Genomic DNA, 118,509 nt, shown 5'->3' on the forward strand with positions numbered 1-118,509 from the left:
TAAACAGTCCACGTAGACTTAGTATTTGCCTTTAGTGTTCCTTTAAACCCTCGCCTAGTCACGTGGTACACAGCGGCGAGGCTCGAGCGAGCGCAGCTGCGACGCCTCTACGCAGCGGATTACGTGACCAGACGTCACACATTCACACGTGCGCGCCGGCTGCTGAAGGCCAAATGCGCGCCGAGATTGACCTTGGGAGTTGTACCTTGTGCGTTTTCTCTTCGCTCTAAAATACACATGTCGGTTGGGCCACAGCCGTTCGTCTACGCTCCTACCGTTGAAGATTAGACGAGTTGGTTTGACATATCTTTCTTATGGACAACGCGCTGATACTGGAGCCGTATTCTGAAACGACCCCCCTCATCGATTCTATCGCCTTAGCCGACGTCAGGAGCTGATTGGCTGTTTTAACAAAATCGGAAAATATATAGTGCCATCTAGTAGTTCCGGCCTACGTCAATTTGACGTCACGGTGTTGCTGGGTGCTCCCAAAATATAGGGTGTGTTCCAATTTAGGCCAGCATCGGCGACAGTCTACGTAGACAGCTAAGTATACAGCCGAGACAGCTTCGAAGCCAAGTAATGGGACGCACTGAGAATCGTCTGGAAGACGGATGGATGGACGTTATGAGCGCCCCCTTTGGAACTGGCGGTGGGTTGCGCCACTAAGCTCTTGCTATTATAATGCCTAATGTCCTACCTAGGTTTAAAAAGAAAGGAAAAAAAACCACGATGAACTCCTACAACCAAATTTCCTGACTTCTTATTGTGAACTTTGCTTTTGTACGTCCCAGTTAGTTGTCGTTTCCCTACTTCCACCAATCTTCCAATCGCCTCTTACTAATCTCTATTGCGGACATGTTTACTTTTCCCCTGCTTTCGCTGAACCCAAGGGCTTCAAGGTGGCCAGTGGTACCTACATCGACCGCTGGGCAGATGTCTTCACATTCTTATAAAACATGCTCCATTGTTTCCATAGACACTTTTGTGACGTGACGCCACCTCGTGGCAACAACGAAATGTTGGGAAAAGTACTCATTATTTCTGTATTTCAAGTCTTTGCGCCTACGAACCTATGAAAAACACGACTTGAATTACATTAAGAGCATAGGAAAGCGTGTCTACGTTTTCTTGTGCACAGACGACTTTACCGTCGAATTTCCAAGCGTCCTGCTCAGCCGCCATCTTGTTTGGACAGAAAAGTAGGCTGCATCGGTTTTGACTTCCATGCTGTCTTCGCGAAGCTGTCTACTTTGACGTCTCGATGAGAATTGGAACAAGACTTGAGATGGCCGCTGTCCGCCTAGTCGTCTACTTTAGCGTCTACGGTGAGTATTGGAACACAGTCATATTGAGTAAGCAAACGCGCCTTTTCGCGCTCGGTTGGTGTGTAGTGTAGCAGAGACAAGGAGAGTTGGTAATTTATAGTATTTTTTTATGGCAGTTTGCGCGCAGTTTTGCGCAGCGATGTTTGTTGGCTGTTGACTGATTATTCCATTTTGTCGCCTTGTGTAGGTGACAATCTTCGGCGACCATGTCTTGGAAGAGCTCGCAACGGCACCATGAACAACGCCTTGCTCATGTGGTTGCTGGTGACCGGTAGGTGGCGAGGTGTACTAGAGACAAGCCAGACGATGCCGCTCTGGCGATGCACGATGGCTGATACACAGACGCAGAAACAGTGCGCCGCTTTATAATATCATCAAAAATGTGTTTCGAAACAGCGTGAGTCATAGCACAATTTATTCATCAAAATAAAACATTTCGCACTTTCTTCTTCAACTTATGCTACCTAAACCAGCCGTAGTCAGTGCGCAAGACCCGTAATGCGGCCATTACACTCGAAAACACATCCTAGCCGCTCTGCATTTGCATGGTGCGCTTTCTCGTGCGTTGTGAAGCGTTCCAGAGCGCGTGTTGGTAGTGCATGGTGTCGTCACGGGTAAGCAGCTGGTTGACTTATTGAACGTGACTACCGCCGAGGCGGTAGCATCGCCGAAGTGTATCGATTCAGAATACGGGCCCCGTTGTCACACTCTTCGCTTTTGTTCTTTCTTTTTTTCTCTGTTGCACGCAGTCAAAAGGCCATGTGACAAAGCACGGCTTGGTAGCGGTGGGTAATCTCTGTTTATAATCCCCGTTCATTATCTACCCGTATTTATTCCATAGACCTGGACATAAACCTTTCGGTCGCAATTAGCGCTCTCTCTCTCTCTGTATGCCTCTTCGTTTGTGGTATGTGAATCCTTGCGCTTTCCATGCTGTAAGCCGGTTTCTGGGCGCCCAGAATCTTCCATATGTTAGCACTCGCGGTAGAATTATCGCTGCAGCCTAACCCGGTGCTCCAGGTTACTGCGCATGTCTCTTTAGAGCGCTGCAATGGTGAAATCGTCAACGTATCTGACCGAAAGATAGGTGTTGCCTGCGCTATTATCTGTACTAGGCACGGCCTCACGTGGTGCCAAAACTTCTTAAATACAGAGCCGGATTCACTCTTTTGGCCATTCCCTTTATGTCTAACGAGAGTATCGCCTGGCAATGGAAGATTCCAGCTATCGGCTGCCGCGGCGCCCCAGCCAAGGCCTCCCAATGCTAGGGGCGTCGAGAAACCACGATTTCGGGCACCTTCCTGGCCAAGCATGGCTGCATGTCCTCGAGTACCTCGACGCAGAGTCGCGCCTGAACGTTGGTGACATCGGACCCAACTTTAAGGAGCTAGCTGTCGACAACGTCGCACTCTTGCGGACCATCCGATGCGACGCCCACAGCGACGCGGCCTCCTTGCGATGGCTCCTCGAGCTAGGCCGATGCGCGCACGTGAGGAGGCTGTACCTGAACGACTGCGTCGTGGCGCGTCCTGCGGAGCTGCTTCAGTGCATCGTTATGTGTACATCCCTGACCGAACTGTGCTGCGTCCGCTGCCCGCTGGACCTCGAAGCACTTTTTTCGACCCGGTGCCTTCTTTTCCTGCGGAGGCTGGAGTGGACGCTGCGCTGCGACGATAGGCTGCACCGTTGCTTCGAGGGGGCGAAAGCAGGCCGCTTCTCGTTCGCCCTGAGCGCGCCGCTGTCCGACATGTACGTGGAAGTGGAGAGCGACGAGCACCCCAGCTACCCTTTCCTGGAACTGGTGCTGCGCCGATGCCGGAAACTGCGGCGCCTTCACGTGCACGCCGTGAAGGACACCTGCGGGACCTCGGTGCAGCAGTGCTCGACGCTCGCCGCAACGGACTGCACAGAGTGGCTCCACACGTTCGTGTTCACGACAGACGCAGACGTGACGACGATGCGCAGGTGCACCGAGAGCGTGCCGCAACGCGCCCTAGAGTTGCAGCGCAGCGCGCTCTTGTGTGGCAACGTCGCCGTAGACTGCAGGGACGAAGTCTGCAGCTGCGTCTGGCTCGACGACCTCGCGCGTAGTCGCCGATGGTTGGGCACCCAGAAGCAGGTTATCCTCGTAACTGACGTCACGGCCGCGCGCAAATTCGCCTTTGTCGCCGCTGCTTGCGCGTGGAAAACAGTTAGAGCCCTGACGCTGGTATCTCCGATCCTGCCAGAGCCGGATTTACCAGGGGCACCCAGATTGTGCGACGGCATCGCGACTTTGTTGTACTCCTGCGGCAACGTCACCGAGCTCAACCTGAATGCGTTCCACTTTCCCGAAAGCGCCTCCTTCTCTCGTTTCCCGGGGAGCCTTGTCCGACTGCGGGCCCTTTCGGTGGCCCCCTGTTTCCTAATGGGGCAGCGCTTCTCCCTGGAGTCGCTCGCGAAGGTGTGTGTCAGGCTCGAAGAGCTCGATGTGCGCGCCAACTACGTTGGAATCGCCAAGGACTCGTGCGTGCCTTGCAGGGACGGTGCGTTTTCTCTGCGCCCACTGGAGCGCCGAAATCCGCTGCCCGAGAAGCTGATTCGTCTGAAAAGGCTCACGCTTTCGTACACGGCTCAGCTGAACTGGTTCGCCTTCGTCAACGCTTGCGACGTCACCGAGCTGCGGCTGTGCGGCCGCGACTTCGACCTTGGACGAAGCAGCTACGCTGCGCTGAGCTTATTGCTGGCCGGCAATCACCGACTGTTTGCTCTGCTCGTTCAGGGAGACGGCTTGCGCCTGGACGACGACCGTTTGATGCGCGACGTGACGAAAGCGCGGAACTTGCGCTACTTGTGCCTCCTGTCGAACGTGCGACTTCCTTTCGCCGTCGTGGAAAGGTCGGGACGCGAACTAGTGCGGGCGCTGCCCGCGCTGATGGCGTTGCACGCGCAGTTCAGGCACGTCTATACCGGTGAACTGGAACGTGTCTCCTGGATTCGCCAAGGCTACGGCCACCGCTACGAGCCTCGTCGGTACACGACTGTCGCCAACAGGTCTTGCGCACTGTGCACCACCTCGACGTTTATCGGGCTCGCGAAGCCGCGCTGTTAGTACTGCTGTGGGCTCTAAGTGGAGGGGGGGGGGGATTGGTCTCGCGTTTTATCTTTTGACGACGTCCTTTATTGGCACGAGTAAATGTATGGTCTCTCCACTCTTGTTCCCAATCCCGCAGCCTCCTGCAGTTGCAGAAATCCCGCCCTGAAGTTCGTGGGAGCCAACGGCAGGTTCCACGTGAAACTGTTCCAAATGTGCGTTTACCGCTGTCGCATACATCTGCATGAGCGGCGGTGCCAAGCGTTTCCAAAGCTGACGTCCCCACAGCCGATTCTAAATCGGAAACCAACACCAAAACCGTGGTGTGCTCTAAGGTATTAGTTTCCAGGTTTTGAATTCACTCGGTAGGCATTGCGTAGGTGTTCTGGTATATGTAGAGCCTTCTAGATATTTGGTAATCGGTGAATTTTATATTACAGTGTGGATAAATCTGCGTGTGTGATTTAGTGTTTCTTTTTGTCACCTTTCATCCTTCTGATATAGCATCTGTCTTTTTTTTTTAACTTTATATTGACGTGGCTGCTTAGTGAAATAAAAATAAGTACCATCTTATGTCTGACAAATTGGTAGAAACGATGCTGCTTTACCTTCTTTTTAACATGACATATGGTCAATAAAGGATGTTCTTGCTGTACCAAATGCCCGTTTTGTGCGGTAGTCATGACACGTATGTCAAGCACACGAGAGCCGCGGCTGTAGTAAACTCAAGCGTGTAGATGGATCATATGAGCGTTTCATAAAAACGGAGCGGTGGCTTCCGCAAACGCATGTTTATATTAATGTTTTGCCGAATTTCCTACCTACCTACCTTAATTTTTTTGAACAGAATGCAATTGTTCAGCATGAAGCTTTCTCGTCCCCTGTATCACTATTCCGTTGTGGTGTCCCTCCTTTCTGCCATGAAACCCCCCACCACCTTCGGTTGGATGTTCAGCTAAGCATCTCTTGACGATTGCCGCCATCCTCCCCTCCTGCGCGTTTTTTTTTTATTGTTTTAAGTTTCACCCTACTATTAGCCAAAGGTCATCACGGGATCCCGCGCTCATTTACAGCGAAAATGTGCATGTCACGCAGGTACGGTCGCCTGTACACGGAGAACTCCTCCGGCGCAACCCTATGCGCATGCGCGAAAATGAAGAGGCGCACGATTAGCTAACATCTACATAGCACAAGGCCTGTTTACTCCGACCCGTAACGTCACGCTTCTTGGCCTGAAATTTCCATTGACAAGGCTGGCGTGATGACAGCGGTGACGTCAGAATCACTCTTGCCTACTCGGGAGCATGCCCATTAGATTCTACGCTAATCGGGCCAGGTAACATGAAGTTATGGATCGGAATGAAAAGGCCTCGTGCTATCTAAGTGGTGTTGGATTAGCTGCGCCCGTGGTAACGTCGTTGTTCTCCGTCGCAGCTGAGCGCGCGCGCAGCAGTTTCACTCCGGCAACGCAATCTGTAGACCACGCGTCGCATGTATTCCTTAAGAAGAGGTAGCCACCGCTGCACCTGAAAAGAGGTGCAGCGGTGGCGTAGAGGTAGAGCATTCGCCTCGCGGGCAAGAGGACCGTGGTACAAATCCCCGTGCCGCGCAATTTTCCACCGGATTAAAAAAAATCCGCGTGTTGAGAAAATTGCATAAACAGGCCTGGAGTGCGGCCTGATCCCGGTGACCAGGACAGGTAACGCACTCCCTCAGCAGAGCAGGATTGGCCACCCTGGTGCAGTACTTGGCCACAGCCTCCTATATGAATACAACAATCAAACCCCGGCCCTCAGTCCCCAGCAGCTGCGAAGCAACTGACCACTGTGGCGGTCAGACTTGTGACACAGCAGAGAGTGTTAATACCTGGGTCGTAACAGGCCGCCATTGGAATCTGAAGCTGGCAACGTTTAACGCTAGAACGTTATCTATTGAGGCGAGTTTAGCAGTGCTTTTGGAGGAATTAGAGGGCAGTAAATGGGATATAATAGGGCTAAGTGAAGTTAGAACAAGAGAAGCATATGCAGTGCTAAAAAGCGGACACGTCCTGTGCTACCGTGGCTTAGCGGAGAGACGAGAACTAGGAGTCTGATTCCTAATTAATAAAGACATAGATGGTAACATACAGGAATTCTACAGCATTAGTGCGAGGGTGGCAGGTCTTGTGAAACCCAAAAAGACGTACAATTTGAAGGTCGTACAGGTCTACGCCCGTACATCCAGTCATGATGACCAGGAAGTCGACACCTTCTGTGAAGACGTGGAATAGGCGATGGGTAAAGTCAAAACAAAATACACTACACTGATGGGCGACTTCAATGCCAGGGTAGGCATTGAAGCTGGCAGAAGCAGGCTGGAGACAAGTCAGTGGAGGAATATGGCATAGACTCTCGGAATAGCAGGGGTGAGTTATTAGTAGAGTTTGCAGAACGGGCTAATATGAGAATAATGAATACCTTCTTTCGCAAGCGGGATAACCGAAAGTGGAAGTGGAGAAGCCGGAATGGCCAGACTAGAAATGAAATAGATTTTATACTCTGCGCTAACCCTGGCATCCTACAGTATGTGGACGTGCTCGGCAAGGTGCGCTGCAGTGACCATAGGATGGTAAGAACTCGAATTAGCCTAGACTTGAGGAGGGAACGGAAGAAACTGGTACATAAGAAGCCGATCAATGAGTTAGCAGTACCCGCCGTGGTTGCTCAGTGGCTATGGTGTTAGGCTGCTGAGCACGAGGTCGCGGGATCGAATCCCGGCCACGGCGGCCGCATTTCGATAGGGGCGAAAACACCCATGTACCTATAGATTTAGGTGCACGTTAAAGAACCCCAGGTGGTCGAAATTCCCGCAGTCACCCACTACGGCGTGCCTCATAATCAGAAAGTGGTTTTGGCACGTAAAACCCCATAATTTATTTTTAATTTTTTGAGTTAGCAGTAAGGGGGAAAATAGAAGAATTCTGGATCAAGCTACAGAACAGCTATTGGGCTTTAACTCAGGAAGAGGACCCTAGTGTTGAAGCAATGAACGACAATCTTATCGGCATCAGTAAGGAGTGTGCAATAGAAGTCGGTGGCAACTCCGTTAGACAGGATACCAGTAAGCTATCACAGGAGACGAAAGATCTCATCAAGAAACGCCAATGTATGAAAGCCTCTAACCCTACAGCTAGAATAGAACTGGCAGAACTTTCGAAGTTAATCAACAAGCGTAAGACAGCTGACATAAGGAAATATAATATGTATAGAATTGAACGTGCTCTCAGGAACGGAGGAAGCCTAAAAGCAGAGAAGAAAGAAACTAGGAATAGGCAAGAATCAGATGTATGCGTTAAGAGACAAAGCCGTCAATGTCATTACTAATATGGATGAGGTAGTTCAAGTGGCTGAGGAGTTCTATAGAGATTTATACAGTACCAATGGCACCCACGACGATGGAAGAGAGAATAGTCTAGAGGAATTTGAAATCCCACAGATAACGCCGGAAGAAGTAAAGAAATCCTTGGGAGCTATGCAAATGTGCAAGGCAGCTGGGGAGTATCACGTAACAGCAGATTTGTTGTAAGATGGTGGGCAGATTGTTCTAGAAAAACTGGCCACCCTACCCACTGTATACGCAATGCCTCATGACCTCGAGTGTACCTGAATCTTGGAAGAACGATAACATAATTTTAATCCATAAGAAAGGGGACGCCAAGGACTTGAAAAATTATAGACCGATCAGCTTATTGTCCGCTGCCTACAAAGTAGTTACTAAGGTAATCGCAAATAGAATCAGGAACACCTTAGACTTCTATCAACCAAAGTACCAGGCAGGATTTCGTAAAGGCTACTCTACAATAGCCCATATTCGCACTATCAATCAGGTGATAGAGAAATGTGCGGAATATAACAAACCCTTATATATAATCACTGAAATACTAAAGTGCCAAACAGACGACACAAGAAGAGACACGGACGAGCCCTTACTAACAAGTGATGCTTTACTGCTTTACAACTTTACTAGCAACTCATGCTCGTCCGTGTCTCTTCTTGTGTCGTCTGTTTGGCGCTTTAGTACTTCAGTAACATGCACCAACTAGCCCAAAAAAGTTCTGCCTTATATATAGCTTTCATTTATTACGAGAAAGCATTTGATTCAGTCGAAACCTCAACAGTCATGGGGGCATTACGGAATCGGGGTGTAGACGAGCCGTATGTAAGAACACTGAAAGATATCTGTAGCGGCTCCACAGCCACCGTAGTCCGCCTTAAAGAAAGCAAGAAAATACCAATAAAGAAAGGCGTCAGGCAGGGAGATACGATCTCTCCTATGCTATTCAAAGCGTGTTTACAGGAGGTATTCAGAGACCTGGATTGTGAAGAATTGGGGATAAGAGTTAATGGAGACTACCTTAGTAACGTGTGATTCGCTGATGATATCGCCTTGCTTAGTAACTCAGGGGACACATTGCAATGCATGCTCACTGACCTGGAGAGGCGAAAGCAGAAGGATGGGTCTAAAAATTATACTGCAGAAAACTAAAGTAACGTTTAACAGTCTCGGAAGAGAACAGCAGTTTACGATAGGTAGCGAGGCACTGGAAGTGGTAAGGGAATACATTTACTTAGGTCAGGTAGTGGCCGCGGATCCGGATCATAAGACTGAAATGATCACAAAGATAAGGGTGGGCTGGGGTGCGTTTGGCAGGAGTTCTCACATCATGAACAGCAGGTTGCCATTATCCCTGAATAAAAAAGTGTATTACAGCTGTGTATTACCAGTACTTACGTACGGGGCAGAAACCTGGAGGCTTACCAAAAGAGTTCTACTTAAATTGAGGACGACGCCACGAGCTATGGAAAGAAGAATGATGGGTATAACTTTAAGGGATAAGAAAAGAGCAGATTGGGTGAGAGAACAAACGCCAGTTAATGACATCTTAGTTGAAATCAAGAAAAACAAATGGGGTGCATGGTCAGGACATGTAATGATGAGGGAAGATAACCGATGGTCATTAAGGGTTACGGACTGGATTCCAGGGAAGGGAAGCGTAGCAGGGGGCGGCAGAAAGTTAGGTGGGCGGATGAGATGAAGAAGTTTGCAGGAACAACATGGCCAGAATTAGTACATGACCGAGGTAGTTGGAGAAGTATTAGATTCTATGCTAGTCGGGCCAGGTAACATGAAGTTATGGATCGGAGTGAAAAGGCCTTGCGCTATCTTGGTGGTGTTGTATTAGCTGCGCCAGTGGTGACGTCGTTGCTCTCCGTCGCAGCTGAGCGCGCGCGCAGCAGTTTCTCTCCGGCTCCGAAATGGGTAGACCACGCGTCGTATGTACTCCTTAAGAGGAGGCAGCTTTCGATCAGCAACGCCGCCGCAGAACAGGGAACGAGCTCGTCTACATCATGTCAACGCTGCAGCCCGGGCACACGAACAGAATAGTGCAGCCTAGCGGAAGCACCAACTGCCTACCGATGATCCGCATCCTACCAAGCTTTAACGTGCGTGCGTGTGTGTGCGTGCGTGCGTGCGTGTGTGCGTGCGTGCGTGCGTGCGTGTGTGTGTGTGTGTGTGTGTGTGTGTGTGTGTGTGTGTGTGTGTGTGTGTGTGTGTTTGTGTGTGTGTGTGTGTGTGTGTGTGTGTGTGTGTGTGACGACGCAAGACGACAAAAACAAAATAAAGAAAAACAGGGGCGCGATCGGAGATCCTTGTTCGATACGCGTTCTGTTCCGCTGCTGCAACGTCACAAAGTGGCAGTATGCAAAATTTGTGAAAACAGGATGGAGAGGGCAGCCAATCGGCAAGCGGCGAACTCTCCGGAAGTTTACTTGCCTCGTTTGTCGTCTCCTTGCAGACAGTATCCTACAAAACGAACTGTTTCTCGTCTTCCAATGAATGAAATCTTTAAAATATATATTTTCTTCTTCTCAAGCTAAAACACGTTTTCAAATAGTAATACGTGTGACTACTACAATTTATAACTATTAGTTTCTCAGCGTCGTCCCTAGGTGGTGTCGCGTACACAAACGACTAATTTTAAACGAGGCGGGATCCACTTCATTTACAGGCTGGCACGAGAAGTGAACTGGCGACTTGGTGGTCACACTGTTGCCTTTTTAGGGGGCCCGCGGGCGCTCAGGAGGTCAGAGTAGATAGTAATGAAGGTCCCCTAGGGGAAAATCAGAAGAGCATCGCCGTCGATAACAGAAAAAGGAGGAAAGCAAGAAAAAGAGTTCACCATGCAATAGGCTACATAAACATGCAGGGCGGCAGAAGTAAGGAAAAGTGGGCAGAGATTGAGGAGCAGAGAACAAATAGGTGTGTATGCGGTTACAGAAACGCACCTCAGAGGCTCAGAAGAGCCGCCAGATATTGAGAATTATGTTTGGGAAGGGGCGCAACAGAACTAAGTTGAAAAGAAAGGGAGGGGGATTCGGAATGCTCATCCATCAGGGAGCCAAATGGAAAACAGTAAATTCACAATGTCAAGAGCATATTTGGTTATCAGGTACAATGAGTGGGAAAGAAACTTGGCTGGGCGTTACGTATTTCTGGACCGGGAAAAATTGCACAGAGGATAATGAAGAGTTAGTGGAATGCATAAGCGCTGATACTAAGGGTTTCGGGAATGGTGCTGAAATTGTACTATTAGGTGACATGAATGCCCACATACATGATTTAGATGGCTATACCGACAATAATGGGAAGTCAATGCTAGACCTTTGTGAGCAACATAACCTCGTTGTCGTGAATACAGTGCCTAAGTGTGAAGGACAGATGACGTGGGAAGTGGGAAACCGGCAATCAACCATTGATTACTGTCTCATGACAGAAGGAATTCATGATAAGTTGAGAGAAATGGTTATCGATGAGGAAGGGTTTAGCAGCATAGGGAGTTACCATAAACGCATGATTTTGAAAATAAGATATGTAGTTGGGAAATAGAGCAAGGAGAGCAAATTGGCCAGTCCAAATTTGAACCTGAGCAAATAGCAAATATAGTAACTAGAGTTGAGGAAGAACTTGGCAAATGGCCAAGTAAAGAGTGGGAATATGGTGAGATTCTAAGTGTAATAACGACAGAACTACGGAGAGAAACAACATGCCCGTTGGAAAGGAAAAAAGAAACCGAAAAGCTGGTGGAACAAGGAGGTACAAGAAGCGATCGCCGAACGACAGAAAGCATCTCGAGAGCACATGCAGGCAAAGAAGGCTCAGTTGCCGCAGGATGTAGTAACCAGTAAGTGGGAAATATACTGGGAGAAAAAGTCTATGGTTCAAATACTGGTGCAAGCAAAATTAAAATGTGAAAGTGAACGTTAGTTGTCAGAAATACGTGACAAAAAGAAGGCCGCGCCTAGAATATTTTGGAACCACATAAAATTATTAGGCAGGAAGTCAGCCACAATGCAACAACATAACCTAGACGAAGATGAAAACAGACTGGAAGGAGAAGCGGCAATAAATTACATACGAAAAGTAACAGCCGAATCTTTCCAAGGCTATGACGAGGTTGTATTTGAAGAAAAAAAGAGCATGAAAGAGACCCAAGTGGAAAAGGAGCTGCTGCTGACAAATTTAAACTGGAAGAAAGCGGAAGAGAAAATTCCTAAGCGCACAGCCACAAGGCTAGACGAGGTTCCCGTTAGGCTGATCAATGGACTAGGACCAAAAAGTAAAAAAAGGTCTGGTGAAAGCAGTGGAAAAAACTTTAAAAGATAGACGAATAACAGACAGTTGGCGACAAAGTAGAATGAATTTAATTTATAAAGGTAAGGGTGAGAAAGACAGAATTCAAATTAAAGCTTCAAGCACAGTCAGAGAATGATTGCATTTTGGGAGAGCTTCAAAATGGCTTCAGAATAGGTAGGCGTTTGGATGATAACTTGTTTGTTCTTACTCAGTGTATTGAAATATCAAAAGCAGAAAGCAGACCGTTGTATGTGGCCTTTTTAGACATTACAGGAGCCTACGACAATGTAGACCGCAACATTCTGTGGGATATTCTGGAAGGGGAAGGCTTAGGTAACGATTGTCTACAGCTTTTGAGGGAGATTTACCTAGAAAATACTGTTTGCGTTGAATGGGAAGGGCGAGGAGAAAGTTCATATCAACAAGGGATTGAGGCAGAGGTGCCCTTGATCCCCGCTGCTGTTTATGATGTACATGGTGAGGATGGAGAGGGCGCTAGAAGGAAGTAATATCGGGTTCAATTTCTCATACAAACATGCGGGTACAGTAGTAGAGCAGCAACTCCCAGGTTTATTTTATGCGGACGGCATTGTGTTGCTAGCTAACAAGCAAAGTGATTTGCAACGTCCGGCTAATATCTGTGGACAGGAAGGCAACAATTTAGGTTTGAAATTTAGTGTTAGAAAATCAGGTGTTATGGTATTCAATGAAAACAGTGAACAGACAGTGGAGATACAGGGCCAAGAAATACCTCAGGTAACAAAATATAAATACCTTGGTATATGGATAAACGAAGGCAATAGATATATAGAAACACAGGAAAAAAAAACCTAACAGTAAAGGGGAAGAGAAATGCAGCGATAATGAAGCACAGAGCGCTATTGGGATACAATAGGTACGAGGTCCTCCGAAGTATGTGGAAAGGCGTAATGGTTCCAGGACTTACTTTTGGAAATGCGGTTGTTTGCTTTAAATCAGGGGTACAATCAGGACTCGACGGGAACCAAAGGTCATTGGGTCACCACGCATCGGGCGCTCACGGGAAAACTACAAATGAAGTTGTGCAGGGTGCTATGCGCTGGAGTAGTTTTGAAGTGAGGGAAGCTCGCAGTAAAATTGAGTATGACGAACGGCTGAGGAATATGGAAGAAAGTAAATGGGCTGGGAGAGTGTTAAGGAATTTTTACATAAAAGACATTGATTCACATTGGAGAAGAAGAACAAGGAGGTTTGCCAGCAAATCTGTGGCCTGTAGGGCGGGCAACACAGCAATAAAGAACGTCAAGCGGAAAGTCAGAGAGGCTGAAATAATCTCATGAGTGGCGGCAATGGAAAAGAAACCTGCCATGAGTAACTACTTAAGAGGAAAAAAACGAAATCAGGAAAGAAACCATTTATGATAAATCAAAGGGAAGCTGATTACTTTCCGAAGCGAGATCGAGATGCCTTAGAACACGCACCTATAAAGCGAGATATAAGAAGAAGAAGCATGTGCTTGCTGTGGTAAAGCTAGGGAAACGACGGAGCATGTTTTATTAGAATGTGAAGACGTCTACCCAGCGGTCGATTTAGGCACCACTGGCCTCCTTGAAGCCATTGGGTTCAGAGGGAGCAGTGGTAAAGCAAACATGTCCGCATTAGGGATTAGTAAGAGGCGATTGGAGGATTGGTGGAAGAAAAGTAGGGAAACGACAAAAGACGGAGACGTACGAAAGCACCGTTCGCAATAGGGGATCAGAAAATTTGGGCCTTGTAGTTCATAGTGTTTTTTTTTTCTTTTTTCATTGTTTAACCTAGGTAGGACATTAGGCAGTATAATAGCAAGAGCTTGGTGGCGCAACCCACCGCCCCGTTCCAAAGGGGATGCTCATAACATCCTTCCATCTATCCATCCACGGGAACAGTGGCGCACTTTTCAAGAGGCAACAACAGCATTCCAGTGGCTCGCTGGCACCCAATGATGGGTCCAGTTCGGCGTATGACTAACGCACTATTTGTTTCGAGAAACGAAAGAGACGCCGGTATTCACTTTCGGTCTTCAAACGCGTTTCGAACCTCCACTGCTCTTATTCTTCCTAAAGCAACGCCAATGCAACAGCCGAAGTTCCCATCGCAAACGACGTTTTCTAGAATTAAACTATAATTGGATCCGAACGTGCCACTCCACGACCAAAGCCGCCGCTTGGATCCAATCCAATCCACCTGACGCGCCATGCGAACCCGGTCTCGCACGAGCGTATGATCGCTCCAAACTTCCCAATTCCCGTCGCGTTCGGCGCTTAGCATACGACGTGCTCGGTTGCAAGATGTTTGACAGGAGCGTGTCGTCATTTCGACGTCACCAAAAGCTTGGCCGCGCCCCGCGGCTGGCTTTTAAGGAGAGAGGTTTAATGATAAGAAATGCAGAGAGGTCGGCCTGAGGTATATTCCTCTAGCCAGCTACTCTGCGCTGGGGGAAGGGGAAGAGGGAAAGAAAGAGGGAAGAAAGAGGCCCATGATGGGTGACGGTGACGAGAGAAGGAGGATGTAAATCATATGGCAAGCAATTTGGCATGCTCAAAGCCTACAGTCCAGGCCCGTACTTTTTAAAAAAGTTCAATAACGCCTGGATGGCCTTGAAACTCGATTGAGCGTCTGGCCAAGGGCCTAAAATAACGACCTCCGACAACGGTGGACTGTCGAGACACGTAAGGTCATTGTTCAACTTTTGACGCTCTTCCACGTACTTAGGGCAGTCACAAAGCACATGACCTATAGTCTCATTCACACTGCACAACTCACAGACTGGAGACAGTGCGTCGCATGAGGGGCACATATATCCGCGATTAAACGCTACCCCCAGTCTTAGTCTGTGCAGAAGACTGGCACAGCTGCGTTTAATTTTCGGTGGTAGCCTAAATTTCATGGTAGAGTCCAATCTCTGGAGTCGTCTGTGGCGACTATCCGGATTGTCCCAGTGCTTTTCTGTCAATTTTCGGATGACACTGGAGAGGAGGCAGTTGGCGTCCACTCTTGCAAAAGGAATTGCAAGCAGTGACTCTGGTTCTTCGAGTGCTTTTTTCGCTTCGGCATCGGCCAGTTCGTTGCCGTGTATACCACAGTGACTGGGAATCCACTGAAATGGGATGTGGTGGCCGTTTTCTTGCGCTAAAATGTAGAGCTCAGCAGTTTGAAAAGCCAACACTCTGTAAGCGCTTTCTTTCAATACCGCTCTAAGTAGTTGCAGAGCCGATTTTGCGTCACTGAAGACTGTCCATACTTGAGGAGGCTGTCGCGAATTATATAGAACGGCCTCTCATATTGCCACAAGATGTTGGAGTCGTCTTGTTACACAGACGAAATCGTCGAATCACTTGATGCGCAGGCACAACGAAAGCCGCACCAGACGAATACGACGAGACCGATCCGTTTGTATACACTTTCACCGAGGAGTCATATTCTTTCGACATATATTCAAGTGTTAAATGTCTGAGGCCGACGGTAGGTATTCGCGATTTTTTAGAAATTCCGGGGATAGACGTATCCGTATTTTGGACATTACCCATGGGGGCATACATGGAAGGCCAGCAGGGGCAAAGTATGATGATATGGCAGATTCTTGGCATTTAATGGCACTTGAAGAAGTGGAGTCCAGCCGTATGTGGGGAAGTGCTGAAAAGGGGTGGCGTCCATGACGGCACAGCAGTCGCAGAAATACTCAAAGAGGTTCGCATCGTAGATGGACAGGTAAAGGGGTGACGCGAGCTTCCTCCTGCAGTTGTTCCGTACAGGTTGAGGTGCAAAGTGGAACATCGAGATATGTTTTCACCATCTGTGCGCAGGATCTCCAGGGAACCCAAGGGGTATACCGGGGGGATCAAAGCTGGAAGCAGGGCGGCCCGTGGGTTGAGGTCGCGGAGGCCGAAGCGCGCCAAGGGGTGTTCGCATAAAAAAAATTGGCTGTCTGCTATCTCGGACAGTCGATCTTATACACCCCTGGCACGCGCAAGCCTCGGCGAGCTCCAACCCACGCACCAGTTCGGATTCTAGCTTTGGTGTCCCCGTTGCCGCTTTGGTATCCTGGCGAAATAATGACACGTTGTTATAATTGTTAAAAAACAAGATTGAATAAATATAATGACGTGCAGCCGCCAACTTGTGATTAGCACGAGCGCCGCAGGTGCGAGACAGTCTGTCCGACAAAGAGGTCGCCAAATCGGGCGTCAGTGCCCGCTGCTTTTTACAGGGCCGGCCGCCAGCGTCCGAGAGTAAAGAAACTCGACCCCATTACGCAATGCCGGCAGGCCTAGGGACAAATGCCTACAACACGCGCTAGGAACCTCCTCGGTAGTGCCTAGGCAGAGTCGTATATTACACCGCTGGTGGGCACTGGAGTCACCGAGTTGATGTATTTTTGTGTCACTAGAGAGGTTTTGTAATGCATTGTGACTGCATTTGGCCCCTTAGCAATTACCTATTGCTCACCGGTGATGCAAAATGCTCCAGCCGCCATGTGGTCTGAGTATTGTATTTCAATCAATGAGCATTATGACTTGGTTCGCTCTCATATTTCGCTGCTGAGCATGCCAATGAACTTTACACCGTGGTGTTGGCTGCAGTCGCACATGCTGGTTGATGTAGTGCGCAGAAGAAAATTAGCGACTTAATTTACAATTATCTCTGAGTTTATGTCAATTATCTTCTTTTGCAGAATGGGTTTAGCCTGCCGTATTGCAAGTGATACAGTGCACGCCCTTTGCACCGAAGTGACGTGCATGATGAAGAATTTTGTAGGTCCCAAGTGCTTCGTTCTAAAGGTGTTTGATTGTACATATTAGAATTTGGAAATTTGTTATCTGTGCAAACGAAACAATGCTGCTTGAGGCATGATGTGCAACTCTAAGCCTGTCTTGTATCTAGGTACTTGTTTTATATTGCCTGGTGTGCCTTCTTTTCCTTTGGTTTAATGGCAAAATGCTGTGGCATTTGTTCTCTTTCTGCAAGCTGAGCAGAAAATAAAACATTTAGTGTTAAAAGCGGATACCAGTGATGCATTACTAAGTGTGGACACCATTCTTGTACATGTATATTGCAATGCAAGCAACTACGTTCCTTGTTCCTTTGAATGTCATTCTGTTATGTTAGCACTGAAAGCAATACATTTTACACTTTGTTTTCAAGACTAAACTCCTGTACAGCTCATCTCGTAAGTAGACGACCTTGCGCTGCTTCAGAGAAAGATGCTTTGCTACGGACAATGATAGTTTTCCTGTATATGAACATTTGTGGGCTTGCAAGTTCAAAGTGTTGGCTCTTTCTTTCATAGCATGAGCAAAGTGTTGCCGTTTTTCTCAGAGATGAGCTGCTAGGCATTTGATACGAACATGTTTGGTTCCTCCACGGCAGACGATGTTTTTTTGTGTTCATGTATGTGTAGTTGTCCACAGAACAGTTTCAAGAATGCTTTCTTTGTTTTACAGTGCCCTCAGTTTTGGCTTACTAGTTGTTGTCGTTCTTGGAAACGGCTACACTGAACACTGGCTATGTGTGCTTCTGTGTCGAATTGTTTGTGTAGTCAGAGTGGCTTCCACTTGTATAGACAGTTGCACTGTTCCGCTGCTCTTTCCCTACTCAAGAAGTTCCTGCACCTTAAATGCACTCATCAGTGATGATTGAGCTACATCTTTGTTGTCAGGCACTTCCAACATCAACTTAAAGGCATTCTAGTGGAGTTTGTTGTATAATTTATTCTTTCACAAGTATAATTAAGCAGCATGCATTAGGAGAAGCCCTCAATAGCTTCTAAGCTAGATATCGTAAAGCAAGAACTTTTCGAGAAAAAACAGGTTTTAATTTTTCAATCCAGTCTTTGCTTTCAACATATTCAATACATTAAACACTGAGGGAGATGCGCCTGAGGCACTATGCCTAATTTTCAGTTAGTATGACTTGACGTCATAGCTTAGTCTTTCAGGTGCCGTAAATATGCTTGTTTGTGCAATAATTTATTGCCTATACATACTTTTCACCAGTATTACAAAAAGTGGTGCTGAAAGTCGGAACATCATAGAACACTTGACCAGTTTCTACTGCGCTCAGACTTGGGTTGCGACAAAACCTGATGAAAGTTGGAAGTAGAGAAAGCCTGCATAGAGCAATCGGAGACTGCAAGCAAAAACATGTTAGCACTGCTTCTGTTATAAATGAACGTGGTAGACACAACGCACAAATATTCAAAGCCCACGTCAAGTTCACTACGAAGGCAAACTATTTATAGGTGGACATTGAAAACTCCCAGAATTTGATGAGCCATATAAAGTGCAAGCTTTCTTTTCGACATGTACATTTTTTTGCTGAGCTCATAATTTAAAGTTCGACACTGGAAATGCTCTACAGATACGCTGCTAGGTTAGATTACATTTCTCGAAATGTTATCTGAGCTAGGCGGTGTTTAAATATATGAACAAATTATGTAACTCTTCTTGTAAAGTAATGCAGCATGTGTTTGTTGTAGATCTTGTTTGTTTATAAGCCTAGCCATATAAAGTGCGAACTTTCTTTTTGACTCGGGCATTTTTTTGCTGAGCCCATAATTTAAATTTCAACACTAGAAAAGCTCTACAGATATGAGGCTAGGTTACATTTCCTGAAATGTTATCTGATCTAGGCGATGTTTAAATATGTAAACAAGTTATATAACTATTTTTTGTAAAGTAAGGTGGCATGGTTTCGTTATAGGCTTTGTTTGTTTATAAATCTAATTGCTTTTCTCTATAAGGTGTACAAGTTGTGCAAGTTACATTTTCCTGTAGTTCCCCAAGCCAGCATGCAGGAATGCAAACACGAGTAAACTATTCTTATAAAAGTAATCCCACCTTGTTCAGAGCAACAAAAAGTGTTTATATGTATGTGCATAAATTAGCAATGTTTGTTGACCAAGTTAAATTTTGGAAGTGAATTGAAAGGAATTTAGTTGATTGTGTATTCTTCAGAACTTTATCTTCAAATACCAGTTTAAATCTGATATCTCTTTCTTATCTAAATAATATGTGGTTTGTTTTATTGGTGTTGTTTGTTAGCCAGTTGTACGTGCCCAGGGAGTGAGCTCATTTAGTCATGCATTGTCTTTGTGCATTGCTTTGGCAAAATCGTCTCTTTGAAAGATTGTGTTAGTGCTGTCTTCGCATAACGTCTTATCAGGCTTTTTAATGATAGCTTGCTTTTCAGCCAATTCAGCCAGAAATTGACAAATGGGTCATAGCAGTTTTTTTATTTATTTATTTATTTATACAAGTACCTGCAGCGCCACAAGGGCATTATTGCAGGGGGGGACAAATTGAAGAAAAGTGAACATGTGGCAAAAACTTGATACAGCAGAGCACAGGTGGTAAGAGTAACAAAATACGTAACATAGATGAGTCATCTCGACGGCAAAACGGTCTTGTGAAATGCGGAGCAAATTTGCAAGACAGAAATGGAAAGGGTACACTATCGCATGAAGTGCAATGCCAGCCAAATGATATAAAGAAAACGGGATAATATACTACGACAGACTGCGTGACAATAAAGACAGAAACTCTGAACACGTTTTACATTCACCAATGCTCCTGGGAAGCCTATTCCAGTGTGCGGAAACATGCGGGAAAAATGAATTACGGTAGACATCAGTACGACAGCGCATTTCAAGGACTTTCAGCTCGTGATCACATCGTTTAGAGATGAAGTGGGGAGGGAAAATGTACAAGTTCTTGTTTATTCCTGTGAGATCAAAGTAGATTCGGAAAAAAAGTTCTAATTTTGCAGTTAATCTGCGGTGTGCTAGTGATTTCCAACCAAGGTCCTCTTTAAGCAATGTAATACTGCTACGGAAATTATAATTACCAGAAACAAATCTTGCAGCGCGGTTTTGGACGCGTTCGAGCTTTTCTATAAGATTAGAGCTTTGAGGGTCCCATACCTGGCAAGCGTGTTCGAGTACCGGACGAACATTTGTTATGTAAAGCTGTTCTTTTACTTTCTGGGGGGCGTTATAAAAATTACGTCTAACAAGGTTTAGTATACGAGATGATTTTAAGGTTAAGTATTCTATATGTCTGTTCCATGTTAAATTTTCTGAAAAATAGACCCCGAGGTATTTGTAGTGTTCGACCTTTTCAAGAAGTAGTCCGTCCAATTTGTACTCTGATCTCACAGGAAAGCGTTTACGGGTGAATGACACAAGTTGGCATTTAGCATTGTTCAAAGACATGCCCCACTTAATGCACCAAGCATGAATTTTGTTTAGATCATTCTGCAAACTACTAACATCACAAACATTTTCTACATTCTTGTATATGGCACAATCATCAGCATATAACCTCACTTTGCATTCTAGATTGTGCACAATGTCATTTATAAAGACTAAAAATAACAAAGGCCCCAAAACAGACCCTTGGGGCACGCCAGAGGTTACGGTGACAGGTGTTGATTTGGTTCCGTTTATTAAAACATGCCGTGTTCGTCCAGACAGGTAATTTCCAATCCAATGTACTATTGCAGGGTGTATACCGAGACAAGATAATTTATGTAAAAGCAATGCATGAGAAACTGTGTCGAAAGCTTTCCGGAAATCTAAAAATATACAGTCTACCTGAAATCCAAGGTCAAAAGAGTAAAAGAGATCGTGAGCGAACTCTACCAGTTGAGTCGTACATGACAAGCCAGGCCTAAATCCATGTTGAAAATCCGAAAAAAATTTATTGCTTTGAAGGTGTTTCATCACAGCACTGTATATGATGTGTTCTATTGTTTTGCAACATACACATGTTAGAGAAATAGGCCTGTAGTTTTCTAGTACATTTTTGGGACCGTTTTTATGTATGGGAACGACGTGGGCTACCTTCCACTCTGCAGGTAATGAAATGGTATTTAATGATTTATTAAACAGAGCGACTAAAAAATGCGCAATTTCTTGAGAGCAGGATTTCAATACCTGCGACGGAATACCATCGGGACCGTCAGCTGATTTGTTGTTCAGATTGGAAATAAGTTTCAGAACACCGTTATATGTGACAGTGACCATAGGCATATTCTCATAGACTATTTCTTGTATTTCAGGCGGTTCACCAGTGTATGTCTCAGAAAAAACACTTTTAAAATAGGAATTCAGACAGCAAGCCTTCTCATAATCATCAAGCACTGTTTTCTCGCCGACTGATAAAATGGGGACAGTTGTGTCCACTTTACCATTTATTTTAACAAATTTCCAAAATTCTTTAGGATTATCCCTTAACTTTGCGTCAAGCGATGAAATATAACTTTGTTTATTCACCTTTATTTCTTGCTTAATATTGTAGTTCACATGACGCATTTCATGGAAAACCGATTGATTGTGAGTCTTCAAATACGAAGCATACAGGCGGCGTTTTTTGTTAATAAGCGAGCGAATTTTCTTATCTACCCACGGTTTATCTTTCCGGCGTCTAGTTGTCAAAAGTTTGGAAGGTATGTATTGTTCAATTAAAGCCTTTAATTTATCTCTAAAAAGAATCCAAGCTTCATCTATGTACACTGTCTGGCTGACCTCATGAAAAATAGGGAAGAAATTTGAAAGCTCTCGTGATAAAGAGTCGTAATCCCCTCGGTCGTAGAAAAAAACCTTTCTAGGATATTTATGGGTTGGTCGAACTGAAGCGGCACTAGACGTGGCAACAACGCAATCGTGATCACTGATACCAGGGATGACAGCTACATTTTGGATCAGCGACTCAGAGCTAGCAAAAAACAAATCTAAAGTGCTGGCAGAAAAATGGTCTCTTCGCGTGCATTCGGAGACGAATTGGGTTAGGTCATTAGTTATAATGAACTCTGAAAAGGCAAGAGATAGGGCAGTCGAGTCTGAGAACACAGGTTTGCCATCTTCCCAGTCAACAGCAGGCATGTTAAAGTCGCCCCTAAGTATATACTCAGTATTTACGGTAGTTAAAAAGTTTGATAGCTCGGTAAATGATTCCGGATTACAAGAACTAGGAGACCTGTAAAAAGACCCAACAGCAAGGTAATTGCCATTGCTCATTCTAACCCTGCACCATATGGATTCAGAGTGATTGAAAGAAGTAGGGAGTTCAGTACTGTGAAGGCACTCATTAATGAGAAGAAAAACGCCGCCACCATGTGTATTTCTGTCACACCGGTAGACATCATAACCACACGGAAATACCTCGTTATTGGCGATGGATTCATGAAGCCAGGATTCAGTGCCGATCACTATGTGTGATTGAACAGCGGAAAGTAAAGCTGCAAACTCATCGGCCTTATTTTTCAAGCTTCGGCAGTTAACTAACAGAAGATTAAGTGTAAGATAACAAGAAGTGTTATGTTCCGCGCCAGTACGCAAGGTTTTAGGTTCTGCACGATGCTTGACCTTTAGCTATCTTATTTCGGTTACCACCTTTTTTCCGCTATCATAGCCAAAGATTTTGTTGCCCATGTGCAGTTTATCGAAACGTAGTTTAAATGAGAGGTTTGTGGCTAAAGCATATTCAACCAGTTTTGATCGTGCATATCTGATAGCAGGACTGAAATCCTCTCGAATTGCGTATTCCTTATCTTTCAGCCTGGATCCGCACGACAAAAGTTGTTCCTTAACTTTAAATCTACAGAAATTAACAACAATTGGCCGGTTCTTTCCCTCGCGAAACTTTCCCAGCCTATGAGCACGTTCAATATCTTCCGTTGTAATAGTCTGCTCGAGCTCAGTTTGAAAAAACGCGATGGCTTTTTTCTCAGAGTCTCTCCAACTTTCATTTTCGCAATCACATAGGCCAAAAACTATCAAGTTATTTCTGCGCGACCTGTTGTTTGTATCCTCAAGGGACGTTTTAATTTCGACCATTTTTCGCAGATTTTCTGAGGAGTCTTCTTTGGCTGAAAGTAGGTCACTTTGAAGAACAGCGACTGTGTTCTGTAGTTCTTGTAGCGAAAGAGCGAGAGCAGACTGTTCCTTCTTGACAACTTCTAGCTCGGTGAAAAAACGAGTTTGCCCTTGCTCAAGCCGGCGGACAATAGCATAAATGCCTTCAATACTAGCACTTCCCTCAGCACCACTAGCATCTGTACCAGGGCCAGGGTTTAGTTCGACATCCCCGGAGAGAAGTAAATGTAATCCAGAGAAAGCACGGTAGGCAAAAGCACGTAAACTGATACATTTTCTCACGTACTCCAATAGGCTGTCGGGGCACGACACCGCAATTACACATCGGTCAGAACACCGGTAACAAGATGCAGGGGTTCGGTAACTAACCTGTGCAAAAAGACGAGGTAAGCTCATGCCGACAGCGATGTCGCGCCCCGGCAGTAGTCCGTCGAAGTGCAGCTTAAGTAGTGCCTCCGCCCCTCTTGTATCAGTTGACATATGCGGTTGCCAGGCCAGATGAGTGAATGTATCCAAAGTGGGCGGCTGCTCGTTGACATCCGGGAAAGGCGATGATTGTGCGGCGAAGCACGCGTCCGTTTGCCACGTAGAAACTGAAGGCGGTGGCAGGTTCCAAGCCATATCGAAGAAACCACCGCCGGGCCACGGAATCAGTAGGGCTCCGAAAAGCACCTGTGCAAAAAGACGAGGTAAGCTCATGCCGACAGCGATGTCGCGCCCCGGCAGTAGTCCGTCGAAGTGCAGCTTAAGTAGTGCCTCCGCCCCTCTTGTATCAGTTGACATATGCGGTTGCCAGGCCAGATGAGTGAATGTATCCAAAGTGGGCGGCTGCTCGTTGACATCCGGGAAAGGCGATGATTGTGCGGCGAAGCACGCGTCCGTTTGCCACGTAGAAACTGAAGGCGGTGGCAGGTTCCAAGCCATATCGAAGAAACCACCGCCGGGCCACGGAATCAGTAGGGCTCCGAAAAGCACCTGTGCAAAAAGACGAGGTAAGCTCATGCCGACAGCGATGTCGCGCCCCGGCAGTAGTCCGTCGAAGTGCAGCTTAAGTAGTGCCTCCGCCCCTCTTGTATCAGTTGACATATGCGGTTGCCAGGCCAGATGAGTGAATGTATCCAAAGTGGGCGGCTGCTCGTTGACATCCGGGAAAGGCGATGATTGTGCGGCGAAGCACGCGTCCGTTTGCCACGTAGAAACTGAAGGCGGTGGCAGGTTCCAAGCCACATCGAAGAAACCACCGCCGGGCCACGGAATCAGTAGGGCTCCGAAAAGCACCTGTGCAAAAAGACGAGGTAAGCTCATGCCGACAGCGATGTCGCGCCCCTTGAAACCCTTGAAAAGCTTTGAATATGAAAATGTCATTTGGAAGGTTATGAAAGTAGATTTTATGAAATGCTTTAATAACTCATTTTGTTTTTTACAGTAGACACCTGCAACTTTTTATCTCTGCAATGAGCATTCTGAAAATCTAGCCTTGAGCGAGACAGCTCTGTATGATGCTTATGCTCATTCTGATGTCTTTTCTAGGTGCATAACTACCGCTTATTTCTCCATTCATTTTGTATAGTGCCTTTGTTTTGCTCCTGTCATTGTTATACAGTTTCTTCCCAAACCCACCATAATTGTTTAGTGGATATGGTTTTTGACTGCTAAGCACGAGGGCACAGGATAAAATCCTGGCCACGGCGGCTGCATTTCGATGGGGGTGAAATGTAGAAACCCCCGTGTATTACATTTAGGTATACGTTAAAGAACACAAGGTGGTCCAAATTATTCCGGAGTCCCCTACTAAGGCGTGCCTCATTATCAGATTGTGGTTTTGGCACATAAAACCCTATAATTAAATTTTAAGTTTTGCCCGTACTGATTGCAGTCACCATCGTTCGAAGTTAGCCAGCTGCGCATACTTCATATGTGAACAATCTGGCATATTTTGAAGGGCATAAACATGCCATTATTACTCCGCTTTCCATCTGACCATTCTAAAATTTGATGAGTAAATTGAGAATTCAGTTCAGTGGTCTACGCTAAACTTTAACCCCCCCCCCCCCGATTTGGTTTATAGTTTCCCTATTCAAAGAGTTTCAGACAACGTGGTACAGTTGCCTAGGGCGCAGACCAAAAGGCAAGTGGTTGCCTGACAAGGAGTCTGTGCCCTTGCTCCCATTCGAGAGCACAAGACATTCAGCGCATAAAATAAACACTAAACAAGATCGAAATACAGAGTGGTTGGTAACATTGAGACGTGAGTTATTTCATATTGAATATGTATGTACAATTGGGAAAATTGCTGTAATAGACAACAGAAAAAAAATAAAACAAAAAGGAGTGGTTATGCCTGCAGTGACAATAGATACATAGTGATGCTATTTTTTTAAAGCTTTGAATGATTTACTTTCTTGGATAATGTTTACAGCAGGATGGTGATCATTTAAAAAACTGGAAATTCTGTAGCTAAGTTTCTGGGTGCCGTAGCTTGTACGTATTTTTTCCTTATTGTAACATATGTGCCGGGTGTTGTAGGTGTGTGCTTTCGTTAGATATTGTTGAAAAAAAGCCGTAGGATCGGAATGCATTTGTAGGTAACTAGCTAACGCTATCTTTTTGTTTATAACATTCCACAGTGTAAGCAGTTGATGTTTTCTAAACAGTGGGGCAGTGTGGCTAAGGTATGGTGCATTATCTATTAGGCGCAAAAATTTCTTTTGTAATAAATATATGTTTTCTATGCTTGTTTTAGGTGCTGTGCCCCAGACAAGAAGACAATAGTGGAAACGCGAATGTACCAGTGTGTAGTATAGTTGTTTCTTTAGCCAGATAGGCAAAAGGCTCTTTATTTTATGCATGATACCAATGGACCTAGATATACCAGTGCGAACTTTTTAATGTGAGGTGACCAGTCAAGATGCTCGTGAAAGATGACACCGAGAAATGTATGTGTTGGTACACGTTCGATAAATTCATCGCGAAATTGGATAACTATTTCTTGTTTTATACACTTGTTACGAGCGCGGAATATAATGTACCTAGCTTTTTTAGTGTTTAACTCTAATTCATTACCGTAGAGCCACGTGGACAAATTTTTCAGCCATACATTGGTTTCTACTTGGAGGACTTTTAGGTCTTGTCCGCAGAAGAATACATTGGTATCATCAGCGTACATTATTATTTCTGGTGTAGAGGGCACGTTAATTATATCATTTATATAGAGCAGAAATAACAGCGGCCCAAGAATTGATCCTTGTGGAACTCCATAATGTATCTGACCTAAGCTGCATTTTGCATTCGTAATATTCGTGTACTGGTGACGATTTAGGAGGTAATTCTTTATTAATGTGAGAGCCGTTCCTCTAATGCCATATTTATATAACTTGCACAGTAAAACAGGGTGCTTAATGGAGTCGAATGCCTTTTTAAAGTCTAGGAAAACACCTATTGTATATATTTTCTGCTCAAAGTTGTCTATTATCTTATCCTTAATTTTTACTAGCGCCATTTCAGTAGATTTCTCTTTCTGGAATCCGTATTGCTGCTCGGCGATGATATCGTTTCGCTTGCAGAAGTTTAGTAGCCTGATGTTTATAACTTGTTCAACTACTTTCGAGAGGATTGGTAGGACTGAAATTGGCCTATAATTATTTATGTCATTTCTATCACCTCCCTTGTGTATGACAGAGATTTTTGCAATTTTTAATTTATATGGAAATATTCCGGTACTCAGAATCAGGTTGCATATATGCATAAGTGGCTGACTAATCATGTGACTGATGGATTTTATAGGTTGAACTTTAATATCATCAGCACCACATGCACTGTTATTTTTTAGGTTTTTGATTACTGTACAGATTTCTAATTCAGTAGTGGGAAACATGAAGATTGAGTTTTGGATGTTGGACGTGATATACGTTGTAAAATCACAATTACTTGCCTGAGGTTTACTTGAAGCCCCTGATATAAGAAAGTGCTCATTACGTTTGTCAGCAAGCGACGCCCCTGTGTAAGGCACTCCATTTATAACGAGTTCAGAGATGCCGTCTCTTTTGTTGTTGGACATTAGCTGGTTTACTGTATTCCATACTTCTGTAGGGTTGTTGCAGATATCAGCAAACTTATGTTCGTAATAACTAGTCCTGGCTTTTTTAATATCAGAGCTTAATTTATTACGAATTTGTTTGTATTCAGTCAAACAGTCCATATTTTTCGTTCTGATAAAAGAGGCAAATAGTCTGTCACGTTCTCTAATTCTTTTTAGAAGGTCGGCATTTATCCATGGCTTTCTGGCTTTTTTACACTTTTTGATTTCTACGGTAGGGAAGGCTTGATTGTAGAGCTCAGTAATTGTTTTAATAAAGGCGTCATATGCTGCGACGGGGTCAGATAGTTGAAGAATATCTGCCCAGCTTGTATCTGCTACTAAGTTTCTAAATATTGTGGTCATAGCTTCATTAACGATTCTGTATGTAATGGGTGCACATGTTTTGGAGAGACTCTGTGGTGTATGGTAGGGTTTAAAGAACATAAAAATAGGTAAGTGGTAACTAATATTAGCTATTAGTACAAGCATTCGGACATGTCCAAAAATCCGACGTGCATTTTTGTGCCAAGACTGACGAAAAGCTCAGTGAAAACACTTTATCCATAGGACATCTGAATCATGTCCCAAGATCCATGCACCATTTAAGACTAATAGGATATCTGCTGGACGTTCAGTTTAGGTTATCCTACCATGGATGTCCCAAGGTTACCTCATATGGACCTCTTTTGACATGTCAATATTTGTGCTCCAATTGAGGCTTTGTCTTTGAGTTTCCTCGTAACAGAATTATCTTTCTTGTGTGTTCAAATTACAATCCGAAACTATCATGATGCAGCTCATGTGTGCACCGTGCTTTAAGAATTTTCGGATGCAATTTACTTAGAAAACTACTTAGTTTAATAAGTCATTTGGGCTTCGTGGAAAGCCTAGAAAAATTAGTATGCTGCACTTCCACACACTGCATACATGGGAAACTTGTGCACACAATGCATCTGTTGCATTCTCACACAGCATGTGCTCCTCCTATAATATATATTATGGCAAATACTGCAGAAAGACCTGACATATGTCCGTAAATGTACGCAGCATGTCCCCATTATGTCCCTCATGGACATGCAAAGGATGTCTATAGTACACGAAAAGTGCAGCCAGATGGTCATGTGAAGTACGTCCACAGGACGTATTCAACATACATCTCTAGGACAGCCATATCCTGGCAGTGGATGTCCATAGGATATCCATAGAACATCATTGTTTCACTGTGATGAAATATTATTGGTGCTGCCACTCCTACTTGTGCTATTTTTATTGTGTAAAAAATAATTCTCATTCTCCCTTGAGGTAGCGTGATGCTTCAAGAAGCACAATCTTTCTGATGAATGGCAATGCTTCCTGTCATGTAACATTCCCATTTTCTAGGCTTTTTAGAATTTGATTATTCAGCCTTGTTTACCCCAAGCCTTATTCATCCCCTCTCAAACTTTTCAGGCAGTCCCTTAATGGAACTTTTCTTGATGTTTTTTTTTTTCATTCTATATGCGGAGGTTTTGGCCAGAATAGACAAAGTATTGTGACCTTAACTCTGTATTGTGCAAATACAGTTCAACATCAGGTAAAATTAGAACTTTAGGACCTTAATTTCTGACCAAGAAAATGCATTTGTAAAGAAAATGAAATGGTTAAGTATAACGTAGCATTCTTAGGAATCAACAACTGATTTGTTGAAATTTTAACTGATATTATTCTAGCAGACTATAAGTGCAATTACTGGCTATGAGTAAGGTTCCCCACATATATATCGGAACGTTGAGGTGTCAAACCCATTGTGGTAAAAATGATACGTTGGAGATTAGAGAGTCAACCAAGCATTCATAAGTCATTTCTTGTCAGAATAGTTGGCAGTGTGTCTATGAGTGAAACAGTGAGAACATTTCCGTATTTTTTCACTCTGCAATTGCTGAATCTTCGAGTAAGCCAAGCAAGAGCGGTGCGCATTTCTACTCGAGGTGGACTGTAGACCACCGCTGGGCTGGAACAGATGGTACGAGAAAAAAAGGTGTAATACTCCTTCTCTAAGAACAGTAAGAATGAACCTGTTCAGCTCTCACCTGTGGCCTTACACAACAAAATCACAGTGCAGTTTGAAGGACCACGTGCTCATACACAGCAGAGAAAAGACCTTCGAATGCACAGTCTGTTCGATGAAATTTCCACATAAGTGTACCCTTAAGTGTCATATGCGGACACATACTGGTGAGAAACCGTATAAGTGTGACGTGTGAAACGGGTGATAGAAGCTCTTTGGTCTGCCATATGAGAAATTATGCGGGCAACAATCCTTATGCATGTTCCATGTGCCCGTATGTCACTTAGCGTAGTAGTGACATTGTGAAGCATTTGCGCATTCATACAGGTGAGAAGCCCTACAAGTGCAACAAGTGTCATGCTTCAACCAATAAGAGCACACTAAATCGGCACGTACGTGCCGATTTAGTGTAAATTTACTGTAAATTTACTGTAAATTTACTGTAAATTTGCACCTGCGCTTTCACATTTTCCACCCGAGTGATGAAAAAAATGAAATATGGTTTGACTATGAAAGCACAGAAAATAAACTGGAGAAAACATTTTAAAAGACGAAGGCAAATGTCTGAGCAAACATCATCCCAACTTTTGTTCAATTTCACAAGGTGCTGCGTGTAATGAGAGCACTGGCCGAGTTCCATTAAATCTTCTTAACCACCATAGTGTATGTCTGGTTCTGTTACGGCTTACAGTCAGCAGGTCGACCTACCATAGGTCCACTACATGTGTCCAAACCCAGAGCATCTCGCATCACAACGCCAAGGTTCTACTGTTGTACGGAGCTGAGTACTACCTTTGAAGATCGTCAGTTCCGATGACCTTGGTGCTGAGGCCTGGAGCTAGCGCCACCGTGATGACGGCAGAGCTACCGCTGACAATTGGACAGTATCAGGAGCAAGGCGGAGAGCGCACTACAAGAACAGGGACTCGCAGCAGCAGAAGCAAGTTTTTCTCAGACGAATAGGAGCGTTATATTCGCAAGTACACAAGCTTGATCACTAGCCTGTTTTTGAAAAGGGCCCGGACAAGCTATGAGACACAACAACAAATGACTCTGCAAGCTACATAGATTTAGTCATGAGGACAACCGTGCAATTACGCTTCGTAATGCAAAGCCCCCAGCCTACTCAGGCTGTCCACCCAACTAACAAGAACACTGCAAACCACGGCAAGTCCAGGTTGCTGCAGCTGTAGCTGGTCAAATTCGGTGGGAATCAGCGATATGGGCATAAATTTTAGGTCCAATTCGTCTGCCATTTATGAGAACACTGACTTGAAAATAGCCAACAAGTTCAACTGCCATAGCTCACATTGTAACTGGATCAACTGCATAGGATATTTCTGGGTTTGCACGCCAAGATGCGATTGAAATTCTCTGGCAGTGATTCAGTGACAACAAACTTATAGGGAGCTGATAGTGACAGGCCACATTCAAAGCCTGTTCAACTTGCAGCTAGTGTATTCACCGTCCGATGTGAGTCCTTTACGCGAACTATACGACAAGGTTCAAGTGCACATCAGAAGCTCAAAAGCCCTTGGTACATGTGCCGTCACTTATTTTTCGATGCTGAGCCAGGTTCTTCAAGTTTTGCCAACACACCTGATTCATCGACTTCTTGAGAGTGGCAAGTCGACATCGGGCAGCAATGAAGCTGAAGAGTTCTGTCCGAACAAGAACTGCGGTCTCTTTAGATGTATTTTGATGTACAACTGGGGTGCTGCGAATCTGTAGTCGAAACCAAAGCGCATATGTATCTGAGCGAAGCACTGGTCAGCCACTGACCTTACAAAAGAGCTCCATTTCGCAAAAAAAGCTTCGACCGCAGGTATACTTTGCAAAGCTCAGTCATCGGGCAAAAGCGATGCCCATTTTCTGACTCCGCTTGTGAGAACTGCAATTTGGCTAAACTGAGTGTATCACAAAAAAAGATTTGTTCACTAAATCTGGGAGACGGAAGACATCTATTAAGGTAATGTTGTAGTCACATGAAATGCAGAAAATGCTTCAGAAAGTATGTTACTTCAATGCCCAATGCCTAAAGTAAAGAGAGTGAACAAAAGGGAACTTTTGTGCCTGTCAATTGGGCCTCCAATGAGAAAGTATCCGTGGTCATGCTTCAAACACCGAGTACTGGAGTTCAGGAAAAGATGACATGTAGATGTTGTCGACTAGCGTCAAACATTTGACGTCAATATAGTTCTTTTATTATTGATGTGCCTGGGAGGCTTGGCTGCGAACGTTTGGAGGAAGAATTTTTGACAGTAGAGGCATTCCTGTCAACATTAAAATTCCCAAAATCTCACAGACGTGACACCAAAATGAGGTAGGGTGTAGTAAATGCATGGAGTTTTCTTGTTCTTTTTTTTTTTACTCTGCAATCCGCCTTTTTCATATCCTGTGCTGCCCTCTGCCGCACGCTGCTGAAAATGTTTTGGAAGGGGGCTAGGGCTTTCGCCGGTTGTTTGTGTACCTGCGCCCACATTGAGTGCACGTCAGTTTTACGTTTCGTGGATGCGGATTATTATATATGGCTTCTCCGGGACAGAATGTCGTTCCTGGAAACCATGAAGCACTCAATGACTACTAGGTGAGCAAGTCTGAGGGCAATGTTGTGCCAACAGTGTGGCCGATAAAGGCACGCCAAGTTCCCTTTGCCGACACGGATGCCTTGGAGTTTGTTGTCGCTGATTTCTGCACTTGGAGCTCACTTTTCGTATTCGTTTTGAACATTATTTAAACATTTTGAACATTATTAAACGCAGCGACTTGGCGGCAGCGAGACGACAGGAGAGGACGCAGAATTAAGCGTGTATCTACTTTTTCGCCCTCCAGATAAGCCCGGAACGCAATCCAGCCGTGGACTGCTCTGACCTGCAACTGCGCTGAACTTCACAACGTGCTACCGTCGTTGCCTTGGCGGGGGGCGTGTGCCTTCCCTCAACGCTTCTGCGTCTGCGCCGGGAGCCAATTGAGGCTACAAAAGCCGCAGTCGTCGTTGGAAGCGGTCACTTGGCGGCAGCGAGACGACAGGAGAGGACGCAGAATTAAGCGTGTATCTACTTTTTCGCCCTCCAGATAAGCCCGGAACGCAATCCAGCCGTGGACTGCTCTGACCTGCAACTGCGCTGAACTTCACAACGTGCTACCGTCGTTGCCTTGGCGGGGGGCGTGTGCCTTCCCTCAACGCTTCTGCGTCTGCGCCGGGAGCCAATTGAGGCTACAAAAGCCGCAGTCGTCGTTGGAAGCGGTCACTTGGCGGCAGCGAGACGACAGGAGAGGACGCAGAATTAAGCGTGTATCTACTTTTTCGCCCTCCAGGTTAGTTGGTTTTCATAGTTCAAAGCTTGTCCGAATCTGTTTCTTTCCCAGTCGTACTCGCTGCTGCCAATAATTTCTATCGTGTTTGGCCGGTGCTGTATGTGAAACACCATGACTTCGCGTTTTGAAGAAATAAGAGAGGAGTACCGAAAGGAAATGAAGGAATTCAAGAGTAAGCTTGAACGCGATGTACGAAAGGAACTTCGCGTCTTTGAGAAAAGCCTTGACAATTTCAACGCGACGTTTGAAGAGGTCATGAAAAAGAATGAAACCCTTCAAAAAGAAAACCAGGAGTTAAAGAAAGCCAATGACACTCTCATGACCGAATGCACTAAAATTAAAAAGGAACTAGAGGAGCAAGAGCTCAGGATTACAGCTAATGAGCAATACTCCCGGAACTGCAACGTGGAAATAAAGGGAGTGCAGGAGAGCAAAAGTGAAGACCTTGCACAGACAGTGTGCCAGATTGGAACATCGCTTCAGTATAAGGTTGAACCTGATGATATTGAAGTTGTGCACAGGGTGAAAACTCGCAACGACCAGGCGCCATCTAACATTGTCGTGCGGTTTAAGAGCCGCTGCAAGCGTGACGCATTTCTTCAGAAGGCGAAAAAGACTAGGCTTACCATGCATGACCTTGGCCGCTCCTCAAATGAACCCATTTTTGTGAACGAACATTTGTGTCCACCATTGAAGCGGCTCCTGGGCATGGCCATTGAGAAAAAGAGAGTGTCAAACTGGAAGTTCGTGTGGGTCAAAAATGGTCATATTTTCGCGCGTAAAGATGAAGACTCCCGAGTTGTCCGAGTGACATGTGCACGGGACATTGATAAGATTCAGTAAGCCTACATAACTGCATTTCTTTGCTCGGTTCACAAAGGAATGGCCGTTACACCCGATGACGTAAATAAAATATTTGTATTAGAAAATATTAAAGGGTTCACATGTTTCCACTTGAATGTAAGGTCGCTAAGGAACAAAGAAGATCAGTTAGGTATTCTGCTAAACAGTTTCAATTTTAAGTTTGACTTCATATTCCTAACCGAAACATGGCTTACTTCAGAAAGCGACACTCCAAAACATGAAAATTACAACAGTTTTTCGAAAAGCAGAAGTAACCGAAATGGTGGTGGGTTGCTTATGTATGTGAAGAGTGTCAGATGCGATTTAATGGAAAACTATTCGTTAATGACGAATGACGTAGAAAGTCTTGTTGTCCGATCCAATGATCATATGTTTGCTGTCATGTACCGCCCGCCTGATGGGAATTTACTCAATTTCTTTGCCTACCTTGAAGATCTGTTCATGTATGTGAACCAAAATGAACTGACACTTGTCCTTGGTGGAGATTTTAATATTAACATGTTGGACGCATCCACCCCACGGCACACGTTCCAGACGCTTTTAGATTCGAATGGTTTTCACTGCACGGTTAACACGGCAACACGCATTACATCGGCCACAAGCACATTAATCGATCTATTCATTACCAATTTAGCACCGCATGATAATATAGGTGGTGTTCTCGCCTCCCATATTAGCGATCACTTACCTATATTTCTGCTTATTAGGTTGCCGCACCATAAGATTCCCACACAACATTCAGATAATCGGAAAATTCAAAACATTAATCGAATCACGCTTGAAACATTTCGCTCTAAGCTAAAAACGATAGATTGGGAACCTATATATCACGCAGAAACAGTTGATGAAGCGTATGATGCATTCCTACGTTTGTTTAAGGAAGCCTACCATGAGTCTTTTCCTTTAATTACTATAAAAAAATCCAGCCGATCGCGGAAACCTTGGATTTCGAACTTCTGCCTTAAACTGATAAAAAAGAAAGACAAACTTTATAGAAAGTTCTTGTCGACGAGAAACCCTGATGACTTGGAACAATTTAGGCAACATAGAAACAATACAACCGCCTTTCTTCGTAATGCCAAAAGGGAGTACCTATTAACATCTTTCAATTTGGAATGTAATGCAAAGGCAGATGTAGTATGGAAAAGGATAAATGAATTATTGAATCGTTCACCTGCGGCTCAAAGTGCATGCTCAAGAGATGAGCGTAAATGGCCTGGTTTTAAAGGGCAGCCAATTGGCTGAAGCATTCAATGAGTTTTTTGTCAATCTAGTGAACACGTCCCACTATCCTGAGGCTGTTAATCAAATCCAGAGTAATAAAAATAGTATATATCTGAACCCTACGAGTGTGCATGAGGTTAAAATGACATTTAACCTGCTTAAAAATAGTAATGTCTGCGATCTGGATAACCTACAATTAAAACCTGTTAAGTACACCATTGATATAATTGCAGCACCACTCGCACATATTTATAACCAAACGATTATTACTGGAAATTTCCCCGAGCGGATGAAGCTGTCTAAAGTAATTGTTATTCACAAAGGAGGTGATAAAAACCAGTTTTCTAACTATCGCCCTATTTCCATTCTTTCAGTGTTCTCAAAAGCACTAGAAAAAATAATACATGGTAGAATCGAAAATTTCGCATCTAACTTCAACTTAATAACTAACGCTCAATACGGCTTTCGTAAGGGCAGATCAGCAGAACTCGCCTTATTAAACCAAAAGGAAATAATTTTAAAAGCTTTTGAAGAGAAGGAATTTATAGCTGGTATATATATAGATTTTTCAAAGGCCTTCGATCGCCTGAACCACATAACGTTGCTAAAAAAACTCGAGCTTTATGGTATACGAGGCACACCCCTACGACTTCTAACCTCTTACCTAAAATTTCGTAAACAAGCCGTAGTGATAGGTGATTCTCTTTCCTCATTTAAAAATGTGAATGCTGGTGTTCCCCAAGGGAGCATCCTTGGTCCCCTTCTATTTAACTTTTACATTAACGACATAATTAAGATAAGCGCGAAACCGACATTTGTTATTTATGCGGATGACACGTCACTACTGTTCCGAAACTCTAACACTACGACACTTCACCTCGATATAAACGATTGCCTTGACAAATTGAACTCCTGGAGCAAGCTAAATTCATTGGAGATAAACGTTAATAAAACAAAGGCAATCCTGTTTTCACCCAAACAATCCCGTGCTGTGCTAGAAGGTAATCTTCTCCTCGGTAATGACATTGTAGAAGTTGTCGACTCTGTTAAGGCACTTGGTGTCCATTTTCATAAAAACATGTCCTGGGATCTGCACATCAATCACGTTATTACCCGTATTGCAAAGTCTGTTGGTATTTTAGCAAAGTTTCGATTCTTTTTACCACAAGAGGTTAAACTAAAAATTTACAATGCTCTGTTCCTTTCTCATCTTAATTACTGTATCCTTGTCTGGGGGAAAACCACAACAACGAACTTAAATCGCATATTCGTACTCCAAAAGAAAGCTCTTTGACATATAGCCAATGCAGATTACCACGCTCATACTAAACCACTTTTTCATCGTTTTAATTTAGTTTCTACTCACAATCTTTACTCGTATCATCTGGCGATAAGATATAAACAAAGCATCAACAATCCTGGAAATTTATTAGCTTCCCTTGCAGACCTGACAATTCGAACGCCGATACATGACACTCGTAGCACGGAACCCTGGCAAATACCATTTTCGAGAACATCCTACGGGGAGCAAATGCTTCGCTGTTCTCTTCCTATGCTAATAAATTATCTACACAAACAGACATTAACGATAAAAAATAGTAATAGAACAAGACTCCGCAACTTTTTGTACATGTCGAATAACAACTTTATAAGAAAACGTAAAATTCACTTATATGTTGTTAAGATTGTTTTCTTCTCATTTGTACGCCTGTGCTATTGTAACCTAGTTATTATTTTGTTATGTATAATTGATTCTATTGTTTATTTGTCGACTTGTCACCTTCGCTGTGCCTTGTAAAAGGGGGCCCGAACCCCCGTCAAGTGGACTAGCTTCCACTTTTTGTTCGGGCCTCCTTCCAAAGTTCTTTGGAAAAATAAACATGATTTTGATTTTGATTTTTGATTTCGCATATTCAAGAAGTCTTCGAGCGCAGCCTTCCGAACCGAATTTATCAAAGCGGTGCAATTATTTACATCGACATCTACAGCCACAGATCGTTTTTAGCGTCAAATATTGTGGAAAAGATGCATCGCTGACATGAAATAATGTCAAAACGTAGCAAAACATACATATCTGCGCATGTGTGCCGTGTTGTTCCACCCTGAGACGACTCAATATGAACGGCCGAACCACTTAAACAACGGCAACTGTGATCCAGATAACATATTACGGGATGTCTGTTTATTTGATTCTCGCTTTCCTTTAACTCCACCAAACTTACAGTTTGCGCCTGCCATAAAACATTATGAGAGAAAAATGTGCTCGCATAAATTAAGTGCTCCTTTTTAGGCGGTGTTGTTCTCTCGCGAAGATGCGGGTATCATCACTGTCACCATTGGTATAACTGAGCTAGACAGTTGTTTATGCTGCTACATACCGAATGCACCATCTCTTGTTTCCTGTTTGACACAGAGGTAAACAGTACATCTCTGGAATTGAGAAATGTGTCAGTATAACAACACGTACAGGCCTACCCATCTACGTAACGAATGCGACCACCAGCCTACGAGTACAGTGACGTACAGATGTTTGCACAGCGCTGGTTCGCTGCTTGCCACTTATTATGCACGCGCCGTGCGAAGTGAAGTGTGCTGGTTTCAAATCGCCAAGGCCTGAATTGAACTAAAAATCAGTTTCGTGCCACTTAACTGCTTGCATTTCAGTTCAGGTGAGCGTAGCGGATGCACAAACTCGACGGCGCCAAGCTTAATATTCGCTGAATAGGATCGACATTGGCTCAAACTTAATCGGCACAGCTTGAGAGGGTTGAAGCTTGTGCATTTCAACTTGGTAGGCATGTTTGACTCATTTTGAGCATGATTAATTATATGTACAAGCGAAGACGCTGTCGTTACTGTGTCGGGGTTGTGTCGGTGTCGATCGCGCGGGGTTCGGCCGAACGATGGTCAGCATGCTTATTATATCGGTACTGTCAACAAGAAAGCCCGTCTCAGTACAACTCGTGCTCGTCGGTTGCGTCGTTGTCGACCTGGTGTGATAAAATCGTTTCAGTGACGCATAATAGTCGGTCAGTCGTTGGCGTGAGCGCCTTGTTGGTCTCGTATCGACCCAGTGTTACCGCGCCTTACGAGTACGTGAAGTCAGGCATGCACTGCCACCACCAAGTGAGGACCGACGCTGCAAGAAGACTTCGTCAGCAATGTGATGTATTTAAGTGTCGCCCAAGTGCAACGTATGGGTTTTTCATTAAATTTGCTAGCCATCAATCAATGGCGGCAACTACCTGGCTCACGGTGCAGTCCAGACAGTTCGGACAAAGCACTGGCCGCTTTACGTTTTAAAGTGGAGTTGCAGTCTTATGCTACGCATGTTTTTGGCACCACACCGACGTCGAGCTACCAGTAGAATTTCAACGCAGTACATGATACGAGTGTTTGCAGCAGCACGCGTCCGAGTACTCTTTTTTTTTTTCAGGGAACTTTCCAGCGCATGGACACGTGCGCGACCCTTTCAAAATGTTTCGCGACTAATCCGCTAGGGCAAGGCGCATGCGCCGTCGCTTCATGAAAAGGGTGGATTATGAGGACACTCCAGGCGAATTTCCATGGTTGTCCTCGCCGTCGCCGTGATGTACCGTATAAAGCGCAATAAGACCGCGGCCATGCTCCGTATGCTGTAGGTGCGAGGGAAAGAATGCGAGGGTGAGCCGAGAAGGATGGTGTCTTGGTGCGGCGGCGTCTTATCGCGACCGCAAGGGAGGAAGGCGGGGAGGGTGTGCCGGGCCGACTTTTCGCGGGCGCAAGAAGGCGGAGGAAGGAGGGGAGCGGCGAGATGTGCGCTTGCTAGGAGGGAGTACAAGCGCGCGTCTTCGCTTGTACTGCGGCCACGGCTGAGCGCAATTATTTACATCGACATCGTCCAATCTGCAGTGGATTCCAAGGCTAGCCGACCAGAGAAAGCTGATGCCTTTGCGTGGGCGGGGTTCTTGCACGTCTAATTCGTGCCGAAGCGAGAGGTAGCACGAAGGGGAATTCACTCGCAGCTCTTTTCACGCCAGCGTTCTGACAGTGAGCGTCCGCGTTCATCGAGTGAGATGTGTTCATGTTTGCTTGTGCTCGCGTAACACCGTGCTTGTTAATTTAGTAAGCCAATGTGTACAGCAGTTTATACAGCTGATAAACTATCTGTGAACTGTAATCCCGGAAGTCATGCTTTGTATAGCTGTCTAATAATTTGCTATCGCAATCAGTGCTTCGCCTTCGGGTGAAACTTGCATTCCAGGGTGTAAGTTGGATTCCAATGGCAGATCGCGAGCGCTCGCCCGGATCACAACGGATAGTGTTGCTCCGACTGAGATCGCTCTCGTCAAGTCTGCGAATCGAATGCGTGCGCTCCCGCGGGGCACTTCGTACAGGGAAATCAAGTGAGAGAGCGCTAGACTAGAGGTGGATTTAGGTCGGTTGAGTAGCCCTCATCACCATCATCTGGATCATCCCGGCATTCAATGTGTTTGTTTTTCTTCCGTGTCGGAAGAATCATCACTGAACTTGGGAACTTGTAGTACTATTGTATGAAACTCTATACTTGTAGTGTTTGTGTCGGAGCTGTCACTATCCAGGAGCAGGAACAAAAACGCACGTCATGACATAGCGTCCGTGTTTTTCGTGTCGTCCATGTCTGCATGCGACCGCAAACAAGCGACCATGACACGAAGCAGAGACAAGTGAAAGAGGGGTAAGAGGGGCACTTGCCCCTCGACTTTCAAAAATGTGGGGTGTATGTCTGTGGGCTGTTCCAATCTGAAATTGGAACACACAACTCACGCTGAGTAGGACTGCTCCATACAAAGCAGAAAAACTTAATCTGGATCTACCATTGGAATTTAACACTAGTTGCACATCACGCGCGCCGCCGATCGTGGCCAAGTCTCCGGCGAACCAAAGACGGTCACACACGATTAGTGGATAGAGACAATGACGCCTTATTATGTCGCGGCTGCGCCAATCACGGTGCGCGTTCTAGTGCTCCGCACAGGTGGCCGCCGAAGAGCGCGCGCCACGGTATTGTGGCCCGATGTAGCAATATGGTTTGCTGAGAGGATTGCTCACGAACGCTCCTGTACTAGAGGCTTGAGCGACGTCGTTCGTAGATAAGTACTCTTTTATCTTTATTAGCTATTGTTTCGAAGTGTTTCCTTTTGCATGGAGTAAGGGCGCAAATTTTGAATTCTTGGTAAGAGTAGTAAATGTACCGGCTTTGTCTAGGTCTGGCGGCTCCCCCGTTAGGCCTAGGTGGTAGGCGGGACCTATTTGAAAGGCTTATTTAATTCTTTCAGTTAGCTCTTCGGATTCTTACATGGGGTAGGGAGTGCTAATTTTTTATTTTTGTTTGGGATAGCGGTCGAGGTCGGCTTTGCTCGAGTGATTTGGCGAACTTACTCGTTGTGCCTAGGGACTTAGGCCTAGCGATGAAACCGAAGAACGTGAAGGCCGCGGGGGACGGGGAGCAAGTGCAGTGCGACGAGTGCCTGCGATGGTGTTTCCTCGACGAGACTAAATTCCAGAATTTAGCAGACGCGGAGGGGTCTAGCTTCACGCGCAGGTCGTGCGAGGGTGTCAAGGAAGCCGCCCAAAAACTGGAAGGGACTTGGGCACCTAAGTTCGAAGAGCTTAAAGCAGACCTGAGGGAGGAGCAGGAGAAGCGGGTAGCACTGCAGGCGAAAGCTGACAATTTCGGCAAGGTGGAGGCGGCCCAGGCCGCGCAGTTAGTAAGGACCGTGGCCGAGTTTGAGGAAGAAAAAGAAAGGAGCGCCGAACTGGAAAGGCGGCTCGACGCTCTTAAGACGCGGGCAGCGGAGAATGTCGCGTCAGGACATCAAGGCGGTGGCAAAAACTCAAAAAGTAGGGTAGACCCTACAGGCGAACTGGGAGGCAGTGAGCCAGAGCAAGCGGTCGTCAGCTCGCCGCCGGCGAAGCAGCGCAACACGCCCCGAGTGAGGCGACGCTGCAACCACAGGGGCACCGGCGGGCGCGAAGAGAGAGGCAGCGGACACAGGCTGTCGCCGAACGGTTCGCACGCAGAAGGGTCCTTGTGATAGGGGACTCAAACGTGAGGAGGGCTGAACAAGGCATGATGGCGAGAGTGAAGGTGGACGGGCGAGTGCAGGTGGAAGCGCAAGCGGGCAAGGGCATGGCGGAAGCGATGACCAAGGCGGGGGAAGAGGTAGGGGACAGCACGGAGAGCGACAGCATGGTCATTATGCATGCTCGGCTCAACGACGTGCTTAAGGGGAGAAGCCAGGACCTTGAGAGGCATATTGAGACTGGGCTGAGTAAGCTTAGAGAGGCCTCTGGCAGGGCGCATGTGACCATATGCACTATCCCGGAGGTCCAGGGCCAGACTTACCAGATAGAAAGGAAGGTGGTTGAGGCAAATCGGGTCATTAGGAGTCTGAGCGGACGACTCGGGTACAGCGTGATGGAGGTCAACAGGGACGTGTACGGAGCCGGCTCCCGGCTTTTTGTGCAGGATGGCATTCATTACAGTGGTGCCACTGGCAAAGGGATAGGGGGCAGAGAGAGAGTAAAACATCTTTATTAATAATATTTGAATTGCGAGAGCAGTGTGGGAGGAACCTTCAGTCCAGGGTCCCTAAGATGATTCCGGCGATGTTTCGAGCCCGTTGTATCACAGCTCGGAGGACCTCGGGAGGTCCGTCGCGGAGGGCATCGTCCCACATCTCTGTGTTGCGTAGGGGGTAAAGGAGAGTTGGCAAGGGAGGAAAGAGGTTTGCAGTGCACTCAATAGTGACGTAGAAGATTGTGGGCGAGCTGCCACAGCCAGGGCAACGATCTGCATAACAGTGTGGGTAGAATTTATTGAGAGAGACAAGATTTGGAAAAGTTGCGGTTTGTAACTGGCGTAATGCCACTGCTTCCTCCCGCGAGAAGGACGGCGGTGGTGCGGCGTGGGTGCGACGAATGCGTAGGAGGAGATAGGGGGCAGGATATGGGTCGCCAGGCAACAGCTTTTTTAAGGGGACCCAGAACCCTGAAAGAACAAGTGTAGGCGTGGACGATTCGAGGCAGGAGCTACAAACAAGCAAGCATCGGTACTGTAGGCGAGGCGACAGAAATAAGCACCAGAGCCAAATTAAGTCAGACATAGGATTCATTAACATGCAAGGTGGCAGAAATAGGCTAAAACGGGAGGGAATCGAAGAGCAACTAAGGCAGGAGAACTTAATGGTTTATGGGTTTGTAGAGACACATCTTAGGAAAATGGAACAACCGCCCTGGAACCCTGATTATGCATGGGAATACTGCAACAGAGTGCAGGGTAGCAGAGGGGAATCTGAGCACTCATTCATAAAAATACAAATTGGCGAAGGGCCAAACAGGAATGCAAGGAGCATTTATGGCTAAAAGGAAAAGTAGCAGGGGCGAAAACACTTCTAGGCCTCGCATACCTTTGGACAGGATCAAATGCTAGTCAGGAAAAAAAATGTACTGTATAGCAGCGGACGTCAATGAGCTAGGAAAAAGGTTTGAGATAACTGTATTAGGAGACATGAATGCGCATATTGAAGATATGGATGGGTACACAAACTCCACATGTAACATGCTGCTGGATATGTGTGAAGCATAACTTAGTTGTCGGTAACTCTACTGAGAAGTGTGACAGGATCATAACGTGGAAGGTAGGGGGTCGACACTCGACAATAGATTATGCGTTAATCTCACATAGGATGTACGATAGATTAGGAGCCATCATTATAGGTGAATAGGGCTCCACAAGTATAGGTAGCGACCACAAACCTATCAAGTTGAGTTTGAAGAGGGAAACTAAAGCCCGAATGACGCATGAGGAAATGCCAGATGGTATTTTTTACTCAGAAGACCAAGTGGAAATAGCGGCCAAACAAATTGAAGAGGAAATATCAGAGGGGACTGCAACTGATTGGACTTACCAAAGTTAATGAGACTATTTGAGCGTGAGCTAGGTAAGGCGCGAGTCAGGAACACGAGGCAAGGGATACGGAAACTCAAGAGCTGGTGGGATGAAGAGGTTAAGAAAGGCATAAAGAAACGTCAGGAAGACTCCAGGGAACACAGGTATTTCAAAAGTAAGAGAGAACCTGAAACAGAAGTAGAGAGGAAATGGGTAAACTACATAAAATGCAGAAAGGAAGCATCCTATTTGATCAAACGAAAAAATCGAGACAAAAGGGTCCCAATGGCTGTCAGAAATAAGCAATAAAAAAGATAAACAGCCAGCTAGGAAATTCTGGCAACATCTGAACTCCTTGGGTAATAGGACAAGCCTAGAGCCGAGGTATATAGTAACAGCTCAAGGTACTCGGTTAGAAGGAGAGGAGGCAATGGAGCATATAGGAGCCATGATAAGGGAAAAATTTACAGAACAGAGAAATGGTACACGCAGTATGTCGGAGAGGGATAGCCCAGTCAATCCACGGCTTTCGCTTGGATAAAGAAATTGGGCCCGAAATCTAAGAAAGCATTAAGGGAGGTGGTGAGCAAAATGCTAATAGATGGTAAAGTACCTGACGAATGGAGGCTAAGTAGGATGAGAATGATATATAAGGGAAAGGGGGACAAAGCTGACATAAATAACTACCGGCCTATAACAGTGACGTCAGTGGTTTACAGGGTGGTTATGCAGATTATAAAGGACAGACTGCAAGCATGGTTAAAGAACGCGGGGGTGCTTTGAGAGCTACAAAATGGGTTGCGGAAGCATAGGAGGCTATAGAAGACAATCTGTTCTAACACAGTGCATTGAAATAGCTGAAAAGGAACACCCCTGTGGCTGGCTTTTTTGGATATCAAGGGAGCCTATGACAGTGTGCTTCAAGAGGGCTTGTGGGGCATTCTGGAAACTTTAGGAGTGCAAGATGGAGTAATCAATTTTTAAAAGATACCTATAAATGTAACCGGGTGATTATACAATAGGAAAAGCAGGTTTCAGAGCCTGTAATGATTCGGCGGGGGCTTAGACAGGGGTGTCCATTGTCACCTCTGATGTTTATATGCTGTACCTACAAGGTTTAGAGGTCAAAATACAGCAAAGCGGACTCGGCTTCAACCTATCATTTTTCAAACAAGGAAAATTGATTAAACAGTCATTACCAGGACTGATGTATGCGGATGACATTGTAATAGTTGCTGACAATAGAGAAGATCTGCAGGGATTGATGGACATATGTGGTACAGAAGGAGAACCAGATTAGGCTTGAAGTTTAGCAAAGAAAAATCAGCAGTCATGATTTTTAATGATAAAATTTGCGGCAAGCATAAGATACAGGAGGCCACGCTAGAGATAGTCGACAAATACAAGTATCTTGGGGTGTGAGTAAATAATGGCATTGAGTATCTGACAGAGTACGAAAAATATGTAACGACTAAAGGTAACAGAAGTGCAGCGATTATGAAGAGTAGGCCACTGTGGAACTACAATAGGTACGAGGTATTACGAGGGATATGGAAGGGTGTAATGGTTCCAGGCCTGACTTTTGCCAATGCAGTTCTATGTATGAGAGCAGATACCCGGGCACAGTTGGAAACTAGGCAACGTGGTGTGGGTAGGCTCGCTCTGGGAGCCCATGGCAAGACACCAAATCTTGAGGTGCAGGGGGATCTGGGATGGTCTTCTTTCGAGGGCAGAGAGGCTAGTAGCAAGATAGCATTTGAGGAGCGATTGAGAAAAATGGGGGAAATGCGGTGGGCTAGGAAGGTTTTCAGTTACTTATACACGAGGAATGTTGACACAAGGTGGAGGAAGCGAACTAGAAAATTGTCAAACAAATACTTGGGCAGCAGTGGGGAGACAGGCAAGGAATAATCCGTCAAGAAAAATGTTAAGGAGACAGAGAGGGGCATGTGGAAAACAGAGATGCAAACCAAATTAGCATTAGAAACACACAGGACGTTTAAGCAAGAAATAGCCAAAGAAAATATTTACGATAACTCTAAGGGAAGTTCATTGTTGTTTGAGGCCAGGACAGGTGTACTGCAAACTAAAACGTACGCAGCCAGATACCAGGAGATAGATTTGTTGTGTGGGGCGTGTGGAGAGGAGGAGGAAACAGCTGAACACCTGATGCTTGTAAACAACTTCACCCTGCAGTTGAATGTAACGGGGAACTATTCAAAGCTTTGGGTTTAAAGACAGTGAAAGTAAAACAGACTTTGAACAGGTAGAAATAACTAGACAGAGGCTATCTGATTGGTGAATAATATCAACACAAAAGTAAAGGAGTAAATACATTGGTATGCATGCATATAGTACCATTCAAGGCTAGGTGGCACGCGCCGCCGCCACCCGATTCAAAGGGTTGCGCCTCATTCATCCATCCATCCATCTATGAGCAATGTCGGCAGAAGGACGACGCTCGTGAAGTTGGGAAAGGGGCGTCGACAGTGGAGAGGAGTATAAATTGTCGGTCTATGCCCACGGAGACGAGAATTGCCAGAACCGAGCCGTGAACAGCTTCGCTGTAAAATCATGTTAAAATTTGTCACGGCTAAAATTTGTCACGAAGGCACACGATTTAGTTGCGTCGTCTGCTAGAATTGCGTTGCGTGCCTGCGTGGAAGTTGTATCAGATGCAAGGCAATCCATTGCCAGCTTTGTTCGCATGTTTGTTGGTTTTGCTGCAGTGGCGAGGATTTTGTGCGAGCAGTCAAGCAAGCCGGGGCAAGCACATGGCAAACATGTGAATGTCAACAGCTAGCTGGCTGCGTGTAATTGTGACTACTGCCGCTACCGAACTTTGTCATCGTGATTGCATGGATGTATCAGTGAGTTTGGCATTGTCATCGTGTCGTCACTGTTTACCGCGAAATCGGGCGCTGTTTAGTCAAGCGCAGTCTAGCGCAATTTTAAGGTCATCGCGCGAGCGTCGACCGGCCTAGCGGCCCGTTTCGGAACAGAGAAGTGGTTCGTTGCGAGAAAGGAGTGGAAATCAAGATTCCGCATTGTTCCCTCCCTCTCTGGCTGTTCCATGCTGCAACAATCACTTCCGCGACAAACTCGCCACCCTTTCTCTCTGTTTATAATACCGAAGAATACGTTGCTCTCAATATCATCGCTGCTACATGTTCCCTGAAAAGAAAAAGAAAAAAAGGCGCCTTCCTCAGACAGGAGTGACTGCAGTACAGTGTACGTTTGTCTTATTCTCGTTCACTATAACTGCAGCTTAAGAATAGAAAAAAGAGTGAGGGAAGCTGACCTGATAACTCCCGCTCATTGAGAGGATTCTGAGCCGTGGCGCTGTTCTTGTTCAAAGAAATTCAACAAGAGGGGACACTCGGCGAAAACTGGCAGCAGGACACGCGTCACGCCTAGTGGTAGCCCCATATTAGCCCCATCCGTTAGCTGACGCGAGCATCGGAAAAAAAGAATGTGAAATGAACGTACAGTGCTTTTTTTTTTTCACGCTAAAACTAAAATGTTTTGCGTATGAATTAGCTTATACTTTGCGAGTTATTTTTCTTGTGTTACCTAGCAACATGTAGACAGGAATTCCTTCGTCCACAACACGCTAACGGCACGCCAGACGTATTTTCCGTTCCAGATCTAGTCTAGGTGGTTCTGGCCAGACGCGCCAGAGGCATGCGTCATGCGGCGGACACGCCACTGAAGCGAGCGAGGCTGGCTTCGCATGTGGGCTTCGCCTGTTCGGCGACCAGCCAACTTTAGATGTATACTTTTGGGCTCCCGGCGTATTCTTGCGTTCCTCCTGTACTTCGACACGGCACCACTGCACTATTGGATGATGGCACAAGGTGAGACAATTTGTTTGACAGTCCGCGATGAATTTCAAGCAATTTAGGCTTTTACGGCACGGAACCGGGACTTGGGATGTGCAGTTAGCGAAGAGCAGCTCGGCTGTTTTGTCGTAGTTAACTTGAGTTAGTGACTCGTACTGGGATATGTTTGCGACGCTTTCTGTGAGCCCCAATATTTATTGTAACTTATTTGAGTAGTTTTTGGGCACGCTCACCACACCCGGCTGAACGAAAAGCAGTTCGGCCATATGACCAGTGGCGTAGCTAGGTCGTCTGGCACCCGGGGCCCATAGGTCTTCTGTCACCCCCCCTCCCCCCCCCGCCCACCCTGGGTGTAGCCGGCGGAAAGAGGGGTGTCTTCAGACGTATATGACACCCCCTCCCCCACTGGCCCCTTGCACCCGAGACCCACGCACCCCCCCCCCCCCCCCCTCCTGCGCGAAACTGCGTATGACGCAGTTTCGCGTGTACTGAATCTTGCCGGGATAAGTTCGTGACGCTTTGCCTGACCCCTAACATTAGTATAACTACAATTTCGTAAGTTTTCGGGATACTTTTGACGCACGCTCGCCGCGCGTGGCGTTGTGACGCACTTAGCAAAAAGCAGCCTGGCCGCAGTGACAACGTTTGGTGTGTACTGAATCTTTAAGTGGGACAAGTTTGTGACGCTTTCTATGGCCCCTAACCTATACCTTCTTTCGGTACTCACGCTTGTCGAAAGCACGACGAGCGAGTGCCAGGAGTGATAACACAGGAGTGTGTTGCATGCGCCGGCAGAGCACTTCAAAGATAACGCCGAGGAGCTCACAAACCAACAACCCCAAAATTCTGTCTTCGGAACGACTGAAAATAGGCTTTGCACCCACGCATTTGTCTTGAGTGCGAGGAGAAGGCATTCTGCGAGCGTCTAGCGTCTGGCTGAGAGCCTAGTTGTGTTGTGGCCACCTCTGTGTAGGTAGCGTACCATCGCGTCGGCAGAGGCAAAGTTGTTTTGGAAATGCACAGTCGCCTGGCTGTGTATTTGTGCTCTTAAAAAGTGGATTAAATATAGCGCGGTAATGGGGGAATGCTTGGAAATCAGATGTTTGCTTCCTATTTGATGGTATTCTTTGGCATGAGTCTGGTATTTTCTACGCCATGTATGCAAATGCGAATTGCTTTTGTTTGTAATGCCACCCGTTCACCACTTTCGCACGCTTCTTCTCTACGCCCACTATTCACATGCTTATAGTTTACTTCTTTCAGCTGAGGCCGTCCGGTGGAGCTTCGTACGGGAACTACTGCTGCTTACCTGGTGCGATAACGTGGTATGAATGCACAAACATGCCCGAAACGAGCATTTATATAGAGTGAAATAAACATTTCCTCATTTGCAATGCGTCTTGCGTCTATTTTATGAAATTGCACGTGACAGAGATTCTATGGAGGCTTGTGAAGATAGTTCGCAATCATTTTTTTACTGAATAATAAAATGATTTCGCACTAAGACCACGCGCGGTTGAACAGCAGAAGCCAAAAAAGAAAAAAACATACCGCGCCGATCAGCGCAGCCGGCGCAACGCGTGCCATTTAGCGTTCAAAGCTCGCGCGCCCAAAACAGCAACCACACTTCTGCAGAAGCACGGTGTGCAGAAGTGTTGTTCAGGTGCTAATCCCATCCACTCGGTGCGCTACAGTCGCTATTTAAATCTAAAATTATATATTTTTATAGTTTGGCTATACTTACTACTTACTTTACTTTACTAAGCACGCGAAAAAACGCCTGCCAATTCCCCCCCCCCCCCCCCCATAGTGGGTATGCGCCACTGTCTGGGATACAAGACAAGACAATCCGGCCGTTCGCGATTTGAGATTGTGAATGCCGCGATGCTTTCAAATCACGCTAGGCTGTAACCAGCAGTTTCCCACCATCACTTTTTTCCACAGTGCGACCCTTTTAGCTGTAGCTGGTGGTAAGAGCCTTTTAAGTGCATATTGAACACTTGCACAACAGTCGCATAAAAACACCAAGGAGAAGAGGCGACGCTGCATGCGTGTTGTTACATAGTTGTGCGGCGCAGACGCTTGTTTCGGTGCTTTTCGGATTACGCGTGGTGACCGGGACCGGACGGACAGACGACTGCGAGAGCGCCGTGACTACGACAAATAGATGAGTTCTTTCCTTTAATATTTTGAGAATTTAGATTTAGGCTAGTTTTTAGATCTAGGCTAGTCAGGTGAAGTGCTCGCGAAAGAGCAGGTGACCTAACGGCCGGGTCTTTTCCGGCCGGCATCTATAGATTTGCAGGGCTCATTTGTGAGTTAACTAGTTTAGACAGGTAGTTAATATTTCTTTTCTATGTGATCGGCTTTCTGCGGTAGGCATAATTTTATTTGAGCTCGTGGTTGCAAGTTTTTTTTTTTTTCTAGCTTTTGTGGTAGCGATAATAGTGCTGTTAAGATGGTCAAGCAACTGAAGGTTAAATGCAAGGAGTATGAGGCGTCGGTGAATTGAAAGGAAACGCGGTTCGAATCTGTAGAGGAGGCCGAAGGCGCGGATTTTATGTGCAAATGCTGCGTGTTAAGTGCACACCTGGACAGGGCTGACAAAGCGAACACCAACCTAGCGTTATGTATGGATGCTCTAGAGAAAGAGCTACAGGCATAGAGGGCAGAGAAGCGCAAACTTCAAGAGCTGCTTAGTAAATTGTTGGACGAAAACCCAGTGACAACAATGCCAACCACGGTATGTCCTTGGGAAATCTTGAAAAGATATGCGGATATCCCTAGGACGTGCGAAGAAACTCCCGCGGACATCTCTCGCATATCTTTTTGGCCGCAGTTTCTGTATACCACGGAGGTCCGCAGGAAATCCCTGTGGATTTTCATTGACCTTAATGAGGACATTGGTCAAATATGAAATGTCCCAGAGGATATTTACAGGACTCGAAGAGAACATATTGATCCTTTTTGTCGAGTGGTATGGGATGACCATGGGAATTTTTACAGGACTCGACAAGGACATAGTTGTAAATGATTCTTGTAGACAAACAGGTGTTCTTGCAGGTAGCTCGGAGGCATTAAAAGCACCCAAAGCTACCCAGGAAGACAAAGCAGTGTGAGCGGTTAAAAGGAAACAGAAATAATGTTGCCTTGCCTGCACCACTCTAACAATGGGTTATTCAGAAAGACAGGACAAAGCACTTCTACAAATATGCCATGTCGGAAGGTTGCTTCAGTCACTAGAAATGCAAGAAAGTTGCATGCAAAACGTGGCGAAGATGAGTACATAATTTTTGTAGCAGTCATAATTCTATTCGTACAAGTGTAGTGTTTATTGCAGAGTTCCAGTAAATTTCGAGGTATATATACCTCACTGAACCGAGAGCTTCAACATCAAATATAATTTTATTTTAGGAATTACAATATTCTCAGTCAATATGACAGACATGTATCCTAATCAAAAGCTCTGCACATAACTTGTGCATACCTTGTGCACTTTCATTACAAGTAACCAGTCATTTTGTAAACTGCACAAAGATATTTCCACAGAAACAGATTTCAAAACGGCATATTTATGACAATATTGTGAACAAAACTACCATCTCAAAAACTTACAGAAATCAAATTTTAAGAAAATATGTAAAGCTAGTTCACTTTGGCATTCAAAAGGGGTACAAAGGTTGTGCACACATCATAAAGGCCCTTTTTTTATTGGCAGTGATCGACACGCTTGTGATGTAAATAAATGCAATAACAGTTCACAAGAAGCGGAAAGGACTAGTTTCACGCATCACATAGACACTGTTTTCATGTCAACAGAATCAAGCTAGCTGCTACAAAAGATTAATCTGACTAGGAGTGGGGCGCTCATGGTAAAGAGAGGGCCGAAAGACAGGAACTTCTTTCTGGCTAGCAAAAGCAGACCAAAATCTGTGCACACCTTGTGACAGAAGGAAATTTCACGGCATTCGTAATATCAAAATGCAGCAGCTATATTGGTGCTTGCAATATGCCAAGATATAACATTCCTGACATATTGCAAAAGCCTACCAGGAAATGTGCAAGAAAAGGACCACATCGAAAATACAGTGCTAAAAATATGTCAACTGAATAAAAACTGAATTGAATGATCTGAATTAAAAACAATAATAGATACAACTACAAACACAGCGACAAAGGACATTCAAATGAGGCCTTTCAGCCAATAGCATCAAGCAGTTCCAACAATGTCGCGATTAATTCCCTCGCATGAAATCGCAGGTGACTGCCAGTAGCTTGGTGGCGGTAAATGAGAATAATGCAACATCTGGTTGACACCATTGATTGGAGGGTCTTAATAGAAAGGTATTTACCACTGCATTCTTGATCAGCATCCTGCATAAAAATAAGAAAAGCTTTACAGAACACTTGCAAGAGCTGGTAGGCTTTTAGTATTCAGGTGAGGACATTTGCTAGTTCGGGGCAGCCATAAAACTTGAGAAGCACGCCGTAACCTGATCCGCTAATAGGACAACAGGCTAAGGTGAAGTACAGTGGGATGGACACACATTATGCAGTAAAAATAGTTTTATACTGCCAGTGCTCTTGGTCGTCTGTAAAGAAACACAAGACACCGCTGTAACACAAGCAAACAATGCGAAAAAATTCAAAAGAAGCAGTTTACCCCATTTTAAAAGTAAACAATAAGTACAAAATAATCAGTACAATGTGGGGTACCCGAGAAAATGTGCAAAGCAAGATTGTTTGCAAAATACTGTCCACGACTAATGGCATACAACATGGAAAACACTCAGCTAAATTTGCAGGTCAGAATTGTCATTGTCCGCTTCTAATGTCCAGCAGCCTGTGGGACGTTTCCTCAATGATGCTTGCTTCTCCCAGGTCAGTTGGAAGTGCTGCTTCGTCATTGGTTCTGCAGGTTAATATCAACATCTCCATGAGGCTAGTGCTATAAGTATTTAGGTGTGATTTCAGCAAAGTACGATTACAAAGACGACGCCAAATAAAACAACACACGAAGAAGGGAGACACGAGACAAGCACGTAGGCGCTTATTAGCGCCTACGTGCTTGTCTTGTGTTTCCCTTCTTCGTGTGTTGTTTTATTCGGCGCTGTCTTTGTAATCATGCTCAACCAACTAGCCCACCAGCACATGCTCAGTGACTTCAGCGAAGTAAATTTAAAATACAACCTTTGACTTCACATAATTATGTAATCCTGTTTTAAATCAGAAAATTTCTGCATTGTTTTCATTCCAATAACAATCCTGAAAGCGGCAAGACACACATTTGACACAAGTCTTCACCTTGAGTATATGTGCTTTTGTGAACAATCATTGGCCAATGACATGCTGCCAATGATTTAAACCCTACCGGACATTATTTTTTTACGTTTGCACCAATTAGTCGTTCTGTACCTGTACCACTATGTGTCAGGTGAAGAATAGATGGTGTAATGTATCAACTGTCACCTGTTCTGCTAATGGCTTGCGCTGGCACTACGCTGTGCCTGAAGACAACGCAGTTGCCCCGCTCTCTTAGTGCTCGTTACACCTGAGCACGATGCAAGATTCCACAGCGTGTCTCCGAAGACACATAATGAACGTAACCCCTACAACTGCAATGAATGAGCCTTACCGGCTGTAAACTGGACACATCATCATCACCATTAGCCTGACTATACCCACTGCCGGGCAAAGGCCTCTCCCATGTCTCTCCATTAACCCTGTCCTTTGCCAGCTGCACCCACCCTATGCCTGCGGACTTCTTAATTTCATCCGCTCATCTAATCTTCTGCCGCCTCCTGCTACGCTTGCTTTCTCTTGAGCACAGAGTTCCACAAAAATAGGATAACACCTGACTCTCCATTGTTTGTTAAAGCATCAATGGACTGGCAATGAAGAAAAGCAGGCAGTGATACTGGCACCTACAAGTTTTGGTGCCAGCTCACTAGATTTGTATCCATACCTTCCATTATCTGGGTGTTTAACAGTCTTGCGCTCCATTCTTTCTTTTGCGTGTCGCAACCATGACTTTGTCACTTTCTCTATTTCAGCCACTGTTCCATCACAAGTGGTTCTGCTTGTTAGGACATCTGAAAAAATAAATATGTGCTTCAATTTACTGTTACACGACACCCTTCCTGCACAACAATAGCGAATGGCTTGAGAGCACCTGCTTGTTGTGGATATTACCTAAATCATAGATAATTTCCACATCATCCAATTTGTAGTATCAGGACAGAAAATACATTTTTGAAATGAGTACTAGCCTCATTTAACAATGATACATGGAAAAATAAGGCAGAAAAATCAGGTTTAAACTATATGCATGATTTTCCCGCACTACTATACAAGATTTATTTAGACACTGAGTGAAACAATAATATGACAGTCTGCACAGTTATTTGATACCTCAGGCATCAGGGAAGATGAGCTAACAGCTCACAGTGGTTTGCCAAATAGCTGGCTACCTGGTAATAGTGAATAAACAAAGAATGCAATTTTGACCTTTGCACTGTCTTGTGAACCGTCACTAACATTCAGTCCTCCTTTTATCCGTCATGGTATGCGGGCAGAGGCAACTTATTCCTTCTTTTTGGCCCACTTAAATCTATCATATTTTGTTTGCTATGCACTTGATAAATGTTCAATAAGGTTATCTTTAATAATGCGTGTCCTGTTAACTTAAGGCACCCGTTCCTCACAAATCCAACTTGCAGTTTTCTATCAACTAGCAGTGTGCATAAAAACAGTGGTGCTGTATAGTCATTCTGAATTTATGAGACCTTAGTAGTGACAAATTCTTTTACGAATCAACAAATTTATTACATGTATATGGTCATACCTAGCATCACTTCGCAGCATGCTGTCTCCCTGAAGTGGCGCTTGCCTTTTCCTCCCTGCCAACTGTAGTGCATAGCCACGTGATCAGAAAACAGGTCCTTCAGGACCCTCCTTGTAGCATCTACGATGCCAGTTCCCCCTAGTTTCTGCCATCGTGTCTTCTGCAAAAAAAAAAAGGGCATCATAGTGAGTTAACGGAGTTCACAGACACTAAAAAGCCTGTTCAAGAAAAACACTACCAAGCACCCACTGACAAATCTATGTGCCAAGCCTTCCTTTAGTAAATTTTGATTACCCAGGTATTTCTATTATATAAAATCTTGCCACACAAGCAGTTCCATTTCTGTAGTCAGATATGAAGTGGTTTTGGCTCTTGCACTTATATAATGGCCAGAGCTTGATGCTATGCCATGCTAGCCACAGCTTTCTAGAGAAATACATTTCTTAAAATAGGAATGATGTCCAAGAGAACATATTCATGTCATCCAGTCATTCGTTTTTAGTTTACAACTACTTCCTTCAGGAAAATTAAAACTGCAGATGATAGGATGGAAAAAAAATAAGGAATTGGGAGTCGGGAGTTTATCGCAATAATCAGCAAGAGCTGCATTACTGTGCTAAGCAGCAAAGCTTGACTAAGTAACTGCACAAGCTGCAACAATGATGCCGATGTTCTCTGTGCTGATGTTCATATCTTGGAGGTAATGGGATTTAGTGCAATGGTGAACTGATGACTGTGACCAGTTTTGTGTTTCTGCAATTAACGACTGCACATTTATGTGACAGCATTTGAAAGTTGGCACAAAAGTGCGAATGAAACGCATTGGTGCGAAAACCTTGGCAATGCACTCTCTACACCTTGCCTTTGCTTTGGGAGCTTGCACAAGGTCTTGCCTCCAGGCTTAGCGAAATTCCTTTTACCAGCTTCAGTCATCGCTTTCTTCAGAGTACTATGCAGGTGTTTACAAAATGCATAGCTGTTACTATGCTTTTTTAGTACTTGAATCTCATGCAGATGTGCACAAAGCATCCCGAGAGCAGCTTTGCAGCCACTGACGCCAATCTGACATTGGAGAGAGGAACCTGAAGCTTGGTGCACCTGTCCTCTTCTTTGCTCGTTAGCCTCCAGCCAATAATGGACAGTCCACTAGGCAGACGCTTGCAGAATATCCCGCAAGAGTGGCTCAAGTTTCAGGGACTGCAGTGCCTTGGTTGTTGAAAAACCATATGAAGCAAATAGATTCTCTCGCAGCACAGTAACCTCCTATGTAGTGGAAAAACAAAGCTTACAAGTCGGGCATAAGACCTTCCGGTGCTAATTCTGTATATTGAAAAGTTAGTTTCAAATCCTTGGCGAGTTTTGTCCCATTTACAAAAATGCCTCCATGCGGAAACTCTACAAGAATACTAGATGTGAGAACATCAACTATTTCAAGCTATGTCATGTCTAGCGTACTTGGAAAGTAAAAATGCTCATGCAAGTCATTCTGAAAAACAATTAAGTGGACCCGCTCATGACAGAATATTGACACCGATAGGAAGTAACCAGCCAGCCAGTAGTAGCAAACCTTGCAATTTGTCTTACTAGAGTGACTTACACGTATTCAAGCTTGTAAGCAGGTTTGATCAGAAGTGTTTAACTTATTTGCGACATGCTGTGAATATTTTTATCAGTGCTCTTGCTTTTGTTGTGATGTACTGTGATATATCGTGGTGTGCAAATTGTGTACACACCACCTGAACAGCCTATAAGAGCTGAAATTTAGGCGAGCTTGTGAGACTGCATACTTGATTTAAAGCACAAAAAACACGGGGACAGAAAGACCAGATAGGATGAGCACTAACTTCAAACTAAAGTTTATTCTCAGAAAACCACACATTTTTATCTGTTGACACTGATCAGAAGCACCATACATCATTGTGCAAGCGCGCTACAATCCTCCCAGAAAGATTAAGATAGTTATGAAATTCAATCGCGATATGGCTATGCGCATAAGGACACACACACACACACACAAAAAAAGCCCAGAGATTGTAAGACATAGAAGCAAGCTCTGACTCGGGTCCTTATCATCTGGGTACTGATAGTGTTGTGTCGGCAACGAAAACGCTTTGCCGAGATATGTTATTTCACTTGTGTGAAGGTTAATTGAGGGCTGGCTGACACACACGGAACTGTTTTTGTGAATGTAGAAAGCCTTTATAATGTCCCTAGGTTTAAGTCTGTCCAACGAGACAACTTCCCGCTGCCCCCGCATTTCGATAGTGAACGTCTTTTGCCCACGACGGAGAACCTTGAATGGCCCATCATATGGCGCTTGTAGTGGTCGTTGTACAGCGTCGTTCCGCAGAAAGACGTGACTACATGACTCAAGCTCGTTGCTCACGTGTGTCCTCCTGTCTGTGGGCTGTCGCGGAGGTGTAGTTCGGAGCTTGTTCATGATGTCACGGAGGCGAGATGCGTAGTCGCTGGCGGAAATGCGAGCTTGCTGTTGGCCAGATGCAAGGAAATCAACGGGCAGATGTAGCGTCGTGCCGTAGACAAGTTCTGCAGCGCTGCAGCCGATATCTGCCTTGCACGCTGTGCGTATGCCCAAGAGCACGATAGGCAATGCTTCCACCCAAGAGAGTCATGTTCACTTGCCATGAGTGCTGCTTTCAGCTGCCGGTGAAACCTCTTGACCATTCCATTGCTCATCGGGTGGTAGGCCGTAGTCCTGATGTGTGAGGCGCCGATGAGTTCCGTCAGACTGGCGAACAACGCAGACTCAAACTAGCTTCCTCTGTCCGTTGTAATGGAGGAAGGCGCACCAAAACGACGTAGCCAGTGGTTGACAAAAGCGCGAGCAACAGTTTCAGCTGCAATGTCGGAAATCGGGATAGCTTCTGCCCACCACGTGAAACGGTCGACCAAAGTGAGCAAGTACGTTTAGCCTTGGCAAGGTGTCAACGGTCCGACTATGTCCATATGGATGTGGTCGAATCGAGCATCTGGTCCTGGGAAAGTCTCCAATGGTGTCACCGTGTGACGCTGAACCTTGGACCGTTGACACGCAAGACACTCGAGAGTCCGCTGTCGGGAATCGCGGTTGATGCCAGGCCATAGAAAACGTGCCGTGAGCAGCTTCTGGGTCGCCCGGATTCCTGGGTGTGAAAGCTCGTGTAACGAAGCGTAAACCTCCCGATGGAGGCAAGCAGGCACGAATGGTCAAGGGCTACTTGCAGATGTATCGCAACAAATGTCTCCTGCTCTGGGCAAAGGAAGCCACTCTAGGATGAGTGACGTCGATGTTTCCTGCAAACGGCACAGTTTGGCATCGTTGCATTGAGCTGCCGCCACTTTTGCGAGGTCTGTTCCCGTGTGAGTGATGGCATTTACTGGGCTGCGCAACAGAGCATCGGCAACAGCGTTGTCTACTCCCTTTATGTGGCGAATGTCCATGGTGAATTCCGATATGTAGGACATCTGCCACAGCTCGCGGGCTGTGTGCGTGCCGCCATCAGATTTGAGGGAGCACAAGACGTAGGTGAGAGGCTTGTGATGAGTCATTACAAAGAATTTCGTCCCTTCTAAGTAATGTCGAAAGTGCCGGATTGCTGCGTAGACAGCCAACAGCTCGCGTCCGAAAGTGCTGTAACGCTGCTCGGTGGGTGTCAATTTCCGAGAAAAGAAAGCAATCGATTGCCATACTCATTTGTTGAGTTGTTGAAGGACAGCACCCACAGCTGCGTCCGAGGCGTCGACCATGATGCACTGTGGGACTCCCGGTTGCAGGTAGGCGAGAAGTGTGGCGTCCGTGAGGTGTCTCTTGATCTCTTGAAAAGTCACTTCGGCGTCGTCCGTCCATAGCAGCTCCCTAGCAGCACCTTCGTGTTTCGACAGCAGGAGGTGGAGAAGGTGTAGAACGGCCACGCACCGAGGTACGAAACGTTGGTAGTAATATACAAGGCCAAGGAACTCGCGGAGTTGACGCTTAGTGGTGGGTCGTGTAAACTTCTTGACAGCTTTAACCTTGTCTGGATGAGGTTGAATGCCAGATCTTGAAACATGGCCAAGAAAAGTCAGCTTCTCGGCACCCAGCTCGCACTTGTCCGTGTTCACCAGGATGCCATGCTCCGCCAGGCACTAAAACATGGATCGCAGATGCGCCTCATGCTCGTCCGGTGAAGTGCTTGCGATGAGTAGGTCGTCGAGGTATGCATGGCAGAAGTCGAGGACATGCAAAACGCCATTGATAAAATGCTGGAATGTCTGTCCGGAGTTTCGCAGGCCAAACGGCATGCACAGGAACTCGAACAGGCTGAAGAGCGTGGTTATCACCATCTTCGATACGTCCTCTGGAGCCACGGGGATCTGATGGTACCTCCGCACGAGGTCGATCTTGGAGAAAATCGCCGCACTGCGTAGGCTGGATGTGACATCATGAATGTGAGGTACCGGATAGCGGTCGGGCACAGTTGCTCGATTGAGGGCTCGATAGTCGCCGCAGGGTCACCAGTCTCCTGGTGTAGACTTTGGCACCATGTGCAGTGGAGACGCCCACGGACTAGCGGACGGGCGTATTATGCCGAGCTCGAGCATGTAGTCTAATTCCTGTTCAGCTGCTTGCAGCTTTTGCGGGGACAGGCGACGTGGGCATGCGTAAACTGCTGGGCCTGTGGTGACAATGTGGTGGCATACATTGTGTTTGACGGCCGTGCTGGCCTGTGGCGGCCGCATCAGTTCGGGGAAATCGCCGAGGATGCCGGTGAATCGAGTAGCGCCCGGCGGTGCTACGAGCGTGGGGCTGAGGGGTGGATGACTTGATGGCTTCCCGCGCACTTCTGCTTGTGACTGGGGGTCCTGTAAATGCCGATTGCGGACATCGACAAGCAGTCCGAAGTTGTGCAAAACGTCCACTTCCAGGATGGCAAATTTTACGTCAGCCACGACTAAAATCCACCGAAACGTCCTCTTGAGGCCCAGGTCCAGCGAGAGAGAGCATTGCCCATACGTCGGTATCGTCGTATTGTTGGCAGCTTGCAACGGTGCTGTGCATGGTCGTATGCGATCGGCTCGCGACGCCGGCACGACACTAACTTCCGCCCCTGTGTCGACTAGGAAACGAGCACCTCTTTCGTGATCGGTCAGGAAGAAAACCGATGGGCAACTGTCTGGAGGAGCGGGGGCACTGGTCAGTCTCAGTGCTGGCCCAGGGCGTTTCCCGAATTTTCACAGAGCAGCACACAGTTCCGTGCAGCGTTGCCGAATTTGCGGTGGTACCAGCACACCCTGCGTTGTTGTGGTTGTGATGCAGTACGCTGTCGCTGATGTGGTACGCTGTCGTAGTCGCTGGTTGCCACTCGAGTGCAACGCTGCGATGGTGTCTGCGATGCAAGAAATTTCCTCTCGCATTTCTTGCAGGGAATTGGCGGACGGTGCGTCTGCATGCACCGACGCGACTGTGGGCACGGCAACAGCCATGATTTTGTCGGCGAGCTCGGGCCATCTTGGCAAGGTCTGTCTCGCCCGACGCCGTGAGGCCTATCCGTACGCTTGTGGGAAGCCTTTGCAGGAACAGTTCCGGCACTAAACGGCCATCGCTTGCTGTCGCGCTGCCGGCCAGTTGTTGCATGCGGTGTAGCAACTGGCTAGGTCGGCGGTCGGCAAGTTCGGCCTTCCGCAGTAGCTGCTGGAGACGCTCCGGCTCTGTAGGTGTGACACGGCGGATCAGTGTCTCTTTAGCGTCTGGTAGGCATTCTCTGCGGGTGGTGTTAGCAGTAGGTCCCGCACCTCGCTGGCCGTCGCAGGCGGGAGGCTGCCCACCACGTGGTGGTATTTGGTGCTGTCAGCAGTGATGCGGCATGCAGCGAACTGTGACTCAACTTGCACGAACCAAAGTTCCGGATCGCCAGTCCAAAACGGAGGTAGCTTGACGTCAAGTATGGCTACCATGGGGCTGCCGGCGTCGCTTCGCCGGTTCATGGCAATCACGTCCGGGTCACCAATTATTGGCATGCGCGAGGAAAGCAGAGACGAGGCGTGGGGCTTGGAGTCTCGGTGCCAACTAGCTTTTAGTCTTTGTGCGCCGGCCCTTTCTCGGCGGCCGGCTGGCTATGTTCCGCACTGGCAGCACCGCGGCTTATCCTTTCTTTAGAGCAGTATGGGGGGGGGGGGGGGCTTTATTCTAAACTGTTATGTCAGTCAGGCTTTCAAAATATGATATAAGATCTTGAAGACTTTTCTTCCCTGGTCGTCACGTTTCTTCACTCCTGACCAGTCGCCGGGGTTACCGCATTCACGAGCCTTTTTCAATGCAGTTCTCCATTTGTCAATCGTGTTGATAGTCTCCGTCAGAATGGAATCCATAACCGGCTACAGTAGCCCTTCCTCATCATGAGAGCTTTGCCCGCCGTCTTGTGCCCACTTTGCCATTTCCGGTGTACTTTTCAGTGCCTTCACTCCATTCAGAAGGTTGTTGTGTTTGTCTTTTGTCGTGTTTCACAAAGTCTCGGGTATATGGGTTCCTTTCTCCAGTTCTTTTTTCAGCCGTTTTTCCTGGCGTTTTGACTTTTTTGCTCTTGAAAGCAGGTTAGCCAAAAGTGCCTCGAGTCCGTCGCCGGCTCTTGCGGCATCAAGGCCAACAGCAAGCTCGCATTTCCACCAGCGACTACGCGTCTCGCCTCCGTGACATCATGAACAAGCTCCGAGCTACACCTCTGCGACAGCCCACGGCGAGGAGGACACACGTGAGCAACGACCTTGAGTCATGTAGTCACGTCTTTCTGCGGAATGACGCTGTACGACGACCACTACAAGCACCGTACGATGGGCCATTCAAGGTTCTTCGTCGTTGGTGGAAGACGTTCACTATCGAAATGCGGGGGCGGCGGGAAGATGTCTCGTTGGACAGACTTAAACCTGCATACATGGAAACGCAGTCCATGACACCCACCTCCACCCCGTCGCCTGGAACCCATACAAAAGTGCCTCGTCCCAGTGCAGAGGTTTCCACCAGGGCGGAAAATGCACCCACGCCTGATACTCGCACCTGCCACACGCACAGTGGCAGACGTCTAAATGCGCCAGATCGCCTCAACCTTTAATCACACGAGTGTTTTGTTGTGTTGGTTCCGTTCGTGTTCTCACTAGGGGAGGAGTGCTGTGGTGAACACAAATATGCTGCGGATAAGCCGCAGTGCTGCCAGCGCGGAACATAGCCGACCGCAGTCGACTGTAGCCAGCCGGCCGCCGAGAAAGGGCCGGCACACAAAGAATAAAAACTACTTGGCTACAAGACTCCAAGCCCCACGCCTCGTCTCTGCTTTCCTCGCGCGTGGCGATAGTTGTATCTCGGCGCCAAAAGAGGACTGATGTGTCATGTAGAACGGGTTTGTACCTGCATTGTCGGCAGTGTATGGCAAGATGTAAATATGGTGAGTCTCTTAGGGAGCTGTCGTGCTCTCAGAGTCTAATGTTTAGGCAGCGGCCTGTCTGTCTGATGTATTTACGTCCATGTAAATAAGGAATGAGGTACGCAACATTACACACACAACTAATGAAGTTTCTGTTGTGTCTCGTGGTGCACTGAGCTTGTTTTGGCTTCCCCTTCCTGTGCATGCTTTTGGTGAGGTCTACTGCCAGGATTGCTCTGGTGTGGCGTAACATGTCATTGAGAATGGTGTGTGAAATCTGCAGCAGGGTGCCCTGTGCCGAGAGATGGGCTTGAAATCCTACCATGCTATGGGGATATGGTTCATGGGATTCTATGTGCTGCGTAAGACGGGTGAAGATGACACGCTCAGTTTGCCCATGCACGAAGTCGGAGAGATGGGATGGAGACTTTGGACATTAAGGGGCTCATTGGGTTTAGGAATTAAAATGATTTTTCAATGCTTCCATTCAGCAGATAGAATGGTCATCTATGTTTCTGAGTATGACATTGGTGATTTGGTCATCTCCAGGAGAGTTTTGGAGCTTAATGAGAGCTGCATTGACTTCAACTTCCATAATGGGAGCGTCGAGGGAAGGTTGGACAGGGCCAATGTAGTAGGGATATGATATTGCTTGGCCCACAGTGGTATAAGTTGATTGTAGTTGGAGTAAGAGTGCTTGCTGATTATATTTATTTTGATGGATAAGCCTTTTAAATGTAAACTTGGTTTGCTTTTTAGTTTAAGTGGGGTCTATCATATGTCGAAGAAGATGCCAGGTCGTATAGGGGAAAAGATTACCTTGTAGTCAGTCACATATTTGGTGCCAATTAGATCTGCTAAGGGTGGCACTGTGCTCTTTTAATTGTTTTTGAAGTTGTGCCAGTTTGAGTTTGTTTTTGATTCTGTTCTTAGGCTTTCCAGCATGTGACAATGTTTTGTGCTTAGGGGTGGTGTCGAACATAGCGTAAAAGCCTAGACGACCTGTTTGAGCTCTGTCATCCATGTGTGGAGGTTAAAAGATGACTTAATGTATTGGCCTCTGTGCTCACGAAGATTAGCCCAGCTAGCCATCCGGACGTGGTAGTTTTTAGCTTTTTTGGCAAAGTTAAACTCTATAGTTATGATATAATGATCACTACCCAGGGTCTCATTGGAGTTCCACCAGACTGGTGTGGGCAGATTGTGGCCAGATGTAAGATCTGGGCTTGTGCCAGCAGTGACACTGTTGCTGATTCTCGTAGGTGTGCTGAGATCATCATACAACCTTTGTCCTTCAAGTTCTGAGACTGAGTCCATTAAAAAAAATGTGTTTAACATTGAAATCATTTGTGCAGCACCCCTTCGAAATAGTTTCCCTTGCAGTCTATACACAGCTTCCAATGCTTCTTGAGGTCTTGGAAACAGTTGGAAAACGCTTCTTTTGGCAGGGCTGTCAGCTCCTTTGTCGTGGTGTCTTGAATGGCCTCCACGTTCCTCATCCAGCGATCTTTTAGGGCTCTCTTCATGCGAGGAAACAGGAAAAAATCACATGGGGAGAGGTCAGGCGAGTATGGCTGATGGGGAAGTACAGTGATGCCGTGCTTGGCGAGAAATTTTGTCACACTGAGTTGCGTGTGCCGCCTTGCGTTATCATGGAGAAGGCTGCATTGTCCAGATGCCCATAAGTCAGTGCGACGGCATTGCAGTGCATCACGCATGTGTTGGAGCACGCGAATAAAAACTCCTGATTTACCGTCTGCCCTTGTGGTACGACCTGGTGGTGTATGACACCTCTGGCATCAAAAAAAAAAAAACTATCAGCATTGTCTTTGTTTTGGTCTTCTGTCTCACCACCTTTCTCGACGCTGGAGAGCTTGTGGACCACCATTCGGCGCTCTGCCTCTTTGAGGATTGTATTGAAAACACCATGTTTCGTCTTTAGCAATGATGCTGTCGACGAATGCAGCATCCTTCTCTGCCTTGGAGAGCAAATCAGCACTCACTGATGCCCGCGTGTCCTTCTGGTCCTGTGTGAGGGAGTGCGGCACAAGTCTGGCATTCAGCTTTCGTTTCCCCGAGTTCTCATGCAAAATTTGGTAGCATGTTGTCTTACAAATGTCGAGAGCATCTGACAGCATGCAGACTGTAATGGTGCAGTCTTGCTGTACGATCTCCCTGATCCGAGCCACGTTGTTTTCATTGCGTGAGGTTGCAGGGCGTCCCTGCCCTTTGTCCTCTTCCACCGACGTTCTCCCCGAAACGAACCTCTTGTGCCACTCGGAAACTCGCGCCCACAATAATGTCTGTTGTCGTAAGCATCACGAAGGAGCTCATACGTCTGTGTGGCTGGCTTGCCAAGCTTCACACAGAATTTTATGTTTACACGCTGTTCGAGGTGGATGTCCATCTCTCCACATTCACTCACAGTAGAATGTGCAGACTAGTGACAACATATTTTCTACATGTAGTGCCATCTAGCGGCTGCCAAAGCAATTAACATAAATAGCTCAGGTTAGCCCAAAAAGATGGCGCTACACATACACACCAACATTTGTTTGGAGGAATCATTCCTAGAGAAGAAAATAAATCAGTCTCAAAACTTTATGGACAAAGGTTTATACAGATAGGCCCTACATCTGAAGTGTGTTGTATAATTCCACTCCTCTCTTGTTGGTGCATACAGTATGCAGTATACATGTGCACTATTAAAGTCCCTTAAGGTATTGAAAGGATCCTTCCTTGCAGTGCTGGAGGCAGCTTTAATGAGACGGATTAATTTTGAGACTGGTTGCCTCGGAAGTTGGTAACGGTTAAGGATGAAGAGAGGATGACATTTGTGAGTGGACTGGATTAATTCTAGAAATGTACGAGTTACCAGAGAGTTTTGTACATGACAAGTGTATGGTACAAGGTTTTCAACATAGATGGTAACCCTAGGGTTTCAAATGATGTTGGCAGGTACCAGAGCATATCCTGGCAATGCTACATTTATGTCAGCATCCTGGAGGGCTATTATATCATGGGGTGTGGAGGAAGCAGAGAGTAGTTGCTGCAGGGGGTCTAGGTTGCAGCGAAACCCCCTGCAATTCCATTGTAGATTGTGTAATGGGAGGTTATTGCTTGTCAGCAAGGCCATGCTGGTGGTTGGTGGTGGTAGTAAACATTTGTTGTGCCTCATGTTACAAAACTACTTGTGAGGGGGCTCAAGAGCGTGTAGGGTGGTCAGGGGTTTGTGGCCCTCGGCGACCCTCAAAGCTCAGTGGCAAAGAATGGAGTTGCCAGTTGGTGTAAGTGAAGACATTCCAGCAATTAGCTGTGAAATTTATTGCAAAGTGATGGTGGTTTTTTGCGATGTCGCCATGACCACCATGATCGCCATGCTGGGCACGTTGGGTGCGCCGGAACGGCAGCCTGAAGGAGACACGGACGAAGGCAGAGACCGAGGCGAAGAGTAATTTATTCAGAGTGCGACCACTTCAATAGGCTCAGCTTGACTAACACAGCACCCCTTGAGGGCGAATAAGTTTTGGTTCCGAAACCAAAACCTTTATATAGCAGTTTTATCGTAATTTTGAGTTTGAGCCAGAATATTGGCATCTAACTGTTGGGCACAGTCTTCTAATTTGGAGTCTATGTTTGGAATGTTGTCCTGCGGGCATTCATTTTGAGGAGGGGGCATGGACGGTTAGGGTGTTCATGATGAAGGGGGCAGGAGTGGAAAGGATAGAGTTAACGGTGGTCTTGAGGTGCCTTACCTCCTCCTTTTCCTCCCGCAGTGAGATCAGGGGTGTACTGGTGGATTTGGTCGATGCTCGCTGGCAATCTTGATGAGACACTAGGGGTGGAAAGTCCTTTGCCGTGGGCACTGCTGTCTTGGAATTCAGCCCTGTTGGTCTTCGAGGCTGGGGTGTCCTGGCTTTGCATGAGCCTGTACTAAGGTGGTTCCCACCACATAGAATGCATTTCAGCATGCAAGGGTTCTCTTGCTTCTCGCCACATCGCGAGCAGAGTCCAGTTTTTTGGGACAGGGCATACATTGTACCTGTGACCGGGTTTCCGGCAGTTCCTGCAAACATCAGGGCTGCCCTTGCACTTGGTGCAGTGGTGTACTACACACATGTATATAATGGTGCGTGGTACGGGACCAGAGGCAAAAGTTGTTAGAATGAATGCAGTTTTCTCCATATATCGGGCTGCTATGATGTTGGCCTCCAGGTTGTGATACTGTAAGTCTAAGATTTGTTCTAGTGTTTTATTCCAGTATGCTCAAGAAATCATACCTTTGACTGCCGCTGGAGGGGCCGCGATGTGTGGAGCTACTGGGTACTTGTTTCCATCTATAGTGATTTCCCGTATTTTCACCAAAGCGAGAGCTGTTGCCTCCGCTACCATCGCTACCATGAAGCTATTGTTTGTGGGATGAACTCCGATATGCTGCTCGCCCATCAGTGAGCAGCTGGGCTTGATACAAAGTACCTGAAGGAGACTCAGGGCTGGGAGCTTCTCCAGGGAGAGCCCACCTTGTGGGTGAAAGACAATTTGGATCATTCCTTCTGGCAATATGACGAGTTGTTTACTTCCTTGTACGACCACGCGCCTCATGCATAGCAGCTGCAGTGGCTCCTTGATTGCGGCTGGAATGGTGACAGACGCAGCATCGGTAAATGTGCTGGCATTGCTGGTGTTTGGCTTACCTTGAACCGAGGCTGTTCAGGGGGGTTTGGGGGCCGAATTCGAACCCTGAGTACGATTTTAATAAGCACTGAGCATAGTTTGCCACTCACGAGGGGGATAGTCCTGCGGGTTAATGGTCTCTCCTTCCACTGCTCCTCCATGGTTGTTGGGGAATGCAGAATGTGGCGCGCCAGTGGGGTTCGCCTCACTGAGGCAAGGCTTAGTGCAGCAGCATGGCTGCCAGACATCTTTATCGGATAATTCTCGAGGATCACCAGGCTTGCTCTTCACAAGGTCCGTAAGGGCTGGAATAGTTTTCATGGCTGCAAGAAAGTGTAGGAAATAGACAGAACTAGTGTTGAAATTTCTGTAGAACATAGCAAAAACTGGTAGCCTTGCATTAGTATTTGCTGATGAAACAATGCACTTCTCGTTATCATTTCTTAATAGTTTAGGTGAGATGCAGCTCTCGCTTTGCTGCTAATAAATCATGAGGTGGAGTTACATCAAACTTTACCACTACATGAACAAAGTTTTTCAAACAGACAAAATACTTATAACAGGCACTTATCCGGAGCATTCCTGCAGACTGCGTGCTACATTTAGCAAATGCTTATCCTAGTCCAAAGGCTGCAGCACTCAAAGGGATGAAGTACTTTCTGTTGCCAAGCTTCCTACATCTACCAGTTAAGCAGGCAGGTGGTGACTGAACTGGCACTGTAAATAAATGACAACTCTCACTTCAACTAGGCTAACACAAACACAAAACAAGAAAACAGTCTGAAAGAAATGAAATTCTACTGAGTTAATAAGTGTTTGAGTGTGGTTGTCAGAAATGTGTGCTAATCACTTACTGCAAGCAAAGTTCAAAAGAAAAGAAAACCGGAGGGTGCAACACATGTATATGCTATCCGTCTGTCAGGCCCTCTTGTCGGAGCGTCACCCACAATTCACCCACAGTTTCATTTCACCCACAATTGTTCGATTGAGCTGGTTTTGCACAGAAAGGAATTAACAGGAGATAGTATGCTTCTGGTTCTCATTTCTCATTGGCTGAGGATGTGTACTCTTTGCACTGCAAATTGTGGAAGTAGATTTTTGTATTGAGCAGTGCAGGCCTAACAAAGACATACATTCACAAAAGAAAAACAGACACAAGGTTTTGCTGTATGTCTTTTTTCTATCTGCTTGCCCTGCACTACTCAATACAATAATCATGTACTAACAAGCCCAAATTTTAACCATATTGGTGCATCTTAATTGCATAAAACATCACCTACTATTGGCAATACAACGGTAGTGATATTGCAAGGCTTGTTTGTTGGCTTGCTGTTTTCACAGAGTGGTGTTTCTGTTAGCATTATTTACTACATGGATAAAAAATTCAACTCATTTAAACATTGACCTGGTGTAAACTTCCATCTCTCGTGGTACAGCAGGCTTAAACATAACAATTCTACAAGTTCATGCTAACAAATGGTGCCACCTTCGTGGTAACGGCTGAATCTACACAGGTGTCTCGAGTCGTGGCATGTCTCGCTGCATGTTGGGGCATATGTGCTTTTGTTAGTGAGTTGCTGCATCTAGTTCTGTGGTCTCCCTAGCAGTAACAAAGTGAACAATGGCTTGAAAAACAAAATATTAATTTTCTATAGCTATGGGTGCACTTCTCTGCTTTCCATCAATTAAGACGTAGAACTGCTATAGGGCCCACCTATCATTGTTTCCAGCTAGTTTCCAGTGTATGATTTCATGAACACAATCACAACTGTGAATGAAAAAATTGTGATAAAGACTGGTGACAATGTTTTTCGTGTTGCAACTGCGAAATTGTGCCCTCTGACCAGTAAGCTTTCCAGAGCACAAAAATTATGAATTCACTTTAGCTTTAGCAGCACAGGCTACTTGACAAGCTGTCACACTCTTTTATTGCTTTTTTGCTCGAGTGTTTGTAAAAAACGAAAAAGACACCGATCTATTAATACCTTTTTATAGCAAAGCCACAATGTTCAGGGTGATGCATCCTGCAGATTTCTCCGCAGTATCTCTAAATCACAAGGGATTGCCTGCCGAACAAGGGTCATAGGATCGTTATCTCTTGCTGGTATTTGCCACGTTGGGGCTTGCCACCTTGAAAGTAATGCTTCAAGGGCTTTGAAGGCTCCAGCTTCTTAGCTAGGAATTGAAATGATTGTTCTAACTTGCGTTTTAATCTGGGTTATGTACAGCTCATGAAGAAAATGTTTACCTCCCGGATGAACAATCCAAGCGCATGGAAGATCCGTGCACGTAGGCTGGAGGGAAGCTGCACTGGTTGCAGTCAACAGCAGACCAACAACATAATGGCATGTTCCAATTAATCTGTAAATACAGAACAGGACCATTTGAATTGCAGGGATGGAAGTTCTGCGCCAATTGTGCAATCTTGTGCCAAACCATTGAGCTGCACCAACCTGCGCTAAAACACTAATTTCGAATTAAGTTTCCATATTTAGCAGGATGTGCTTGTTCAGTGGCAACCACACAGCCATAGACACGCGTTGGTGAGTGCTTAGCCCTGCAGCCCAGTTCAGCGTCGGCGCCTTTGGAGTGTGGGTGTGTTTGGTGGAATAATTGTAACTAGGTCACAAGAAAATCAAAACTGTTTTGTGCTGTAGAATGTATTATGAATGTTTTATAAAAGTTCTGCGCATTTGCATATATGCAGACCAGCTAAAGAGGATTTGAACTGTCGCTCCCTTCATGGGGGTAGTTGGGAAGAAAAGCCGCACGGAATGAATAAGGTTGCATAGCCTGCTCAATGTGTATTTTGTGCACTGCTGGTACATTTGAGCCAATTAATGGGCAAGCACCGTGCCTGTGACATTCTAGATCTATTTCGCATGTGCACCACATCCAGTTAACGGGTATTAGTGTGATGCTCCGACAAACGAACTGCTTGCTTTCATGAAACTTCTTGCTCACAAATATCCAGTAACAACAACAATCATCACTCAAATTTGCACTCAGGCTACACTATGTTCTGCAGGGCCACACAACACAAGATCAGGTTTTTGCTGCAGCAGAAGGCAAGCCAAGGATGAAAAGTTTTGTATTTAGTCAACACTAGCGGCCAAATGGTGGTCCTAATTAAAAGTTCTGCAAAAATACGAAAGTGCATTCATGGCAATGATGCTCACATGTCTTGCGCCCACTGAGTCCAAAAATTTTTAAAACCATCATTCTGCACATAAAATATCGGTTGCTGTTTTACACTGGCTTTATGGTGCCTGTGGCGTAACTGCTAATATGCCCGAATAATCAAGCTTACTCAAAATATTGGTTGACGATACAGACCGGAAAACCAGTGAACTTACTGGCAAAGATGCAATGACCAGTGCATCACTTCGCATTTATTCTGCGATATTCTGTTATCGCAACTGCAGGTCGCCAAGAATTAAAAATTACCATATTTATTCGAATCTAATCCGATAGTTTTTTCAAATAATCATATTCCAAACTCTAGGATCGGCTTAGATTCGAGGATTTTAAAAAATGTGCCAGTTTTTCATTGAAACTGCTAAATATGGTGCATAGCTAGTGCCATCTAGAAAAGTCAGTATTGCAGCCACTACTAGCAGTGCCAGTAGCCAACCGTACACAAGCGAGGTCGCCATTTTGACCTGTGTCGTGTCGGCCGTATCAGTGTGTGGCGTGGTGTTATCGCGATGGCACTAAGCAGGCGATACCGCTACAGTGCCGCTTTCAAGCGAAAAGTTGTGATAGCCGTAGAGGCATTGTTGAACCTTCAAGCCGGGTGGGGCTTCGGCGTCGACGAGAAAAGCGTCCGTTGTTGGAGGGGACAACGACAGCAGCATCTTTTACGTGCGCCGCAACGGGGTTGGCATTTAGCGGACCAAAGAAAGGCTGTCACCACGAAGTGGAGACAGTTTTGGCCGACTTTGTTCGGATGCAGAGAGCAGCTGCCCTTCCAGTGACAACAGAAGTGCTCCAAGCGAAAGCTAGGGCAACGGGCCTCATCAAACGTGCATCGCTGTCGCAGCTGGCGGGCTGGGTAGCTGCAGCGTGGGGCGACATCCCAGGTACTTTGATCGTGCGCGCCTTTAAAAAGTGCAGCATATCTAATTTGCTTGACGGTACCGAAGATAGTGCACTGTTTGAAGGTGACAGTGACAAGAAACACAGCGACGGCGACGTTGAATGAGCTCTGCGTGTTCAGATTCAATAAATACTGTTTGCTGTTTGGGAACGCTGTCCTCGCTTTTTTTGTTCGGCCTACATTCGAGGTAATATATATATATTTTTTTTGTTGGCTTCGGACTTTAGGGGGGCGGCTTAGAATCGGGGTCGGCCTAGATTCTATCAAATACAGTACCACAGGGCACTACTCGAAAGGTCTTCACTGTACCTTGATAGGTGTTGCTCAAGGTGGCCACTGTGAATATTTCTCATTCATTCTGCACAAATGTTAAATTAGTTAAATTTATAAATTTATCTAATCGAATAGATGTCAGTGAAAAAGTTTCGTATGATGGTTACAAACGACTGATAGCAGCATTTAAAACAACCTAGGATTTGCGAAGACTTATTTTATGAGAAAGAAAGCCCGCGAAATAAATAAAAAGCAAAAATAAACTTCTCTGACCGTGACAACACTTCTGCGCACCAAATATTACATCAATCTTTATCCAAACTTTGTCAAATAGGGGCACTGGGAACGACCGGCATCACTTTTTTCTCGTGTCAGCAGTTTTTGGTGCACGTATGCAGTTCCTACCAAACGCGAAGTAGCACGATCTTCATAACGGTTTGCTTTGGGAACCTTTACACGACTGTGCCCCAGGTTTTAATGTTCGTAATATACACATTGCACTGATGATGATGTTTACGTCTGAGACCACTTAAATTACTGGTGCAGAGACACATTGTCTCTGGGAGTTTTAACGAAAATGTCGCAGGCTTATTTTCTGTTTTGTTGGAAAAAAGAACCCACACTTGACATAAGTCGCCATATACGCTGTTATCGGTCATTTTCACTTTCACTTCCGTCACTTTCTCCAGCGTTTCCTTCCTAATTTCTCGAGATGGCGCTTTATTTGTCGTTGAGCTCGGCGACGTACGTGGGTTTCATCCTTCTATATTTCCTTTCAGCTCGCCGTTAGACTGCGCGTAACTTCTCGAATTCCACGTCGATAGGAGATCCCGGTGTAGGTGCACATATGTTTCGCGTGGCCTCACCGAGGGCGGACGTGATCAAGTCTTCTATTTGGGTTGGTGGCTCGAGATCTGCACAGGAATTCTCCACGAATGTCTTAAAAGTCAGCCAGTCTGTGCACTGCACATGAGACGAAGTGGTAGGTGCGAACCACTTCACGCAGATATACGTTTATATGTGATCACTGGCAAGTGTTTCCACATAACTGAACCAGCTAATAGAGGACTGTAGTCGTTAGGAAACAAACGTCAGGTCCAAGCAGCTACTATAGGACGTGCCACGCAGAAACGTAGGAGAGCCATAGAGTAATATTGATGAAATCCTGGGAGTGCATAAAGTCGGACAGGGCTTTGCCTCGGTTATTCATTACTGCACTTCCCCATTGGGGGTGATGAGCATTGAAGTCACCCACAATAATATGAGGAGCTGTACAACTCTGGATTGCTGAATACAGGTACGAAAAATCAATGTGATCTCTGGGTGGAATGTAGCCACCAAGTATCGAATACCCGTCCTTTAAGTGTTAACATCAAGCAAATGTAGTGGTTCATGTTATGGGGCTGGAGGACATGGCGGTAGTGTGAAATATCTCGGTGTATGCACACTAACACCTTGCTGGTTTCATCAGCTTCTTGAGACCACAGCAATACATATCCAGAAAGACGGAAAGCAGAAGTCATGTTGGGCTCGCATATCACAATCACAGGGAAGGGGTATTTCTGGATGCGCTGGCGGAACTCACTCAGGCGACCACGCAGGCCTCGGGCATTCCACTGCATCACTACACTGCGATGTATGTGAATCGACACAGAGGAGGGGCTGTGTAGTAGTGCCATAACGAATTACTGCAGTGCCACAAGAGCGGCTCAGTTGCGTCCAAAAACTGAACAACAATGCTTGCTGTTGGCATATTGAGGCCCGAAAGCAGCGTGTGCATGGAGTGTACAAGTTGTTTCAGAAGAATGTTCACCTGCTGGCCTTCCAGCTTGTCCATATTGTCCACTGGAATGGCATGGAATGTTGGACGCGTTGGTTCGCCGACCTTGGATGACAGAGCAGGCCATTCAACATAAGAGGAGGTGGATAATATACCTGCATCTTTCAGAACCACCGTGGTAACATGGGGTACTGCAGAAGGCGGCGACTTATCATTCTGTGGCTCAAGACGTTGAGGCAACTGAGCTGAGAGTTGCTGTGACGGTGGCTGAGCCAGACTAGTGGCATGTGACTCTAGGCGTTGGCGTGGGGAACGACGTTTGCAGCGACGAATAGACGCTGCCGCTTCTTGGTGACTTGAGTTGTCTTTTACCATCTTCTTCAGGATTAGCCTCTCGTTCTTCATCATAGGACAGTCTTTAGCCGTCGCCTCATGAGCGCCGAAGCAGTTGGTACACTTGACAATCTTCGTCTTGCAAGTATAATGCTAGTGTGAGCCGCCGCATTGACGGCAGAATATTTCGTTTCTGTAAACAGCACTCACACGGCCAATCTTGTTGCATTTGTGCCATTGAACAGACCTGGGAACATACAGACGGACAGGATGCCGCACATAACCCACCTTCACGTGAGATGGGATAGAGTCTGCTTCAAAAACTACTTTAACACATCGTGATCAGCTGAAACCGATGAATGTCGACTATCCTGGCCGTAGAATTGATGAGTGTCCACAGGTCACTGTCAGTTATTTCAGGGTCTACATCTGTAATAACTCCAGCGGAAGTCCGTTTTCCATGAGAGAGATAGGGGCAGACTGGCATACTGCCTAACACTCCAATTTCTTTCAGCTTGTCCACTGTGGCCCGAGTTTTCACATCTACCGTAAGGACATTCTTCCATGCGTTGATTCTGACCTCTTGGACTTGTCCAGGAATCACCTGGTCAAAAAATTGGTTCAGCTGCTGTCTGTTAATGGTATTCAAATTAGCCGTTTCTGTTGTGGCCTTGAAAGCCACAGAGAACCCGTCGGGTGTGTCAACATTCTCTGTAGGCAACTCCCTCGCTGCTGATGTCTGGCGCAACACACCAGGTTTTTCAACCATCTTTGTAGTTGACTCACCAGCTGTTGATGTCCGGCGCAACTTCTTTTTCAGGCGGCGCGATTCAACAGGTGTGAAGCTGCTACTGTCGGAATCCATCTCAGTTGCCATGGAGTAATCTGCTGAATCAGGAAGCTCCATGTCAGTGACAGCCGTAGCAAAGAAGGCATCAACCGGCCGAGCAGCAGTTAGGTCGACTGTATCAACGGGAAGCTTCACAGGACGTGTGCCCGCCATCCCGAAAGATGACACGAACACTTTGTACACACAATATTAAAAAACTACAGAAAAGTGGAACAGCCGAAAACACAGACGTTCTCTATCGCCACTTCGTTCTTCTGCCTTGAAAACAGAAAATGTGTCACTTGTATAAGCTTGTCCTACTGTGTATGGTGAATGCGTGACGGCATGGCCACCCTAGAAAAGAAAACGCAGACGTTCTCTAACGCCACTTCTTCTTCCTCTTCCACCTTGAGAACAGAAAACGTGTCACTTGTATAAGCTTGTCCTACTGTGTATGGTGAATGCACGACGGCATGGCCACCCTAGAAAAGAGGTCACGAATGCTGTTACTTCCCTTTAAGAAAGTAACATCTTCAAAACCACTAGAACCGTTGCAACTGACAATGGAACTGCTTTAAGTAATTAAGGCTTGGATGGAGGCCTGCAGGCTAACCTTTCAATAAAACATCAGCCAAACATTTCTATTGCTTACTTTTCCTATTAATAGAACGAATGTTGGAGCTCTACATGTTTGAATACTGTACAAAGAGAGGGACACAGAACACAGCGCTGTCCTTTCGTTTAGCGCTGCTTTCTGCTTGTAATCATGTACCAACCAGCCCAAGTGCATACTCTTCTACTCCTTTGAATACTGCAGTTGAATGTTCCTTATTACTCTGAATGCCAATGTACATACATGCATACAAGTTCCTCATATATCTGCAGGACATAACGATGCACTTCCTATGCGAGAATTACCCATTTGTCTTTTGTGAGGCGAAAATGTGAACGCACAGTTCCGTGTAACAAAAGCATAATAAAAGATAGTCACTTTAGCATACGCCAAAGAAAGTGAAGGCGAAAGCCTGCACGCTCAAGAGACATGCATTAAATTACTCGATATTCTCATTCAAATGCATTGTTACTTCTTATTACTTGTTTTCTATCACTAGAGGTCATAGATTCGAGTGCCTTAAGAGAGGGAGAGAGAAAAGCAGAAGAAAGACAGGGAAGTTAACCAGAGATTATATCCGGTCAGCTACCCTGTACTGGGGGAGGGGCAACGGGATCTGATAGACGAGAGAGAAAAAGAATGACAAAAAAAATTAAAGAGAAAGAAATGTGCACATGTGCACACACACAATACAGAACTGTTTCTGTGGGCACTGTCACATGGACTGTGAAGGCATTCCTAGTGATCACACTGTCATATGCACCTTAACATGTTCAGTGCGACGTGCTTTCTTTAGGTCTTGTTTTACATGCGGACCTACTGGTGGGACAGGCGGCTGTGCCTCTTTCTTTTACTCCAAAGAGATGGTGCTGCTATCTTTGCTGCTGGCGTTTGGTACGTTTATTTGAAAGATACTACAAACCTATGTGGAACTACAAAGTGCTTGCCACCAGAAAAGACAAGAAGTCAGTTCCTGTGATAGAAATTAGTTTGAGAAAAGGTAAAATTTAGGAGGAACATTAACCATGTTTTGAAGTTTTCATCCTACTCATATTACAATTGAAGCTAGCTTGCTTCTCAGCTTACTTGTGCTTAGAATTACAGCACAACAAACAGATAAATGGCTTACCAGGGCATTATCCACAGAAAGGGGTCCCTTTTCTCACTCTCACCCTAGTTTCTGGGCTGCTGCTGGTACTGTTGGCCGCATAGCAGCCAGTGCAGTGCTGCTGAGTGTCGTTTGCCGATGTGCCACTTTTTTTTAGCGTGTGGATGCTCCTCCCACGAGTTTCTTCAATGTTGTCTTGACGAGAGCTGAACAGTGAACGAGCCAGTTCTTCTCGAAATTTTATAATTGGCATAGCGTTTCCTTCAAGCATGGCACGAATGTTTCATGCATTTACGATGGCACTTCCAACAAGCAACTCTACAGCTACCTTTCTGTACCACTTGAGTCCTTTTCTAAGGCAGTTGTGGTATGACGTCATTTGGTCACTATAGTCGATGCCTTTTTTTGCTGCATTGTAATCGAGAACAGCCTGATGCTTCGTGATTGGTGCGCTGTCCCTTGTTTTCTACCGGCTTTCCACCAAAGTTGTTTTATATTTAGTGACAGATGTGAGTATCATAACGGGCCTCTTGTACATCCACTTCTGTACCTTCACTCAATCTTTGGACTGAAGTCCTGTAACACTGTCATTTGCAACCTTTACTTCAGTGACATCTTTTGGCAACCCTTTCCTTGCTGAGCGAACTGTGCCACAAATGAAAGTGTCTTCCCTTAGAAAGGGAAGAGTGGGTCGCAAGCTCATGTGGAAGTTGTCTACATACAGCGGGCACCCGACTCCCTTGTAATTTTGCATGAGTTTCAAAGATACATCTTCAGCGTGTCTGATGCCAACTTGTCAGTCACACTTTCTGGCGTATACATCAACCTTTAGCGTGTGACTGTCTTTTGTACATGCCTTGTAGAGCCTGACTCTGTACTTAAGGGCTTTTTGCGGAATGTACTGTCAGAACGAAAGTCAGCCACGCCATGGCACTATTGTTTCATCTATCACAACCTCCTTTCCCGGCTCAAGCACAGTGGAAAAAATTTTGGTTCAATTTCTATACCAGAGGCTGGATCTTAAAGACAATCCTGCACCTCTGCAACCAGTTCATTATCCACAAGATGCCAGAACCTCAAAAGTAGGAAAAAAGCAGTCGCGGCTCATATTTTGACGAATGAGTTCAACACCATACAGGTTACTTTTTGCCCAGTAGTGACTCAAGTAGGAAGATGGACGAGACCAATACAAATCAGTATTCCAATGCTTTCGTTTTTTGGACATAGGTTTCCATCCAATTATTCAACTGTGATTTAGATTTGGAAGTAGGAAGACGGAGCAGACCAATACAAATCAGTATTCGAATAAATGCTTTCGTTTCTTGGACATTGGTTAACGTCCAATTTTTCAACCGGGATTTAGATTTGGGAGTAGTAGACTCCAACGTTGTTGTGTGAACCTGTTTGTTTCATTGACCATCATTTGCCAGATATCATCCGTAATAAACAGTGAGTATACAGACAGGGCATAATGGCTAGATAGCAACTGAATGATAGTGGGCAGCCTAGAGTGCGGTGTCACACTAGGCAAAGTGGTTGTTTCCAGTGTCCATTTCTCGAGAGATGGGCTGAGAGAAATGAGAGTATCATAGCCTGAATCATTCGCTTCAGAATCATGAGTCAGGTCCGACTCTGCATTCGAAGTGCTGGCTGAGGTCCGTGGCGATTCATCAACACTCTCTTTGTCACTGATTTCACTGTCTGTCCACTGCTGGACATCTGACACTAAAGCACTTATCAGCTGGTGATCGCGAAGTTGCTGGTGCATTCTTCTGTCTGAAACTAAGTTTATTTGTTTCCTCTGCGTTGTGCTTCTTTTTTGGATCCGCAACAGGCATGAGGATCTATTAGACACGCTGAAAAGTTTGGGAGTAGCAAGTAAAACGGAGATACTTAGTACAACAGCACATATTTCAAAAACTGTGCCGAAAAGTTTGCAAGCAACCCAACTGAGGAATGTGCTGCCACTCCACTCTTCGAGACAACCATGCCACCCGATGTCCAATGCAATAAAAAGATATATTAGTTGCAACTTGAAACCTCAGATGACAACACAAGAGCGAGAATTCTTGCGCCTTCATGCCACACACAGCATAAAAACGTTTTCATTGAGTGCATCGTGGATTGCCGGTGGTCATAGCATTTAACATCAGACAAGTATTCTACTGGCTATCTATAACCTCGTGCTACAAAAATCATACTTCTGCATTCAATGTCGTAAAATTATCGCAGCAGCAAGCAGATGAACGCCCGTAACTTTGCTGCGGCATAGGAGGAGCACAGGCTGTGACCCACTAATGACCCACAATGTCAATTAAGGTGTTAATTAGAACTACCTTGATTCACTGTGCATTAATCAACTTTGCCCTAATTAACAGCAATGGTTGTGGGTTCGGGTGCCTTAATTATTAACAGTACCTTTATTTTTTGCATGATTAGTGGCATCGGTGTGGAAGACAATGAACTTGCAAGCATTGTCGCGAGTGCTCCAATTAATCACGCCTTTTGTTTGGCATGATTAGCGGCATCAATGTGGCAGCACTGTGGAAGAAGACGACAAATGCGCGAGCAGTAGCATGAGTGCTCTGATTTTCTGTACCTCACAAAGCGACCTTGAAACATAGAGATCTGAGGCTTTCGCCTTAAAGGGTCCCTCATCAGGTCTGCGCATTTTGAGTTGACAAGTGTGTACAATGCGCGCTAACGATCATGTCTACTAAGTATTACATCCCTACGTGCCGCGGAAAGAGCTTAAATTTCAAACCATGTTGCCTTCTCACGGGAGCCGCTCACTCCCAGCTGGACAGTTCACGTCAATTACACAAGTACGCCTACGTACAAGGCAGTGCTGTGATGTCACTCACAGTGACACGTGACTTAGATATTTATTCAAGGCAGCATCAGTTATTTGTTGAATCTGTTGCTTCAGTGGACCAATTAAGGTTTAGAGAAATAATAAAAGATACAAACTGAATGTCTGGGTGCTTTTGTTTTACTTCGCACTGTAGCAAGAGAGATGAACTTCCGTTTCGTCTGCTTTTTCCAACGTTTGCACGCGCGCAGAGAACAAACTATATGCCATTTTCTACAGTGTTCCAGCACTGCGGTCATGCTCTTTCATCCTCTCGCGTCTGCCTCAGTGCTGGGGCACTGACTTATACCGCTAATCATGTGTTCTCGTGCAGAGCGCGCATTATCGTCCGCTACAGGAAACGAGACAAGCGCAACAGCTTGTGTGACACCGTCACCGGAAGTGTGCCGGTGACGGTGAAAAAAGAAGACGGCAGGGTATACCCGCTGCGTGATCCCTCGGCTCTGGTATGGGAGAACGCAGTGAAGGAATTCTGCTTGCGGAGGCGAGACAGGAAAAGTCGAGAGAGTGTTTATATAGGCGGCGACGCTCGCCTCCTGAAGTCATGGGTTCGTGGCACTTCAATCATTCTCTCGCTACTGCTAATGAACCAATTTGAAAAATTCTTGCGGTTGAACACTTCTTAGAGGGCACGTAACAACTTTCAGCGCATAACCAACATTTGTTATGTAACCTGTGAGGGGCCCTTTAGAACAAACTTGGTAAAAATTGGGTGGACCGTGGGATATTGTTACAGCTGCGTCGAGCTTCACAGCCCTCTACACAAGCATTTCTGTGAAGTCTGTGGCAGAAATAGTTTTATGAAATCAAAGGACTGCATAGAGCGCGCGTGCTCTCATGATGTGCTACATGAAGGAAATCATTCATTGCCTGCCTGCACAAACGTTTGCATCTCAAGTGTATTTCGAGCACACCATAATAATGTGCAGTTCCGTCGAGCTTCGCAGCACTATACGCAAGCGTTGCTGTAAAGCTAGTGGCAAAGGTTCGATGTCATGAAACCAGATCAATGCATATACCACGCTCTTGTGGTGCGCTGCGTGAATGCAAGCATTGGTTGCCTGCCTGCACAAACGTTTGCATCTAGAGTAAATATTGAGCACACCGTAATAATGTGCAGTTCCGTCGAGCTTCGCAACACTACGCGCCAGCATTACCATAAAGCTAGTGGCAAAATCGCCATGTCATAGAACCAGATGAATGCATATACCACGCTCTTATGGTACGCTGCATGAATGAAAACATTCGTTGCCTGCCTTGCCTGCACAAACATTTGCATCTTGAGTTATTATCAAACAGACCATGATATGTGCAGTTTTGTCGAGCGCTTCACTGCACTATATGTAAGCATTGCGGTAAAGCCTGTAGTAAAAATCGGGTTTTATGAAGTCAAATGAATGCATAAACCACGCACTTGTGGTGTACAAGGTGAACAAGAAATTCATTGCCATGTCTCCGCAGTAATTGGTCACGTTGATTTGTGTGAGCATATAGGTTCATGTGCCACATCTACCTTTGTGATGAGAAAATAAGCAGGAATGTCAGCTGTCGATGCATATGCTTTTTATTACAAAGTGTAGAAGCAGTACAGTTTACTGCATGAGTAAACCAATTATAGAAACAGTACGTTTCCTGAACATTGTAGCTATTTAATAGCCTAGGAAGTGCGCTATAGTGGAGGTTGCAATTTTTTTTCCACAGGCTCACAGCACACATGGATCCCGCGCAGCACGCTGCATCATTAAGGCGTATCGGTCTTCTCTTGCTCTATGATTATTTCTGCAATAGTCAGTTGGCGAGAAGCCTCATTTTCAACCTATGCGCAAGTGTCGTACCTGAATTTCAAAAGTACATGGACCATATATATTTTGGCAAAATAATCGGAACTCACTTACACTCGCCAAAATTATACTTAGCTGTTCACTTTAACTCATAAGAATACTACTCAGGCGAGCTCACTCGGGCTCAAACTCGCCAAAATACTGCTCAGCTTGGCTCACTCAGACTGATGGGATGATCTGAGGGAGTTGACTCATCAGTGAGTTTGCCAGCGTACGATGTGTGCTGAACCACAAACTTGGCTTTCTTGAATAAAAACAGTTGGTCGGAGCAACATACATCCTGGTCTGTATATGGATGCACATATATGTGTAATTGAAAGAGCGCGACATTGTAAAGGCTCCCACAGTTACCATGCCATGCTGCTGCTCGTTTCAATCATGTCAAATGCAGTGCCACTGCTAGCTTTGAGTTATTCGATCAAAACTTATTGTTATTTACTTATCTCATCACAACACCTAATTTTCCCACCTAAAGCATTGGGTGAATTTTTCTCGGCATCCATTCTGTTACTATAATAGGTTACCAGTTATCTGTTGCCTACCAAATTTGAAGTTGTGCACATGTTATGTGGACTCCATGCCAGACTTGTAGTACTGCATGCATTTTTGCAGTTAGGTCTAGAGTTACAGAATTGCATGTGGGAGCTACTTTTGTTAGCAACTGTAGCTTTGGAGCAAACACATGCATGAGAGAGTGCTTAAATGTTACTTGTCAAGACTAGGAGCACCAAGGCAACTTGTGCAGTAAAGGCATGGGAAGTACGAGCCCACAGACTTTATTAAGTGTGGCTGAGGTGATGCGTCTGCACTTCACTATGAAGAGAGCCAAATATAAGGTCGTCTACCCATCATACCTATTCTGGAGTTTTTCTTGGGCTTTTATAGAACATCAAGCTCACCGTCTACACTTTATCATAGCCTAATTATTACAGGTGATGTAAAACATTCTATTGTGCAGTTTATCCAACTCTTTGTGAAGGCATCTATCCATAAATTAAACAGGAATAGGCTCAATATGTTGACATATCTCCACAGTAGCATCTCCAGGACCTCCTACTGTCACAATGCATCACAGACATTATTTCTCTTGTTCTATGATTATTTCTGCAATAGTCAGTTGGCGAGAAGCTTCATTTTCAACCTATGCGCAAGTGTCGTACCTGAATTTCAAAAGTACATGGACCATATATATTTTGGCAAAATAATCGGAACTCACTTACACTCGCCAAAATTATACTTAGCTGTTCACTTTAACTCATAAGAATACTACTCAGGCGAGCTCACTCGGGCTCAAACTCGCCAAAATACTGCTCAGCTTGGCTCACTCAGACTGATGGGATGATCTGAGGGAGTTGACTCATCAGTGAGTTTGCCAGCCCATGATGTGTGCTGAACCACAAACTTGGCTTTCTTGAATAAAAACAGTTGGTCGGAGCAACATACATCCCGGTCTGTATATGGATGCACACATATGTGTAATTGAAAGAGCGCGACATTGTAAAGGCTCCCACAGTTACCTTGCCATGCTGCTGCTCGTTTCAATCATGTCAAATGCAATGCCACTGCTAGCTTTGAGTTAGTCGATCAAAACTTATTGTTATTTACTTATCTCATCACAACACCTAATTTTCCTGCCTAACGCCTTGGGTGAATTTTTCTCGGCATCCATTCTGTTACTATAATAGGTTACCAGTTATCTGTTGCCTACCAAATTTGAAGTTGTGCACATGTTATGTGGACTCCATGCCAGACTTGTAGTACTGCATGCATTTTTGCAGTTAGGTCTAGAGTTACAGAATCGCATGTGGGAGCTACTTTAGTCAGCAACTGTAGCTTTGGAGCAAACACATGCATGAGAGAGTGCTTAAATGTTACTTGTCAAGACTAGGAGCACCAAGGCAACTTGTGCAGTAAAGGCATGGGAAGTACGAGCCCACAGACTTTATTAAGTGTGGCTGAGGTGATGCGTCTGCACTTCACTATGAAGAGAGCCAAATATAAGGTCGTCTACCCATCATACCTATTCTGGAGCTTTTTCTTGGGCTTTTATAGAACATTAAGCTCACCAATATTAGCAGATTGCAGGTGCTCACGTGGTCGAACCCGTGACACAGTTGCACCACCCGGACCCCCACCTCCAACAGCGATTCATGTCTCATGAAGCTGAGCATGTCGCCCATCCTGAGATTTCTAATGGCCATATCGGCCTTAGTCCGAGGGGGGAGTACAGGGCTTGGGCCAGACCATCGTCGTAGACATCCGACAATAGGACGTCCAGTTGACTGTCTGTAGGTTCAGCGGACTTGGCACCGTTCACAGGGTGACACTTGGCCACACGGCCACACAGTTCCACTACCGTGAGACAGGGCAGCCACTTATCAGGCAGCAGGGTAGTGTTAGCGGCGTAGAGTGCTTTAAGACAGTCAGGTGGCTCATGCCCGTAGAGATTCGCACCGCTGTACACACACGCCAAAAAGGCTGGGTCGTAGCCCAGTCCTCGCACCACACTTGTCACTACCAAGGCCGCATAGTCCTCGAGTCTGCCATTGTCGATAGTCTCACAAATGCCATCAGCCACTGCCTCACATGCCTCACTGTCCAGGACCACGTCTGTGAAGTCTAGAAGGCCGTACTGCTGTTTCACTGCTGGGCAGGATTCGAACCGCCTCCTCCACCGTTGAGGGGGGCCGGGGGGGGGGGTGTAGATTCTGGAGGGTCTCAGCTCCACCTAGACTGCCAGCGTCTTGCTGCCCGCCAGAGGCATTCGCCGGTTTCGTGGAGTCCTTTTTGTCGCCGCCCCCCCCCCCCCGCTTCGTTTCCCGCCAAGGCCAAGAACCTGGCCAAGCCTGGCCCAATGGGCGGTCCCTTACCAGCAGCGATAGGGTAAGGTGTCTTGGCAGGGTCATACCCCACCCCAGCAGACAGGCCTCCGACCCCCTCGAGCAGTGTGGTGTCCCAGGCATCAGAACCACCATCGCGGAGGAGGGCCATCACATCCCTGGTTTCAAAGTCCTGCCACCCGGCCCAAGTGGTAGAAAAGAAAGGATAGGGCCAGGCCCCCATGTCTAGCTCAAAGGGTGGGCCTCCCCAATCATTGGCCCCCCTGACCACCGCAACTGGTGCCCAGCCCGGCTGAGGGCTCCCGGCTCCACGGCCCCGGACTTGTAGGACCTAAGCTGATACCCTGGGGCACAGTGCATCAACCGATTCTGCCAGAAGGACCGTTCACTTACCTGCACAATGTCAAAGAACTCGACAGAATCGTAAGTTCCGGTGCCCCCATAAATGTAGGGCCCGTATGTGCCGGTGGGTGGGTCACCTTTCTTGTCACTGCCGCAGTAGTCACTACTTGCCACCATCTGGTCAGTGACCATAAATGGGGCAAGTAATTTCCTAATTTTCCTGATAAGCATTTTTGCAGTTAGGTCTAGAGTTACAGAATCGCATGTGGGAGCTACTTTAGTTAGCAACTGTAGCTTTGGAGCAAACACATGCATGAGAGAGTGCTTAAATGTTACTTGTCAAGACTAGGAGCACCAAGGCAACTTGTGCAGTAAAGGCATGGGAAGTACGAGCCCACAGACTTTATTAAGTGTGGCTGAGGTGATGCGTCTGCACTTCACTATGAAGAGAGCCAAATATAAGGTTGTCTACCCATCATACCTATTCTGGAGCTTTTTCCTTGGCTTTTATAGAACATTAAGCTCACCAGTATTAGCAGATTGCAGGTGGTCACGTGGTCGAACCCGCAACACAGTTTCAGCATCCGGACCACCACCTCCAACAGCGATTCACGTCTCATGAAGCTTAGCATGTCGCCCATCCTGAGATTTCTAATGGCCATATCGGCCTTGGTCCGGGGGGGGTAGAGGGCTTGGGCCAGACCATCGTCGTAGACATCCGACAATAGGGTGTCGAGTTGACTGTCTGTAGGTTCAGCGGACTTGGCACCGTTCACAGGGTGACACTTGGCCACACGGCCACACAGTTCCGCTACCGTGAGACAGGGCAGCCACTTATCAAGCAGCAGGGTAGTGTTAGCGGCGTAGAGTGCTTTAAGACAGTCAGGTGGCTCATGCCCGTAGAGATTCGCACCGCTGTACACACACGCCAAAAAGGCTGGGTCGTAGCCCAGTCCTCGCACCACACTTGTCACTACCAAGGCAGCATAGTCCTCGAGTCTGCCATTGTCGATAGTCTCACAGATGGCATCAGCCACTGCCTCACATGCTTCACTGTCCAGGACCACGTCTGTGAAGTCTAGAAGGCCGTACTGCTGTTTCACTGCTGGGCAGGATTCGAACCGCCTCCTCCACCGTTGACGGGGGCAGGGGGGGGGTAGCTTCTGGAGGGTCTCGGCTCCACCTAGACTGCCAGCGTCTTGCTGCCCGCCAGAGGCATTCGCCGGCTTCGTGGAGTCCTTTTTGTCGCCCCCCCCCCTCTCCGCTTCGTTTCCCTTCAAGGTCGAGAACCTGGCCAAGCCTGGCCCAATGGGCGGTCCCTTACCAGCAGCGATAGGGTAAGGTGTCTTGGCAGGGTCATACCCCACCCCAGCAGACCGGCCTCCCACGCCCTCGAGCAGTGTGGTGTCCCAGGCATCAGAACCACCATTGCGGAGGAGGGCCATCACATCCCTGGTTTCAAAGTGCTGCCACCCGACCCAAGTGGTAGAAAAGAAAGGATAGGGCCAGGCCCCCACGTCTAGCTCAAAGGGTGGGCCTCCCCAATCATCGGCCCCCCTGACCACCGCAACTGGTGCCCAGCCCGGCTGAGGGGCTCCCGGCTCCACGGCCCCGGACTTGTAGGACCTAAGCTGACACCGTGGGGCACAGTGCATCAACCGATTCTGCTAGAAGGACCGTTCACTGACCTGCACAATGTCGAAGAACTCGACAGAATCGTAAGTTCCGGTGCCCCCATAAATGTACGGCTCGTATGTGCCGGTGGGTGGGTCACCTTTCTTGTCACCGCCGCAGTAGTCACTACTTGCCACCATCTGGTCAGTGACCATAAATGGGGCAAGTAATTTCCTAATTTTCCTAATATGTAACACCTAATTTTCCCGGCTAAGGCCTTGGGTGAATTTTCCTTGGCATCCATTCTGTTACTATAATAGGTTACCACTTATCTGTTGCCTACCAAATTTGAAGTTGTGCACAAGTTATGTGGACACCATGCCAGACTTGTAGTACTGCATGCATTTTTGCAGTTAGGTCTAGAGTTACAGAATCACATGTGGGAGCTACTTTAGTTAGCAACTGTAGCTTTGGAGCAAACACATGCATGAGAGAGTGCTTAAATGTTACTTGTCAAGACTAGGAGCACCAAGGCAACTTGTGCAGTAAAGGCATGGGAAGTACGAGCCCACAGACTTTATTAAGTGTGGCTGAGGTGATGCGTCTGCACTTCACTATGAAGAGAGCCAAATATAAGGTCGTCTACCCATCATACCTATTCTGGAGCTTTTTCTTGGGCTTTTATAGAACATTAAGCTCACCGTCTACACTTTATCATAGCCTAATTATTACAGGTGATGTAAAACAATCTATTGTGCAGTTTATCCAACTCTTTGTGAAGGCATCTATCCATAAATTAAACAGGAATAGGCTCAATATGTTGACATATCTCCAGAGTAGCATCTCCAGGACCTCCTACTGTCACAATGCATCACAGACATTATTTAAGTGAACTCCAAAAGTGAAGCTCTTCATTAACATTGGCTAAAATTGTATCTTTATATAGCAAAGTGATCATGCGTAAACCTGTATGTCACGACAGAACACTTCATTGTTTCTCACAGACTTAATTTACAGTTGTTTTCAGGTTCAGAAAAATTGTGCAGTGGGCTAGTTGGTTCGACATACTTAACAGTGTTGTGCAGAGCGACGAAGGGACAGGACTTGAGTGAGAAAACAACAGACGACACCTGAGCACAAACTATCAACTGGTGATTATCACAAGACAATGATTCTGCTGAAAAGTAGGAACCAAAGCAAAAGAGAAGCCGTGGAAGCATACAACATCAAGATGTACCTACAGGGCTCATGTGTCAGTGCACTGTCTATTTCACTCAGCAATAGAGAGATTAGCATAATCACTGACAATAGAGGGTGTAGGTAGACCGGGAAGAGGACTCCTATGCATGTGTGTAGGCTTTATGTACGCTTCATTTGCAGAAAGATAAACCAGTTCATAGTTTGTGCTCAGGTGTCGTGTGTTGTTTTCTCACTCAAATCCTATCCCGTCATCTTTCTGCGCAACAGTGTTAAGTTTTCAGGTTGTTCACTATGTGATGTAGGAAGGGTAAAATTGGTGGGAAATCCCAATAATTCTTGGGCATATTGTGAAAAATACGGCCCAAGTCAAGTGTAATTTTTGGCTTCACTGTCCTCTTTTATAGGGCAGATAGTAATAGTTGTTTGGATTCTAAGGATGCTGGTTGCTTTTTCTAACTTAAGCTATGCCATGCTCAGCTCTCAGTGGAATGGAACAAGTAAACAGGAGGACTTGCCACATAAGCAGCAGGTAGCGTTCCACGTAGACTTAAGCTTAAGATACTGCTTGCTTCCACAACCCTGGGGGGCTATTCTGTAAGTGTTGATAAGTGGACTGTCCATTCCAGTACACGCTGAATGAATAGAGGATGAGAGCCCGTGGTGAGGATTGCCGCTTGCTCTACCAGCTTAGAGCTCTACCAAATCAGTGTCTGTTGAAATAGACAGTCCACTTAGTGGACCCTCACAGAATCCTTCCCTGGAGTGATCTTTGTGTTGGTAGGTTGCAAGTATTGCACTTTCTCTCCTTTCATGTGGGCAGTTCCCACACATGGATGTCATTTAACAAATTGTATTCATATTGCATTTGGTCTACAAATTTTCAGTTCATGCTTATAACCAGGCCCACCACCTCGTGTCCTGGATATTTATATAGCCTTCTCATTTTTGCATCAACACTGCACATATTCATTACAAATTGGAGTCATTCTCTATTATACTCTCAAGCACTTGATGTAGGTACTGTAATAACACCAAGGGGGGGGGGGGGGACAGTAACATGAAAACCTTATTGGGCTTGTAGTGCTGCTGAAGGATGCACATGTACCATTTATGCTAAAATTCTCAGCAGGCATTCCTAAGTTTGTACAAGTTCAACTTTAGCTGGCTAAACTGAATTATGCATATTGAAGGAAATCCTTACAATACTTGGTCAAACTGAATGTAACTGGACAGCACAATTGTGTTCATCTACCAATTATACAACTGCTGCCTTAAGCATTGTGCCTGTTATTGTGCCTTTTGTTTCTGTACTATCAAGTTCAAGTACACATGTACTCTACCACTGTACAAGTAGAAAGGCTTCAAGGCTTTTTCTGGGCATTCAACAGTCACTAATTATTCCTATAAACCTTCCTGCATGTGAAGGCAAAAGAAACTTATTAATTCATGCTGGAAGCATAAAAAGACAGAGACAGGTATTTGGACAGAAAATGCTTATTTTCAGCACTCATGTTCTTGCTGATGTAGATATGGTGCTGGCTCCCTCCTTGCCGGAAGCATGTGCTTGCTGTACACAGCACTAGATGATAGCTTCCTAGGTAAAAAGATCAAATTGAAATAAGAGGCATTTTCTTTTAGCTCTGGAAAGAGAAAGCAGGATTGAGACATTAACATGTGAAAAAATACTTGCCTAAAGAAAAATCAATACACAAGCAAATTCACTAAAGAGGTTCACTTCCAAGCGCAAAAGTATGCTTACGATGAAAATTACAAGAAGCTTCACTGCTCATTGAGGTTTCGGTTCAGTAGTTGTTGAGCCACTAGGGTTAGCATGCTACATCTTGCATATTATGCCTTGTAGAGCAATATTGCACTTTGAACAATGTAGTACCTATTTAAGTGAACTGACAAGGAATGCTGAAACTCCAGGTTAGCTTGGTCTGCATAAGATATGATACAGACACTGTACTGCATTCATTTAGTGTTTTTGTCACTGATCGCATGCAGAAAGGTCATTCACTCCTATCCTACATGAAATGCAGTTATTTCTTTGAAGCTTCATCTAGTCCTTGAATTTGCTGCATGTTTATGTCTAAGGGAGTTCGTTTGATTCCTGTTAATGTGGTGCATCTAAGCAACTGCTATCAATTGCCTATAGTGTTCCCTTGCATCTACAAAACATCCTAGGCCCTTTCAATGCACTATACTCATTACATTTGACACTTGGGATTTGTGCAAGGCGCCATTTAAGATTATATGCCTATCCACATCTGATAATTACCTTCAGAGCTAGGTCATTCCCATGCCAAATGCCTTGGTTATTACGGTGATCATCTCACATTTTCCTTTACAATCTTCTTGTCCACTTTTAAGGAAGCATCCCACGACACAGTGTCACCATCCTAGTGGTGTGCTATGGAGTTAACTTATGTGCTAGTTGTAGCAGAAGACATCCACTGAAAGCCACTGAAAATAAAACTCTCTGCGAGAATTCCTTTTGCACAAGAAATGCAAACAATACACAATAGTCAAAATGCAGTTACCTGGCAGCAACACTGGCTGCATCCACAATCTTTGGTACAATTCTGAGGTGGCTCGATGTTATGAGAGGCTTGGCAATCTATTGCCATGCGACTGTTCGGGACTCTAAAACGCAATAATTGCCTTCTTCATCCACCTGTCTATCAACAGCAAACTTGAATGCGTTGCAATGAATAAATGAAGCTATGCGAATGGGTTTTGCTCTGTTGAACATCCCCCCGGATGGCATTCTTTATATATGTACTAATTTGAAACTGAAACCTATGCTTATCCTCTTTTTGTTGTGATTTACACTTCAAGCCTGAGCTAAGTGTTTTAACAAATCACTAATTTGCTCTTGAACTTTACCATCAGGCCTCAAATACCCAATACAATGCTCCAGATTCATTTTGTTCACAAGAAAATGTCGCATGAGAGAAATCAAAGCATTAGTACTAAGGCGACGTTTGACAAAGCTGTTAATTAAGCTCTATGCCCATGTGACAGCTTCATTCACACTGGATGTGCACTTCGAATATGTGAGCTGAAATTATGCAAATCAGTGATTAAAAATTGGCCTGGTTGTAGAAATTTGTTGCAGGCTGATTAGCTGCAGTTCTGTTCTATATATTACACATGCAGTACTTCATAATGATCAAAACGTGCATGCAAGAAAACATGGCTTTTTAATACAGTTTAAATTTACGTACTGGGATCACAACCTTTAAAGCTCTGGCATCTCCCAGCTGGAGAGGCGATGCATATCGCACAAGTGTACGCGATCTGGTATAGGAGAATGAGGGAAGGAATTTTGCTTGCGTGGGCTAGACGAGGCAAGTGGAGAGAGTGTCCCTCTTGGCAGTGGCGCTCGCCTCCTGAAACCATGGGTTCACGGCACTGAAATATTTCTATCTCGCCTAGTAATGAACTAATTTGAAAAAATTATTGCGGCACAGCGCTCCCTAGAGGGCACGTAACAAGTTCCAGCGTATAACCAAAGTTTTCGATGTGACCTGGTGAGGGCCCTTTAGAAGGTTCAACTGATTTGCCTGCACCACCGTAAACTAGTTCAAGGTGGTGCGCCAGAAGTCCAGAAATTATCTACGGTCAGTTTGATTCACCTGCACCGTGCTGAACCAGTTCATGGCGGTCGGTACACAAGAGTTCAGAAATCGTGCAGCTCGATATCTGCAGCGCAGGCACACTGGAACACTTCAAACGAATGCCAGAGTGCAGACGCAGTGCAGGCATTGTTTTTGTCCAGTTAATGTACACCGTAACTTTCTGAGCTCCTGAACTGTAGGTATAATCAGTTTCTGAGGTGTAAATACACCGCGCACTTACGTAGGCACAGCAGATGCATGAAACAGGTTTTCAATGGCGTCTGTGTGCTGCACCAACTCGGCACCGACAGTAGACTGGGTGCAGCAAAATCACTAACCAGCCCTGCATGCATAGGCGGAGAGTTTCTTTCTGGAAGGGGGGAGGAGTAGGCTGGGGAAGGCACGACCAGCTTTTTGAACCCCATATATATACAGTGAAATCTCGTTGATACGATTCGGCTAAATACGTTTTTCGGCATAATACGTTTTTTTTTCGTTCCCGGCCGATGCCCTATAGAGGTAAATGCATTTTTGTACGGCTAATACAATCGTATTTCCACGTCGGTTTGGATAATACGATCCCGGAAACGTCTTCTGTATGATGATAACATCAGAGCCAGTCCTTTGAAGCGGGTGGGCAGAGCTACTGAAATTAACATCGAGCGAAACGACAGGCACGGCGGACTAAAGACGCGGCGACGCGCGCTTTGTATGCTCGAGGCTTGGCCTGGCTCGGCTCGGCTAGAGTCCGGCCGTGCTTCTGCACAGCGCCTGCAGCAGTGTGGCGGCCTCTGGGAGCAATTTTCGCAAGCTCGCACACCAAACGCACCGAAGGTTTTTAGCGCCATCTATCCTAAGACATAGTACTCACGGTAAAATCACGTGACCAAGAAGCAGTGATGAAGCAGGAAACTGCTACTCGTTTTTACGAGTTCCAGAAAAGCTTGCTGCAGGACCTCGAAAAGCAAAAAGTGCAGCGCAAAGTGACGGATTATTTTAAAGTGCTTTAATAAAAGCAAGTTCTGTGCCAAGCATGTATTATTCGCGATCTTTTGGAGTCCGTTTTGGATAATACGATTTTTGGATAATACATTTTTATTTTCGGTGCCCGTGAGAATCGTATCAACGAGATTCCACTGTATATATATATAGTCATATCATAAATAGCCAACAAACACTGACACCAAGGACAACATAGGGGAAATTACTTGTGCTTAATAAATGAAATAAAGAAACAATAAGTTAATGGAAATTAAAGTGGATGAAAAAACAACTTGCTGCAGGTGGGAACCGAACCTACGACCTTCGCATTTCGCATGCGATGCTCTACCAATTAAGCTACCGCGGTACCGTTTCCCCATCCACTTTCTTGGGTATTTATGTGTCCTAGTAGAACCCTGGGAGTTTTAGCCAGCACCACCACTCAGACCTTGGCGGCGGACGTGGAACGTCCTTTTTTGCCGCAGGCAACACAAGAACGTGATCTTTTTGGGTGATGCCAACTGGTCAATAAACCCACACATGCTACCGTAGGACATCAGTGTTGCCGGATTCGAGACCCTTGTTATGTAATAAACAAGAAGAAAGGGGGTTAACCGAGAGGCCCAACTTTTATTAGTCATATCATAAGAAGCCAAAAAACACTGACACCAAGGACAACATAGGGGAAATTAATTGCGCTTAATAAATGAAATAAAGAAACGATAAGTTAATGGAAATTAAAGTGGATGAAAAAACAACTTGCCGCATGTTGGAACATAAATACCCAAGAAAGTGGATGCGAAATGCAAAGGTTGTGGGTTCGGTTCCCACCTGCAGCAAGTTGTTCTTTCATCCACTTTAATTTCCATTAACTTATTCTTTCTTTATTTCATTTATTAAGCACAAGTAATTTCCCCTATGTTGTCCTTGGTGTCTGTGTTTGTTGGCTTCTTATGGTATGACTAATAAAAGTCGGGCCCCTTGGTTAACCCCCTTTCTTCTTGTTTTTGTATATATATATATATATATATATATATATATAATGTATTGTGGGTGCAACACATGCCTGACTTTCAACTTCATCATCTGCACACATCATCATTCATTGTGCATCTTCATCGCCAGCAGCACAGTTTGATCGTTGTGGTAGTAGCCCGAGCTCGGTTGGAATAAAGCAGTTCCTTACAAGTGGTGGACGGTGTTTTTCGTTCCCCAAGATCTCTTGCACATTCTCACTGGAGCTCCACTTGGGTCACCGCATAACACCACTGGCCATGCTCACTTCAGTGAATCCAGGTACGTCCAAGGCTGCTGCTCGACTGCAGCCTTCACCTTCCGTCGTGACCATCAACAGCCGCAAGCGCGACACCCAAGTCTTTGGTGGTCTACGCGGGGATGGCATAGGGGACTGGCTCCAAAACAACAATCTAGTAAGCGACTTCAACAAGTGGGACAGTTCACAGAAATTACGGAATGTCCCATTCTGCAAAAACCTGGTTTTGGAACCATGAGCCAGATCTTCCGACTTGGCGACGTTCACGCAACAGCTTCGGCAGATTTTCGGTGCTCCAGCTGTTCGCACTGAGGCCATCCAATTCGCTGGGGAATCATACACGTCATACATTGAGGATGTGCTTGCATTGTGCAAACGTATGAACGTCACCATGTCCCAGAGTGACCGAATATACCACATTATTAAAGGCATAAACACCGTCGCCTTCAATGCCCTTGCTATGCAACATCCTGCTGCTATCCAGGATGTGATGACTATTTGCCAGCGATTTGAGAAGCTCCAGCCCCTTCGGCTACGCACCGAGACCTCCGACATTCGTCTCCCTTCGACCATGGACATGTGCACGCTTATTCTCGACATCGTCCGTGAAGAGCTTCACGGGCAGTGCTCTTCCTGCGCTCCGCAAAGCATCATCCCTTCTCCACCGACTGGCTTGCGCGGCTAGGGCCAGTATTTTAGCCTGCAGTATGAACATCATTCGGCAAGAGATCTCGTCCGCATAGCGTCTACCATGCTCCGACAGCCCCTGCACTCATCAGGTACCCACGTATGCCAACGTTGCAGTGCTCTCTCCAGCCATTACCACCCCTCTGCCTACACCAGCAGACCACCCTCCAGTGGCTTCGTTGTCACCGCCAGTCTGTGTACAGCGTTACTACGCTCCGCGTCCTGCCAGACCCATTTACTACTACTGTGGCTATAGAGGGCACATCTACCGATTTTGTTGACGGCATCAACAGGATGAGCAACGTGGCTACTCTGCCGAGGAACGTACAAGCATCCATCCAGCATTGGGCTATCAGCGCACGTCTTACCACTCCTCTTATCACCGCTCACGTTCTCCTTCCTACTTTGCCGATATGCCTGTGAATTTTTGTGAATCACGCAGCAGGTCACTGTCTCCATGTCATCGTTCACTGTTGCTTCTCCGACCCGCTTCTCATGTCATAAACGCCCTCTTGGAAAACTCCCGGATGTAGTTTTAGGAGGGGAAACTGCATCCACTGGACAGCCTACAATTCCTTCAGAGCGATCATCCAACTTGCTGTCAGTGCTTGTAGAAGATATATACGGCAAAGCTCTCGTTGATACAGGTACTGCCATTTTGATTATTTGTGCTGACTTTTGTTCCCGCCTTCGAAAAGTGACCATGCCTTATTCCGGCCACCTTCGAACGCATGATTGATAAGTCTTACGTGGTTTGAAATGGAAAACCTGTCTCTGCTATCTCTATGACATTGTAGTGTTTTCAACCACGTTCTCGCAACATTTGCAACGTCTTGACGAAGTCCTTGCCTGTCTTGCAAATGATGATGGCCTGCAGCTCGACACGAAAGAGAAATGCAGTTTCGCAAGCAAGACCGTCAAAGAAGGTATTCGACCAGACCCCAAGAAGCTTGCTGCCATCCTCGAATTTCGCCGTCCGCTGTGTAAAAAGACATGCAGTTTTCTCAGACTTGCTTCTTACTTCTGGCATACATACTCAACTTCGCTGCGCTTGCGTCCCCGCTCCATCAACTCCATGCCAGTGATGCGCCTTTCATTTGGTCCGACGAAGATGAACATGCTTTCCTGGTTTTAAAACATTCCCTGACGTCAGACCCAATACTGTGCCACTTGGATCCGACCACGCCCACCATCCTTCCTACTGATGCTAGCAGTCAGTCTCAGTGCCATTTCACTGCAACGTGACAAAACCTTCCGCGAACAAGTAATTGCTTACGCTAGTCGTACGCTAACCGCTGCCGAGAATTACACCATAACCAAGCAGGAGTGCCTTGCTGTTTGGGCTGCGCAAAAATTTCGCCCATATCTTCATGGCCGCCATTTCAGTCATTACCGCCCATAACGCACTGTGCTGGCTTTCATCGCTAAAGAATTTATCAGGTCGCCTGGGTCGCTGGGTGCTTCGCCTACAGGAGTACTATTTTAATGTCGCCTACAGGGCTGGAAAGAAGCATAAAGACACCGATGCTCTCTATCGTTACCCTCTGCCGAATCACAACGATTCACCATCACCTCCCCGTAATAGCGTACGTCCCGAGTCCTCTTCATCGGCTTTACCCATCGTAACCCTCGATTGGCTAAGACCCGACAGCCCACCTGTCCTTGTGTCCCACCAACGCATCGGCCCATACCGCCAAACTATTCTCCAATGCATGGAAGATTCTTTCCAACCTCCGAACACCTGACTTCATCGACAACTTAATAAATTCAAGCTGCACAATGGGGCTTTACATCGCTATATTTATCACATCGATGGCAACAAATGGGTCATGGTCATGCCACATTCTCTGCAACGTGAGGTGATCGAAGCCTTTCACGATCATGTGACGGCTGGTCATTTAGGCTACCACAAGACTTGCGATAGAACACGAAGTCGCTACTCCAGGCCTCTCCCGTCAGCTGTTGCGAAGTACGTTGCACTCTGCGTTCATTGTTAAAGCCGCAAACGACCAACAACAGCTCCTTTTGGCTCTTTACAACCTCTGCCTTGTCCCACTTGGTCTTTTGAAGTAGTTGGAATAGACTTGTACAGTCCTCTTCCCACAACCTCACATGGCAATCGTTGGATTTTAACGGCCGCAGACCATATAATACACTACGTGGAGACAGCATCTCTACCATCCGGGACTGCTGCTGAAGTCGCCAATTTCTTTCTACACAACATTTTCTTACGCCACAGCGCTCCGCGCGTCCTCCTCAGTGACCGCACCAGAGTCTTCCTCTCTTCTATCCTTACTGAAGTTCTGAGCACCTCTAACACAATTCACAAGACGACTTCTAGTTACCATCCGCAAACCACTGGCTTGACGGAGCGTTTTCATTGGACCCTCTCTGACATCATTGCGATGTACATCCGCCCGGACCACACGAACTGGGATGCAATCCTGCCGTTTGTGACATTTGCTTATAACGTGGCTACACCACGTACTACCGGCTTTTCACCTTTTTTATTCGTCTGTGGCTGTTCACCAAGTTTCGTTCTTGATGAATCATTCCTTTCCACTCCTGTACACCTATCAGCTCCTTTCTCGGAACAGTTTGTGTCTCGCCTCGCGGTGACACAGTTATGGTGTCTGCAGCAGGGACTGTCCCCTTCCCGCAACCCCAAGCAACATTTTTTAAACTGGAAAGTGTGTCTTTCAGCGCAGCCCCAGCAGTTGTAACATGTTAAATAAGGATCCCACCGCAGTGGTGAATTTCTAACGATGAATGAGTTAGCTACAACATAAATAAAGAAACGAGAAAACATGAGTTTGCAGCCAGTTTAACATCTCGTGTAATGAACTTTGTTCTGAACAGCACAAAATGAGCAGGTATTCATTGTTCTTAAGTTCAACATATATTAAGATGCCCTAAGTGCAGTGAAAAGGTATTCGCTATAAATTAGCCTCACTGAAGTACAGCATTGTTCAAAGTATTCCTTGTCGAATGCTACGTGTAGTAACTTCCAGACATCTGCACTCTCATATACAAAGAAGTCGCATGAGTGGATTCCCAGCACACCCATTTGCACCTGAATTTGAGTTAAGTATGCTGGCTTGGGGTTTTCCTTACTGAAAGCATCAGAAATTTTTTGAGGGCACTTTATCTCAAGCATACTTGTCTTTCCTGAGCAGCATTTGCATGCAAAATTCACAACCCCATCAGGGGAACAACGGATCACAGGAAAATCTTTACACACTCTAAATCCAGTCTGCTTCACAGTGACGGTGTGCCCATTAGCATTCATTATTGCTGTATATCTCTTCCTTGCTTCGCTTTCTCTTTCGCTACGAGCCTTCATGGCGTTTGTCTGAAATGTTGAGCTTTTCAAAACTGCCTTGAATAGACCTGACAGGTTGTGGGGCCGTGGCTCTGACTTGAGCTTATTTGCTTTTGTTTTGAACATGTGACAGATTGTACTGGTGACAACACCCTTGCGATAGCTGTGCCAATCATCACTAGCAGATTGGGACACCGTGAGCCTCTCTATTTCACTAATTGTGTCTTCATTAAATGCTTGTAGCACCTCTTCCACGAAGGAACTGAAATCTGGCTTCTGCGACTTTCTTATGCGCTCGAGCATTGTGCAGGGCTTGGCTTCTTTGTTAGTTGCAGTGTTGTTGGCAAGCTTGTCGAGAGTGAAGAGTCCTGAAGATGCAGAAAGGCATTTGTTTTGTCATGACAAGTTGAAGAATCAAACACCATATGTATGAATTTCTGTCGATACACATGCCCCTGAAAACAAGCGTTCTGTCTATATAGAATAGTTTAACCTCGCAGGTGTTGAAGCCAGGTATTCGAAAATGAACGAATGAAGTTGGCACTTCGTTTGGCTTTTTTGTGACGTGCATTTCGGCTGAGCAAGCATATGGCAAGCCACGCATAAGCCTTTTTAGTACTCCTTCCTGTGGCTAAGAAACTGCAGGCTCCTGAAACTAGATACAAACCTCCATTAAATTCACATAATTACATTGGTTAACGTATTCGCTTAAAATTTCGATGACCTAATTGTAACATTAGTGTACAAAATAAATAAAGCAAACGTGTTGAGTATGCCGGGGCAAAGCATCAAATATAAATAAATTTGATTGACGGAAGTACTCAAGAGCTTAAATCAAATGGCAACTAGACAATTCATTAGCAAGGTTACTTGGTTGCGAGCAAACATATGCCATTTTCTTGAACATTTTTGTAAGAAAGCTAAATATTCTCTAAATATAGTGAATTATTTTTTAATACAAATTGAAAAAATAGAGTAGTCATTCTACATGTTGCTGTGTACATGTACACGAGCAAGACAAGCTAGAACCTCTCTTGCAAGCTTGTAGTTATCCAATATTGATCTACATTCCACTGTGAAAATGTATGAAAAGCTGCATCGCATAATTACAAGGCTTCTTATAGCGAACTCAATGGAAGCAAGGCTTAGAACAAGCAATAGAATAAGCCAACACACGTCTTTCATGGTAACATGCGTCCTCTGCTTACACCGACTTGCACCGTAAGGTCATGTTACAATACTGCTTAGGTCGATGTGCAATTGTGTTTCGTCTCAGGCAATTTAAAAATCAAGAGTATACTTGTATGCCAGAGCACTGTGAAAGCAAATTAATGTTTTTCTTTAACACTTGGGTTGCCACATGGCATAGCGTTTCAAGGGAATTAAATGTAAGCATGTGGTCCTGTTTCATGCCCGTCTTTCCTGAATCACCATTATTAATGAGCTGTAGCTTAAAAAAATCTGCCAATCACTTTGGGGATAACACAATATTTAGGCAGCCAAACCAATATGCATACCTTGGGGCAGCATGGTAGTTCATTTATGGGGGTGGGTCTGTATTTCTGTTTTACAGTATACTTGGCGTTTTGTCCCCATGACTGGGGTAAGTCAGTTGTTGACAGAAGGATTAATTGCCTTACTTTGTTAATATGCAAAAGCACAGCAATACAATGCTTGCACTTGTGAGAGGTGCTGAAAGAAAAACAAAATGTGCAAATGATTCCAAGGTGCATTGTTTGTACTCACCAGGTGCACTGATTTTACATACTGCTGAAACACTTGATTGTCAGATATAGTAAATAAATGATGCTACCACATGTGATCGGTCCGTAACTGATCTTATAAAAGCTCTGGAAACAAGAGCCACTATATTAAGCTAGTAAAAAAATAGCCATCTTACTAATTAAATGTCATCCTAATGACTATATTGCGGGGATTTACCATAAGCACCACTGGAAATTCAAGTGCCTGCATGGGAAAGTAATTAAAGAGATCTAATGATTATGATACAACATAAATTATACGTTGCATGCTTTATTTCAGCTTCGCGTAACGGTTGCAACTGGTTGTAAAGCGACTCGAAAGCATTTTACAATGGTAGTAACACTGAAACTAACTCGCGATTTCGTAAGTCTGGCTAAAAACAAAAATTGATAAAGCAACATAAGTTCTCTAAATTTATCGCATAACGTAAACGCATAGCAAATCCGCGAGTCAGCTTAGTATGATGTAATGTAAACAAATCGCGATACGCGCCGCAACCAACTACATCCGAACAACTTGAGGCAATACTTTACCCTGCAGGGCATGTGCAGTTCAATTCTATTTTTGTCTCGTCAGTCAGCTTCAGGTCGACTCGGTGTGGGTCTTTACTATGCATGGCCGACTGCAGCACGAATGCGATAACGTGCACAGGACCGTCAGAGCAGCAGGTAGAAGCGACTGCACTACACTCAATGATGTGGCCCGCCGCAACAACTTCGTCGCCTTCGACAAGACACCTGACACCGTCCCCAACATGGTTGGGAATTGTGCTTAGAGGCAAGGGTACTGTAAAACGAAAAAAGAACGCATGTTAACCTCACAACACGTTGAAAGGAGATGAGCGCACATGGTGTGGTCGCGTTAAGCAAATGCTTTTCGCATCAGTACACTAAAAACGTACAGCGATTTACTTTACGAATTTCCGTTGTTACAAAAATGAAAGAATAACAGGTTGATAAGTTACTCACCATCGAACAAACCGTCCTTGTCAACATCCATCGTGATTTCGCGAACTATGAACGCTGCACACTGCGGCTGGAGTGGCGACGGGCCACCGGCACCCACACTTAGGAGTTTCGTTACCTCGCCGCTAGAAGCCGACTCTGTTCGATCTCGAGGCCAATAGAATCTAAAGTTATCACTAAAATGAATGCTAAAGCCCCTTAATGCTTACATTAGGATCAGAATTCATAAGTGGCTGTAATATCAATGTGTAAGCACTTAGAGGGTTCCTGAAGCACTGTTGAGCACCACATGAACATCACTTCTAGCCGGAAAAATACACGTGCAATGGGAGACAATGCCACACTCTTAGTCTCTAGTTACAAAGCAATACACAACACCCTTTCTCACAAAACCTTATAACACTAGTAAAATTGGTTGGCCAAGTTGTGATTTATCCTACTTTCAAGCAAGCACATACAGAGAACATCGCAGTCTTTCATCCATGATTAAATCACCAGCATTAAATCGATCCACCTTAAGGTTTATTTGGCAACAGCATGTGTATGTCCATGCTTGTATCGTTTATTGATTGTCCCGCTCTAGTAGAAGGACGACCACGCAGCCTGATCATGCACTTTGTAATGAAGCTTTTTCTTTCTAGAAAATCACACATACCGACCCCACACACAACCTCCGTCACATCTGCACAGAGCACTCGAGTGTTACGCTGCGGAGAAAGGTTACCAGAGAATGGCTGTTGACAGCGCAGCGATATTACTTTGGCTGTAAAACAAACGCTGTTTCCCGCTCGTGCAATGATGCCGTAGAGCACTCATTTAGCGACTTCATTCACTACCGCCCTTAATCAGTGGACAGCAGACCTGAACCATGCGTCAGGAATGTGCGCTTCCATTGGGAGATAAATGATGAATACTCTTTATTTTCTCTAAACAAGCACGCACACATGCTGCACTTGGGTCATCTGCCATTTACACATTCTGCCGTGTAGAAGCACCGTAGTCAGGTAATGTTACGTTTAAGTGCACTCTGAAAAAGGCTCTTAAGAAGTCTGAAGGAACCTAAGATAAACAGTTCCATCTAATATGCATTCTCGGCACTAGTACACTGTAGCACTGGCTGGCCGGTTCGGCGGTCCGTGGGATGCGTCACAAGGAAAATAAGTTGGCAAGGAACCTGTAAATGAAGTATCAGGCAGCCGAAAGCGTAGGTTTGCGTAGCAGATGCACATCAAATGGAAAAGTGAAGTACTTACGATAGCTTATGCTCTACGCTAACACAAGCCCCAAAAAATAAATGATCCACATCTTTATGCAGCTGTTCGAGCGTAGCTCCTCTTTGAGCTTGCCATTCTGCTGCTAAAACCAAAGACTGATGTGACATCATAGACGCGAAAAACAAAGAACAAATGCGACCTCCCAGATGTGTCGTTTGGGTGAACCTAACGCCTGCGTTACGTCGACCAGGTGAACGCAGACACTTTCGCTTGCCTGGCTCTCCGAGAAGAATGCCAATCCGAAGTCACAATATACCGGCATTCCCATGCATAGCACAGCACAGCACAGCAGCGCCAGATTTCCCTCTAGGTAATGCAGTGATAAACTCTATGGTCCAGGGTATCACAAGTGTGGCACTAGGGTCTGATTCTCCCTGTAGTTTCTCTCCACTTTCTTGTGCCGGTTTTTCCTGTAGGCAGCACTAGGCCACCTCCACACATTCATGGGAAGTTTTCTTACATTCTTTGTTGGCTTCGGCGCTCCGGTGCACAGTGTACTGCGTCCTTTATGTAGTTGTTGGCAATGGCGCTGAGTAAAGAGCGCAAGAAATACCTTCAAGTCTTTTTAAGGCAATATACCGCAGAGTTTGGCTGTATTGTGGCGTCGCGGAAAGGTGAACATCATGCATTTGGCACTGTTTGCAATTGCGACATCAGCATCTCGCATGGCGGTAGCACCGACTTGGCTATGCACGTTTCATTGAAGAAGCACACCAGCAGCCTTCAGTGCCAAGAGAACCAGCAACATCTCCAATTTTTCGGGAGACGAGACGACAATGACGTCATTCATGCGGAATGCCTGTTCACGGATTTCTTGCTGGAGCACAACATCCCGCTGAGCGCCTCTGAACACGTGGGACCTCTGCTGCGAAAAACGTTCCCGAAGTGTGCTGTTGCGAAGCGCTACGCATGTTCTAGGACTAAGACTACAGCAATTGTCGGTGAGATGGCTCGCCACGCACAGCAAAGCACGGTGAGCGCCCTGAAAAAAAATGTTCGCAGTTGCCATAGATGGCAGTAATGATAGCCAAGTACAGCTGTACCTGATCGTGCTCACCTATTTCATAAAAGAATCAGGCTTGATCGAGAGCAAACTGCTTGCGCTGAGCACCCTGGAGGGCCATTCAACTGGGCCCAACATTGCCAGATTGATTACTCACTTCATCGAACATACCTTTATCCACTTGCATAGCTTTTGGTTCCGACCACGCCAATGTGATGTTGGTGGAAAAAAATGGCGTAGCAGCAGTGCTGACGGAGGCCCATGAAAATGTTATAAAAATTGGTTGTCCGTGCCATTTGATCAACATTGCCGCTGAAAAAGCGGCGTCTCTTGTCTCCCGTCGAAGGTGGACAAAGTCTTCGTGGATATTTTTTTTTTATTTGGAAAAGAGTGCAAAAAGAAAATTTACCCTTACACAGCTTCATGAAATGCACGATGTTGAGTTCCGGGAAATGCTGAAGCACGCGCCAACTCAATGGCTGTCGCTTGGGAAATACCTTCAAAGGCTACTAGACTAGTGGGCACCTCTGTTGAGCATCTTCCTTCATGAGGTGAAGAAAGAAGCCACAAGCCCGTAGTTTGTCTTACTATCAGCTTCCGAAGACACCAGTGGGATCAGCGGTAACTGCACAACCGGAGCCCATCCTGTGCAAACAGAAGATAAAAACTTCAGCAGAGAGTACACCAGTGACAGTGATAAAGGCTAAGGGTGCTGATGTGGAAGACAAGACTCGGGGGGCACCATGCATAAGGCGTGAGGAACGGCTGTTTGTGTTCCTGAGCTCTGATCTCAACAAAGCTTGCTGTCTTCTTTTAAAGACCATTATCCCTGCCTTTGATACATTGAACTGCCGCCTGGAAGCCCAAGCTCCTCACATACACTTGCTGCAATCGTTGCTTTTTGGGCTTCTCGAGGACCTCCTTTCAAGGTTTGCGAGGCCAGGCCTGCTAAAGGAGCACAAGGACCTGCTTATGATTGACTACCAGAGCCGAGATGCGAACAAGGATGATCGAGACATTGGGGTCGGACGAGAAGCTAAACACATTGTTGAAAAACTCGAGCCAAGTGAACAAGAACAATTTTTTGAGGCTCTTCGAAAATACATGGTTACTGCCTGTGATTACATTTGGCTCAAATTGCCTTTGGCTCACAGTGCACTGATTTATGCATGAGTTGCAGATGTCAAATCCATTGACACCATCTCATTTCGTAACGTCCCCTTCTTTGTGGATAGATTTCCGGCCTGTTTACCGCTGTAGCCGCAAGAGCCTAAGGATGAAGCTCTTAACTTTCTGGAAATGGAATTTGTCAAGTTGCAGGCTTTTGTCATTCCTCCAGATGTGCTGCAAGAGGAACGGGCTGATGCCCAGTGGAACGCCATCTCCTAGCTCAGAGGCGCAGATGGGCTTTTGAAATTTGGGCGTATCTCGGCGGTGATGCTCAGAATCCTTTCTATACCGCACAGCAACGCTGAATGCGAGAGGCAGTTCAGCACTAAAAGAAAATCGTACCCAGTTCCGAGCATCTATGTCTGATACAACCCTCAGACACATTTCTTTGACAAAGTGTCACAGCGGCGAACATTGTTACGCACGACGGTACTCCAAGGACTTCATGAATAGGCCGGCATCAGCCACATCGAAGATTTAGTGATAGTGACCAGTTGTGTAGGTTGTTGGTTTTTTTTAAACAAAAACTATACAATTCCTGCTCCGTTGCAACTAAATAAATTCAGTCATGGAAAATGCGTATGAAATATTGTGACCCCGAGCCCCCCCCGTGAGATCTCCCTGATGTCTTCTCTGAGAACCTGGCAGGTATTCAATTAAATAAATTAAGCATTCTTGTACTTACTATGAAATGACACTTCAGATGATATAAATATGCGAATGCAGCTTATCACCAGGCTACCACAACTTAACCCTTTGTGGGACAACATATATTTTTTGCAAGAATTATAAAAAATTTTTTATTACACTTGAAAATGAGGTGTACAGAAATGATTCTAAACAAATTTCACAGTTTTATTATGTATAGTTAAAGAAAAAAATGTGGGACGCATTTGTCCCATTGACACTAAATGGGAAAATGAAATGTGGGACGTATTTATCCCATTGACCTACACGGGTGCCACACTAGGTTAGTTCTGACTAACCACTTCATGGAATGGTCCAAAACAGGTCACACAAAGCGGGACTGAGCATGCCTTGCACAAGAAACTTGTTCGCACTTCTTTCCCCCTCGTGGAACACCAACGGCATCTGCGCCTATTTTCCACTTTCACAGGGTTGTGCTCTCTTCCCATGAACCGAACTTCATCCGATACGCCAACCATTTTGTGGCCATTTTTTCTACCCTCCTTGTTCATTCTGAACGGCTTCCTGCTGCCGGTGGTTCTGAATGTCTGGCCATTGATGAGTTCCCGTCCAAGAACCAATCGAAACCATAAGTAGGTCATTGGATTCACAGCATTTACTTGAATGAACGCGTTGACGATGGCTGCATCGAGCAAGAAATAAAATATTCTGTACCAGGACTTTTTGGACCTCCTGTCAGCTCGGTATGCATTGCGCTTTTGGTCGAATTTGTCGACTCCTCCCATCCAAGTGTTGTAGTCGGATATAGCCTTTGGACACTGGACGGAAACCGAAGACCCATTTGCAAGCTTGCGGACAACTTCTTCTGTGTCCTTTGGGTGGTGAAAATTCGATAAAGCATGCACATTTTTTGTGTCACGCCACTGATATGCAACAATGCTTCCTTTTGATCGCCAGATATATTCTCCTTTCTGGAGTTTGTTGTCCATTTTCAATTCATCAGGCAGATCCTTCCTGTTTGTCCGGACTGTACCAACAGCAAGAATTCCTTTCTGTGCAAGGTCCTCCATGAGGCGAGTGGAAGTGAAGAAATTGTCAAAGTAGAGTTGCGTGCCAGGCTCAACGCCTTCTACCAGAGACAATACGACGTACTCTCCAAGTGCTTGGTTGGCAGGACGCTTCGCATTTTTTCCTTCATACACCTGAAACGCAATCAGGTAGCCGGTTTCTGAATCGGCCCGGCACCACACCTTGTAGCCGCGTTTGATGGGCTTCATTGGCATGTATTGCTTCAGAGACGATCTTCCTTTGAATAGGATCATACTCTCATCTATAGCTTGATGAGCCGATGGCGTGTACTCTTTCTGAAAACGTTTGTTCAGAGCATCGATGAGAGGGCGTACTCTTGCCAGCCGGTCATATCCATCTTCGCCTCTTTTTTTTTCTTTCGTGTTGTCACTCAAATGCAGGCAATTCATGATGGATTGGAATCGCTTGAACGACATGACTTTTGAGATTTCTGGTGCATTGAAAAAGTTATCGCTGCTCCAGTAAAGGTACAGCTGATGTCTCGGGTTTACACTCATGAGAATCAGAATGCCGAAGAAAGCCCGAAGCTCATCTAACGTGATCGTTTTCCATTTTCGCCGGTTTTTCTGTTCTGCAAAGCGGTTTGTTTCCTCTACAAGGAGCTGCATTACTTCGTCGTCGAAGTAGAGTGAAAAAGCTTCAATCGGTTTGGATGGCAACTTTTGTGACATCTCAGGATCCCATGTTTTTGGGACTTGCAGAACATGGTCTGGCTCGTCACAACCCCATGTGCCCGGCGTTTCTTCCTCATTTTCCACGATGTTGTCGCACAGGTCTAGCGATCTTTTCCGCCTCTTTGTTTTCTTTTTTGTATAGGTTGCCTTGCGTTTTGCCTGTCTGCTCGTTGACGCAGCCATTTCATCTGCACTGGCATCCTCATCTGTACAATGAGGCGCAAGCTCGGGAATGACATTCTCGTCTGTGCTTTCCCCATCCGAATCATTGGAGTCCGGATCGTCCGATATGCTAAAATAGAGCTCGAGAGCTTCTTCTTGTGATAGAAATCGCTTGCCTGCATTAGAAAGCAACGACAAGTTCTAGATCAAATAATTCGAAAATTACCGCTCAAAATTCTGCCATTAGGCTTAGCAAAATGTGCAACTTTTTTCAGCATGGTATTGAAAATTTGCATTTATCTCATTATATGTAAGCTCAAATCTCAGAAACAAGAGCTGATTTTAATCCAGGGTTGTTTCTCTGAATGCAGAAAAAAGGAATTACTTACCAGGCATGTTGATTTTCTTTTCTGCCGGATCGCATATAGTCGAAAACTTCCAATGCATCAGAAAAAAAGAACGAAGTTTCAAGTTCTGGACTCACTGCCTCATCTAGTGGAGGCTGCTGAAACTATATTTAAAAGAAGTACTGAAACCTCTCAATAGGTGGTAGCACATCACAAGAATGATTCCGGTTTCCTTCTGCTTCGTACGAGCCCTTTAGAGTGGAGCACTATGTGGGACGTATGTGTCCCACTGTCCCACAAAGGGTTAAGGGGGGACACTGGTCAGAGACCTATTTTCTTTACTGACAGTCCAAATATAATGAAACTAGGCACATATATTAAGTTTTTTCTGCTGATTTCAAATATGCAACTGTTTTTCTTGTAGATCAATTAGTTCCTGAGATATTAGAAAATTATTGCTATTGTCTGCCCAAACAATAAAAAAAAATTACTCATCAGAAATTCAAATTTTAACATATGGGTAGATACTACAATGTTTAAGAGTGCAACGCTGAAAGCAGTTTTCAAATTGGGCTAACATTAGAGATTTAGCAGCCCACTGAACTTTGTGCTCCCAACATGGCGACTGGACAAGAAAAACAATGCAGAAAGAAAATTCCTAGAGATAAAAATAAAAAATCTGCTTCCAGCGCTGCATCCTTTATAGTTTCAGCTTCACATTGCAAAAAGAATTATAGTTCTAGCTGCTCTAGGTGCTGAGATATCTCTTGGGCAAACTTGCAACCAGACACAAAACAAAGTTTTGAGAAAAAGGCAAAAAACAAACAAAACTAAGTTTATCAAGTACAAGCAAAAAATAATTACATGTTTACATCTACAAAGGGTTAATAAGCCCCAGGCATGTAATCAATCTGTTTTTTTTCACCAACGTGGCGATTTTTCAAGGCCTGCTGCATATTTTCTCTACATGCACGCTTGCATACTGATGCTCGGCTTCTGCGCAGGTCTTTTTCGAGCATGCGCTTTCACATATGCCTGCCACGTTTTTGTGTGCAGGCCTCGATGGCTCACATTCATTGCCGCGAACACGTCGTTCAAAGCCGTTTGGCGATTGCCAGTGGCCTGCATGGCACGCGCGGCGAGGACATTCACAATAAACGGATTCACTTTCTGAGTGCCGTCGACGCGCGGCGAGCTCCATGCCGACGACGTCTTATCGCAATTATCGCACACAAGGTGCAACTTCACCGCAAGTCCATATTCCCGTTCGTCTCTCACTACTTTGACGCCACCACTGCACGTTTTGCATTTCGCGGACTCTTGTAAAGCGTTCACCGCATCCAAGCACAGAATGGTGAATGGAGTTCCGCCGAGTGGTTGGACGTCGGCGCTGTCAGCGAGAAGTTCTTTTTTTTCGCTCTGTTGCTGCAGTCGATCCAAGTTTCTCCGTTTTGTCTGCCGCTTTTCTTCGCTGCTCTTCTGCTTCCGAGGGCTGCAGAAAGGTCGTGTCGTGGCGTACCCGGCTCCTGTCGTTGCCGCCGGTGCCGCTTTCGGACGTCGGACAAGTTAGGCCTACCGTGCAGTGTTGCCACGACACATAAAAAAATAGTAGTAGATTTTTTCACGAAAAATCAGTAGAAATCAGTAGATTTTTGTTTCAGTTTTACACTCAGTTTATGAGCCCACGAATTCACCACTTACATTAGTACTCTGTTGTAGTATTGTAGCTTCTAAGAAATGGGGGGGGGGGGGGGGTACAAAAATTGACCCCGAGATTCTTGGCGATACTTTTGAAAAACCCGGGGATCCAGAGAGCCATTGTCAAGCACGAATTTAATAACAGTGAAGCCCTCCGATGTCCTATTCAAAGGCGTCAGATGGCAGTTAGTACCTGAAAGCTTTATAGTACCTTCCAGATGGGTAATTGGAGATCGCTGGGAGAGGCCTCCGTGCAGCAGAGGACATAAAAATAGGGTGATCGTGACGATCCAGAAATAAGAAAACATGAGCCCTTTATAGCTTACAGAAATAAACTTTATTGCGCGTGAACAGGCAACTTCAAAATGGCCATGTATATGACTAGATATGCTGTGAAATTCCACAAGCGGCTGTGCCAGCAAAGGCGCATTAAATGCACTCATGATTATCCTTGTGCCAGTCGTCCATTCTCCTTATCAGTGGCCTGTCGATGTTGAAGCTGTAACATGCTGAAGACGTCAATAGGCGTTTCGTGTGAAGAAGGCCACAGATAGTCTCCGTACTAAGCTTGTTCCGCAGTTTTGTCTTCAGGTTGTTTACCGCAGAAAATACCCGCTCAACTGCTGCACTAGAATGTGGCAAGCACAGTATAGCTGTCACAAACTCGGTCAATGCAGGAAAAGCGGCGCTTCCATCACAATGTTTTTGAGTAAACACGACTGCCCAGAACTCGTGCAACGAGGTATCTTCGCTTGTCGGGATATCAGCGTTTCTTAAATATCGCCATTCGGTATCCAAAGACTGCAAGGCTTTGCCGGAGACTAAATTCGGAAAGGCTTGTGCCAGTGGTGCAAGAGACGCTGCCTTCCCCGTCATGGACACAGTAGGATCTAGGAGTTCGAGATGTTTTAAAACCGGCTCTTGAAAGGGGATACGCTTCAGAACTTGGTCGACACTCTCAATGTAAAAATCAAGGCACCTTAAGCGGAAGAACTGACGTTGCTCAGTGGTAACTGAACATTCTCTGGATGACAATAATGCAGTTGCTTGACCGCCGACGTACATGTCTTCCAAAGACACAAAACATTTGGGGTTCTTGAATTCAACTTTTGCCACCTCAACTCCCTGTGTGCAGGATCGCTTGAGATAACAATCCATAATTGTCCTCACGCAGGCTTCTGCACTTCTCAAGAGCTTGTGCAACTGTGGAGCATCACTTTGCATTTGCTTGTTCAAATTGTTAAAGAGAGGCAGAACGAAGCTGAGGAACATCAAAAACAACTTGTTCAGAGGATCTTGCAGTCTCTGGTAGATTGTTTCCGATGCCAAAAGCCTGTCTGTAGAAACCGCAGATGGAAAATATGCCTCTAGGGCATCATACTGCTCTAGAAAGCGGTCGACTGCAGCAAGCAATGAGAGCCACCTTTTTTGACTTGGATGAAGAAGCTTATGCGGCTTCAGTTCAAGAAGAGCCTGAAATTTCTTCAACGTGCCCTCTCTTTTAGGACTTGAGTTGAAGTAACTGTAGACGTCCCGCACGACATCTTCAACAACACGTGGAAGTTTCGAGCAAGCGTACGATGCACACAAGTGAAATGAATGACACGTGCACTTAAGAATGAACAAGCCGGGAATCTCCTTCTTCAGCAGTACCATCACAGAATGTTTACTACCCATCATGACACTTGCGCCGTCTGCAGCAAAGCCAACTAGATTGTCTTTATAAGGGACACCCGCTCGCTGAAAAGTACCAGTAAGGGCACTATAAAGGCCATTGGCACTCACATCCGTCACAGGGATGAGATCAAAGAAGGCATCAGTCACTTTATCTTTGTCGAAAACCCTTGTAACAATACACAAGTGCTTGTGGCAGCTGACGTCCGTTGACTCGTCAACCATGACTGAAAATTTCTTTTCTCGAAGTAGCCTCCACAGCCGCGATTTGCTCTCCTCGCCTGTCACAACCTTCGTTATCACTGATGTTTTTGTTCTGCTGCAGGCAATCTGCTTTGCAATATCCGAGTCCGGGCAAATTTTTTTCACGAGCTTTGGCAGATGGTCCATGACCGTAAAGGGCAGGTTGTGCTCGGCGACAAACATAGCCACTCTTACTTCAGCTTCTTAAACCTGTGAAGAGATAGCAATGCTACGCATTGCTTGCATGAGCGTTGGCTGGGACATAAGCTTTCTTGTATTTTCTTCATGTTTCGCAGATTTCATGTGCCGTTCCAACAGTTTCTTGCCGGCAATTAGATTCATATCGCATGTCTTGCAGTACGCATAACGGTTGCCCTTCTTGCTTCGTTGCAGCCAACTTTGAAACGCTTTCTCATGCTCCCAAGCTTGCTTGTACTTTTGCTGGTATTTTCTTTTTTTCGGTTTTGGACTGCTCTTCTGTCGGTCTGAAGACTCTGAACCAGTGTCACTGCAACTTGTCATTATGCTGAAGCTTCCAATACACCTGTAATGCAAGTACCAATTAATGCACTTAATGAGGGGCAACTAAATGACATAAGCATGACTGCCTACAGCCACAAGCAATGTCACCACGCGGAGTCGCGTATTTATGATTGTGTGAAGGCAGTTAGACACGCTGACGAAGTTGAACAATGAACTGTAAGCAATTTAACTTGTACTAGGAAGAAAAAGTGAAGAGAGCTCGGCGGCCCAGCAAGCGCGATCGTCGAATTCATTCACCGGCTGCGCCATTCCACTATGTCTACTGGCGTCACCACACTTCATAGAAGCTAAAACAATGTCGGCCGAGTGAGCAACATAATTTCTTATTCTCAAATACATATGCTTTCTTTACGGTTGAAGCGTGATAACTGAAAGCGCAGCCCGTCATTCATCAGCAATGCGCAAGCAGTACCAGTCCTATGCAGCTGGTCGACGCTTATAATGCGTGCCGTTTTGCTTTTCGCGTCGGCCCAAAATCTGGCGCCGATGATAACAGGGAATAAAGCACTACAGTAACATTCCTGAAGTTTTGCATGTCCAAACCACAATATGATTATAAGGCATGCCATAGTGGGGGACCGCAGGTTAATTTCAACCACCTGTGGTCCTTTAACGTGCACCAAATGCACGGTACACAAGCATTTTTGTATTTCGCCCCCATCGAAATGCGGCCGCCGCTGCTGGGATATGGTTTCGAAATCACGCACTTTTCAGCGCAACGCCAAAGCCACTTATAACCACGACGGGTGAATAACTAAATTGTTAGTACTAATATATCGAGAAGACATACAGATATGACTTACCTGGTGAGCTTGTAATGAAGTGCGCACGCTGAACTTGATGCAAAGCAATGGGTGACGTGATCTGCCACATGCGGTATGTACTGCAGTACACACGCAGCAACCGACAACTTGACCGCACTATTCAGAACTAGTAAGTAAGGTCCTATTCTCTTGTAGAACAGAGTAGGCGCTCGAAGCGCCGCATGAAAAGAGTCATTGGTTCTGGTTCGATAGTTTTGATTTCATTGTTCTGGTTTCATAGTTGTGGAGTACGGTATAGTGAAACCACTTTCACAAATTCACCGCTTCACCTGTTCCCCACTTTGCTCAAAGACAGAGGTAGCGCCACATTTGAGAGTATGGAAACGCAAGAATGTATGTTAACCTCAAAGCTAGCCGCGTTCTTTTTTTTTGCTCGCTAGGTTGCATCACATTAATATAAACTCTTTATTGAAAAGTAGCAGCTTTTGCTTTCGTTTCAGTAGAAAAGCAAGAAAATCAGTAGATTCAAGCGCTTTATCACTGAATCAGCAGAAAATTTTAAAAATCAGTAGATCTACTGATAAATCAGCAGCCGTGGCATCACTGCTACCGTGGTGGCTTCGACCAGGGCAATGCCTCCTTTACTAGATGCCTGCCGGGTGAGTCGAGAAGCTGGTTGCTGCCGCTTTCCTCTTTACTCTTCCCCACCCGGGTTAACCCGGGTCGGCTGCGAGCGCTAGCTGCGGTGGCCGCTGCAAACCTAAATCACGTAGCCATGCCTCCGAGATTTTAGCGGCGTCTGATGCGATCCCGGAGGCACAGGACCCACAGTCTCTCGTCAAGCCATTGGTCGAGCGCGCGCCAGCCTAGTAATCGTCACTTCCTCCGCAACAGGAAGTGGGTCGGCTGCGAGCGCCGTCTCTCCGCGACTACCCTGAACTACGGGAACCTCCGCTCCAATAGGAAGACTAGCGACGCGGCAGGCATCTAGTAAAGGAGGCATTGACCAGGGTTGCCGTTGGGAATTTTTCAAAAAGAGCCAGAACTGAGGCTAAAAGTAGCCAAAAGTAGCCACGCCACCTGGTCTTGGCGCCAAATTTGTAGCCAAGTAGAAAAGTACCATTATTATAAGCAACTTTTATTAATGAACAATAAATAATATCATTTTGAATCAACACAAGAACACAGAGTAAATAAAGAGCAAGGAAATTTGGTTCTCTTGCTTGGCCTTCAAGCATCAGGTACGTTGCAAATAAATAAAAGTTCAGTCCGCGTAGTTTATCTAGAGTAGATAGTGTTCATGCCGGAGTAATTTTGGCACATTCTATTCAACAACTCAGCAGGAACGTCAAACGATGATGCTGTTTTTTCTTGAAGTCGTAGCCCAAATTTGATTCGCAGAATCGCCATGAGCAAGTCCAGCTTCATTTTGTTATGGATCTCTGTTTTCGTCAAGTTCACGCAAGAGAACACGCGCTCTGCATCAGCGTTAGAAATTGGAAGGGTCAAAATTTTCAGTGCTCCTTGCGCCAGGTGTTGAAAAGGGCATTCGCCGCAAGGGTCCTTGTACGATGCAAGGGTCCTTGTACGATGCCGCTGCGTGCCAGAAAGTCAAACATGATGCGCGATCAAGTGCACCGCTAACACTCTGCAGCTGGCGTATTTCAGACTCCAGTTCGATTGAGGAACATCCAAAAAAATGCAGCGGTAGCTTCATTATGCATTCACGGCTCTTAGCACTTTCTATGCCATCGGGATTTATGGCACACAGTCTTCGAAGTGCAGAGGAGGCATTTGGAAGTCGCTGCTGCAGTCCCATCGCCATTTGCCTCAAGAATTGGAAACAGCGCTCCCTCACGGCCCGTTGGTCTTCAATAGGGACTAGTGAAATCTTCTCTCTGAAGACGTCACCTAGGTCCACTACCTCTGGTTGCAGGAAAATCGACTTCATTTTTGCCAGGTCTAGCGACAGCAGACTTGCCGTTGTGTTGTGCCTCAAAACTGATGGATTCAAAATCCGCCTAAGAATTTCCAAATACAAATTTTCTAGCTCTTGGAAGACAACCAGTGGGTCAGTTGTGTTTGTTTGGAACATTTTGTTCACTCGCCTAACGTTACGGAGAACTGAGGCAAGAAACACGAGGTAAACATAATTTTTTCTGTCTCGATACATCTCTCGTAAAATGCGCACGTTGTAGCTGCGATCTTCTGCTTTCTCAAAAAACTCTTCGAGAGACTGGTACTGCGCCAAAATTCTTTCTATAGAGTCTGCAATAGCAAGCCATCTCGTCTGCGAAAGCGACAGAATCTTGGGCGGTGGATTTGCACTTTCATCTTCCACTGTCATACTGGCATACAGTCTCTTATAAGCATCTTGCCGGCAGCTGCTGTGTGCAAAGTAGTTGTAGGTTTCTCGCACTAAGTGCTCAACCGCAGAAGGAATCGCCTCCATCGACTTGGATGCCACAAGGTCCAGGCTGTGGCAAGAGCATTTGATCAGAATCAAGTCTTTGTTGTCCTCACTAAGACGACTGAACAGAGAATTGTGTTTGCTGCACATGGCATTTGCACCATCGGTGCAGAGTCCGAGACAGTTCTTGATCGATAGGCCGTGCTTGTCCAACGTCTTCAATACCGTGTCGTGAAGCGTTTCTGCCGTTCCATCAGACAGCTCTACGAGATCAAGAAGGGTGGTTGCAATCCTGTTTTCTTCTAAACTCAGAAACCGCACAACCATGCAAAGTTGCTTTGTCGTGGATACATCGGTTGATTCATCCACCATTAGAGAATAGCTGGAGCCGTTCAGTTGTTTGTCCATGTTTTCCGTGAAGTACGGGAAGAGAACATTCGTAATTATAGCCGTGCATTTCGTTCTGTGCAGATCAAAATCATTGAATTCGGAATGCAGAATCTCACCAAGTTCGTCGACAGCATTTATGGAAGTGTGCACTGCAGTGTACAAGGCGATCCTTAACTCTCGGCGAGCCTTTTCATAGTACGTTCGACTCGAAGACGCTAGAAGCTGCGGCAGTTTTTGTTGCGAACTTGGGATTACTGCGCACTCACGGTGCTTTTTGGTTTCTGCGTGCTTCAACAGATCACTGTAGTGGGGTCGAATGTTGCAATTGCAGTACTTGCAGTGAGCAGTCGTTCCGCCGTCACGTGACGAAATCCATCCTGTAACGCATGGTAATATGCATATTAGATACTAAGCGGCATGCGACTAAGCGCCTAAAGAATAGTTTCCGTTTTGCTTACCGCTCAGTTTCTTGTCCTTTCTCCATTCTTCTCGAAACGTGCGCTTTGCTCTTGCGTCTTTTCCCGTGGTAGACGCCGGTGTCGGCAAGCCGAAGGCACAAAAACAGAAGCTTTGTCGCCTTGGGGTACACAAGTGTTATTTCACCTGTACTGCTCGTTCCTCTCTGGTGTCATGCCGTGCACACGGCTGCACCTAAACGCATGGTTTCGGATGCATGACCCTAACGGAGAAAGTACTCTAGATTAGTGTTATTTTCTCCAGATGGAGCGCAGCGTCCTTGCGGCCTTTCCTTCGCCGTGCGCTAGAATTAGCGTTATTTTCTCCAGATGGCGCGCAACGTCCTCACGGGCTTTGCTTCGACGTGCGCCCATCACCCAGAGTCCGTGCGTCTACGCACCCGCGTCTGCTAGTTGGTCTCTATGTGCGCACCGCCGGCGGAGAGAATATATGCGTACAGGACGCGCGCGCTATGGCGCGCGCGCGTCAAGGCGACCGGAACAGCCATGAGGAGAGCAAAGCTTTAAAAATAATTGTTCTTCTTTGTTCTTGCTTGCTATTGTATATCCAATTGCAAAAAAATGGCTAGTGAATGCGCCAAAATAGAAGTTCAAAGTAGCCAGAAAGTAGCCCAGGAGCCAACGTGAAATTTTCATCGCCAGACGGGGTCGAAAAGTAGCCAATTTGGCGCAAAGTAGCCACCAACGGCAACCATGGCTTCGACGACGCCGTCATCGGACGCTTGAAGTTCGACGTCTTGAGTATCCCGTGGTGTTGCGGTGCCCTTTTTGAAGTTCTCGCTGAGCGAACGCTTCACCGCCTTCCCGAAAGGATGTTTGGAGCGAAATTTCACAGCTCGTCGATGCATCGCGTGTACCGCTCCGCTGTCAACACAAGAACAAAATGGCGCTCGCTTGCGCACTGCAGCTCCGGCCAACGCCTCCTATAATATAAGAGAGGTTTAGCTTGTCCGGAAAGCCGCCCCGTGGGCGTATTACCGGATTCCCGGTTACCGTTTTACCGGGTTGCCGGATGAAAGCGAGCAATCGAGTTTTAGCATGCTTTCCGTACGCCCGCACGCCCCCAACGCCCGCGTAGCTACGTTCCTAGCTCAGATTTACTGCCAAAAACTGACACTCAATGAGCCATGCTAAGTCGTGTTTTTTTTTCTTTATGAAGTAAGTAATTTGCTTGCTTTATTATTTGAACGAAGCAATAAACAAACATTTGTCTTGCGTTTGCTACGCGCCAAAGTAGCCAACATGAAGCCTTGCCAAGACAAGCCTGAGCCACGTCTGGACGCTGATCGCTCCTTTGTGACTTACGCAGGCTATAAGCAAGCACTCTCAGTAATTTGCCTTTGAATTGTGCGCACAATTGTGTCTGCGTTCATCAGCGATGCCGTATAGCGTGCTTCACGACGAACTGCTGCTGCGATCTCTGCACTGGGACGAATTAGAAGATGTGCACTTGCTCCCAGTGGAACCACGGCGCGATCTTCGGAAGCATGGCCTGCTTAATTTGGATGCCATGGACAGCACGTTGTTCTACCGGTCGTTCAGGTTCGAGAAATCGGACCTGGACGATCTTCTGACCGGCCTCCTGATTCCAGAAGAGGTAGAGAGCGCTCAACGGGTTCGAGTTCCAGGCCGCGAGGCACTGTGCATGACACTGCGGCGTCTCGCCTATCCGAACCGCTTGTGTGATCTTGAAGTGTTCTTCAGCCGCCACAGTTCGGTGATATCGAGTGTGGTGTCTAAAGTTTTATCTCACATTGAATACTACTTTGGACACCTCCTAGCGGACCTCACGGAGCACAGGTGGCTCAACCTACAAAACCTGGAGCTGTTTTCCCAGGTAAGAGCACGCTTTCAGCAGAAGTGTAAAATACACATCCATCCTGTTCCCCCACCCCCACTTTCCTTTGTGCGTACTTTTTCTTTTCATTTAAGCGAAACCACCTTTGCTCTTCCTTCGACATTCCCGCGGGGATAGCCGAGAGCGTGCAGACTACACATGAGCAGCAGGCTAGAGGGGCAAAGGCGACGCCAGGAAGCATGCCCTGTTTGGGGTCTCTTCAGTTAAAGGGGGGGAAAAAATGCATGTTCAGTTAAGCCAGCGACGCATTTTTTTTTTTTACTCTCTGAAAACGGGTAACGAAATGACCTAATCAACAACATTGGAAAATGCAACGCGGTAGCTTCTCGAAGCAAGCAACTCGGGGACATATGGCTGAAGGCTTTATGGTTTGACGAATTCGCTGTCGACGAGCAGAAGTATGCCTGCATACATCGCGAGTCGACGTCGTCGTGCCAGTGCACAATGCGGCTTGTCCACATGCCATATAGAACTAGAAAAATTACAGCTTCATAAGGTATGCCATGTTCTTTCTCAGAAGGAACCTGATAGCTTATAGATGTAAAGGAAAGCCTTGTTCTAAATTTCGCTGTAGTAATCCCAAAGAACATTGCACTACAGCTTTTGCCTCCATACAGGATTTAACCAGCCGTATGAGACCGCTGCAGGTGAACAGTGTGTGTCTTACGCTTGTCCTGTCACCGTTGCTAACACGTGTCGTACTATGGCGCGAACAGGCACACCACGTAATCAGTGTGGTCCTCACTTTCAACTATGTAGTAATGAAATGAGTGAACAGCCTCTTTGCTCTTTGCTCATGGCAGTTTGCAAGGCGAAACTACAAATGTATCCAGATTATCCAGACTAGCTTCAAGAAATGCTGCTATCCAACGAACTCTGAACACAGTATGAGCAAATGCACTGTTCTGTGGAAATCAGCAATGTGGGGGAAGTTTCATGAAAGGAAAGAGTTGTGTTATCCATCTGAAAGTAGCCTACAGCGACTAGGAAACCCCCCCCCCCCTCCCTTTTTTTCTTTAAAGAAAGCTGCACAGTTCCAAGAAAATTCATCCTGGCCTTGGGATTCAATCTTGGACTAATGCCTTTCCAGGAGAGTTCCTCCATCGCCTGAGCTAACCAGAAGACAAGATGAGGAAGAATTAATTGACAATTCAAAGCACCAGGATACTGATAGAGTAAACGAGTTCTGCGGTAACCCACGAAGTGGCGCCTATTATATGAGCACATTAACAATGTCTTCCTCAAGACAACAGGTAATAGATTACTTGAAGAATCGAGTACAAGCGGCACTATTTTACTGAGCTTTCATCATATGCACTGAGAATAAGGTACTTTTACATACGACAACATGGCTCAGGCGATGCAGGCCACCCACTTGAGGCCCACCTGCCTGGGTCGTCAGGCTCCTCTTCTGGCTCTGGTACGAATACGTGCACGTCGCTGTTCTCCCCTACAGATAGAAAAGAGCACAAAATTTCATGAAATTTAAAACAAAACCAGTAGCTTTGCTAACACTTAGGGCAGGTTCCTTGTACTGGTTCCCAACAGTTCAATCATAGGGAGGCGCGCGTGGTGAAATGTTTGCCTAAAGAATTTGTGGGAGAAAACTGCACTTTCAAGAGGAAGCAGCAGCACGGTTCTACATAATTTACACATTTTAAAACGCGGTCCCATAAAAATTGCAGGCTTGAGGCATTTAGATTACAGTAATTACAGTAATTACTTGGCTCTCATGATTCAAAACTGCAGCTACACGGCTAAATAAAATGAACATGGTATGCATACTTGAATGCAAGCTTTCAGGAAGCCACATAGCGACCAATCTTAGGTGTGAAATGAATAATGATAGCAATGCATATGGTATGGCACAAGAGCATGCAGCATTGTATTTAGCAATCGAGTTGAGTGCTAACATCTCAACTCATGCACGTCAACCCCCCCCCCCCCTCCCCCCAAAGAAGAATAAAAGAAAAAGTGAAGTATTAAGTCTCCTACCACAATCAGTAGACGAGGCAGCGAAGCACTCCATGGCAGCTGTCTTGCGGGTGCTGGGCTGGCGCTGCTTTGCACCTGCGGCGCTCGCAGCAGCGCAGACAGGCCTACCCTTATTAGTGCCGCGGTGGCTCTGCACCGCTGATCTTGGTGGTCGGTAGCTGTACTCGCGTGCCAGGTCTGCTACCTGCTGTAGCAGCCTGTGCACTACCTCATAAACTTCCTCCGTCCCTGATCTAGAAAAGCAAACAGGCGCATTTAGAAAATTTGGCCGAAACGTGTTAGCTTAGGATATCGACGAGTAATAAACGTCTGGAACACTTACTTTTTCCTGTTTTTTATGTCGTCCCGCAAGAACTGTGCCAGGAGGAGGTCCAGCCGTTCTCTCACGCTGCGGAGATTGCGAACCACTTGCGTGAGTTCGCTAAGTTTCTCGCTGATCTTCACCCACATCGTGGGATCGTCGAACGGGTTATGTTTTAGCACTTCTTGTAATATAATAATATCATCGCTCGGCATAAATCGCCTACGCGAGCGAACGACAGGAGGGACAGCCATTTTGTAGTTCTTTGTTTTGTTTTTTTGGCTTGTCTTGACTCGGCTTATTTGGTCGTCGGTGTAGACGCGGTAATCTGGCCACCTGGGTCGGAGCGGACGGTACCGGAATCCGGCAATCCGGTAACGCAATACGGTATCCGGTAAAGTCATGCGCATGCGCAGTTCGCACCCGGTAAAACGCCCCAACGCTAACGGGGCGGCTTTCCGGACAAGCTAAACAGTTATAGGAGGCGTTGCTCCGGCTGAGCGCGTCGAGCAGACGACGAAGGCGGCTTCAGCCAACCGTGTAGCGCCCTCGCGTCACGTGCCTCGAGTAACAAATAGGAGTGCGCGTCGGGACCTTTTTTTGGCGCGTTTTTTTTCTCTGGCCAACGAACGGGCGGAGACATGAATGGCGGGAATTTGAAGAGGGAAAGCTGCTCTTTCAAGAGAGACCAAGATGGCTCCGATAGCCCGAGTGGTACAGGAGCTGCGCGTCACAGTAAACTGCCGTTTTTGGCATCCATTACCGCTGAAATTTGGTGAACAGTGACAATATAAATTGATATTGCGCGTAAAATACTTAATTTAGAAGCGTGAAACCTTGCAGACAGGTGAAGAACTGGCAGCAGGTTTCGAAAATAACATTTTCAAAAAATCGATTTTTCGACGATTTTTCGGATTCTAAGACCCGTGTCCCCCCTTAACTCAGATTGCACAATAAGATGCAAGCTGTGGGCTCAATGCTTTTGAGAATGTGGTGGAGCAGCTATTGCAGTCCCAATACGGCATCAGTGGGCTGCTAGATTCTCGGAGCATTGAAGCAGGATACAACATTGTAAGTTGTTCTATGTCATCACCTCCCTTGGAACTAGGCAGCAAGGTACCACTGCTTAACCCTTTATTGGCCAAATTATGAAGGCACTGTTAAAAAAAGTGACTCGTATTTTCGTACCACTTGTAAGTTTAGGTTTGAAGACAACCATATTTCTTTTTCAATAGGCCATAGTGCAAGAAATTGGTATGTCATGAATTCGCAACAGTGGGCATTTGGTCCAATCTAGACTAGCAGGCTATTTATAGTATTGCATATATATTAGTATAGTATTATGTAACCGTATTGCATGGTCAGTGCCTTCTAACCATGCGTAGCGATGAGATCAAGAGTAGCGCATGTGCACTAACTTCAGTTGAAGTTGACTGGCTGGCCAGTCAACGCTCGCACGGTACTGATGAAGAATCGGTGGAATGTACAGTCCTAACAAGGAGAAAGTTTTTTTTTTCTTTGCAGGGTTTCACTGTTAGTGCAACTTATAAAAGCAGTTCATTTAATTCTGGCACTGGTGCTGCACTTTGAGCACATGAAAAATGTGTGCCCTTTGCAGTTTAGACACTTGCATCTGTCGTGAGTGTCCTTCACAAATGGTCAGTGTCCCATATTGTCAGTGCGCACGCAGGTGCTAGGAAATGCTGCCATTGGTCCTCCTTTTCTCTTTGCGGCGAGCCAGTTTTTGACTGCTGTTGATGATCACCTTGTGCCATGTGGGATGTGCAAGTAAGGATGGTCAACGGGTTCAGTGACAGGCTCGTCGCGATGCCAGTAAAGATCTTTGGCCATTGTACTTGAGTGATGTCTTTGGATGGATGGATGGATGGATGGCGGCTATACCCTTTGTAACGGGCGGCGGCTGGCGCCACCTAGCCTCACCTTTAACATGCAGTAGCCCCAGGTTGTGAGACTCATGCTGTCATTGAAGACTGGTCACGAGGTACTCTCAAAGTATGCTGAACGTACCCTGATGCATTCAGATAATACTTCCAACATACTTCCATACTTCCAACACCTGCTCCCCCTGCTGCTGGCCCACTGGCGGGGATCGCTGAGGCAAGGGCTTTGTTTACTGCTGACATCTCTGTCGAGGTCTGTAGGGCTTTTGTTATGTCACTTTGCTGCTTTTGGATCACGCTTTTGGAAGTGTCTCAATTTTCACCCTCTAGACGTGATAATATGGCAATACTCAAAGTAGTGTCGATG

The 118,509-nt window shown here is 45.9% G+C and overlaps 5 protein-coding genes and 1 long non-coding RNA gene across 9 annotated transcripts; 3 read left to right on the forward strand and 3 right to left on the reverse strand.

Moving 5' to 3' along the window:
• The first annotated feature begins 2,458 nt into the window (after positions 1-2,458).
• LOC142592573 (uncharacterized) lies at positions 2,459-4,974 on the forward strand. Its single transcript, XM_075704099.1, has one exon. It carries the CDS (start codon positions 2,539-2,541, stop codon positions 4,417-4,419), a length of 1,881 nt encoding a protein of 626 aa, XP_075560214.1. The 5' UTR covers positions 2,459-2,538; the 3' UTR covers positions 4,420-4,974.
• A 35,343-nt stretch (positions 4,975-40,317) lies between these two features.
• On the forward strand, positions 40,318-41,527 carry LOC142558286 (uncharacterized). Its single transcript, XM_075670440.1, has 3 exons — positions 40,318-40,359; positions 40,475-41,041; positions 41,465-41,527. Exons 1-3 carry the CDS (start codon positions 40,318-40,320, stop codon positions 41,525-41,527), a joined length of 672 nt encoding a protein of 223 aa, XP_075526555.1.
• An 8,122-nt stretch (positions 41,528-49,649) lies between these two features.
• Positions 49,650-64,478, reverse strand: LOC142592575 (uncharacterized). The gene is made up of 4 exons (XM_075704104.1): positions 64,245-64,478; positions 53,096-53,255; positions 52,217-52,343; positions 49,650-51,163 (listed from the first exon to the last, which is right to left on the reverse strand). Exons 1-4 carry the CDS (start codon positions 64,458-64,460, stop codon positions 51,067-51,069), a joined length of 600 nt encoding a protein of 199 aa, XP_075560219.1. The 5' UTR covers positions 64,461-64,478; the 3' UTR covers positions 49,650-51,066.
• On the forward strand, positions 59,246-81,025 carry LOC142592578 (uncharacterized). The gene is made up of 3 exons (XR_012830724.1): positions 59,246-60,510; positions 77,384-77,618; positions 78,772-81,025. It is a non-coding gene; the product is annotated as an uncharacterized LOC142592578 (long non-coding RNA).
• A 5,372-nt stretch (positions 81,026-86,397) lies between these two features.
• Positions 86,398-116,591, reverse strand: LOC142592574 (uncharacterized). Of its 4 annotated transcripts, XM_075704101.1 has the most exons (6): positions 116,263-116,589; positions 115,941-116,173; positions 115,288-115,395; positions 97,091-97,343; positions 96,311-96,485; positions 90,560-95,448 (listed from the first exon to the last, which is right to left on the reverse strand). In XM_075704101.1, the coding sequence occupies exons 1-6, from the start codon at positions 116,493-116,495 to the stop codon at positions 95,425-95,427; spliced, it is 1,026 nt and encodes a 341-aa protein (XP_075560216.1). In that variant the 5' UTR covers positions 116,496-116,589; the 3' UTR covers positions 90,560-95,424. The 4 variants fall into 4 exon arrangements, with proteins under 4 accessions (XP_075560217.1, XP_075560216.1, XP_075560215.1 ...); XM_075704102.1 differs by lacking the exons at positions 90,560-95,448; positions 96,311-96,485 and adding an exon at positions 86,398-86,501 and having other exon boundaries at positions 116,263-116,590; XM_075704100.1 differs by lacking the exon at positions 90,560-95,448 and having other exon boundaries at positions 96,146-96,485; positions 116,263-116,590.
• LOC142592577 (uncharacterized) lies at positions 105,851-106,889 on the reverse strand. Its single transcript, XM_075704107.1, has one exon. The coding sequence runs from the start codon at positions 106,650-106,652 to the stop codon at positions 106,017-106,019; it is 636 nt and encodes a 211-aa protein (XP_075560222.1). The 5' UTR covers positions 106,653-106,889; the 3' UTR covers positions 105,851-106,016.
• Positions 116,592-118,509: the final 1,918 nt, after the last annotated feature.

The sequence above is a fragment of the Dermacentor variabilis genome, chromosome 9, assembly GCF_050947875.1.
Source record: "Dermacentor variabilis isolate Ectoservices chromosome 9, ASM5094787v1, whole genome shotgun sequence".
Taxonomy (NCBI): Eukaryota; Metazoa; Arthropoda; class Arachnida; order Ixodida; family Ixodidae; genus Dermacentor; species Dermacentor variabilis.

Excerpts from the sequence above, each read along its gene's own strand:
- LOC142592573 (XM_075704099.1), top strand. The coding sequence starts at position 2,539 with ATGGAAGATTCCAGCTATCGGCTGCCGCGGCGCCCCAGCCAAGGCCTC.
- LOC142558286 (XM_075670440.1), top strand. The coding sequence starts at position 40,318 with ATGTCGCGTCAGGACATCAAGGCGGTGGCAAAAACTCAAAAA. Across the intron at positions 40,360-40,474 it reads CGGTGGCAAAAACTCAAAAA|GGGCACCGGCGGGCGCGAAG; the intron begins GTAGGGTAGACC and ends CTGCAACCACAG. Across the intron at positions 41,042-41,464 it reads GGATAGGGGGCAGAGAGAGA|GATATGGGTCGCCAGGCAAC; the intron begins GTAAAACATCTT and ends GATAGGGGGCAG.
- LOC142592575 (XM_075704104.1), bottom strand. The coding sequence starts at position 64,460 with ATGCTGAAATGCATTCTATGTGGTGGGAACCACCTTAGTACAGGCTCA. Across the intron at positions 53,256-64,244 it reads TGCGGGAGGAAAAGGAGGAG|AAGACACGATGGCAGAAACT; the intron begins GTAAGGCACCTC and ends TTTTTTTTGCAG. Across the intron at positions 52,344-53,095 it reads ATGCTGCGAAGTGATGCTAG|ATGTCCTAACAAGCAGAACC; the intron begins GTATGACCATAT and ends TTATTTTTTCAG.
- LOC142592577 (XM_075704107.1), bottom strand. The coding sequence starts at position 106,652 with ATGTACGTCGGCGGTCAAGCAACTGCATTATTGTCATCCAGAGAATGT.
- LOC142592574 (XM_075704100.1), bottom strand. The coding sequence starts at position 116,495 with ATGGCTGTCCCTCCTGTCGTTCGCTCGCGTAGGCGATTTATGCCGAGC. Across the intron at positions 116,174-116,262 it reads GACATAAAAAACAGGAAAAA|ATCAGGGACGGAGGAAGTTT; the intron begins GTAAGTGTTCCA and ends TTGCTTTTCTAG. Across the intron at positions 96,486-97,090 it reads AACTGCACATGCCCTGCAGG|CACCTCTCACAAGTGCAAGC; the intron begins GTAAAGTATTGC and ends TTTTTCTTTCAG.